Source organism: Pan paniscus, chromosome 8, assembly GCF_029289425.2.
Source record: "Pan paniscus chromosome 8, NHGRI_mPanPan1-v2.0_pri, whole genome shotgun sequence".
Lineage (NCBI taxonomy): Eukaryota > Metazoa > Chordata > Mammalia > Primates > Hominidae > Pan > Pan paniscus.
In genome coordinates this window covers 99,467,064-99,611,242 of record NC_073257.2, presented here as the reverse complement: position 1 = coordinate 99,611,242, position 144,179 = coordinate 99,467,064, and the positions used below count along the sequence as shown (strand labels likewise).

Here is a 144,179-nt window from a genome sequence, read left to right as displayed (position 1 = left end):
ACTGGTAATATGCAATAGTATGTGTCCATATCACTACTGACTTTGAGGATCAGACAGCATTAGATTTTTGGTCTCTAAATGTTTTATAATGGCCTTTAGTCTAAAGCCTTAAGGTTTTTTGCTGACCTGGACTATTGGTAAGTGTAAAGAAATATATAGTTATGATCCTTATAATGCATATTGAGGATATTCTTGGTGTTGGCTATTTAAACAATCCACTGTTGCAATAAACTTCAGCATCATTCTGTTTATATATTAACTCTGACTAACCGTGCCAAAAAGGTTTCTGATGAAACCTTGACTCAAAGGTCACAATCTGGTAGCCCACAGGCCTGATACTACCTTAAGAAATTTATTGTTTGGTTCATATAGCATTGTCATTTTCTGAAATCTGAACAGGTTTCCTGTACTAAAAAAAATCTGTGATTTTCATATAGAAATCTGGATTTCCAGCTTTTCTTAAAAATGATTTATGCTATCAAGGCACATGCACACATGTTTATTGCAGCACTATTCACAATAGCAAAGACCTGGAACCAACCCAAATACCCATCAAGGATAGACTGGATAAAGAAAATGTGGCACATATATACCATGGAATACTATACAACCATAAAAAAGGATGAGTTCATGTCCTTTGCAGGGACATGGATGAAGCTGGAAATCATCATTCTCAGCAAACTAACACAGGAACAGAAAACCAAACACCACATGTTCTCACTCATATGTGGGAGTTGAACAATGAGAAGACGTGGACACAGGGAGGGTAACATCACACACCAGGGCCTGTTTCGGGGGAGGGGGCCTGGGGGAGGGATAGCATTAGGAGAAATACCTAATGTAGATGACGAGTTGATGGGTGCAGCAAACCACCATGGCACATGTATACCTATGTAACACACCTGAACGTTCTGCACAGGTATCCCAGCATTTAGAGTATAATAAATTTTTAAAAAATGATTTGGTGGCATGTCCTCAAAACCAATGATCAGGCAGGTGTTCCCACATCAACACAGTGGGGAGCTGATGCTGGGGAGGGAAAACACCTTAATGAGAGTGTTCATGTTGTAGTTCACCGCAGACACCGGCTGTTCTGCTCCCTATGTGGCTCCTTGACCTCTGCAGGTGTATGAGTTTGTAACCCCTGATTTGAATTGTTTCAGTCACTAGTCATTAATTGTCCAAAGAAGCCTGTATCAAGCACTAAATCATAGTTTCCCTTTGTTGTGGCCTTGCTGATCACAGAGTGACAGTACATAAATGGAGGATTCACTCATAGTTGAATAAAATACGAATCTAGTTCATAGGCCCTTACAGTTTGTGATCATTTCACTTTCAGACCCTGAAGGCATAACACGTAGGGAGATTATTGAGACAACACAAATTCTCCTTGCAAATCCAGGAGACTGTATTAGTTCTTATTCTCTCAGAACAGGTGACTTCTAATTAGCTTTAACCACTTCCTGCTGGAGGATATTTATCTAGTGGTAGACTGTAATTCCTTCACCAATTGTCATCAAAAATGTTTTTAGCCTAAAGTACTCTAAACAGTTCTGGTTCTAATTTAAGTCCACGTGGTTATTATCTTACTCTAATCTATTATGAGAAGTTTATAATCTTGCCCTTGTACCTTCATGAGTGGTGGCACTCCGTGTTATTTCAGCTCAGTTGCTGAAGATCCCAGAGGCCAAAGTATTGGGCTGTCTTAGCCAATGACAGCCTTATGTAAACATTGTGCTATATCACCCCGATCCCCCTTCAGGAATGAAGGATTTATTTTCTCAGCTGCTGGGAGTGCTGCTGGAGGACAATCCTCAGCATCAGCCCTGTTTAAACTGCCTCACTCAAGGTCATGCCGCCTCCAAGGCAACCCATTTCCAAAGAATGATCACTTGAGGATATAAAGTCCTGGCCCCTCGTCCAGCTTGGGACGTTTAAATGGCCATCCCAGCCCCAGAGCTCCTTATGCGGTTGCCTGAGGCCTTCCTTGGGACTGTATCTCAGTTGACTTCTGCCTAATCTTGCTTCCTGTAGTCCCTTCCGCAGGTGTTGAGTCTAAGCACTCCCTGGCAACCCTAGTCTCCACCTCAGAGTCAGCTTTGCACGAGCCCAACCTGTGAAACTTCTATGAAGCACGTGCTATGGAATGAGGGGGCCACTTCAAAGGGAAAGGGAAACCAGGATCACTGGGCAGATGATTCACTATCTTGGAGTTGAGGCAAGTAAGAAAGTAGGGGAAATTTCTGAAAGCCCAGCAGAAAAGCAACTGTTGATTCTCAGCCAAAGTTTCAAGAGGGCAGAAGCCAAGCAATATTGATTTCCCTTCCTCCCCTTTTAATTAAAATACTCATGGACCCAAATAAAAGAGATGAAAAAGTTATAATGGCATTAGAAACTAGAGATACTGTTCAGGCCATCTGCTAGATATCAGGAAGAATGTCCATGTACCAAAGCCTGGATTGAGAAGCCCAGAGACATAACCGAGGGGCTGTAAGTGAGGGAGAGGTGAAAATGGGTTGAACCACAGATTGCTAGCAATTTGTCTCCTCTAGGGAGTGGGGGGAAGTTCATTCTGAAGCTCAGAAGCCCAGTCTCCAAAGTTCCAGGGATTGATCTCTTCCAGTGAAAAGATGAATAAGCAAAAAGCAACAAGTTATCAGAATGATGGGCTTGCTGCTTTGCATCTCCAGTAGTCCTCTCTAGGATGCAAATGGAAGGCTCAAACACTGACCATTTCCCCATGATCACAGGCATGGACCAGAGCTGAATACAGCTCTCCCTTTTCAAAGGTACTATTTAAAAAGTGGTGAGGGAAGCCTATGGAACATTACAAAATACAAATAGAGAATCTGGTACCTAAGGACACACATTTGGAAAATACTTCTACAGGAAACCTAATTAATTTTAAAGAACAACACGTCTACACTCTCAAAGATTTGGAAAGATGTGGATCTTTTGAAATAAAAGATGAAATACGGAGAAGACAACAAACATGAAAAAGGAGCTAAGATGGCATCAGATATCAAAAGAACTGTATGAGATAATGGAGTTGTTGCAAGACAACTATAAATACAATCGCACAATTAAGTCATCACACTGATGGAAGAAAATTGAAGCAGTGATTCAGAGAATACCTTGAGAAGACCTCCCAAGAAGCATTTCCAAAGCTGGGAGGCGAAAATATAAATACGAAGGGCAGACACTAGAGAGTCAACAAAAATATAATATTTATTCCTAAAACACAGGTCAGAACAAAAGCAATAAATTAATAATAAGAGAAAACTTTCCTGGTATGAAGATGTACCACAGTGTGCAGAATTCAAAAGCCCATCATATACCCAGCAAACGAAAAGTCATAGGAAAAATATCAACACCTAGACATATCTCGTTGAACCTTTTTTTAAAGTTCATTTTTTAAAGTGTTCTATATAAAGAACATTTGACCCACAAAAAAAAAAATGTAACATTCTTCACCTTCATTTAGGGGCTGGGATCATGGATTGGAAGGAGGATTAGGATTATAGAAAGAACATGAGTGTCAAAGTTTGATCTACCATAGTAACTCCTTGTCAAAGCATGTCCTGGTTTTAGGAATCACGAGTTGCACCCGATGTCCCCAGTAACTTCTTAGACTTCTCTGACCTGCTCATCCCTTACCTTTACGCCCTGTAAAGAATGGCTTCCCACCAATGCTGTTGTCAGCCCCATTAAATCTTTACATTGTTTTGGGTTCAGTACAACAGGCCACCATTGAATTGAACTCCGCTGTCCACACCTGTGAGGCATCGAATCTACTGGATCATCTGTGGAGTGTTTTTCTTTCAATTTGTAGCCATACCCAGAGGCATTAATTTTCTATTACTACTCTAACACATTAGCACAAACTTGTTGGCTTAAAACAATTTACATTTATTCTCTTACAGTTCTGGAGGCCAGAAGTCTGAAACGGGTCTCACTGGGTTAACATGAAGGTGTCGGCAGGGCTGTACCTCTTATGGGAGCTCTAGAGAGGAATGTGTTTTCTTGTTCTTTCTTCCTTCCAGAAGCCATGCACATCCCTGGAACGTGGCCCTCTGCCATCTTCAAAGCCGGTGACTGCTGGTGGAGTTTTTATCCCAACACATCACGCTGACCTTTCCTTCTACCTCCCCTTCCACATTTAAGGACTTTTGTGATTACATTGGTCCCACCTGGATAATCCAGGCTCATCTACCCCTCTCAAAGTCAGTTGATTAGCAAGCTTAATTCCATTTTCTACCTTAATTCTCTTGTGCCAAGTAACCTAAAGTATTCACAGCTTTCAGGGCCGTAGACGTTGTTGGGGATCCACAACAGGCTTCTCCAATGTGGCTTCTGGCTACTTTACTTTTAATTAGCACCTCCAGGGAAGGGTGGTGATTAAAAAAAAAAAAAAAAAGGCAAAATGAACAGTAATCCTAGCACTCTGGGTGGCTGAGGTGGGAGGATTGCTTGAGCCCAGGAGTTTAAGACCAGCCTGGGCAACATAGTGTAAACCCCATCTCTATGACAACAACAAAAAAGGTAAAATGTCAACATCTCATTTATAATTAATAAAAGTTTGATGAAGGAAGAAAAAACACATGGCAAAAAATAGAGACCTGAGATCAAATCAGTGGTGATTAAATCAGAAAATGTATGGGAAATCCTTTAGCAAAAGGCCTGGCCCAGAACATCCTTGACTAAGTATTAGTTGATTATGAATCTGAAGTTGATACCCCCGTTCTTTTTATAGCATGGCTACTAGAGTGTGGTCTTTCATCCATTTTTGCTCAAATGTCACTGTTTCACAAAATTCCCATCATCTTTCTCTTTTCCTCCCCACCATCCTTAAAATGTTGTTTATATCTTTCAATATGGAAAGGCTGCCATGGAAAACTGTACTTAATTCTTGTGAACCAGGAATCTGCTTTCTGAGCTGAAATTATGTGCCCCTGATTTATAATTATTATTTCAATAAGGGGGATTGATAGAAGGCAAGAAACTATACAGTGAGCAAAGGTTGAAGGGATTCTAGCTGTTTGGGATAATAAGTAGGATTTGGCAGGCTGCCAAATTACCTAGGGAAGGTCTTATGACTCATGGCTACATTCTATCCTTCACTAAAGAATCTTATTGTAGGTTACTCAAGTCTTATCATGAGTTCCTCAAAGTGTTGACATACTGATTAATACATAACCTACTGACATTGAAAAGGACATTAATTTGTTTCTGAATCGTTCTGTTTTACTGGTAACCTTGTGCATAAAACATTCTAGCCTATATGTTGTCATCTGTAGCCAACGGTTGTAATCTCTGCATTGTACCCTGCAATGAAAAGGACAACTCCAAAATGAGGAGTCTTCCTCCCTTCTACACTTTCTGATAAAAACATTCTAACTTGTAATGGACTTCGGAACACACCCAACTTTGTTGGTGTGTCTTCCCAGGTCAATCATCAAATCTGGCTTCCAATAAATCTTTGTCAAGTTATTTCTGTCTCAACAGCCTTCATTTCAGTTGGTAGTGAAGAAAGCAACCTCATTTCTTAAGAAAATAGAGTTCCATTTCTACATGTTGTATCAGTTACAATTGGGTTCCACTGTGTATAACAGAAACCCCAATAAAGAGACTCGAACACCTAGGGTTTCTCTTGCATGTAAAATATTTTAAAAGTTGGGCAGTTCCAGATTTGTGTGGCAGCTCCACAAATAAAACTACAATGGTGCCAAGCAAGGTAAATGTTTAATTCTTTCCTTTTAGTGGCCAATTTTCAAAATATGCTGTTAGAGCACTAGCTACCTCTGATGGTGAACAGTTTCTTTAATTTGTTTTGGATATGTATATTTTTCAGTATTATTTTGAACTCACAAATAGTATTATTCGGTACTCAGCATTATTTTGAACTCATAGATTTTTCTATGTTCAATGAGTTTCCATCAAATTTGGTGCTTAATTTGTCTCATCTATGGCCAGTTAGAAGTCCCTGCAGATTGGCTCCAGTCCTTTTGACATGACCCCATCAGACTGTGAGCATTTTCTTGCTTTCAGCACAAAAATGTGCCAGGGTCATTTTGTACACTCCTCCCCCATACCAGGAGTCAGCCATTTCTTCAAGGTGTCCTGGTTCCTTCTAGTGCGTATGGTATTTAGAGAACATCATCTGGAAATTGCTACTGGGTTATCATGGTTCTTAAACCTTTTCAGTGGGCAGAGCTATGAAATACGTATTTTTTAGAGAGGAAAAAAATCACAAGCTTATACTGGTATTTCCAATTTAAGTTAAGATTATAAAGGTTTTACTTAATATCTTTGATTTCAGGTTTGCAGCTAAAAAAAAAAGTTACTAACAACATATTTTATGTAAATAGTACCAAAATATAAAACAGTATAACCATCAATAATAAGACTACTGATTTTGCTATGTTTGGAGGTTGAGAAAAAATAAGACTACTGAATATGTTTCACTTCTTTTTGCTTAGTATATACCCTAATATCCAGTGTTTTAATGTGAAATAATTCTTTTCAGTGTAGTTATGTCATCAACCTGATATACTGGTTATTTTGTTTGTGTTTTTTTCCATCTTGGTGGTTACTTCTTTTTTTTTTACTTAGTTTTGTTTTTTAATTATATAAAACATTTACCTAGTCACCAAATGAAAATTAAAAATGAGGTATATTTAGGGAAGATGGCCAGGCGTGGTGGCTCATGCTAATAATCCTAGCACTCTGGGAGGCCGAGGTGAGTGGATCACTTGAGCCCAGGAGTTCAAGACCAGCCTGTGCAACATAGTGAGACCCTGTCTCTACAAAAATTAGAAAGAAATACCGGGCCTTGGCAGTGTGACTTGTAGTCCCAGCTACCAGGGTAGGCTGGGGTGGGAGGATCACCTGAGCCAGGGAAGTTGAGGCTGCAGGGAGCTATGATGGCACCACTGTACCCAAGCCTGGGCGACAGAGTGAGACTCTGTTTCAAAAAATAAATAAATTACTGAGTATACACCCAAACGAATATAAATCATTCTATTAGAAAGATACATGCATGCATATGTTCATTGCAGCACTATTCACAATAGCAAAGACATGGAATCAACACAAATGCCCATCAATGCTAGACTGGATAAATGAAATGTGTTACATATACACCATTGAATACTATGCAGCCATAAAAAGGAACGAGATCATGTCTTTTGTAGGAACATGGATGGAGCTGGAAGCCATTATCCTCAGCAAACTAATGCAGTAACAGAAAACCAAACACCACATGTCCGCACTTATAAGTGGGAGCTGAATGATAAGAACACATGGACACATGGAGGGGAGCAACACACACTGGGGCCTGCTGGGGGTGATGGGGGGAGGGAGAGCCTCAGAAAGAATAGCTGATGGATGCTAGGATTAATACCTGGGTGCTGGGTTAATCTGTGCAGCAAACCACCATGACATGCACGTGTTCACCCATGTAATAAACCTGCACATTCTGCACATGAACCCTGGAACTTAAAAGTTGAAGAAAAATAATTAATTAAATAAAAAACAATTTTTAAAAAGTCTATTTTTTTCCTTTTGCTCCCTTATATATTTTATTTTTGACTTATCCTTTTATTATTTTTAAAAATATAGACAAATGCTTATATATATATATATATTCAGATTTCCCTCCATTTTCGACACAAAGAATAGCATATTCTAAATACTGTTCTGCGCCTTGCTTTCTTCACTTAAAAATATATTCTAGAGATTACTCCATACCAGTAGATAGAAGGCTTCCTCATTTTTGTGTAAGGGGGCGGGGGGTGCTGCCTAGACCATCATATGTTTGTACCATAGTTTATTCAACCAATTCTCTACTTATAGACATTTGTGTTTTTCTTTTGTTATTTTAAATACTACTACAGTGAAAATCTTGAGTGTATGCCATTATGTCAGTGCACCTTTGGGATAGATTTCTAGAAGTAGCATTGCCACGACAAAAGATATATACATATATAATATTGCCAGAAATGAACAAATTTCCCTTCATTTGGTTTATTTTTGCATTCCCATCAGCAATGTATTAGAGAAGCTGTTTCCCTGTAGTCCTGCAAATAAAATATGTTGTCATCCTTTTGAATTTTTGCCATCTGACGGATAAGAAGTGATATCTCAGTATAGTTGTAGTTTCACGTCTCTTATTTTGAATGAGGTTGAGCATCTCTTCATATGTTTAAGGGTCACAGACAACAAATTTTAATTCAAGTGTTTGCTGCTGATGCTGGTATTTTCTTACTTTTAAAGTTAGAGAGAACAGGATGAGTACGATTAGGTATGAAACAAGTTTACATTGAGGCAAAGGTCATGGCCAATGTGCTTCTTAGAGAAAGTTCTATGAAGCTTTCTTTGAAAGATTGCATAGACAAAAAATGTATCCATCAGATTTTAATGTGGATCCGTATGGTTTCCTTACAGTGGCATCCACTCATTGAAATTCTTGTGTTTGGCTATGTATTAGATTCACTTAAAGAATTTTAAAAGAGAAAAAAAGATGCCTGGGCTTCAAATATCTACCTTTGAATATCTCTGGGATAAGAGCTTGATGGTTATATTTTTTGGTTTTCTGTGTTTTTGTTTAAGCTGAGATGATTCTGTGCAGACAGGCCTGAAAACCAAATGCATTTGTTCAATAAATATTTATAGGATGCCTACTAAGTGTCAGGGAATGAGCTGGCAGATGGGTGCTGAAGACACAGCAGTAATAAGACAGACATACCCCTTGCCCTCATGGACTATAGAGACAGCCAAAAAACATTTAATAAACTCACACTAAGTTGTCATAAATACTATTAAAGCACAGTGGGCTGAGATAGAGAATAGCAAGAAGAAATGCTTTTTGATAGGATGGTCAGAGAATGTCTCCCTGAGACGATGTTAAAGCTGATTTGCAGAAGCAAGATGGGCTTTTGGGCCAGATAGACCTAAATGTTTAAGGGCTATTAGAACATGTGTATAATTATTATCAAGTACTGTGCTCAGAACCTGTTTCACAGTAAATAGCAGCTGCAATGATGATGATGATGATGACACTTTCTGTTCAGCCAGATCTTTAAGTCCCATTTCAGTCTAAACTGCTTTATTAAGCCTGCCTTGGTGAATGCAGCCGACACTGATTTATTCATTCATCAAATGTTACGGGGCAACCACTGTTTGCAAGGTACTCTTCTATGTACTGGGGATACAGTGGTGAAACCAACTGAGCCTTCATAGAACATGTGTTCCATGAAGTGACTCAATTTGACAATTATCTATCATCTTTTCTCTAGACTTTTCCAATAGGATTACAAACTCTTGAAGGTCAGACATGTTTTCTTTTGAACACTTCCCTGTAGTTTCAAGCATAGACTGTGTTCTGTAGAGTGGTAGACTCAGCGACTTTTCAGCTGGTCCAGCATGCACCATCCACCCACCAGCGAAAGAATCTTAGACCTGGCAGTGCTATTAGGAGAGAAGAGAATAGATGCAGAGTCTGACATATTAAGAGCCTGAAAGAAAGATTTACACTTTGAAAAGAAGCCAAGAACCATACCATTTCAGTCTGCTGAAAAGTTGTAACGTGCCTGCTATGGTTTGAATGTCCCTTCCAAAACTCACGTTGAAATTTAATTCCCAATGCGGCAGTATTGAGAGGTGAAGCCTTTAAGAGGTGATTGGGGCTAGGCGAGGTGGCTCATGCCTATAATCCCAGCAGTCTGGGAGGCTGAGGCGGGCAGATCGCTTGAGCCCAGAAGTTTGAGGCCAGCATGGGCAACATGGTGAAATCCCATCTCTACAAAAAATACAAAAATTAGCTGGGCATGGTGGTGCACACGTGTGGTCTCAGCTATTTGGGAGGCTGAGGTGGGAGGATCACCTGAGCTCAAGGAGGTCAGAGCTTCAGTGAACTGTGATCGTGCCACTGCACTCTAGCCGACAGAATGAGACACTGCCTCAAAAAAAAAAAAAAAAAAAGAGGTAATTGGGTCATGAGGCTCTGCCCTCATGAATGAATTAATCCATAATAACCCATTAATCCACGAATCCATTAATCTATTCATGCTTGATGAATTAGTGGGTTAATGGTAATTATCATGAGCATGAGACTAGTGGCCTTATAAGCAGAGGAAGAGAAACCTAAGCTAGCAAGCTCAGCTCCTAGCCGTGCGATGTCCTGTTCCTCCTCTGGATCCTGCAGAAGATCCCTACCCGCAAGAAGAGAAGGCTCTCATTGGCTGCACCCCCTTGACCTTGGACTTCCGAGTCTCCAGAACTGTAAGAAATAAATTTCATTTCTTATGAATTGCTCCATTTCAGGTATTCTGATATAAACAGAAAATGGAGTAAGACAGTACCAAACTCAGATCCTGTTGGTACAGGCTTTAAGCAATTGGTTCTTACAAACTTGTTGATTTTGTTGTTGTTAACCAACCTCATGAAAATTCTTTTTAAGAGAATATGTTAATCAATCCTGGATAAACTTCTGGATTTCTAACATTAACTAATTTTCTTTGCCTTTCCCACCATTCCCCCCTGCCCCCACATATGTACATCCATATCCACATACTTTCTGGAGTTTATTCTTTTGTTTCAAAACTCCAATTTCTTCCAAGCCAGTGCTTCTCCAGCATAAAAATCACTGATCTTACCAATAATTTATCGAGTTACAGTTCACTTAACTTATTAAGTATGTCCTATGCAATATTTAGGGCATACTTAAACTTAAAAAGTAAAAAGTTATTTGTTACGCAATCAAAACCACAATGAGATACCATCTCACACCAATCAGAATGGTTATTATGAAAAAGTCAAAAACAACAGATGCTGAAAAGGCTGCAGTGAAAAGGGAAAGCTTTATACACTGTTGGTGGGAGTGTAAATTACTTCAGCCACTGTGGAAAACGGTTTGGACATTTCTCAAAGAACTTAAAACAGAACTACCATTTGACTCAGCAATCCCATTACTGGGTGTGTATTCCAAGGAAAATAAATCATTCTACCAAAAAGACATGTGTACTCATATGTTCGTTGCAGTACTGTTCACAATTGCAAAGACACGGAACCAACCTAGGTGCCCATCAGTGGTGGAGTATATAAAGAAACTATTGTATGTGTATACCATAGAATACTACACAGCCATAAAAAAGGAAAAAAAATTATGTCTTTTGCAGCAGCATGGATACAGCCAGAAGTCAGTATTTAACTTGTAAACACCCTACCAATTATTTTCTTTATGATCCCAGTTTGCTGTGACCTTTGACATAGTTGTAACTTGTATTATTGCCCAATTATCTTGAATGGAGCACCTGAGAACGAATTAGTTTCAGAAAACATTCATAAATGTCTGGAAGGCAAGGAGGGAGATGTGAAGAAAATTTGAGCCTCCCTTTTCTAGTTCAACAAAGTTAAAACCAGTTATTTTGAGAAGCCAAATTTGTGTGAAAAATAAAGTCATTTTATATGCTAAAGATGTGTTTGGCATATAAGGATGTTATTCCTTAAAATGTTTCCTTGAATATACTCTAGAGACTTTAAAAAAAAATAATCTAAAAGTTCATTACAATTCTGACAAATACAGAGCTTCTCTATGTCTTTTCTCCTTCACAGACAGACACTAGTGATTTCCAAGGGCACCCAATTAAATTACTGAAAAGAAATATAGTATTCTTGTCCTTTGGCTGACCCACTCATCATTCTGGCTGGAAACTCATTTTTAGTGCCAGCAAACCATGATTTCACTGAGAGCAAATATACTATTCCCTCTGGCTATGAGTTGTCCTACCACGTTCACTTTCTTCAGCTCTCTTGCTAAAACTTTCTAGATTAAAATAAATATTGGGTAAATAGATTGTTTCCAAAATGATATATAAATGCTACAAAAGGTTGCTATTTACACTGGTCAGTAAATGTTTTAGAAACAACTGGCAAACTGGGAAACGTAGATATGGATAAATCTATGAAGACAAATAACGATTAAGCCTAAATGGGAACTCTCTAGGCAGAAGTACAAAAATATAAACAATCCACCCAGGAAAATATCGAATTTATTCTTTCATGCTGAAGAAATGACTGATGTGGTTTGGTGTGTCACTTGATGACAACGTGGACAAGCTTTAAGTCAAAAGGAAAGCTGATGGTGGCATCCCAGCCCTGCCGTGTGGGTGTGTTCTTCGAGGCAGATGAACTTCCTTCCACCCTCAGGAGCAAATTCCTTGTGTGTAGCAGTCGGGTTGAGCCACAGTAAGCAGCTGTTGGCTTTTCCTCAGTACGCTTGTGAGGAGGAGAGAGACAAGCATAATGGGTAGGAACACTGGCTCCAGAGTCAGATTGCTGGACTTTGTCTCCTAGAACTTGGGCAGATTCTGACTTTGGACAAGGTACTTCTTGCTGAGCCTCATTTCCTCATCTGTAAATAGAAATCATAACAGTATCGACCTCGGGGGTTACTGCGAGGATCTGAGACTGTAAGTGAAAGACGTAGACCAGGTCAAGCACAGAGTAAGCACATGATCTGTTAGCTTCTCCTGCTATTCTTTATTGCCTGTCAGCGCAACTGACATGAATGGGACCGTAAGCTGGCATGCGGATGGACTATCTTCCAGCTTCTGACCACAGCCTTCCCTCAGACAGATTTCCATGAGTAAGCAAGTCATAGTATAAAGGAGCAGAGATTTACATAGAGAGGGAGGGATGGCAGGGACTCAGGATTTCAAACACTTCTCTCCTTTTCCTTCCCTTCCCTGGGACCCCTTCCCTCCTTAGGTTCTTGAGAGAAACAAAAATAACAGCACAAAGGTCAAAGCCAAGAAAATACATGTGATAAGACTTTGACCTGAACTCCCGTGCAGACCATGGCGAGCTGAACAGGACCAAGTGGAAGATCCCTTTCACATGGCTGAAGGCAGGCCTAGGACCTAGGAGCAAAGCAGTTCTTCCAGCCCCTTCCTCCCAAAGCCCAAATCCTGGTTCCCTGGATCTGACTACTCTCACAGTAAGAAAAAAGGGACTCCAGAAATAACTGGCAAGTTAGCAAAGGGGTGACATGTTCTAGACAGCTGGCGTGCCTCACCTATAGCCCCACTGCTCTAGGCATTTTCAGGAGATGAGTGAGAGCTTTGGGACTCCTGGCCTGGAAACGCCCACCAGAGGGAGAGGAAAAGCCAGAAGACAGAGCTGGGAGCAACCATCTTACCAAGCTCAGAACTTTAGCTCCTTCAATTCATTCAACACATATGTTGTCCCTTCATATCCATGGGGGATTGCTTCCAGGACCTCCCATGGCTAACAAAATCCAGATGCTCAAGTCTCTGATATAAGATGCTGCCATATTTGCATATAACCTATATACATCCTCCCATATCCTCTAAATCATCACTAGATTACTTATAATACCTAATACAAAGTAAATGCTATGTAAATATTGTTATACTGTATTGTTTAGGGAATAATGACAAGAAAACAAAGTCTGTACATATTCAGTATAAATGCACTTTTTTTTTTTTTGAGACAGGGTCTCACCCCGTCACCCAGGATGGAGTGCAGTGACATGATTGCAGCTCACTGCAGCCTCATTCTCCCCAGCTCAAGCAATTCTCCTGCCTCTGCCTTCTGAGTAGCTGGGCTATAGGCATGCACCGCCATGTCTTGCTGATTTTTTTAATTTAATTTTTAGTAGAGACAGGGTCTTGCTATGTTGCCCAGGCTGGTCTGAAACTCGTAAGCTCAAGCGATCCTCCTGCCTCAGCATCTCGAAGTGTTGAGATTACAGGCGTGAGCTACTGTGCTTGTCCTAAATGCATATATAAAAAATATTTTCAATTTTCGTTGGTTGAATGCACAGATGCAGAACTTAGAGATACAGAGGACCGACTATATATATATACATTTTTTTTTTTTTTGAGACAGTCTCTCTCTGTCACCCAGGCTAGAGTGCAGTGGCACAATCTCAGTTCACTGCAACCTCTGCCTCTTGGGTTCAAGCGATTCTTCTGCCTCAGCCTCCCACGTAGCTGGGACTACAGGTGTGCACCACCATACCTGGCGAATTTTTGTATTTTGAGTAGAGAGGGGGTTTCACCATATTGGCCAGGCTGGTCTTGAACTCCTGACCTTGTGATCCACCCACCTTGGCCTCCCAAACTGTTGGGATTACAGGTGTGAGCCACCATGCCCAGCCCCTACCCACCCACCCCCCACCCCCCACCCCCCACCCCCAACTATATTTTATTGAGCCCCTATTATGTGCTAGGCACTGGTTGTAAATGCTGAAACCTCAAGGTGACCCCAATTGAAGTAAATTCATTACAACCACAAAGAGGAATCAAGTCCTTGACCCCTTGCACCTCAAACCTGCCCCCTACTCAGTCAGAGCTTTACTCCATCTGTCTTCATGTTAATGCCTTTGTCTTTGACCCTGACCCACCCTCAGGCAGGGTGTCAAAGAGAGGAGAAGAGGGAGCAAAGGGAAGTTTAAGCATCCACAGCCAGCAAATAAAAGAGGGCACCAAGAGAGGATGTGTTCTCCCTGGTTTCAGTTTTGTCACAGCTAGGGTCAGGAGGCTCTGACCCAAGTGAGCATTGCTCTCACAAGGCCATTCTAGATTTTGACTCATGGGATAAAATCTTCAGCCCCTGCCCCTCAGTTCCAAGTCATTATAAAGCGGGAAATTTCCCCTGACCCCTTCGCAGGTGGGAACTGGAGTGAGGGTGCTGGGGATAGCTGGCTATTTAGGTGCCAGTTGGGGCAAACTCCATTCACTGGAATCCATTGCACTGAACCCCTCACAGGAGGGAGCATGCAGGTGAGTGGGTGCGGGAGCTGGGCAAGTGTTTTTGGGGAACAGCAGGAGCAAAACTCCATGCAGGCCCTGCAGCAGCATCTAGAGGCGGGTACCCATGACCCCTGAAGTCCCAGAGGGCATCTGTTACAGTGCTCTTTTAGCTTTGCTGTTTTTGGACAGCTTAAGTGTTAAACAGTTCAGTGGACCCTCTGTCTTTTTGCACGAGGTGGTTGCTCTCCAACATTGAGGGCAGAGGGTCAGTGTGACAGCCTTTAGCGTCCACACCCGTGGCACCCAAGCTCTTGTTTGGCATCCAGGAAAAATTAGGTCACATGAATGAATTCAAGGGTGGTACATGTGGAGGATTTTATTGCTGATGAAAGTGGCTCTCAGTGGAAAGGTAATGGAGCAGGAAGGTGATCTTCCCACAGAGTTTGGCCATCCCTGGCCAGACTCCTGTCTGAAGCAATGCGGTCAAGCCATCCCTCTGAAGTCAAGCTGCCCCTCTCCAACATCAAACTGTAGTCTCTTATGTCCAGCTGCTTCTCCTCTTCTCTGCTCTGTCAGTGGAGCCTGGGGTTTTTATGGGCATAGGATCGGGGGTGGGGCGGGACATGAGTGGTTTTGGAAAAGGCAACATCACATGGGAAAACAGGAATGCATGTTCTCACTTGGGGCCATGGTTCCAGGCTTGGACTTGATGCCTTCACAGCTGGATTCTATCAAATATTTAAAGAAGAACTAATACCAATCCTACTCAAACTATTCCAAAAAATAGAGGAGGAGGGGATACTTAGAAACTCATCCTACAAGGCCAGTATTACCCTGATACCAAAACCAGACAAAGACACATCAAAAAAAGAAAACTAAAGGCCAATACTTCTGATGAATATTGATGCAAAAATCCTCAACAAAATATTAGCAAACTAAATTCAACAATACCTTAGAGAGATCATTCTTCATGACCAAGTGGAATTTTTCCCTGGGATGTAAGGATAGTTCAACATGCACAAATTAATCAATGTGATATATAAAAAGAATGAAGGACAAAAACCATATAATCATTTCAACTGACTCAGAAAAAGCATTTGATAATATTCAACATCCCTTCATGATAAAACCCCTCAAAAAAATAAAATGGCATAGAAGGAACATACCTCAACATAATAAAAGTCATATACAATAGACACACAGTATCAGGCTGAATGGGAAAAAACTGAAAGGCATTTTTCTAAGATCTGGAATGCAACAAGGATGCCCATTTTCACCACTGTTAGCTGTTATTCCACGTAGTACTAAAATTCCTAGGTAGAACAATCAGACGAGGAAAATATAAGGCCGTCCAAATTGGAAAGGAAGAAGTTGAATTATCCTTGTATGCAGATGATATAATCTTATATCTGGAAAAAATCTGAAGAATCCACCAAAAACTATTAGAACTGATAAACAAATTCAGTGAAGTTGCAGGATACAAAATCAATATACAAAAATCAGTAGCATTTCTATATGCTGACAGTGAACAATCTGAAAATGAAATAAAAAAGTAATTCCATTTACAATAGCCACAAATAAAATTAAATACCTAGTAATTAACCAAAGAAGTGTAAGTTCTCTATAATGAAAACTCTGAAACACTGATGAAAGAAATTGAAGAGGACACCAAAAATGAAAAGATGTTTCATGTTCATGGATTGGAAGATTCAATATTATTAAAATATCAATACTACCCAAAGCAATCCACAGATTCAACGCAATCCCTGTCAAAATACCAATGACATTCTTCACAGAAATAGAAAAAAAAAATCCTAAAATTTATATGGAACCACAAAAGATCCAGAATAGCCAAAGCTTTCCTAAGCGAAAAGAAGAAAACTGGAGGAATCACATTACCTGATTTCAAATTACACCACAGAGCTGTAGTAACCCAAATGGCATGGTCCTGGCATAAAAACAGACATAGAGCAATGGAACAGAATAGAGAGCCCAGAAACAAATCCACACACTCACAGTGAACTCATTTTTGACAAAGGGGCCTACTATTTGATAGCAAAACAGGGTGACTATAGTCAATAATAACTTAATTGTACATTAAAAAACTAACTAAAAGAGTATAATTGGATTGTTTGTAATACAAAGGATAAATGCTTGAGGGAATGAATATCCCATTCTACATGATGTGATTATTACACATTGCATGCCTGTATTAAAACATCTCATGTACACCTACTATGTACTCACAAAAATTAAACATTAAAATAAAAAATTAATTTCTGAAACAGGCTGACAAAGACTTCAAATGTTTGAATGGTCAAAGAGATATGTTGAAGATCAACTTGAACTTTAAAAGAAAAACAAAAGCTAAAGTAAAAACAGGCAGAAATAAAATAGGTGAATATGGAAAAGGTCCAATTAGAAGTATTGGAAATTATTTTTAAGTGGTCAGTGAAATCTTTAAAGATTAGTAAAGAAATTTGTTAAAGAAACATCAAAAGATTGAATTAATTCTAGACTGGACAACAGTAGTAAGGAAATTGCTAAAAGTAGCACAGAGAGATAAAAGTTTAAAAATATAGGAAAGCAGCAAAAAGTCTTGGAGAATTGACTAAAAGGTGGACAGATGGGAAAAAAATCCATCATATTAATATATCCAATAGGAGTTCTAGGAAAGGAGAATGGAGAAAATGCCTGAGAAATAATATTTAAGGAAAGAAATATTGAGAAGTTTCCAGAATTTGGAAAAGATATGACTTTTAGGTCTATCCCCTCATACTAAATAAGGGCAATTCTGTAATTACATTTCAGAATATTAAGGATAAAGTATAAAACCTAAAAGCTACCACAGCCTACAAATCAATATAAGAAATGGCAGACAATCCAGTAGAAAAATGGGCAAAAGATATAAATAATCACTTCACAAAAGAAGTTACATAATGGCAATTTTAAAAGGGGACTAATTTCATTAGTCATCAAAGAAATTCAAATTATAACTACTATGAGATACCTCAACACACCACAATAATGGATGAAATGAAAATGACAGATAGTACCAAGTGGTGGTAGAATATCAGCCAATGGCACTTTCACATACCATTGGCGGGAGTGTAAACTGGTACAACTTTTTTGGAAAACCTTTTAGCAGTATACACCAAAGCTGAGCATACATACCTTAGGACCTGGCAATTCCATTCTAAATAAAATTGCATACATATGTTCAGAAATGCATATATATGTTCACCAAAAGACACAGAATGTTAATAGCAACACTATTCTGATAGCCAAAAGTTTTAAATTACACTAATGTTAATCAAGAAAAGAATAGAGAAATTATGGTGTATTCATACAATGAAATATAATACAACCCTGAGAATGAATGAATGATGTCTCATGAAACAACATGAATAAATTTTATAAACCATGTTGATCAAAAGAAACCAAAGGTTGGGAGATACTATTTGAAAAACATATCTGATAAAGGATTTATATCAGAATATATAAAAAACACTAACATCTCAATAAGAAAACCCATTTTTTGTTTTTGTTTCAATTGATACATAATATTTACATATTTGTAGGGTACATGTATTTGCTACATGAATACAATATGTAGTGATCAAGTCAGGGTATTTGGGGTATCCATCACCTTACTTATCATTTCTATGTGTTGGGACCATTTCAAGTCCTCTCTTCTAGCTAACTTGAAATATACAACACATTATTGCCAGCTATAGTCATTCTACTCTGCTTTTGAACATTAGAACTTATATCTTCTATCTAATTGTATGTTTATACCCATTAACCAACATCTCTTTAAGCTCCCTTACTCTCACACACTGTTCCCAGCCTCTGGTATCTATCATTTGTATTCTCTACCTCCATAAGATTAACTTTTTCAGCTCCCACATATGAGTGAGAACATGTAGTATTTGTCTTTCTGTGCTTCATTTATTTCACTTGCATAATGAGCTGCAGTTCCATCCATATTGCTGCAAATGACATGATTTCATTCTTTTTAATGGCCAAATAGTATTCCTTTGTGTATATATACATTTTCTTTATCCATTCATTGATGAACACTTCAGTTGATTCTGTATCTTTGCTATTATGAATAAGGCTGCAATAAACATGCAAGTGTAGGTATCCCTGTGATATACCAATTTCCTTTTCTTCGATAAATACTCAGTAGTGGCCTTGCTGACTCATATGGTAGTTCTATCTTTAGTTTTTTGATAAATCACCAAACTGTTTTCTGTAGTGGTTGTACTAATCCATATTCCCATCAATGGAGTATAAAGAGTTTTGTTTTCTCCACATTTGCCAGTGTCTTTTTTTTTTTTTTGAGATGGAGTCTTGCTCTGTCACCCCAGCTGGAGTGCAGTGGCATGACCTCGGCCCACTGCAACTTCTGCCTCCTGAGTTCAAGTGATTCTCCTGCCTCAGTCTCTCGAGTAGCTGGGATTACAGGTGCGTGCCACCATGCCTGGCTAATTTTTGTATTTTTAATAGTGATGGGGTTTCACCACGTTGGTCAGGCTGGTCTCGAACTCCTGACATCGTGATCTGCCCACTTCGGCCTCCTAAAGTGCTGGGATTACAGGCATGAGCCACTGTGCCCAGCCGCCAGTGTCTTTTTGTTGTTGTTTTAAAAATTACCATTCTAACTGGGCTAAGATGATATCTCATTGTGCTTTTGGTTTGCATTTCCCTGATGATTGGAAGTGTGGAGTATTTTTTCATATACCAGTTGGCCATTTGTACATCTTCTTTTGAGAAATGTTTATTCATGCTCTTTGCCCACTTTTTACTGGGATTATTTGTTTTCTACTTTTGAGTTGTTTGAGTTCTTTATATATTCTGGATACCAGTCTTTTGTCAGATGAATTGTTTGCAAATATTTTTTCCCATCCAACAGGTTGTCTCTTTGTCAATTGTTTCCTCTGCTGTCCTGAAGTATTTTAGGGTAATATAGTCCCTTTTGTTTATTTTTATTTTAGTTGCCTGAGCTGTTGAGTTCTAGCCATAAAATCTTTGCCTAGACCAATGTCCTGAAATGTTTCCCCTATGTTTTCTTCTAGTCATTTTATAGTTTCAGTCTTTAATCCATTGTGAGTTGATTTTTGTATATGGTGAGAGACAAGGTTCTAATTTCATTTTTCTGCATATGGATATTGAATTTTCCCAGCACTATTTATTGAAGTGGGTGTCCTCTCCCCAGTGTATGTTCTTGACAGCTTTGTTAAGTTCATTTGGATGTCAAAATGTGGATTTTATTTGCGTTTTCTATTCTGTCCCATTGCTATATGTGTCTATTTTATACCAATACCATGCTGTTTTGATTACTATAGCCTTGTAATATATTTTGAACTCATGTAGTCTGATGCATCCAGCTTTGTTCTTTTTGCTGAAGATTGATTTGGCTAATCTTACTCTGTTTTAATTCTGTATAAATTTTAGGATTTTTTTTCTAATTCCGTGACAAATATCATTGGTATTTTGATAAGGATTGCATTGAATCTGTAGATTGCTGTGGGTAGTACTGTCATTTTAATTATATTAATTCTTCCAATCCATGAGCATGTGCTCTCTTGCCACGTTTGTGTCCTCTTCAATTTCTTTCATCAGTGCTTTGTAGTTTTCCCTGTAGACATCTTTCATTACTTTGGTTAGATTTATTTCTAAGTATATATTTTATTGTAGCTATTGTAAATGGGATTGTTCTCTTGATTTCTTTCTCAGCTAGCTCGTTATTGGTGTATAGAAATGCTATACACTGATTTTTGTATGTTGATTTGTATCCTGCAACTTTACTGAATTTATTCATCAGATCTAAGAATTTTTTGGTGGAGCCTTTAGGTTTTTCTAGATGTAAGATTATATTATCTGCAGAGAGGGACAATTTGATTTCCTCTTTTCTAACTAAGATGCCTTTTATTTATTTCTCTTGCCTGATTGCTCTGGCTAGAACTTCTGGTACTATGTTGAATAGAAGTGGTGAAAGTGAGTATCCTTCTCTTGTTCCAGTTCTTAGAGGAAAGCCTTTCAAAATTTCCCCATTCAGTATGATGTTAGCTGTAGGTTTGTCATATACAAAATGTATTATGTGGTGGTATGTTTCCTCTATGCCTAGTTTTGTGAGAGTTTTTATTGTGAAGGGATGTTGAATTTTATCAAATCCTTTTCTGCAACAGTTGAGAGGATCATATCATCTTTGTCCTTTATTTTGTTGATGTGATGTATCATGTTTATTAATATGCATATGTTGAACCATCCTGGCATCCCTGGGAAAAAAATCTCAATCATGGTGTATTATTTTTCGGATGTGCTGCTGGATTCAGTTTTGTTGCATTTTTTGGAGAATATTTGCATCTATATTCATCAGGAATATTATTCTATAGTTTTCTTTTTTGTTGTTGCATCCTTTTCTGGTTTGAGTGTCAGGATAATGCTGGCGTCATGGAATCAGTTAGGGAGAATTCCCTCCTCTTCAAGCCTTTGCAATAGTTTGAAGAGAATTGATATTAGTTCTTCTTTGAAAGTTTGGTAGAATTCAGCAGTGAACCCAGCTGGTCTTGGAGTTTTCTTTGTTGGGGAGCTTCTTATTACTGCTTTAATTTCATTATTTGTTATTGATCTGTTCAGGTTTTTTATTTCTTCCTAATTCAGTCTTGGTAGGTTGTATAAATACAGGAATACATCCACTTCAGTTTGTTGGTGTATAGTTGTTCATAACAGTCTCTAATGATCATTTGTATTTGTATGGTATCAGTTGTAATGTTTCCTTTTTTGTTTTTTTTATTTGGGTCTTTTTTTTCTTGGTTAGTCTACTAAGTGGTTTTTCAATGTTTATCTTTTCAAAAACCGAACTTTTTGTTTAGTTGTTCCTTTGGGGTTTTTTGTTTGGTTCGTTGGTTTTTTGTTTGTTTGTTTTGTTTTTGTTTTTTGGGGGGGGTCTCCATTGTTTTAGTTCTGCTCTGGTCTTTATTATTTCTCTTCTACTAATTTTGGGTTTGGTTTGTTCTTGCTTTTCTAGTTTCTTGAGGTGCACTGTTAGATTGTTTATTTGAAATCTTTCAACTTTTCTGATGTAGAGACTTATGGCTATAAACTTTTCTCTTAGCACTGTTTTGCTATATCCCATAGGTGTTGGTGTGTTGTGTTTTGATTTTTATTTGTTTCAAGAAAAGTTTTTATTTCCTTCATCCATTTTTTCCATGACCAAATGGTCATTCAGGAATATGTTGTTAAATTGCCATGTATTTGTGTGGTTTCCAAAGTTCCTCTTGTTATTGATTTCTAGTTTTATTCTATGGTGGTCTGAGAAGATACTGGGTGTAATTTTGATTTTGATTTAAAAAAAATTTTTTTTTGCCGGAACATGTTCTTATCTGAAATTTTAATTTTTAAGAATTAAAATTGTTTTTTTTCTAACTCATGGTGTATCTTGGAGGATGTTTCATGCGCTGATGAGACGAATGTGTATTCTGTAGCTGATGGATGAAGTGTTCTGTAAATGTCTATTAGGTCTACTTGGTCTAATGTTCAGTTTAAATCCAATGTTTGTTTGTTAATTTTCTGTTCAGATGATCTGTCTAATGCTGAGATTGGGTTCTTGAAGTCCCAATTATTATTGTATTGGGGTCTGTCTGTCCCCTTTTTTTTCTTTTTGAGACAGGGTCTCACTCTGTCACCCAATCTATTAGGCAGTTCTCGCATTGCCATGAAGAAATACCTGAGACTGGGTAATTTATTAAAAAAAAAAAAAAGACGTTTAATTAGCTCACAGTTCTGTAGGCTGTACAGGAGACAGTGCTGGCATCAGCTTCTGGGGAAGCCTCAGGGAGCTTTTACTTATGGCAGAAGGCAAAGCAGCAGCAGGCACAGCACATGACAATAGCAGAAGCAAGAAAGACAGGGGGCGGGGGGAGGTGTCACACACTTTTAAATGACCAGATCTTGTGAGAACTCACTATCACAAAGACAGCACCAAGCCCTGAGGGATCTGCTGTCATGATCCAAACATCTCCCACCAGGCCTCATCTCCAGCACTGGTGACTACAATGCAAGATGAGATGTGGTTGGTGACAAATATCCAAACTACATAGTTCTAACCCTAGGCCCTCTCAAATCTCATGTCTTTCTCACATTGCAAAATATAATCATGCTTTCTCAACAGTACCCCGAAGTCTTAACTCATTCCAGCATTACCTCAAAAGTCCATAGTCTCATCAGAGACAAGGCAAATCCTTTCCACCTATGAGCCTGTAAAATAAAAACAATTTAGTTACTTTCAAGATACAATGGGGGTATAGGGTTTGGATAAACATTCCTGTTCCAAAAGGAGGAAATAGGCCAAAAGAAAGGGGCTACAGGCCCTATGCAAGTTTGAAACCCAGCAGGAGAGTTATTAAATATTAAAGCTACAAAATAATCTCCTTTGACTCCATTTCCCACATCCAGGGCATACTAGTGAAAGGAGTGGGCTCCCAAGGTCTTTGGCAGCTCTACCTCTGTGGATTTTCACGGTTCAACCCCCAGGGCTGCTCTCATTGGTTGGAGTTGAATGCATGCAGGTTTTCCAGGTGCAGGGTGCAAGCTGCTGGTAGATTGCCCATTCTGGGGTCTGAAGGACAGTTGCCCCATCCCACAGCTCCACTAGTCAGTGCCCCATTGGGGACTCTGTGTGAGGACTCCAATCCCATATTTCTCCTCCACACTGTCCTAGTAGAGGTTCTCTGTGAGGGTTCTGCCCCTGCAACAGGCTTCTGTCTGGGCACTCAGGCTTTCCTATACACCTTCTGAAATCTAGGCAGAGGCTGCCAAGCCTCCTTAACTCTTAAATTGTTTGCACCTGCAGGCTTAACACCACATGGAAGCCACCAAGGCTTACAGCTTGCATTTTCTGAAGTGGCAGCTTGAACTGTACATGGGCGCCTTTAAGCCAGGGCTGGAGCTGGAGCTGGAGCAGCTGGGATGTGGAGAGCAATGTCCCAAGGCTGCACAAGGCAATGGTGCCCCAGGCCTGGCATAGGAAACCATTGTTCCCTCATAAGCCTCTAGGCCTGTGATGGGAGGGGCTGCCAGAAGGTCTTTGAAATGGCTTTGAGGCATTTTCGCCTTGTATATTAGCATTTGCCTCCCTTTTAGTTACGCAAACGTCTTTAGTAAGTGGTTCTCCTATAGTCTGCTTTAATTCCTTTCCCCAAAAAGTTTTATTTTTCTCTACCACATGACTAGGCTGCAAATTTTTCAAACTATTACACTCTGCTTCCTGTATAAATATAATTTCCAACTTTAAGTCATTTCTTTGTTCTGTATCCAAGTGTAGGCTGTTAGAAGCAGTCACACCACTTCTTGAACACTTTGTGGATTGGAAATTTCTTCTGCCAGATCCTCTAGGTCATCACTTTCAAGATCAAACTTCTACAGATTTCTACGGCATAAACAGAATGCAGCCAAGCTCTTTTCCAAGACATAACACACATGATCTTTGCTCCAGTTCCCAATAAGTTCCTCATTTCCATCTGAGATCTCGTCAGCCTGGACTTCACTGTCCATATCACCATCAGCATTTTGGTCACAACTATTTAACCAGTCTCTAATAAGTTCCATACCTTCCCTCATCATCCTATCTTCTTCTGAGCCCTCCAAACTCCCAACTTCTGCCTGTTACCCAGTTCCAAATCTGCTTCCCAATCTTCGGGTATCTTTATAGCAACATCCAACTCCTTGGTACCAATTTTCTGTGTTAGGCGATTCTTGTATTGCTATAAAGAAATACTTGAGACTGGAAAATTTATAAAGAAGATAGGTTTCATTGGCTTACAATTCTGCAGGCTGTATAGGAAACAGCACTGTCATCAGCTTCTGGGGAGGGTTCAGGAAACTTTTACTCATGGCAGAAGGTGAAGCAGGAGCAGGCACATCACATGATGAAAGCAGGAGCAAGAAAGAGATTGAGGGGATTGGTGCCACACATTTAAAATGACCAGATTTCATGAGAACTCATGATCATGAAGACAGCACCAAGCCATGAGGAATCTGCTCCCATGACCAAAACACCTTCCACCAGGCTCCACTTCCAGTATTGGGGATTACAATTCAACATGAGATTTGGTCAGAGAGAAACACCCAACCTATATCACCCAGGCTGGAGTGCAGAGACACAGTCACAGCTCATTGTAGTCTCTACCTCCTGGGCTCAAGCAATCCTCCCACCTTGGCCTCCCAAAGTGCTGGGATTAAAGGTGTGAGCCACTGTGCCTGACCCCTATCTCTCCCTTTAAATCTAATAATATTTGCTTTATATATCTGGTTTCTGTGGTGTTGGGTGCATATATGTTTAGAATTATTATATCCTCTTACTGAATTTATCCCTTTATCATTATATAGTAACCTTGTCTCTTTTTACAGTTTTTGACTTAAAGTCTGCTTTATCCGATGTAAGCATAGCTACTTCTGCTTGCTTTTCATTTCAATTTGCATGGAATATCTTTTTTCATCCCTTTACTTTCTATGTCTCTTACAGGTAAGATGAGTTTCTTGTAGTCAGCATATAGTTGGCCTATGTGTTTTTAATCCATTCAGCTGGTCAATATCTTTTAAGTGTAAAGTTTAATCTGTTTATATTCAAGGTTATTATTGATATGTAAAGGTTTATTCTTTTCATTTTATTAAATAATTTCTGGTTGTTTTGTATATCCTTTGTTCCTTTCGTTCTCTTTGTCTATCGTTGTGGTTTGGTGATTTTCTTTAGTGGTAAGAGTTGAGTCTTATTTTCCTTTATTTGTGTCTTTGTTCTACCAGGAGTTGTTATATTTTCATGTGTTTTCATAATGGCAGCTAACATTCTTTCACTTCCAGGTGTAGAACTCTCTTAAGCATTTCTTGCAGGATCAGTCTAGTGGTGATGAATTCCCTCGGCTTTTGCTTATCTGGGAAAGACTTTATTTGTTCTTCATTTATGAAGGATAATTTTGCTGGGTATGTCTTCTGCTGGCAGCTTTTCTTCCAGCATTTTGAATATATCATCCCATTCTCTCCTGGCCTATAACGTTTCTGCTGAGAAGTCAGCTGTTAGTCTGATGAGGGTTCCTTTATAGGTGACAAGATGCTTTACTCTTGTGTTTAGAATTCTCTATGTCTTTGACTTTTGACAGTTTGACTATAATGTACCATGAAGACCTTTTTGCATTGTATTTGCTTGAGGTTCTCAAGAGCCTCAAGTATCTAGATGTCTACATTTCTTGCTAGAGAAGTTTTTAGCTATTATTTTGTTAAATAGGTTTTCTAACATTTTTATTTTCTCTTTTCCTTCTGGGTCTCCAAAAGTTTAAATATTTGGTTGCTTTATAGTGTCCCATATGTCATACAGGCTTTTCTCTCTCTCTCTTTTTTATTTTTTGCTTTATTTTTGTCTGACTGGGTTATTTCAAAAGACTTATATCTTCAAATTCTGATGTTCTTTCTTCTGCTTAATCTAGGCTATTGTTGAAGCTTTTGAATGCATTTTGTATTTCATTCACTGAATTCCTCAGTTCCAGAATTTGTTTGGTTCTTTTTTATGATATCTGTCTCTTTATTTTGAATTCTTTTTCCAGGATTGTTTTTGATTGGGATCTGTTCCTGGAGAACTATTGTTTCTTTGAAGATGTCATATTTTCTTGCATTTTCAATGTTTCCTGTGTTCTTACATTGATATCTGTACATGTTGTGTAACAGTCATTTCTTTCAACTTTATGAATTTGCTTTAGTATGGGAGGACTTTTTCCTGAAGATGTATCTATGGTTTTGGTTGGGGAGTGCACATTGACTTTAATTCTAGGTGCAAGCAGTAGGATAGTCTCTGTATGATTTCTTTGGCTGTAAGCAGCATCAGTAGTATCTATGATTTCCTTGATGGCTTAGGGTATAGTTATTAAGGGAGACTGTGGTGAAGTTTTGCTGGGGACTGGGATCCCTCATGGTCCAGTCTTCAGACCCCAGTGGGCTGAGCCTGCTTGTCCTTGGGTCCCAAGGTGGCATATGCTGGCACCAGGGTCAGCAAGTCCAGGCAGGCCAGTTCTTGAGCCTCCAGGTGGCTTGTCTGAATGCCAGTAGTGGCAGCAATGGTAGCTGTGGGGGTGAGCATGTTCTCAGGCCTCTGGGCAGTTGGCATGTTCTAGGCAATGGCAGTGGCAGTACTGGGATGACTCTCTGGGTCCCAAGTGGTATGTGCTGCTATTGGTGGTGGCTGTGATAGCCTGGGTAGGCTAGTTTCCAGGCCCCCAGGTAGCATGTGCAGGTTGGTGCCAGCTGTGGTGGTAGTAGCAGGTTGGGTAGGATCAATCTCAGGCCCCCTAGAGGAGTGCTTAGGTGCCAATGGTGGTGGGCTGGGCTTGGCAATCCCTAAGCCCCTAGATTACATGCTCTGACATGGGGTGGGGGCCAAGCCAGTCTGAGCAGACTTGTCCTCAGGCCACCTGATGGTGTGTGCAGGTGCCTGCCATGGTAGGCAGTGGTGGGGCAATCTCAAGGCCCCTGGTGGAATGCTCGAGTGAGGTGGCAGCAGTCATGCTGTGGCCCTGCCACTGGGGAGGATAGGGCACAATCACCCTACTTGTGCTTCAGCCCTGATGGCAGCAGTCCATGCTTCACCTGTGCCTTAGCCCTGGAGCTGCTGAGCCCCAGGGCAATGTGTAGCCTGTTGGGGGCCAGGCTCTCAAAATGGTGCCTTGCTGTAGCTGCTTATGGTTTGGTGGAGGGGGGGACATGGGACCCGATGCAAGCTCCATCCTCAAAGCTGTGCCATTGCATGGTCTCCAGGTAGCTCCTTCTGTTAGTTTCAGGGCCTGGGAGGGCTAAGATAGAAGAATATTGTGGTGGGAATGTGGTCTACTGGGGGTTTCTCACTTACCCTTTCGCCACACTGGGGAGTCTCTCCTGGCTCCCAGCTGATCCCAGCCAAGCAGCCTACCTTACTTTCCTCTGCTTCCTTGCCTTAGGTGTTTCCTGTCACTTTTCTGTTGACTTCCAGTGTTCTCTCAGATGATCTATTTAAAATGTGATTTACTTACTCACTATTTTGGTTTCTCGTAGTGGAGAAGGCAAGTACAAAATGCATCTAGTCAGTCATCCTTCCTCATACAACACACTTTTAAAATGGGCAAAATATTTGAACAGGCACTTTACCAAAGAAGATATATGAATGATGAATAAGTACATATAAGTACATTAAAATATATTCAACATGCAATCCTCTAAAAGACTTAGGAAAATTCTCATATGATGGTGATGACATGATTTTAAAAATCTTTCCAACCCATCACACCCACCCTGCATAAAAACAGCAACTAAAGTGGCAAATGGGTACAGTGATATGTGCCTGTACTCACAGATACTGGGGAGGCTGAGGCGGGAAGATCACTTGAACCCAGGAGTTTGAGATGAGTTGGAGCAACACAGAGGGACTCCATCTCAAAAAAAAAAAAAAAAAAAAAAAAAAGGAAAGAGAGAAAATAGAAAAAAAAGGCTGGCGTGAAGGGAGCTGTTTCAATTGATCATTCAGTCACAGATCAAACTCCTCGTTTCTATTTCTTCCCTCTTCTCACTACTACACTTGACTAGTCTTAAATAAAATGAAAAAACCCACAGACAACATCTACAACAAAACTATGTGACAAATTATCCCCAATGTTAGTAACAAGTGCTTGGTGCCGCAACGAGAAACCAGCACTTAGACAGAAAATTTTTCAGCAAGGCAAACTTACTTTTGCAGAAGGGTGCTGCCTGCATGTGTCTGATTGCAAGAGCACGTTGAACAAAGGAGAGAAGGGTTTTTATTCCTAATGCAGCTTGTCTCTACTACTGTGTCCTGTCTTCGTTGGCTGGAGTTGGACCGCACAATCTAAACTGAACCCGATTGGCTAACTTGAAAGACAGCTTTGGCAGGAAGAGTCGTCACAGCGGGAGGGGTAAATTACAGAGTGATTAGTAGATCTGGGCTCTGTGGATAAGGACTGGCGGGAGAGTTGTTTACTGGAACTAGGAGCAGGGAGGCCCAAGGGTAAGGAAGTTGGACCTTGAAAGTAGAGAACAAATAAACTAAACAAACTAAACTTTTGAAGAGAAACTTCTCTTGGATCTGACACCCAAGAATTTCCAAATCTGAGAGTGTGTGATAAGCCACTGATGGCTATAAGACCCCCACTGCATAAACATCATCTTTGTAGAAAGCAGCAGAAGGAAGCTTTGGGTAGCTAATGGACCTAAGAACTGAGGAACTCCAAGTCACCCAAAGGTACTCATTGAAAATGCAGAGGACCAACAGACAACAGCTGTTGTACAATAGGTTTACCTTAAGTGATGAAAGGACTTGAGCTGGTGGGCCCTAGGAGTTCTCAAACTTCACCAGCTGAAGTCCCCTTCCAGGATACCCCCCTGCTTTGAGGAGACTCCCCTGGGAATAAAAATCCCTATTAAATAGGACAGGGACAAAAAGGGTAAAGGAAAGGGAAGATCCAGATACAAATGGGAGTGGAAACTGAATCAGATCTTAGAAAGGACAAGAAACAGCCCTCCTGACCAACTCCCTCCTGCCACACCCCCCAAACCAAGGTTCAGAAAAATGAATTAGAAGTAGATATATAAACAAAGCTCACATATCGGCTCCCAAGTCCCCAGGTGATGCCACATTTGTGGCAAGGTCATCACTGGGAGATCAAATTTTATAGTCAGGTCCTCAGATTGGGAAATATTTTCTAGCAATGTCTGTATGTAATAATATTTTACTGATATAAAAACAACTGGTGGTCATGTGGTGTTTGCTGTCACACAAATTGTTGTGATGACAGTCAAAGTGGCATACTCAGTTTATAAGATGGAGTAGGACAGAGATCATTGTCATGGGCAACATATGCAACTTGCCTCTGACAAGTCTGCAGCAAATTTTTGCCTTCTTCATCCCCCATAAAATTCTGCATCATAGATATCCGATAAACACCTGCCAGCTGCCATTGCTGTGTGTGCAATGAGCCTGGCTTTATGGACTCTATAGTTGAGTTACAGGAGTGAGCCTATGAGGGCTGGCATATGCAGATTACAACTACTTCACTAAATAGAGATGGGGTGGAGGGTAGATTACAGACATAAAATTCTAATTCAAGAACAGAAACCATCCTTCTTTTGGGAATCCTCCTAAGACGGGAAGACTTCCTAAGGGACATTGTTTCTAAAACAGGACTAACAATTAACACATACACTCTATGCATGTACATAAAATATTTGAGGGCAAAAAATATTTTATCTTCAGTCCCTAATCCCATGCCTGTTAGGTAGTTATTGCTCAAAAGGGTTATAAAAGCAATGGAAGGGAAAATAAATAAACAATATAACTATAGTTCCCATTATTCTGAAATCCAAACAACTTTGAATTTCCAACAAGGTCTGAGATGTGCTTTGCTTTAAAATTCTACAAATACATTTCTAAGGGACAGCAGAAGAATCAATTAACTTGTCCCACCCTCCTGGTTAACTAAGAAAGCCTTCTAGACCAGGTGCATAGTACAGTCAGCTGAGCCTGGAGAAACAGAATTGATTTGTCTTAGAAAAGGTCATAGAAGAGGCTGACACTTTCTTTTCCTTTCCATTTCCTGCTAAGCATGCAACTTCTCAGCCTCAGCAATTATGGAAGCCGAGAATTGTAGAGGCCAATGGCTACAGAGAAGGCCAAAGGGTAGAAGCATATTCAAAACATTTTTTATTGCAGTAGTGTGCAGAATCAAGAATTAGTTGCAATCATTCTATGTTACTGGAACAATCTGCACATCAAAACACCCCAAATAAACTAGGTCCAAATTCCACTTCAACCACTGATATTGCTGTTAACAAATTTGAATAGTGCTTATTATGCGGGAAAAAAAAAGGTACCTTCTTCTTTCATATACCCTATTCTTGTATAAACAGGTCAAAGAAGGAAGATTAGTCAAACTCAACATTGTCATAATATGTGACTGCTGACGCCAGTTCTCTGCACTTTGGGCTCTTCCCTTACGAGGTTTAAATATATGCCCAGGCTAGGTGTGGTGTCTCATGCCTGTAATACCACACTTTGGGAGACTGAGGCAGCAGGTGGATCACTGGAGGTCAGGAGTTCAAGACCAGCCTGGCCAACATGGTGAAATCCCATCTCTACTAAAAATATAAAAATTAGCTGGATGTGGTGGCACATGCCTGTAATCACAGCTACTCGGGAGGTTGAGACAGGAGAATCGCTTGAACCCTGGAGGCGGAGGTTGCAGTGATCCAAGATTGCCCCACTGCACTCCAGCCTGGGTGATAGAGCTAGACTCCCTCTCAAAAAAAAAACAAAAACAAAAACAAAAACAAAAAAAAGGCCAGAGGCAGCAGCTACCAAGAGTCATCTGGCGTTTTCTAGCATTTCTTTGATTCATCATTCATCAATTATTCTGTCTACTACAGGATCTTCAATACAAAGTTGAAATGACCTCATTTCCTCATCTGCCAAATGGGTTTTATACCAGCAACTTCACAGTGCCGTAAAGAGGATTAAGTAGAAAAACAAAGTACAACCTATAGTGCTTGGCAAGTGTAGCTATTTCTCTTACCTAATGGCAACTATTAATACATGATTTATTTTACAGATTACTTAACATCAGGTACATTGCTGAGTATTGAGAATTACAAAGTACTTTGATGCACTATGCTCTGTAATACGAGATGATTTTCTTTTAAGACTGGACTTTACTCACCCGTGTTTGCACAAATACCAACAAATACATGTACCCAGGTCTATAATAGTGCTTATAAAATACTCTGTAATTTAAACCAAAAAGTATCTGAGACAGATGTCAATCGATTTAGGCTTATTTTGCCAAGGTTAAGGACCCCGCCCATGACACAGCCTCAAGAGGTCTTGAGAACATGCGCCCAACGTGTTTGGGTTACAGTTCTTGGTTTTGTACATTTTAGGAAGGCAGAAGTTACAAGCAAAGACAGAAATTGATACATGGAAGGTATACATTGATTCAGCCCAGAAAGGCAGGACATCTTGATGTGGGAGGGCTTCCAGGTCATAGGTGGATTCCAAGATTTCCTACCTGGGCAATTGGTTGAAGGAGTTAAGCTTTGACTGAAGAGTTGAAGTCAGCATAAATAAATGTTAAAGTTGGGGGAGGCTGTGGAAGCCAAGATTCTTATGTAGATGAAGCCTCCATGTAGCAGGCTTCAGACAGAATAGATGGTAAATATCTCTTGTCGAAACTTAAAAGGTGTCAGACTCTGGAAAAGACCTAGCAAGGGAAGGAGATTCTCTACAGAATGCAGATTTCGTTCACAAGAGACAGCTTTGCAGGGCCATTTCAAAATATGTCAAATAAATTTATTTTGGGGTAAAATGCTTTGATTTCCTTCAGGGCCTGCTGTTATGTGATCCTGTACCAGAGTCAGGTTGGAATTTGGTATCTTATTGCTAGAGTCTGTTTTGTCACTGTTACGATCTCTCTTTTCACATTAATGCTGGTCAGTTGTTCCTGAACTTCAAAGGGAGGATGTAACAAGGTATGTCCAACCCCTTCGTCCTGTGATGGCTTGAACTAGTTGTTCAGGTTTCTTGGAATTCCTTAGCCAAGAAGGGGTCCATTCAGTCAGTTGGGGGGCTTAGAATTTTATTTTTCATTTACATAATCAGTTTTTAGACCTGTTAAACAATCCTTTGAAACATCATGTAGGCCACAGGGCTGGAGGAAAGCCATGCTTCCATGCTTCCAGCTATTTTTCAAGAGCTAGGCTGATAGCAACTAGACTTGAAAAGTGAGTATTACTGACTTTCCTATCTCCAGCAGGTGACTGAGGCAAAAATTGGCAGTCCATTTGAAAAGTTCCACAGTGTTGGCTGGTCTACCCTCATTTTCCTAACTAGAAAAACCTGAAGTCTTGCAACCAGAGTAATAGGGATGTATTAATAGAATCCTAGCTGCTTCTGGAACCTATATCTAAATCTGGGAGTTTTGTGTATTATCTCTTAGCAAGGAAAAGGCAGAGAAGGCTGTTGTTTCTATCTTACTTTTTTATGTCCTGCCCCAAGGATCTCAACTTCTCTTCTCAGAGTCTTTTCAGTCTCATAGCACTGAAGTAGGAAGAAAAGCTGAGACAGTTGTTTCTTCCCACTATAAATGGCACTGGGTGGTGTGACTATCTAAAATAGACTAATTAGAAAACCAGGCCCTTAACCTAATTTTCATAATGCAAATACTGACAGAAAGCTTCAGGGAGCAAAGTTGCACAGACAGAAGAGAAAAAAACACTATCCTGTCTCACCAAAACTAGGCTTCTCATCTCAGGAAGGCAAAAGACAGAAAAATATCTAAGAGAAAGAATCCAACAGGTGTGGTGGCTCACACTTGCAATCCCAGCACTTTGGGAGGTTGCGGTGAGAGGATTGCTTGAGCCTAGGAGTTCAAGACCAGCCTGGGCAACATATTGAGACCCTGTCTCTACAAAAGATAAAAAAAAATTTATCAGGGCATGGTGTCAAACATCCGTAGTCCCAGCTACTTGGGAGGCTGATGTGGGAGGATCACTTGAGGCCAGGAGGTCAAGGCTGCAGTGAGCCATGATTGTGCCATTGCACTCCAGCCTGGGTGACAGAGACTGTATCTCAAAAAATAATAATTAAAAAAAAACACAAAAAATAGGAAAAAGAAAAAGAAACTAACAGTTTCTCAAAGGAAGAGCAACTATGGCTGGAGCAAAATTAGCTGTTTCCAATTAACAACCTTTTTATCAATTAAATAGATTTTCTTACCTGTATGTATCCAAGGATATATTTCACCAGTATATACTTCTCTAATTTACATCAAAACTGTATTTTTTCCAGAATATTTGTTGAAAAAGTTTCCCAAAGCACCCAAATTGTTAATGCAGAGAAAAATCTATACTTTCATTCCAACTTAATTTTCCACATTGGCCATCTTAGAAATAATGTAAAATAAATATCCGAATTCAACTTTACCAGTATATTACCCAATTCAGAAGGATGTCATTTTAATGAACAAATATTTGTTCTCCCAGTACAACAAACAAAAGTGTGAACATGGATTGCTTGGGTCTAAATGGTTTAAAATCTGGGAAAGGGCCGGGTGCAGTGGCTCATGCTTGTAATCCCAGCACTTTGGGAGACTGATGTAGGAGGACCACTTGAGCCCATCTCTACAATAGAGATGTAGAGACCTCATCTCTACAATAAACTTAAAAATTAGCCAGGCATGGTGGAGTGTGCCTGTAGTCCCAGATACTTGGGAGGCTGAGGTGGGAGGAACACTTGAGCTGAGTTCGAGGCTGCAGTGAGCTATGATGGCACTACTGCACTCCAGGCTGGGCCACAGAGTGAAGACTCTGTCTCTAAAAATAAAAATAAAATAAAATCTGAGAATGTAGTACATGGAAGATGTTGAATTGAGGCTAGTTTAAAGAATAAAATTAAGAATCCTTCTATCTTAAAATAATTTCAGTAATGACAAAAAAGTTATAGTTTTTAAAATTAACCTCTTCCCAAGTTGTCCAGTATGGAACTCAAACTATATCTTTAAATGGAAGAATATGACATCTCTTTTCCTGATGTGGAGTTCTGTCAAAAATACTACTATTCTCACACATACACAGAACAAAGCATAGCTAAATAGACTGAAGAGTGAAAGAGGCTGCCACATGAATGGAAGGAAACAAATGAATATGAGAAAAAGAACAGTTAACAGAGAGTTGGGTGATCTGTGATCTAAGTTCAGGGTAATAGTTAGATATAAGCAAATTGTATATGCAAGTAATGCAAATATTTTCAGCTTACATTTGGCAAAAGACAGTCCAAATTCCCACTATCATTAATGAACCACATGAAATACCATCTGACAAAAACGTGTTCTAAAACTGTACAGTTTATATTCTGGTTAGGTTATATGTAACTCTCACATCTCTAAGGGCATGCATTAGCAGTTCTGCAGTTTACAAAAGGAAAGCATTCAAATAAAGATATAACAGTGGAATATGCCTGGAAAAAATGAACTACTTTTTCCCTTACACATTGAGTTTTGATTTCAGTGTTAAAATTAAGATCAAGATCATTGACAAAAGCAGTATCAAGTAAGTGTGTGTTGGAGAGCAGGAACTTCAAAATGATGACATGACCATAGAAAACAGTAAATACAGTACAATGCACACGTAGCTATAGATGAGACAGAAAAAATGGCTAATGTCCATAGAAATTAATCAATCAAAATGTCAAATCATTAAAAGTTAAATTTTGGCAAAACTGAGTAATTTGATCACCTATTACGAATGAACTCTTGTTAGCCAAAGATTTTTTTCTATGTTCAACTCTTCACATATCCTATCCTAGATAGTACCTTTAGTTTTTATCTTGAGATTCTCACTTTAGACATTTCCTAAATAACACCACAATATCACAACTTCTGTAACCCTAGCAAAAATGGACCACGCTTAACCTCCATCCAGTATTTTCCTATGAAATATTTAAAATACATCTTTATAGAGTCAAAGATGACTATATAGTCCTATTGAACAATGAAATTTAATTCCTATGAAACTTTCATAGTCTTTGATATTTTGAAAAGTATTCAAAGGATACAAAATATTAAGTGTTAGACAATAAATGTTTTCAGATCTTTTAAGATAAACTCCTTGAATAAAAAAAAAACAAAACCCTAAGTTCATTCATCTTTATATGCCCATAGACTAAATGTATAGTGTTTTTATATAAAAGTACTCAACAGGCATTGATAAATTGAAGGTATTAATTTGCAACAAATGATCAGGATTTTTAGAAGTTTTGAAAAACAAACAGAGCAGTTAAAATAAATTACTAATGCAAGAATGATACAGAGAATGTAAGTCTTTGTATAGAAAAATTTAAAACTCCCACAATACTGCAAGTTTCCAGAATCAAGTATGCAGTGCAATGATGAATATTGAATTTTATGTTGATGGTTACCTCTAGGCAGGGTATAGGGGTAATAGAATCATGGAGGTATATAAAAGTCCTCAAAACAGCTTATTGAAATCTAAAGCAAATGTTATAATGTTAATTTTGATAAAACAGGATGTATATGGGTGCTCATCATTTTGTTTTCTTGTCTGCATATTTACATTTTTTTAAAGAAATGAGAACACCAGAACTTTGCAGAATCAGCAGTGTGTATAAATGCATCAGCAGCATTTACCAGCTAATATAAAACATCATTCATTTGAAGATCTCTGATCTAAAGATCAGGGATCTCTGCATCTCATAATTTCAATATACAGTTGTGACACTTAGATTTACAATTGAGTACAATTTTTCCTCCACTGGTATTTAATTCCATGACTCACCACCCTATAGCCTGAAAGGAACCCAAATGGCAGTGTTAATCCAAAATTTTTCAAAGTATATTCTCATTTACAATTGTCATAGATTGTAAATTGTCATAGATTATAAATGAGAAACTTTGAAAACTTTTGGATTAAACTAACACATGCCATTGGGTTCCTTTCAGGCTAGAGGGTGGTGAGTCACAGAATGTAGTACATGGAAGATGTTGAATTGAGGCTAGTTTAAAGAATAAAATTAAGAATCCTTTCATCTTAAAATACATTATTTCAGTAATGACAACATAGTTAAAGTTTTTAAAGTTAACCTCCTCTCAAGTTTTCCAGTATGGAACTCAAACTATAAATCTAAATTTAATTGGAAGAATACAACATCTCTTTTCCTGCTGTGGAGTTACAATGTATGATGACTATGAGAATGTACTCAGGTCAAGCAAGATAGAAAAAAATGTAATCTACTATAATGCCTCCTTTATTCATAACGCACAATAGAACATTAAAAGCCAGAGACATTCCATAGGATAACCCCATGTTTCCCAAGGTCACTTCAACCCAGGATCCTTTCTTTCTAACATTTATATCTTCTTTCTAGAATTTGTGTTCTGAGGAGAATATTTTATATATCATATCCATTTGGGAATAATTCAGTTTCTGAAAATCCCATGTTGAAATGGTCCTTTTTCATTTTTTCAGAGCACACATACTATATTTACAGCTCCCAATGTTTGTCAGCTTGTTTCTTTTACTTACTCATTAGTGCTACTTTTTTTTAACCTTAGAAGATCTATTCAAAAAGGTATTGGCAAGGTCACATAACCCAACAGTTAATATGATATCATTTTAAAGGTGTCCCTGGGTCATATTTTGCAAACCAAAAGCAACATGAGGTTTTCTTACTAATAGAGAAAGCATTAAAAATCTTTTTATCTTTTCTCTAAATTAGCATATGATAACTTCATTGGCTAAAAAACAAATGACTAAGCATTAACTAGAAAATATTTCGACTATGGGTGATAAAAAAGATCTTATTGCCATTTTTTTTAAGTCTCAAACTGATTTTTCCAATTTTACCAACTGAAGTTTGGCTTGAAAATATCCTAATCCAAGTCACATATGACAATCTGTACATAATCTGTACATAGACACATGGATATCCTTAACATGTATTGGTTTTCCTATGGTCTGTCTCCTCGAAAGCAAAGTACCGTGAAACTAGTAAGAGGAGACTCCAGTAGGAGATTTTGCTGCATGTCGTTTAATAAGAGTAACCACATATTTTTAAGAAAAATCTAAGATTTTCCTTTGAAATATATTACCTTTAAGGTGTATATGAATTAAAATAAAATGCATTAACAAATCCATTATTTGAGGAAATTTCTATTCAAAGAAAATTGCTTTAAATTGCCAGGTGACAATAGCAAAGACTTGGAACCAACCCACATGTCCATCAATGATAGACTGGATTAAGAAAATGTGGCACATATACACCATGGAATACTACGCAGCCATAAAAAACGATGAGTTCATGTCCTTTGTAGGGACATGGATGAAGCTGGAAACCATCATTCTCAGCAAACTATCGCAAGAACAAAAAACCAAACACTGCATGTTTTCACTCGTAGGTGGGAACTGAACAATGAGAACACTTGGACACAGGAAGGGGAACATCACACATTGGGGCCTGTCGTGGGGTAGGGGGAGGGAGGAGGAATAGCATTAGGAGATATACCTAATGTAAATGACAAGTTAATGGGTGCAGCACACCAACATGGTGCATGTATACATATGTAACAAAACTGCATGTTGTGCACATGTACCCTAGAACTTAAAAGTGTAACAAAAATAAAAAATAAAAAAAAATTGCCAGGTGAGTCAAATCTGCTTGAATTTCCAAACTTTTACCATCAATTATTGATTGTATTTTGACATGGGGAAGAGAAAAGTCCTGGTAGTAAAGTCACAAGAATGTTCTTTATTATAGCAAATACTTTCATGGCATTTGACAGAACTCAGAACTATTTACAAAGAAAGAAAGAAAAATCAAACAACCAAAAGATACATTTCATATAATAGGAAAATATAAAAATCGAAGCCAAGTGACAGAATGAAAAAGTTAGCTAAGCAATGGATTTGAAAAACTTCGATTCTAACTATCTGACTTGTTGCTAATTGTCCAAACATATAATAATTTAAGATGGTCTTTTGAGACTTCCTAGAAGTAAAAAGGAATTATTGAAAAAATGTTCAAATATTTCATAAATAAATACCAAAAATATTTATTTTCATTGTACTTTCCGACTTGCTTCAGTGAAGGTGTCCTTTTACAACACTCTTTCTTGTTTCAAATTCTCATCTAGAGATATTACTTTCTTCCAGAGTGATACTCCCAGCTTACCACAATATTCCTGATTAAGAAAATGCTAGAGCTGTCCTACCTGAGGAAAAGAAGAGAGAACTGCAGAACAATCTGTAAAGTTCCTAGACAGTTCAATCAAGTTAAGGATGGTCCAACTGAGATATTTTGTTACTCCAGCACTTTTCAAGTGTTATTATGAAATCACAATTCTATCTCAGTGTGAGATTTCTTATATAAGTAGGAAGAATTTCATTTCTGTAAACATTTGCAGGGCCAGCTGTTTCTCTAAATAGATTTGTTTCTCCTTAAGAGAGCTGCTCCAGTGAAAAATCTTTTCTTACATTTCATGTCCAAACCCAGAGAGAAACCCAATGTTTTTCTGTGAAAAGACAGAAATACTCAAGTAATATAAAAGCTTCCTGTAATCAAGGAATTGCCTACCTATTACAAGCATGTAATCACTCCTTGCAGATTCCTAAAGAATTAAAAATGTTCTTCAGTTACTCATAGTTCATCAGATGTACTGTTAGCCCTTGCTAATTCACATTCTTCACTGGTTTGACAACTCTGAAGGATGTCCTTGTAGTGGTTCTTCAGATCTTCATAAAACGAAACAGTTTCTTGTGAGTAAGCCAAAGGTAACACCTTTTCATTTAATAACATCTGCACTCGGAATTGTTCTTTAGGAGTCTTAGCATTTTCACAGTGGTAAAGCACAAATATCAGGTTCGAGGCATAAGGTACAATGAGACCACTTCGGAACTTCCGATGCATTTGTTTTTTGTAATTGTACGCTGTTAGGGGTTCCTTGTCTTTGAAGTAGCCCATGAGAGAAAGCAGTGGAAGAAGAGTCTCTGCATGACCAAACTGGAGGATGACTGGAGAAGAAACTGGCTGAGACCTTCAAATAGAAATTAAGAGAAAATAAGGTATATATATTAATGTCATAGAACATAGTATTTACACTTAGGAGTAACTTTCACATCTTTTTTTAGTTTAAATAATCCCATCTATTTTTTTAAATCTTTATATACATTACACAAGCATACGGCTGAAATTCCGTGTGGCAGAGAACTAAACTTTTTATACTGAAAGTTAAGTTCCGAAACTCAGGATCACTGTACTGTTGTAAATCCATATAAGTGTGCATATATATTTTCCTTTAAGTTTAAAGAGAGAGAAGTGTCTTATAGATATGGGAACTTGAAACAGATGTGTATTTCAACACTGTATTGCCTTTCTGTGCATAAAACTGAGCAACCTGGCCCTTAGTAAATATTACTCCATGGAGCTCTTTTGAATAAAGTGTTATTATTTTATTTATATCTAGGGAATAAGAACAAGCAATATTCAGTAAATGTCTTACCAAGTCTGAACAGGATTACATGGTAATTCATGTAATCCTTAATGGTTTACAAAACCCAAAAAAGGTTAGTGATGTAACCTATTGTGGCTGAAACAATGTGTCTCTGGTTGGGAGTGGGAGTATAAAGTGCCAGGAATACAAACCACTTTCAACACTGAGCTGAATCAATTCTTTTTCTTGAAGTTTTCTATGATTTTTTTTTTCTGGTAAAGAATTTTTATTAAGAAGCAGTGAATGACTGCTTAGCCTTTTCCCTACCTTTATAGAAAAAATACTATTTTTCTTAAATATAATTTGTAAACCTATTCAAACATGACTGTCTGACTTTTTGCCACCACTCATCAGGTTATCAATTTAGTGCATGTGGATTTTCTGGGAGGATAGAAGCAGCAGTTCTAGACCTTCCTGATTCCCTCTGCCCCCAACACACACAAACACAGCAAGCAGATAGCAAATCCAAAAACCCATGGGAAACATTTACAACATAACTAGGTGGAAAAGTATTCTCTATGAACCACTCCAAGTAGCATCCAACCTCAAGCACTAGATATTATCAGTATCTGTTGAAGAAAGCAGAGAGAAGCCACAGAGCATCTGAGCAATCTGAGAACAAGAGAATCCCAAACAGCCCACAGGTATTCACTGGAAGCGCTGTGTGTGAACTGGATATAGCAGCTGAAATTGGGAAGTATTTAGTCCTCTCCAGGACTTGGTGAGTGCAAGGCAGGCCTACAGTGAGGCTTGGGGCTAGAGAATCCTGGAGCTCCTGTGAACTCTCCAAACACAGGGCTCACACTAGAGAAACTGCTGGGAGTGGAATTTCAGCCAAGCAGGAGAGGGACAGAAGAGATAAAGGAAAAAGTAAGTCTAGATGAAAGTGGGGGGAGGGGAACAGAGCCAGGAAATCTCAGAAAACAACCCATCATACTTCTGAACAGTACACACACCAGAACGGGGGGGCTCTGTGAGATGAGACAAGCAATCTGACACAAACCTTTTTCTAAATGTTCAGGAAAACAATTCATATTAAAATAACTACGGAAAAGCGTGTAAGAAAAAATAAGGAGCAGAATAACTTCCATATATAAGAGTACGCTAGAAATATATACTCAAAAAGTACACTGAAACTGTTAACAGTATTTCAAAACAAACTAAAAGACAATTATTCACTACTTTCAGATTAATATTCTCTAAAAGGTGTAAAACTTAAAAGCCATTCATCAACAGGAGCTTACCAAGCCTCTCTTCATAACTGGTATACTTTAATTAGGTCATCTAAAATACCTAAAACCTGTATTTATTTCCAAGAAGCAACCTCTTAGGTCTGAAGTTACCAAGCAGTAGCATTCAGAACACAGCCATATTTAGTTTGACCAGCATAAGTATTTTTAAATTTTACATTACTTATCAGTATTTAAAAATTGAGAGGTTTAAGATTCTTAAAAATCCAGATTTTTGCTCTTCTTAGAAATCTGAAAGATCTGGCAACACAAGTCCATATATACCCGTAAGACCATAATCAGCTAAACAGGAATAAGGTTACCCACCCTGTAGAGAGGGCATATACTTGTTGCACAGCACATGTATCATTCCACATTGTCTAACATAGGATGAATTCATTCCTTTGTTACTTGCCTGGCCCCTTTATACATCTGAGTATATTCAAGTCTAAGCTAACACTACTGTCACCATCTAAATAATGAAATTTAATAAGGATACAAGTTAAAAGAAAAACAAGTAATATAAATATACTGGTTTACATTTTAAATCCTTTAGCCATTAGGTAGAAACCTCAAAGCCAGAAGCAATCCTAAATTCAACTTTCATTTATTGCTCTCCATGGAATCTATTAGCACACAAAACAGGTCAGGGAGGATAGCAGCAACAGCAGCAACACCTCCACTGTCTAACCAGAAGAATTTACTGTCAGTAACTCTCTCCTCTTTCCCCCACAGAAGAACTCTAATAAACTGGGGACAAGATATGACAATATATCCAAACTATTGTCATTTCAGCAAGTAATTTATACGCCATTAGTAAACTTTACATTCTTTTTTCTACCAAGTGTCTGAGATCCAGTGCATAATTTACACTATGGACAGCTTCACTCAGACCAGCCGCTTTTTAAGCACCAAACCACCACATGTTGCTGGTGGCTACTGTGTTGGAGAGCACAGGACAGACAGTGGTATGGACAGTCTTACATACTTAGATTCAAAAGTTAATCAAATAAATAGCAAATAGGAGAAAAGATACAAGACAAATAAAAACACACACATGAAAACTATAAATTGGGGGAAGGAAAGAGACCAAAAGAGCTATGCACAAATTATGAGTTCAAAGTTCTATTAATTGCATTCAAGCTACAGAAGAAATGAAATCTAGACTGACTCAAATTTAAGTTGTAAATTTCAAGGTTCCTTGGGTTTATACAAAAGGCAGTAAACACCTTCCCCCCTTTTTTTACTGCCTTACTGTCAGTGATATGTTAAAATCAGTGAATTCTTCAGAAGAAATTTGAGGAAAATTATACTTAAAAATGCTTACTGGAAGTTTTATGGGAAATCAAGGAAGTTTATATATTAGATTCTCACAGTAAACCATCCCATCAAAAATAAATTACTGTCTTCTACCATTTGATGAATCCAATTTGTTTTAAAATTGTATTTTAGAATTCCAGACAATTTTCAATAGGAAGGAAAAGTGCTAACTTTTTATAAAGTCCGTAAGTACTGATTATCTTCTTACATAGAGCAATGTCTATTATACAAATTTGAAACACACCAAAAAACCCCCAATATCTTAAAGGTCTAGTTAAATGCACTAGTAAAACATTAAAATAAGACAAGGGTAATAGTTTAAAAAAAGTAGAGCCATTAAAAGCAAAAACAAGATTTTGCTTAGAAATTGAAATGTGCCTATAGGGAATAATACACTTATAATTTTATTTTTATAATTTATATATTTTTACAATAACCAAGTATAAATATTTTAAGTTTGTGATAATGGAAAGTATTAAAAAAGAGCACAATTTCATTCATAATAATTATTTTTTTACTTTTACCCTTTGTGACTTAACATAGCTTGCTACTCAAGAAAAAGCCGCTAGCTGATGATGCTCATATTCATACAAAAGGCCCTGGGCAAATTAGCTGCACTTAGTTTTCCAAAATGTAATAAAGAAGAGACTTTTCAAAAGACCCATTTGGTTAATTTGTTAGAAGTGACAGGCCCTGTCATTTCATGCCAAGTGCCAGGCACCATGCTAGTTTCTTCTTGGAGGGGAAGGGGAGGGGAGAAGAATAGTGGGATAAAAGAACAAAAACACAAATGAAACATTTCTGGCTCTTTCAGATTCGCATGTGTCTGTTAGAGAAACCCAGAGAACAAATCCTTCTGACTAAGGAAGAATTGAATGCGCTTTGCTGAGGAGGTGGTGTTTGAGCTGGGTCATGAATACACTCCTACTAAGTCTTAAAACAGAAATGCTGCTCTGTGTAGCCTTAGCAAAGTAATTGCTTACTCTATGATACAGGTTCTGTCATACCCTTTTAGAGAGGGAAAAACTAAGAAGCTTGAAAACTACAGGGCATAACTTGGTTATGAGCAAATTTTAGGGCAAATTACTCAATCTCTCTCAGGCTTCATTCCTGCCAAATGAAGATAAGCTACTTCCCTTGCAAAGCTGTTGGATTTGAGCTACAGAAAAATACTCACATATTTGCTATCACATATTGATCGATGGCTCTATGGTAGTGTTTGCCACAGAGCCATCGATCAATCTGTGATAGCAAACAGCCACAGTGGCAGCAAGAGCCACAGCAGTTCTAGCAGTGAAGTGACCCAGCACACAAATTAGTGGTGTGCTGAGTTTAGAATCCAGGAGATGAGTTCAAGTCAGTTCTCCTAAAATATTAGTACCTAACACTTTATTCTAAAGGTAAACAGGGTATCAAGTAACAAACTCATTTCATTGAATAGCATATTTTAAAATTCATCAGATATGCAAAGGTGCTAAAGATCCAAATGCAAAAGCAAAACCACAGGTATACCATAAATTAAATTGTATGGAAACAATTTATACAAAAAAATTTTACTTGGAAAAACCTTAATGCCTTTTATAAGAAAATACTTGTTTATGAGGAGTAGAGTAAATAATTTAGGAACTTAGTCACTTCTTAGTCACTTAAATTTACTTTCAAACCATTGCTGATTAAAATCATTTAAAATCAAGTAATCCCAGCACTTAGGGAGGCCATGGGCAGATCTCTTGAGGCCAAGAGTTTGAGAACAGGTGGGCCAACCTAGTAAAATCCCATCTCTATCAAATATACAAAAAAACTAGCTGGGTGTGGTGGCACATGACTGTAGTCCAAGCTACTCAGGAGCCCAAGGCAGAAGAATCACTTGACCCAGGGGGCAGTGGTCACAGTGAGCCGAGATCGCGTCACTGCACTCTAGCCCGGGTGACAGAGCGAGAATCTGTCTTGGAAAAAAAATAATAATAATTTAAAATCAAATCAGTTCTTATTTGTGGGAAGAAACATAGTATTTCAACATACTGACTGAGGAAGACTCTCTTGTCAGTGCTTAGTAATAGTCTTCAGCAACATGCAATTTGGCAAAAGCACATGTAAAATCCCGCAAAATTTTTAAAAAAATGATACTTTTTTCCTTGTTTTTGTTTAAAGATACAGGAGCTCACTCTGTCACCCAGGCTGGAATACAGTGGTGTAATCATGGCTCACTGCAGCCTCGACCTCCTGGGCTCAAGCACTCTTCCCACGTAGGCCTCCCAAGTAACTAGGACCACAGGAGTGCACCACCATGCCCAACTCATTTTAAAGTTTTTTTTTGTAGAAACGGGGTCTTAGCTTGTTGCCCAAGCTGGTCTTGAACTCCTGGCCCCAAGTGATGCTCTCACCTCAGCCTCCCAAAGTGCTGGGATCATAGGTGTGAACCACCACACCTAGCTGATTGTTTCTTAAATAAGGCATCAATTCTTTTCCAACGCAAAGGCGAAGACCACATTTCTCAGGTTTTTCATCTGAAATGAACATGCAATAAGAAAAAAATATTCAGTGAAAAGCACAGTTCTATAAAAAGCTGATTGAGATAATTCAGCAGAACGTGTTTCTCAAGACACAGGTCACAAGGACCCTGCTGATAAAACAGGATGTGGTAAAGAAGCCAGCCACAACCAGCCAGAATCAAGAGGGCAAAGACAGTGATCTCTGCTCATCCTCAATGATCCTCACTGCTCATTATGTGCTAACTAGAATACATTAGCATGCTAAAAGACACTCCCATCTGTGCCGTGACAGTTTACAGATGCCACGGCAACTCCTGGAAGTTACCCTATAAGGTCTAAAAAGGGAAGGAACTCTTGGTCCCGACAATTCCCTACCCTTTCCCAGAAAACTCATGAATAATCCACTCCTTGTTTAGCATACGATTAATTTATGCTATTATTTATTAATAACCATAAAAAATAGCCAACCAGCAGCCCTCAAGGCTACTCTGCCTATGTGGCAGCCTCCCTTTTATCCCTTTACTTTTTAATAAACTTGCTTTCGCTCTAGTCTTTTGGCTCACTCTTGAATTCTTGCCTCCCTGAAGCCAAGAACCATGTGGCCTCTGGGGCTGAATCCCAATTTTGCCCCACGACATGATCACTAATGATGTAAGCCTCTAAGCAGATGAACAAAGACAAGGGTGTATGCATCTAAATTTTTACTCTTGCTTAGAAGAAAGAGAATATGTCAATAAATGACAACTTTTAGTCATAAAACCAGTATCTGGGCCAAATCTCCAATCAGTAATTAATAGCTATTTGGAACACTGCATTGAGAAGGATTCTGAGGTTGTATCCAGACTCGATGTGATCTATTTCATGCTTCTTACACATTCTACTCTCAATTCATGAACCTCCTCTCCTTGCCAATCAATCTCTCCATCTTTACCTTTGATTTCCTAGATATAACTAAAATGAGTTTGGTCATTTCTAAGACACTGGATTATAAGACATATTAAAAGAAGATATTTTAAGTTAGTATTATGTCCAGGTAAGGTTTCTTAAGAATAAATTTTTTAAAAAGAAAACAAAGTTAATTTTATGATGCTGCATTTTTTTTTGCTTGACAATATCACTACTGGTGAAGTATAACACAAACATGTATAAAACATATAATCACCTAAAACAAATTATCACTTCAAGACATATGTATAAATCACTCCTAAATGTATGTACACAAATCTTTACTGGATACAGGTAAGAATATACTTGGTTTGGTTTATGTCTTTTTTAAAAAAATGTCAAGAAAGCTTGAATATTAAAAATCCTGCTTAAGAGAAATTTTATCTCAGAGAAAAACAACTTATAAAATAGAAAAAACTGCCATAATATTTCATATAATATGCTATCAACATGAAAACCTAGGGAGGTTTCCTGAAACCTTAAGGAGGACATAGGGTTCATAAAACTGAAACCCTAAGGAGGACTTAAAATTACATTTTAGCAACTACATGTTTTATACAATTTTTAAAATCTGACTTTATTCTTGATTTTCCCATTTCAAAAACAGAATTCACTAAATGTCTAGGTTGAGGTTTCAAGGGTAAGAATTACGCACACTCTTAAATAAGCTGCAACAACTAAAAGAATGTTAAGTATTTTTTGCTTTATCTCAAAAGTATTTCCATTACATAACATCTCAGAATATAAATCACTAAAATCTCAAACATAAATGTTTTTCTTTGCTATTTTGTTTTTCTCAGCCTGAATTCAACTTAGTAACCTTTAATGGTTCAAGGGCAAACTAGAATAAAGATAATAAAGATTACTTTGTAAAGTATTACTATTCATAAATAAAGTAATCTTTATTATTATCTTTATTCCTCTAGGCTCCGTAAGAAAGGAGAGAGGCTTCTTTCTTAAGGTTCCAATGATATTGTGAAATATAATATATATTTGGTCTTTGTTCCTGTTTCCTGGTACAAAACTCCTAAAATCCTTGAAATCTCCAAAGTGCTGTCTTTTTGCATGCTCATGTTGATTGATAGCTTCAGGATGGGGCTGGTCAGCAAAAAGGCAAAGGCATGATTACAGGGTTAGCATTTTCAAGCCCATCCCTCAACCTCAGGGAAGAGGGAGAGGGGCTGAAGGTCAAGTTGATCACCAATGGCCCATAGTTTAATTAATCATGTCTAAGTAATGAGGCCTCCATAAGAACCCAAGAGGACAGGGTTTGGAGAGCTTATGGACAGCTGAAAATGTGGAGGTTCCTGGAGGGTGGTGTGGCCCTGGGAGGGCATGGAAGCTCCACATCCTTTCCCCCATACCTCATTTTATGTGTCACTTGTATCCTCTGTAATATCTTTTATACTAAACTGGTAAACATGTTTTCCTGAGCTCTGTGAGCCACTCCTGAAAATTAAGTGAAACCAAAGAGGGGACTGTGAAAACCCCAACTTGAAGCCAGTCAGTCAGGTGTTCCAGAGGCCCAGACTTATGACTGGTGTCTGAAAAGGGCAGGGGGCAATCTTGGGGATTGAGTCCTCAACTTGTGAGATCTGATGCTACATCCAGGCAGATAGTGTCAAAATCAGAGGATACCTAGCTGGTGTCTGCTGCTTATTGGTGGGGAACCCCCATCCCCCAACACTGGGTCACAGAAGTTGATATAGTTTGGATGTTTGTCTCCTCCAAATCTCATGCTGAAAAGTGATCCCCAATGTTGAAGGCAGGACCTAGTGGGAGGTACTGAATCATGGGGACGGATCCCTCTTGAATGGCTTAGTGCCATTCCCTTGGTGATGAGTGACTTCTCAGTTCATATGAAATCTGGTTGTTTAAGAGTCTGGGGCCTCCCCCTTCTCTCATAAAACTAACTTTGTTTTCTTTTTTAAAAATTTATTTTTAAGAAACCTTACCTGGACATAATACTAACTTAAAACATCTTCTTTTAATATGTCTTATAATCCAGTGTCTTAGAAATGACCAAACTCATTTTAGTGATCATAGCTCACTGCAACCTTGACCCCTCAGACTCAAACAGTCCTCCCACCTCTGCCCCCGAGTAGCTGGGACTACAGGCATGCACCACCACACCCAGCTAATTATTTTATTTTTTGTAGAGATGAGGTCTCACTTTGTTGCCCAGGGTGGTTTTGAACTCCTGGGCCCAAGTGATCCTCCTTCCTTGACCTCCCAAAGTTCTGGAATTAACAAGCATGAGCTACTGTGCCCTGGCCATGATAACCTCTTTTTCAGGTGGTTGCTCCACAGCCTGCTAGGATTCTTCTCCTGAAAATACTTTTTCTTTCTCTACCACATGGCTTGACTGAAAATTTTCCAAACTTTTACACTCCGCTTCCCTTTTGTATATAAGTTCTAACTTTAAGTCATTTCTTTGCTCCCATATTAGATCATAGGCTGTTAGAAGCAGCCAGGCCACATCGTGAATGAGGAAAAACTGATGAGGGTATCCCTAGGGCACACAGTACAGCCAGGTTCTTTGCTAGGATGTGACAGGGGTAACATTTGCTCTAGTTCCCAATAACATCCTCACTTCCATCTGGAACCTCATCAGCCTAGACTTCACTGTTCATATCGCTATCAGCATTTTGTTCACAACCATTTAACCAGTCTCTCAGAAGTTCCTAATTTTTCTTCATCTTCCTGTCTTCTTTGCCCTCCAAACTCTTCCAGCCTTTGCCTTTTACCCAGTTCCAAAGCTACTTCCACATCTTCAGGTATCTTTATAGCAGTGCCCCATGCCTTGGTACCAATTTTGTGTTAGCCCTTTTCTGCAATGCTATAAAGAAATACCTGAGACTGGGTAATTTATAAAGAAAACAAGTGTATTTTGGCTTACGGTTCTGCAGGTTGTAGAGGAAGCGTGGTTCTAGCATCTGCTTCTGGGGAGGGCCTCAGGAGGCTTACAATCATGACAGAAGGCAAAGGGGAAGCAGGTTTCACATGGCAAGAAGGAAACTGTTTTGAAGCTTTAAGATTTAAAGACTGGCTTGGCACAGTGGGTCACACCTGTAATCCTAGCACTTTGGGAGGCTGAGGTGGGCAGATCACTTGAGCTCAGGAGGTTAAGACCAACCTGGCCAACATGGCGGAATCCCGTCTCTACTAAAAATACAAAAATTAGCCAGGCATGGTGGTGCACTCCTGAGGTCCTAGCTACTTGGGAGGCTGAGGTGGGAGGATGGCTTGTGCCAGAGAGGTCAAGGCTGCAGTGAGCTGTGATCATGCAGCCTGGGCCAAGAGAGTGAGACTCTGTTTAAAAAAAAAGAGAGAGAAAGAGAGAAAAAGAAAAAGAAAAAAAGATTTAACAACTGCCCTGCTGGGTTTCAGATTTGCACGGAGCCTACCGCCCCTTTCTTTTGGCTGATTTCTTCCTTTTGGAATAGGAGGTATACCAAATGTCTGTACTACCACTGTATCTTGGGAGTAAATAACTCATTTCTGATCTCACAGGATCACAGGTAGAAGAAACTCATCTCCAGATGAGACTCTGTAGACTTCAGACTTGGGACTTTTGAGTTAATGTTGGAATGAGTTAAGACTTGGGGAACTATTGTGAAGGCATGATTGTATTTTGAAATGTGGGGATATGAGATTTAGGGGGCCAGGGTTGGAATGATATGGTTTGGATGTTTGTCCCCTCCCAATCTCATGTTGAAACGTGATTCCCAACATTGGAGGTAGGGCCTGGTGGGAAGAGACTGGGACATGGGGGAGGATCCCTCTCAAATGGTTTAGCATCATCCCCTTGGTGACATGTCGGTTGTTGCTCAGTTAGTTCATATGAGATTTGGTTGTGTAAAGGAGCCTGGGACCTCTTCCTTCTCTCGCTTTCGCTCCTGCTCTCACCATGTGGTACACTGGCTCCCTTTCTCTTCCACCATGACTGTAAGCTTCCTGAGGCCCTCATCAGAAGCAGATGCTGGAGCCATGCTTTTACAACCTGCAGAACTGTGAGCCAATTAAGTGTCTCTTCCCCAGCCTCAGGTATTTCTTTATAGCAATGCAAGAATGGACTAACGCAGAAGTTGTGTTGACTATTGTCGTGTTGGTGTGAAGGCAGAGGAAAAACAGGGTTTTTTTCCAAACAACTTCCAAAGAAGGAATAAGTAAAACATCTAACTCATAATCATGAGGTATAAAATTCAAGAGGACTTAGCCAATAATTTTTCAGGCATTTTAAACCATATGGTTCAAATGAAGGTCCCATTCATAGTTAAGAATTTCAGAATGCTCTTCTTATAAACAAGAATGACTAAGCAATATATAAACAAATTTCTACTTCATTGTTTGAAACTCAACTGGCAAAATATCAAACTCAGGTATATAAAAAAACAACTGCCTCCAGGTAATTATCTATGACCAAAAGAGCTTCCAAAGAGCTAATATATAATCCTTCTTAAATAGCTGTGTTTGCCCATTTATAAGGATTACTCACATTTCTATTTTCTTTGACAAAGTTAAGTAGCATAGTGTCAAATGGAAAAACAAATTATGTTTCTATTGCAAATATATAGACACCAAAAATGGAGACGTGGATACCTTGAACTGGTGGAAGCTGAGACAGCTGTGGAGTTTGTGTGTGTGCACATACAGTAGGGTTTGTTTGTTTTTATAACTTTTAAACACCGAAAAACAAATTCACAAAAGTATTTATTTATGACCCAATTTTTACCAGAAGCCATTAAAGGTATATGCCAGGACTGTATAAAGTAAATCACTAATTTCTATGAAGAAGTGATTTGGTTCCAAGTCTATGAACATGCTGCTCTTTGCCCTGTGTCACAATTTAGAGTTAATCTTAAAAGAGTCCAATCTGGTTCTTAAACCATCTCCTAGGAACTCCAGTTAGTATATGCCCAATCACTATTTGAAGGAACCAAATCTCCAGTTTCTCCTTGAATACACCAAAATCACAAAGATGGTATGACAACTTTTCTGGTTTCACTTCCAATCTTCTCCAACAAACCAAAGCTGGTCTATGAACAAGCCCAAAATACTGGCAACAATAAATGGGTATGAGTATGTGTATATGTCTGAATGAGGGAGTAAGAAAGTGTGTGTGTGTGTGTGTGTGTGTGTGTGTGTGACAGAGAGAGAGAGAGACAGAGACAGAGAGAGGAGAGAGACTGACAGAGAAGAGAAAGAGAGAGAAACATAGGCATGTAGGTATAGGAGGGCAAAAAAGACAACAAATGTGAAACGAATTCCTTCTCAGTTTATACTCATAATTATGCTCTTCTTATATAAAACCCCTTGCATATATTTTGTCATAAGATTGCTAAGAGCATAAAGATTGCTATATTTTATCTATGGTCTCATGTGGCTTTGTCACTACCATTCAATAAACAGAGTGGTGAGGTTCAGGATACCATGACAGAAAGGACCAAGTTTTTCCTTTAACAGAAGAATAAGCTGGGCATGGTGGCTCACGCCTGTAATCCCAGCACTTTGGGAGGCTCAGATGGGAGAACTGCTTGAGCCCAGGAGTTTGAGACTAGCCTGGGAAACATGGAGAGACCTTGTGTCTACGAAAACTCCCCACAAAATTAGCCAGGCGCTGTGGCGCATGCCTGTAGTCCCAGCTACTTGGGAGGCTGAGGTATGAGGATCACTTGAGCCCAGGAAGTCGAGGGTGCAATAAGCCATGATCATGCCACTGCACTCCAGGGTGTCAGAGTAAGACCCTGTCTCAAAACAAACAAACAAGCAAAAAATAAAGGAAGAGGTAAATGTTTTTTAAAGGAGGGCTGCCAAAGCAATCACTCAATCCTCACTGCATCTGTGGTTCTTAACTTTCACAAAGGACATGAAACCATCTGAGAATCTAAGAAAATGGAACTTCGTACTAAAGAAAGGCATGTGGTGCATAAAAACTTAAATATAGTTTTGGGATTTCGGACTCTATACCCCAAGAATCCCTGTGCTATATATTACAATGTGACATCCTGAGGAATAATGTGTCTATAATTCTGTCCCATATTGGTTTATATCTCCAAAGTCATATATATTCCACAAATGTCTGATAATTTTGTCCTAATACTATATTTAAAATGTCTAAGTAGAATGAATATTTAACACCAAATTAAGAAAAATTCAGATGTTCTGCATTCTGATCCAACTAGTCATAGTTCTCAAATTAACTTACATCCCCCATTACATTGTAATGACTACAATAGTCATTGTAATGACTATTCTTTGAGACTCTTGGCAGAAGTATCCCAAAGAAAAGGAATTACACCTTTAACTCTGCTCTCTCCTTGATAAAAATGCATTAAACTTGGAATGTTGCATTTTCCAAAAAGTGACAAAACCACTTGAAAAGATACATATTTTGCTTGAAAATGTAAACTATTAATACAAATATATGAAAGCAAATGAGTAATCTATATAAATGTCTGGATAGAAATATACAGAATCATAATGTTTTAGGTTTGAGATCTGGTCAACCCTTCTTATTTTAGGAATAACAGCACGAAAATGGTTAAGAGGATTACTGCAGTTCTCCAAATTACACCCCTCCCTTTACTTACAGAAATTGGTGAGGAGATTTTATTATGTCTTCAACCAAAAACAAAGTTTAAGTCTAAAATCCTGTCTTTTAATGAGGGTTGATAACTATGTGTGTGTTCAAAGTAGATAAAGGATACAAAGCAACTACTTCAAGTTATTCAAAAAGCTCAACCAGAAAAACAACTAATAATTGCATGTCTTCCCCCCAATGTACTCAGCTAGATCTTTCTAAGCTCTTAATTCACGTTTCACACTCAATTGATGTTATGCAAAGTATGTTTTTAAACATGATCCAGGAATATCAAATACAGCTTTACACAACTCATATAATTCCCATATTTATGTAAGTATACAAATAAGCAACATGAACTGCCAGATGCTTTGGGAAGAAAATTACCAGAAAAAAATTTGTTGTTAAGTCTTCCACATCTAATTGAAACATCAGTTCCAGTGAGTATTTGGAGAAGCACCAATCCAACAGCTTAACATAAATCAAGAACTAAAATGACTCAAGTATGACATTTTTCTTCCTCAAGCAAAAATACACTGAAACAGTTTCCACTTCCAGTCAAGACGGAGTAATAGGGACCAGATTTACTGTCCTACCTTAAAGTACCAGAAAGCTGAACAAAACATACAAAGTTTCAGACACTCAACAATAGTTATAGTATAAGAAAAGGAAGGCAAAGGAGGTGACTCCAACAACTGCCCCAGCTTACTGCCGAGTTTCCAGACTATGGCACAGGGAGGGGATGCCCAAACAGCTTGGGAAGTCGCCCTGAGCAGCTGAGATGGGAGTGAGAATTTAGGGAGGCCACACTGGCTGAATTCACAGCAGGAGTACCTGAGAAGAGAGTGCTGCAGACCAGCAGGGGCTCCCTCAAATTTTCAGCTGGCACTGAACAGCATATGCATATGAGAAAACTATCCAAATCCCGGAGAAAAAACACTGAAAAGGAATAGGTAGAAAAAAAAAAAATTAGCTGAGCTAATTACAGATTACTCCATCTATAATCCCAGTGACTCCAGAAGCAGAGGGGAAGGACTGCTTGAGCCCACCAGGAGACCAGCCTGGGCAACACAGTGAGAAAAAAATAAAAATAAATAAATAAAAAAAAATAAGTTCCATGTATTAAAAATTTTTTTAAGGATTAGCCAGGCATGGTGGTATATGCATGTAGTCACAGCCACTTGGGAGGCTGAGGTGGGAGGATTGCCTGAGCCTGGGAGGTTGAGGCTGTAGTGAGCTATGATCGCACCACTGTCCTTTGGCCTGGGTAACAGAGTGAGACCCCAACTAAAAAAAGAAAAAAAAATTCCCAAAGCTAACACAAAAAAAACAGAATAATTTTCACATAAGCCAGAGTGGGAAAACCTCAAAATACACAGGGTACATATAAATACTCAGGGTGAAATGCCTCAATAATGGGGCAAAATCAGTCCATTAATATATATATATATTTTTTAAGAAAGGCAAACCATAGACTAAGAGAATATATTTCTAGAGCATAAATCTGACAAAGGACTTGTACCTAGACAACACACACACACACACACACACATAGAACAATAATAAAGATAACCCAATTAAAAAGCAGACAAAATAAAGACTTCACCAAACTAGATATATAGATGTAAATAAGCACATGAAAAGATGCTCAGTATCACTAATCATTATGAAAATGCAAACTAAAACCACAACAAAGTACTACTACACACCCATTAGAATGGTTAAAATTAAAAAGACCTGCCATATGAAGCGTTGGCAGGATGTGGAACAACTGAAACTCTCATACATTGGTGGGAAAAGTTTGGCAGTTTCTTAAAAAGTGAAAAATACGGCCGGGCACGGTGGCTCATGCCTGTAATCCCAGCACTTTGGGAGGCTGAGGTGGGTGGATTATCTGAGGTCAGGAGTTCGAGACCAGTCTGGCCAACATGATGAAACCCCATCTCTACTAAAAATACAAAAATTATCTGGGCGTGGTGGCACATGCCTGTAATCCCAGCTTCTTGGGAAGCTGAGCCAGGAGAACTGCTTGAGCCCACGAGACAGAGGCTGAAGTGAGCCAAGATCGTGCCACTGCACTCTAGCCTGGCCAACAGAGTGAGACTCTGTCTCAAAAAAAAAAAAAAAAAGTGAAAAATACACCTACTTAAGACTCAGCCATTCCACCTAATTAGGTAGGTTCCCAAGAAATCAAAACATAACATACAAAGATCACAAATATTCAGAAGCATTATTTGCAATAGCCTTAAAACTGTGAATAACCAAATGTTCATCAAAAGGTCAACAAATGGTGGTGGATCTATATAACAGAATACTACTTGGTCTTAAAAAGGAATGAACTATTAGATTCATCAGCAACACAGATGAATCTTACAATCACTATGCTGAGTGAAAGAAACCCAACAAAAAAAAATTCACTATGATTCCATTATATAAAATCCTAGAAAATACAACTTAATGTATAGTGACAGAAAGTGTATCAGTGGTTACCTGAAAATGGGGGTAGAAAGTGAATTAGAAAGGGTCACAAAGAAACTTGGATGTGATGGATATTTTATCTTGAATATGGTGATGGTTTCATGGGTGTATATATATATGTAAAAACTGACCAAACTGTACACTTTAAATATGTACAGTTTACATGAATTATACCTCAATCAAGTTATTAAAAAACACATCAAAACAATTACTAAGAGCTGATATGCTGAGATTAGTGAAAGAAAAGTCTTTGGTAGCCTACCTCAAAGACTCCTCATAAAGCCTTTACCAAACCCCAAAGAGTTCAAATTAATTCTCTCTCAGTAATTTTGTTTTTATCTGTTTTAGTGCTATTATAAGTGTTCTCTAAACTTTGAGTTTGGAGACAATTTCAATGCATTCATCTTTGTATATACCCTCTGTTGCCAGCCAAATAACCTGAACATAGTGGGTTATCAAAGATAACCTGGAAAACGCTGTATATTTATTTCAATAGATTTGTCCAAATATTCTTGAAAAATAACAATAGACTTTACCTGTCTATGTTCTAATTAAGGAGAGAGATGTTTAAGTGTAAACCTCAGAATACGTGGAACTTATTTAAAATTAACACAAATAACTAAAGCAGAAATAGGAACAATCTTATTTTATTTATTTATTTATTTAGAGACAGGGTCTTGCTCTGTTGCCCAAGCTGGAGTACAGTGGCACGATCACGGCTCACCCTAGACTCGAGCTCCCACGCTCAGGTGATCTTCCCACCTCAGCCTCGTGAGTAGCTGGGACTACAGGCACATGCCACCATGCCTGGCTAATTTTTTTTTTCTTTTGTAGAGGTAGGGATTACCCCTGTTGCCCACGCTGGTCTCAAACTCCTGGGCTCAAGCGATCCTCCTGCCTTGGCCTCCCAAAGTGCTGGGATTACAGGTCTGAGCCACCACGCCCGGCCAGGAAAATTTTTAAATCAGCATCTAGATGACAGGTAAAGTATACTGTTTTTCTCTGGCATAGATAACACCCTATCTAACAGCTTATTTCCCAACACTGTCTAACTCATACCATCAAATTTAACTTGGGCATTTTACATTTTCATTCCCACATAGGCCTTTGCTCAATACTCTTCTTCCTTGATGTCTTCCTTATTCTTCTCTAGCCAAATTTTGCCTGGAATGATTGTCATGATGGTATTAATAACAATTAATAAAATACTTAATTGTGTAAAGCATAGTGGTAAAAGATAAATGTGTCTTTACATGTATTTGTGTGGTACACAGACATACATGAACACAGAACTCCACTCAACCTTCTCAACATCTTGAAACATGAGTATTACCTGAATTTTAAAGATGACAAAATTTTGGTTAGGAAATGCTGAACAAGGATTTGAATTTTAATAATCCTATGCCAATGCAAATTCCATTACACTACAGTGTCAATGATTAAGGCTCACCTTACATCTTACATCCACACAGAAGCCATTTCCAACTACCATGAACTGCAGAGATGACCTACTTTCCCAAGCATCCTTTCGCTTTTGACTAAATTACTTTCTTAAGACATCTTCCTTACTAGACTGAGAGCCCCTTGGATGTAGCGGGTATAACTTCTTTTTTTTTTTTTTTTTTTGAGACGGAGTCTTGCTCTTTCGCCCAGGCTGGAGTGCAGTGGCCCGATCTCAGCTCACTGCAAGCTCCGCCTCCTGGGTTCACGCCATTCTCCTGCCTCAGCCTCCCGAGTAGCTGGGACTACAGGCGCCCGCCACCACGCCCGGCTAATTTTTTCTATTTTTAGTAGAGACGGGGTTTCACCGTGTTAGCTAGGATGGTCTCGATCTCCTGACCTCGTGATCCGCCCGCCTCGGCCTCCCAAAGTGCTGGGATTACAGGCGTGAGCCACCGCGCCCGGCCGCGGGTATAACTTCTTATCCATGTTTATGTATTCCCAATGCCTAGCATTGTGACCACACATTGTATGTGCTCAAAAACTGCTTGCTGAATTGAAATGAACTGAGCCTTTAGTTATGGAGCCATGAAATAATTTCCTAACCTCTTAGGTGGTAGAAGCATTTCTTCCATAGAATCTCTGACACAGTTATCCAGATTCAACTAGCATATTTCTAAAATAGGAAACTTACTACTTCACAAAACAGCCTATTCTACTGATTTAACAGTTATTAAAAAGTTGTGGCGTTTTGTGTGTGTGAGGTTTCTTTTTTTAAAATAGTAACTGAAACAAGATTTGCCTCCCGGTTCTACTGTTGGGGTCAGCACAGAGTAGGTATACTCTCCAACTATGACAAGAATAGATATGACAACAGATTTAAGAGTGATTCTTACAAAACTGGATACAATTCAACAAGAATAGTTTAAAAAAAATGTACAAAGGTAAAATAATTGTGCAGAAATAATGAATAACTACTTAGTAGACCTACAATCTAGTGATAGTCAAAAAGTGTCTATTCAAAAGGCAGCTGGACATTTGAATATGAATTCAGAGTACAGCCAGGCTAGTTATATAAACTTTTACTTATTAGTATTTAGCCAGTATGTGGCCGGGCACTGTGGCTCACCCCTGTAATCCTGTAATCCCAGCACTGTGGGAGGCCAAGGCAGGCAGACCACCTGAGGTTAGGAGTTCAAGACCAGCCTGGCCAACATGGCGAAACCCTGTCTCTCTACTAAAAATATAAAAATTAGCTGCGCATGGTGGCAGGCGCCTGTAATCCCAGCTACTTGGAAGGCTGAGGCATGAGAATCACTTGAACTTGGGAGGTAGAGGTTGCAGTGAGCCGAGACGATGTCACTGCACTCCAGCCTGGGGGATAGAGCGAGACTCTGTCTCCAAAAAAAAAAAAAAGAAAGAAAGAAAATATTTAGCCAGTATCTTTCAACACTACAGAGATTGCTAGCACTGAAAAGATTCCTGATACCCCTGGCTAAACTCCATGGAACTGTGACTTCAAAAAGTTGGCAAAAAGACCTAGAATTGGCGTACATTTCTAAGAACTTTAAAGCAGCAAGTCTCCCCTGTTACAATGGGCTAATTGACCAAATAACTAAAATCACTTGGTGTCACTACACATTTATCTCAATGCTGCCATCTTACGTTAAAATATGGGACTACACAGCTTTAAAAAGCCATACCTTATAGACTATGAAATCTGAAAATATCAATGATTTGAAACCCAACAAAAAGGTAGAAAAAAAAGTTAACACTGAGAGTTGAGGTATTTAGTAACAGTAAAAAATATTTTTATAGTAATTAACTTAAAATGGAAGCTCTCATGAGGCAAGTAATTGTAGACCCAAAATAAATCTTACTTTGAGAAAACATGAAGTAACTTGTTGAATTCCCTGAATCTAAAAAGATTATATTAACAGATATATGGGGAAGGAGACAGTAAAATAAAATCTGGAGATACTTCATTTCTTCAGTGAATTCAATCTGCTTTTCTAATCACAGCTGCTTAAATAGAAATATCTGCTTAAATAGAAGTATCTGCTTAAATTTGCTGGTTTTAACTTTAACCCCATTACTATAGTGATGGTGCAAAAAGGAAAATAAAAATCAAGTTCCTAATAAAATGCAAGGAGCTGAATTTCAAGGGCTGGTTATATTTAACTGAAAATTTAACAATTTGCAATCTTCCATTTTTTCCATGAAGTAAAACCATGCTATTAAAATTATGTTGAAAAAAAATTCAGTGGCACTGAAGAATGTCCCTGATTTAATGTTAATATTAAAAAAAACCCAATCTGTATACATATTAACATTCTAACAAGGGGTAGGGGTGGGATGGAGAAAGCAAAAATAGCCTGGGAACTTGGGAAAGTGAAAGTCATTTTGTCAGAAAATATGAATGTCAAAATACTCACTTATAAACTCTAATTCCAAATTTAAAAAAAGGATTTTAAGTCATGTACAAAAAAAAAAAGGCTAATGTTTTGGTAGAAGAGATCAGGAAAAACACAAAGATAAACATTCTATTAAAAGCTTATTATTCTACCACACTGGTGCCTGACTGTCAATGTGTGGAGAAAAGCAGTAAATAGGAACTCTCTGTACTTTCTACTCAATTTTGCTGTGAACCTAAAATTACTTTTAAAAGTCCATTAATTAAAAACAAACAAACAAAAAACAACTTACTTGCTCCTTGCTGAGCATATATTGATTTTCTTTGGAAGTGCTTCTCACAGCACTAGTCAATCTGTCTTTACGAGAGAAACCTGACAGAAGTCTCAAACCGTACTTTATTCTCCTTTCCTATTTTAAGGTTTAATCTTAATTCAGCAAAATAAGCATCTTTTAAAATCCTCATCAGTCTTTTAGTACAGAGATACCCAGTCCCAGGAAACCATCTGCCAGTTTCTTCATCATCGCTCACTGCTGAGCAGTGTTTGTTGATTCCCTCTTCAGTTAGAACAAGAGGCAGTGGCCAAAACGATTTCCTGTCTTAAAGGGTCAAACTCTCTCTTTCAACTTCTTACATTGTTTCACAATCTTACATAAACAGTTATATCATTATACATGGCTTTTATAAAATGTTTTTATTTTCTCTAGACTGTAAGAGCCACAGTGCAATGACTTTGCCTCAGTCATCACTGCCTGACATATAAACATGGTAGCTGCTTTGTTGAATGAATTTTCCTTTCAAGCCACAAGAAAAGGCATAATCATCCAAAAGAAGTAAAAATGTTTTCCATCTTGCAATGAAAAGGAAGTTAGTTTAATAAATGATGCCATAAAGTTTGAAAAGAATAAGTCTCACAAAGCACTTGTTTTCATTATTTGGACAATTGCCAAGGGGGGCAGGGGTGGTGGAGGGGAAGGGTGTGTGAATATCTGAAAAAGACATTAAGGACATGTTTGGGCCAGAGAACTATCACATATAATACCAATACCATGTCTGTATATCATATTATACTAAGTGCTTTAATAAGTATTATCTCACTTGATTATCACAATTCCATGAGTCAGGTGAGGTATAGGTTGAGTATTCCTTATCCAAAATGTTCGGGACCATAAATCTTTTGGATTTCAAATTTTTTCAGATTTTGAAATATTTTCATATATATAATCTTGGGGATGGGACCCAAGTCTAGACATGAAATTCATTTATGTTCCATATACACCTTACATACATAGCATGAAGGTAATTTTATACAATATTTTAAATAATTTTAAGTTTCAACTACAACCCATCACAGGAGGTCAGGTGTGGAATTTTCGACTTGCTGCATCACATCCACACTCAAAAAGTTTTGGAGTTTGGAGTATTTTGAATTTTCAAATTAGGGCTAGGCATTCTTCATTCCTCTTTTCCAAAGTGAGGAATCTGCAGCATCCATAAAGCAGGACCAGGAGTCAAACCAAATCCAAGCATCTGCCTACTATGTCATATTGCCTCTACACCACAGAACTGCACCTGCTACTACAAGCCATGCATGAAAATTCACCTCATTAGCTTCTCAGTTTATTAAAATACCATCAGCTACTAGCTACCAAAAATGGAGTGCTCAATTAGTTGCATTTTTCCCTCTGTAATTTATTTGTAGGTGAGATAAGCAAATTATAAGAAAATAAGCAAGATGATGAGGAGGAGGTTCCAAGAACAGCTCCAGTCTACAGCTCCCAGTGTGAGCCATGCAGAAGACAGGTGATTTCTGCATTTCCAACTGAGGTAGCGGGTTCATCCCACTAGGGCTTGTCAGACAGTGGGTGTAGCCCACGGAGCATGAGACGAAGCAGGACGGGGCATCGCCTCACCCGGGAAGCGCAAGGGGTCGGGAATTCCCTTTCTTAGCCAAAGGAAGCCATGACAGACAGTACCTGGAAAATCAGGACACTCCCATCCTAATACTGCACTTTTCCAATGGTCTTAGCAAACGGCACACCAGGAGATTATATCCTGCGCCTGGCTCGGAGGTTCCCATGCCCACAGAGCCTCGCTCACTGCTAGCACAGCAGCCTGAAATCGAACTGCAAGGCAGCAGCGAGGCTAGGGGAAGGGTGTCCGCCATTGCTGAGGCTTGGGTAGGTAAACAAAGCCACCAGGAAGCTCGAACTGCGAGGAGCCCACTGCAACTCAAGGAGGCCTGCCTGCCTGCCTCTGTAGACTCCACCTCTGGGGGCAGGGCGTAACTGAACTAAATGCAGCAGAAACTTCTGCAGACTTAAACGTCCCTGTCTGACAGCTTTGAAGAGAGTAGTGGTTCTCCCAGCACAGAGTTTGAGATCTGAGAATGGACAGACTGCCTCCTCAAGGGGGTCCCTGACCCCCAAGTAGCCTAACTGGGGGGGCACCTCCCAGTAGGGGCCGACTGACACCTCATATGGCTGGGTGCCCCTCTGAGACGAAGCTTCCAGAGGAAGGATCAGGCAGCAACATTTGCCATTCTGCAATATTTGCTGTTCTGCAGCCTCCACTGGTGATACCCAGGCAAACAGGGTCTGGAGTGGACCTCCAGCAAACTCCAACAGACCTGAAGCTGAGGGTCCTGACTGTTAGAAGGAAAACTAAGACACAGAAAGGACATCCACACCAAAACCCCATCTGTACGTCACTATCATCAAAGACCAAAGGTAGATAAAACCACAAAGATGGGGAGAAACCAGAGCAGAAAAGCTGAAAATTCTAAAAATCAGAGCACCTCTTCTCCTCCAAAGAAACGCAGATCCTCACCAGCAATGGAACAAAGCTGGACGGAGAATGACTTTGACGAGTTGAGAGAAGAAGGCTTCAGACGATCGGTAATAACAAACTTCTCTGAGCTAAAGGAGGATGTTCAAACCCATCACAAAGAAGCTAAAAACCTTGAAAAAAGATTAGACGAATGGCTAACTAGAATAAACAGCTTAGAGAAGACCTTAAATGACCTGATGGAGCTGAAAACCATGGCACAAGAACTACGTGATGCATGCACAAGCTTCAGTAGCTGATTCAATCAAGTGCAAGAAAGGGTATCAGTGATTGAAGATCAAATGAATGAAATGAACTGAGAAGAGAAGTTTAGAGAAAAAAAGAACAAAAAGAAATGAACAAAGCCTCCAAGAAATATGGGACTATGTGAAAAGACCAAATCTACGTCTGACTGGTGTACCTGAAAGTGATGGGGAGAATGGAACCAAGTTGGAAAACACTATTCAGGATGTTATCCAGGAGAACTTCCCCAGCCTAGCAAGGCAGGCCAACATTCAAATTCAGGAAATACAGAGAACGCCACAAAGATACTCCTTGAGAAGAGCAACTCCAAGACACATAATTGTCAGATTCACCAAAGTTGAAATGAAGGAAAAAATGTTAAGGGCAGCCAGAGAGAAAGGTCGGGTTACCCACAAAGGGAAGCCCATCAGACTAACAGCAGATCTCTCTGCTAAAACTCTACAAGCCAGAAGAGAGTGGGGGCCAATATTCTACCTTCTTAAAGAAAAGAATTTTCAACCCAGAATTTCATATCCAGCCAAACCAAGCTTCATAAGTGAAGGAGAAATAAAATCCTTTACAGACAAGCAAATGCTGAAAGATTTTGTCACCACCAGGCCTGCCTTACAAGAGCTCCTGAAGGAAGCACTAAACATGGAAAGGAACAACTGGTACCAGCCACTGCAAAAACAAGCCAAATTGTAAAGACCATCGAGGCTAGGAAGAAACTGCATCAACTAATGAGCAAAAAAACCAGCTAACATCATAATGACAGGATCAAATTCACACATAACAATATTAACCTTAAATGTAAATGGGCTAAATGCTCCAATTAAAAGACACAGACTGGCAAATTGGATAAAGAGTCAAGACCCATCAATGTGCTGTATTCAGGAGACACATCTCATGTGCAGAGACACACATAGGCTCAAAATAAAGGGATGGTGGAAGATCTACCAAGCAAATGGAAAACAAAAAAAAGCAGGGGTTGCAATCCTAGTCTCTGATAAAACAGACTTTAAACCAGCAAAGATCAAAAGAGACAAAGAAGGCCATTACATAACGGTAGAGGGATCAATTCAACAAGAAGAGCTAACTATCCCAAATATATATGCACCCAATACAGGAGCACCCAGATTCATAAAGCAAGTCCTTAGTGACCTACAAAGAGACTTAGACTCCCACACAATAATAATGGGAGACTTTAACACCCCACTGTCAACATCAGACAGATCAACGAGACAGAAAGTTAACAAGGATATCCAGAATTGAACTCAGCTCTGCACCAATCAGACCTAATAGACATCTACAGAACTCTCCACCCCAAATCAACAGAATATACATTCTTCTCAGCACATCACACTTATTCCAAAATTGACCACATAGTTGGAAGTAAAGCACTCCTCAGCAAATGTAAAAGAATAGAAATTATAACAAACTGTCTCTCAGACCACAGTGCAATCAAACTAGAACTCAGGATTAAGAAACTCACTCAAAACCGCTCAACTACATGGAAACTGAACAAACTGCTCCTGAATGACTACTGGGTACATAACGAAATGAAGGCAGAAATAAAGATGTTCTTTGAAACCAATGAGAACAAAGACACAACATACCAGAATCTCTGGGACACATTTAAAGCAGATGTACAGGGAAATTTATAGCACTAAATGCCCACAAAAGAAAGCAGGAAAGATCTAAAATTGACACCCTAACATCACAATTAAAAGAACTAGAGAAACAAGAGCAAACACATTCAAAAGCTAGCAGAAGGCAAGATATAGCTAAGACCAGAGCAGAACTGAAGGAGATAGAGACACAAAAAACCCTTCAAAAAAAATCAGTGAATCTAGGAGGTGGGTTTTTGAAAAGATCAACAAAGTTGATAGACTGCTAGCAAGACTAATAAAGAAGAAAAGAAAGAAGAATCAATTAGACACAATAAAAAATGATAAAGGGGATATCACCACCAATCCCACAGAAATATAAACTATCATCAGAGAATAGTATAAACATCTCTACGCAAACAAACTAGAAAATCTAGAAGAAATGGACAAATTCCTGGACACATACACCCTCCCAAGACTAAACCAGGAAGAAGCTGAATCCCTGAACAGACCAATAACAGGCTCTGAAATTGAGGCAATAATTAATAGCCTACCAACCAAAAAAAGTCCAGGACCAGACGGATTCACAGCCAAATTCTACAAGAGGTACAAAGACAAGCTGGTACCATTCCTTCTGAAACTATTCCAGTTAAAAGAAAAAGAGGGAATCCTCCCTAACTCATTTTATGAGGCCAGCATCATCCTTATACCAAAGCCTGGCAGAGACACAACAACAAAAAAAGAATTTTAGACCAATATCCCTGATGAGCTTATCCACCATGATCAGGTTGGCTTCATCCCTGGGATGCAAGGCTGGTTCAATATACGCAAATCAATAAATCAGTAATCCATCATATAAACAGAACCAAAGGAAAAAACCACATTATTATCTCAATAGATGCAGAAAAGGCCTTTGACAAAATTCAACAGCCCTTCATGCTAAAAACTCTCAATAAACTAGGTATTGATGGGACATATCTCAAAATAATAAAAGCTATTTATGACAAACCCACAACCAATATCATACTGAATGGGCAAAAACTGGAAGCATTCCCTTTGAAAACTGGCACAAGACAGGGATGCCTTCTCTCACCACTCCTACTCAACATAGAGCCAAATCATGAGTGAACTCCCATTCACAATTGTAGGGATGTGAAGGACCTCTTCAAGGAGAACTACAAACCACTGCTCAAGGAAATAAAAGAGAACACAAACAAATGGAAGAACATTCCATGCTCATGGATAGGAAGAATCAATATAGTGAAAATGGTCATACTGCCCAAGGTAATTTATAGATTCAATGCCATCCCCATTAAGCTACCAATGACTTTTTTCACAGAATTGCAAAAAACTACTTTAAAGTTCGTATGGAACCAAAAAAGAGCCCACATTGCCAAGACAATCCTAAGCCAAAAGAACAAAACTGGAGGCATCATGCTACCTGACTTCAAACTACACTACAAGGCTACAGTAACCAAAACAGCATGGTACTGGTACCAAAACAAAGATATAGACCAACGGAACAGAACAGAGCCCTCAGAAATAATACCACACATCTACAACCATGTGATCTTTGACAAATCTGACAAAAACAGGAAATGGGGAAAGGATTCCCTATTTAATAAATGGTGCTGGGAAAACTGGCTAGCCATATGTAGAAAGCTGAAACTGGATCCCTTCCTCACACCTTATACAAAAATTAATTCAAGATGGGTTAAAGACTTAAAAGTTAGACTTAAAACCATAAAAACCCTCGAAGAAAACCTAGGCAGTACTATTCAGGACATAGGCATGGGCAAGGACTTCATGATTAAAACACCAAAAGCAATGGCAACAAAAGCCAAAATTGACAAATGGGATCTAATTAAACTAAAGAGCTTCTGCACAGCAAAAGAAACTACCATCAGAGTGAACAGGCAACCTACAGAATGGGAGAAAATTTTTACAATCTACCCATCTGACAAAGGGCTAATATCCAGAATCTACAAAGAACTTAAACAAATTTACAAGAAAAAATCAAACAACCCCATCAAAAAGTGGGTGGATATGAACAGACACTTCTCAAAACAAGACATTTATGCAGCCAACAGACACATGAAAAAATGCTCATCATCACTGGCCATCAGAGAAATGCAAATCAAAACCACAATGAGATACCATCTCACACCAGTTAGAATGGCAATCATTAAAAAGTCAGGAAACAACAGGTGCTGGAGAGGATGTGAGAACACTTTTACACTGTTGGTGGGACTGTAAACTAGTTCAACCATTGTGGAAGACAGTGTGGTGATTCCTCAAGGATCTAGAACTAGAAATACCATTTCACCCAGCCATCCCATTACTGGGTATATACCCAAAGGATTATAAATCATGCTGCTATAAAGATACATGCACATGTATGTTTATTGTGGCACTATTCACAATAGCAAAGACTTGGAACCAACCCACATGTCCATCAATGATAGACTGGATTAAGAAAATGTGGCACATATACACCATGGAATACTATGCAGCCATAAAAAAGGATGAGTTCATGTCCTTTGTAGGGACATGGATGAAGCTGGAAACCATCATTCTGAGCAAACTATCGCAAGGACAGAAAACCAAGCACTGCATGTTTTCACTCATAGGTGGGAACTGAACAATGAGAGTACTTGGACACAGCATGGGGGACATCACACACCTGTCATGGCGTGGGCCTGTCGTGGGGTAGGGGGAGGGGGAAAGGATAGCATTAGGAGATATACCTAACGTAAATGATGAGTTAATGGGTGTAGCACACCAGCATGGCACATGTATACATATGTAACAAACCTGCACATTGTGCACATGTACCCTAGAACTTAAAGTATAATTTAAAAAAAGGCCAAAAAAAGAAAATAAGATGAACAAAAACATGGTATAGTAATACAAAGGAATATTATTCAGCCATGAAAAAGAATGATACATGCTACTGCTACATGTACAACATAGAAGAACCTTAAAAATATGATGCTAAATCATAAAAGCCTGTCACAAAGAACCACATATCATTCCATTTATATGAAATGTCCAGAATATGCCAATCCATGCAGACAGAAAATATATTAGTGGTTGCCAGGGGATGGCAGAGTGAGGGTGAATGGAGAGTGACTGCTAAGGCACAGCATATAGTGTTTCTTTTTGAGGCGATGAAAATGTTCTAAAGTTGCAGTAGTGATGGTTGTGCAACTCTGTGAATATACTAAAACACTGAATTGTGCACTTTAAGTAGGTAAATTTACCTACTTAAAGGTAAATTAAGTACCTGATACAGGTATTACCTCATCTTGTGCTTTGATTTATTGTGCTTCGTAGATACTGCATTTTGCCACAAATGGAAGGTTTGTGGCAATCCTGAGTTAAGCAAGGCCATCTGTGTAATTTTTCCAACAGCATGTGCTCATTTTGTGTATCACATTTTAGTAATGTATCACATTTTAATAATACACAATATTTCAAAGTTTTTTTAATTATTACTATGATTATTATATCTGTTATGGTGATCTGTGATCAGTGATCTTTTATGTTACTTTTGTAATTGTTTTGGGGTGCCATGAACCCCACCCATATAAGATGGTAAATTTAACTGATAAATGTTGTATATGTTCTGACTGCTCCACCAACCAGCCATTCTCCATCCTCCTTCCTCTCCTCCAGTCTCCCTATTCCCTGAGATACAATACTGAAATTACGCCAATTAATAATCCTACAATGGCCTCTAAGTGTTCAAATGAAAGCAAGACTCACACATCTTTCACTTTAACTCAAAAGCTAGATATGATTAAGCTTAGTGAGGAAGGCATGTCCTAAGCTGAAACAGGCCAAAAGCTAGGTCTCTTGGGTCAGTTAGCCAAGCTATGAATGAAAAGGAAAAGTTCTTGGAGGAAATTAAAAGTGCTACTCCAGTGAACACATGGATGATAAGAAAGTGGAAGAATGTTATTGCTGATAGGAAGAAAGTTTCAGTGGTCTGGTAGAAGATCCAAACAGCTGCAACATTCCCCTTAGCCAAAGCCTAATCCACAGCAAGGCCCTAACTCTCCTCAATTCTAGAAAAGCTAAGAGGTAAGGAAGCTGCAAAAGAAAAGTTAGAAGCTGGCAGAGGTTAGCTCATGAGGTTTAAGGAAAAAAATCTCCATAACACAAAAATGTAAGTTGAAGCAGCAAGTCCTGATGTAGAAACTGCAAGTGATCCAGAAGATCTAGCTAAGATAACTGAAGGTCACTATACTAAGCAGATTTTCAATGTAGACAAAACAGCCTTCTTTTGGAAGAAGATACCATCTAGAACATCAATGTCTGGCTTCAAAGGATAGGATGACTCTCTTGTTAGCAGATAACGCAGCTCCTGACTGTAAGTTGAAGCCAATGCTCACTGGTCATTCCAAAAATTCTAGGGCCCGTAAGAATTATGCTAAATCTACTCTGCCTGTGCTCTATAAATAGAACAACAAAGCCTGGATGACAGCACATCTGTTTTTACATATCATGGTTTACTGGCTCTTTGAAGCCTACTATTGAGACCTCCTGCTCAGAAAGAAAGATTCCTTTCAAAATATTACTGCTCATTGACAATACACTTGGTCATCCAAGAGCTCTGATGGAGATGTACAAGGAAATTAATGTTGTTTTCATGTCTGCTAAAACAAAATCTATTCTGCATCCCATAGATCAAGTAGTAATTTTGATTTCATTATAAATTTTAAGAAATTCATTAAGAAATGAATTTAAGAAATATTTAAGAAATAAATTATTTAAGAAATAAATTTCTTGGGAGGCCGAGGCAGGCGGATCACAAGGTCAGGAGATCGAGACCATCCTGGCTAACAAGGTGAAACCCCATCTCTACTAAAAATACAAAAAAAAAAAAAAATTAGCTGGGTGTGGTGGCAGGTGCCTGTAGTCCCAGCTACTTGGGAGGCTGAGGCAGGAGAATGGCGTGAACCCAGGAGGTGGAGCTTGCAATGAGCCGAGATCACGCCACTGCACTCCAGCCTGGGTGACAGAACGAGACTCTGTCTCAAAAAAAAACAGAAATTTCATATGAAAGAGAAATATTATTTATTTAAGAAATAAATGTCATAAGGCTATAGCTGTCATAGACAGTGATGCCTTTAATGGATCTGAGGAATGTAAACTGGAAACCTCTCAGAAAGGTTTCACCACTCTAGATGCCATTAAGAATATTTGTAATTCATGGGAGGAGGTCAAAATATCAACACTACCAAGAGTTTGGAAGAGGCTGATTCCAACCCTCATGGATGATAGGAAGTAGCTGCAGATGTGGTGGAAATAGCAAGAAATTACAAGTGGTGCCCAAAGATGTGACTGAATTACTGCAATATCATGATCAAACTTGAACACCTGAGGAGTTACTTCTTATGGATGAACAAAGTGGTTTCTTGAGATGAAATCTACGCCTGGTGAAGATACTATGAATACTGTTGAAATGACAACAAAGGATTGTGACAGTTGACAAAGCAGTGACAGGCTTTGAGAGGATTGACTCCAATTTTAAAATATGCTCTACTGTGGGTAAAATGTTATTAAACGGCATCATGTGTTACAGAGACATCTTTCATGAAAGAGTCAACTGATGCAGCAAACCTCATTGATATTTTCTTTTACAATAAATTGCCACAGCCACCCCAGCCTTCAGCAACCACTACTCTCATCAGTCAGCAGCCATCAACACCTGAGGCAAAACCCTTCACCTGCAAAAAGATTACAACTCTCTGAAGGCTCAGATGATCATGGGCATTTCCTAGTAATAAAGCATTTTTAAATTAAGGTATGTATGTATTGTTTTTTAAGACAAAATGCTATTGCACGCTTATTATAGTATAAACATAACTTTTATATGCACCGGGAAACCAAAAAAATTGTGTGACTCCCTTCATTGTGATATTCACTTTTTTGCAGTGGTCTGGAATTTAACTTGCACTATCTTTGAGACATGCCTATATATGAATTATTTCTCAAACTGTTTTAAAAAATAATGACCCTATGACACTGTAAAATCCTTAATTTAAAAAGTTCAATTATTTTCCAATATATTGCGCATCAACGCAGGGAAGTGATCTAATAATTTTAAAACATTTTCAGTAATTATGTCATAAGCATTTTGGTGTTGCCTTGTAAAAAAAAACTTTACTAATTCAGAAAAATGGAGTCTTCTTTAAAAAAAATTTTTCCACTTTTACCAAAAAATTATTTCATTCCGTTTTTTTTACACTCTTGTTAAATACTCAGATTAAGTTTTACTGAAGCATAACTACCATGAAATTCATCAGTTTTAATTAAAGAGTTAGATATCTTAACAAATGTATACAGCTGTGTGTGTAATCACCACAATCCAGTTTGGGAAAACTTCTACCACCTACAAAGTTCTCTGTGCTCAGCTGGGTGCAGTGGCTCATGCCTGTAATCCCAACACTTTGGGAGACCAACGGGAGAGGATTCCTTGAGCCCAGAAGTTTGAAACAAGCCTGGAATTGAGGTTCTATCAAAGGTTCAAGTCATGAAAAATTATTTTTAATAGAAGATTATAAATGTTAACAAAAGCTTTTTCTCTTTCAAAACAAAAACATTTTGCACATTCATAGCAGGAGCCACATAGAGTTCATAATTACACTATTTATAACAGCAAAAGATAGGAACTATCTAAATGCCCATTGACAAGAGTAGATGGTATATTCACATTATTGAATATTGTACTACAGTGAAAATGAACTATAGCTATATGCAATAATATGTTGAATATTAAAAACATAAAGTTGAGGGGGGAAACAAAGCAAGTCTAAAAGACAATAAGCAGTATGATTCCAAGAAAAACTAAATATATTCTTTGGGCACCAATACATTCATAATATAAACTGTTTTGAAGAGGCGAAGGAATGACAAATACAAAATTCCAAAGAACAGTTTCTGGAGGAAAGGGAAGGGCAAGAGGAGGCAGAAAAATGGAATAGTTGAGGAACACATAAGTAAACAAATGCAAGTTATTATTAATATTCTAGTTCTTGGGTAGAGTGGAAGGTTCGTATGTTTTATAATTTACATATATGTTATTGAATTCTTTTGTATCACATTATATTAAAATATTTTTTAAAACACAAGCAAAAACTATTTTTTAAAATTACTCATTATAAAAAAATTTCCAGAAGTTTAATAGTAACTCAAAATGTACTTCAAATTTTTTAGAAAGTTCTTACCTTTGTTTCTGTTCAACTGCTTTGTCCAAGTGCTGAAAGATATCCTGAAACAAGGTGCAGCTGGATCGACTGTTAATAGTATACCCATATCCTCTTTTCCAATATTGTTTCAGATCATTTAAATATTCTAATACCTAAAAAATTCAAAAATAATTTCTAATATATTTTCAAAAATATAACAGATTCCCTGATTTAATAATGATTCTCTAAGAAATGGTTACAGTGTTTAATTACCATTCTGCACAAAATATAGTATTTGTCCTTTCCAGCATTTAAGAGTTGGTCCCAAAGGTTCATACCACAGAGAGATTTATGCTGCATCACAAATTTGGATTGGGGGAATGTAGATGCTGGTGTGCAAGAGCAAGCCAGTAAGTGCTCACAGCCAATCATCCAAGGGCAGGACAGCTCAAGAGAGTGGAGTAAGGACATGTGCTCACCTCTCCTTTCTTCTAACATTATATTAAGATGATATTATATTAATATTCTTCTTTATTCTTTCTTCTAAATGTCAAGGATACATTTAGAAGAAAGAATAAAGAAGAAGAATATTCATTAAAGCACAGAAAGATACCACAGGTGGATGAGAAATGTTTAAGAATTTTGAGAAGGTAGAAGTCAAATAGAAAATGAGTTACTTTGGTTCATGTATCAGTTTGGTGAAAAAATAATAATAAAAGTGTACCAAGGATATGGGGAAATGGGTACTGTTGGAAGGAATGTATATTGGTATAGACATTCTAGAGGGCAAATTGGCAAAATCCATGAAAACACACATACCCTATGACCCATTTAATTCCATTTCTTATAAAGTGATATTCACAGAGGAACACCAGGGAGAATGTACAAGAATGACTTATAGTAGCACTGCTTATAGAAGCCAAAAAATCCCCAGAAACAACTAAATTCCAATAGTAGGTAGATGGTTAAATAAACTATGGTATACACATACTTCAGAATACTTTGCAGTTATCAAAAAGTTCTATATTATAGATTTCCATGTACTGACATGGAAAAATCTCCAAGACACAATGTTGAATAAGAACCCATTAAAAATAATACATACCCTATAATACCATTTATTACCAACACACACACACACACACACACACACACACATTATACCTTTTATATTTCTAAGAATGATATAGATTATAAAAGTATAGAAAACGGTTTGAAACCTACCTATCACTGATTACAGTTATTAACCTCTGCTGAAAGGTCTGGAACCAGGAGCTGGTAATTAAGTAGCCTTTATCTGAGGGTTAAATTTTCCACTTACATATCATTTGATCATTTGCTCATGTAGAAGTGGAGAACTAAAATCTCTATCTAGAACTAAAACCTATAGCTAAAACCACAACTAGGGGACTAAAATATGTAACCCAAAAGAGGTTCAAGATGACTGCAATAGTCACCAACCTTTCTTCCCAAAAGAGCTCCTAGAGAAACTAAGTGCATGTCATAGTAAGTTTTAAGAGCAGGGGTGGGTCAGTGCCATATATAAAAACAAAACAAAAAATACATGAAAGGGGTGAGGAGGAGCTACTTGCTACACTAGCATTGCTGCCTACAATCTAGACTAGCACAGCACAATGGCAACTTGTGTCCCTTCCAAAGGTAGAAGTGTAGATATTTATTAATGAAGAAAAGGAGAATAGCTGAGGGTAAAAGGATGAATAAACGGGTTATAAATTGAAGGAAATGACATATTACATGAACGCCTTGAACGAGGCTCAGAGCAAAAGGTGACGCTGTCTCTTAGCTCAAGTATGACAGATGCATGAAAGGGTGAAGCTATAAATTTGCCAAGACCACTCCTGGTTTTGGAACCTGACAGGATTGAAAGGAAGCTGGCAAACCTGAGTGGCCTTGCCCTGGAAGACATTCATACAAGATGATGGACTGGATTAATTATTAATGATTGTATATATTCTTTTGATGTAAGGTATCCCTCTGCGAAAACCAGGGGCTGACCTGTGGTATTATGATATGGATATATTGGCTTTCGTCCACACTTCCTGGTTTGTAACTCCCATATCCCTTGTTGTAGTCTTTTGGTATAATGCTGGGTGTGTTAGGCCTCCAGGGCAGGCCTCAGGAAACAGAATCTCTCTCCTGCCTCCCTTTCACCTGTGCGGAGGCAGAACTCTAATCTTCCTGCCTTTCTGGGGGTCTTAAGATCCTGCCCTGAAAGGGTCCTGCCTCATATCCTGGGGGGAAGGAATACTTCCATAAAAACCCAAGAGGACTGGGTTTAGAGAGCTTGCAGATAGCTGAACATGTGGAGCTTCCTGGAGGGTGGCATGCCCAGGGAGGACATGGAAGCTCCACGCCCCTTCCCCCATATCTCGCCCTACTCATCTCTTCATCTGTATCCTTTGTAACATCCTTTATAATAAACCAGCAAAAGTGTTTCCTTGAGTTCTGTGAGCTGCTACAGCAAATTAACTGAACCCAAAGAAGAGGTCATGGGAACGCCAACTTGAAGCCAGTTGAACAGAAGAGTACCGATGGGGCACCTGGGGACTGAGCCCTCAACCTGTGGGATCTAATACTACCTCCAGGTAGACAATGTCAGAACTGAACTGGAGGACACCCAGCTGGTGTTTCCTGCTTGGCGTGCAGGGGAAAGGCTCCCACACATTTGGTCACAGAAGTCTTCTGTGTTGATGATTGTGGTGCTGGTGTGAGAGCAGAGGAAAAACACGGCTTGAGAGAGTTTGTCCTTACACAAAGGCAATGAAATCAAGAAGTTAACAAAGAGACGTAAACACTAAGAAATTTAAAAAGGAATTAGATAATAGTCTGTTCAATCTATTCAAATAATAAAATCTACTATTAGAAATAAAAAGGAGGCAACTGGAGATTTAAAAAATTCTCACGTGCTTACCACTAAAACTTTATATTTAAAAAAAAAAGGGCCGGGTGCGGTGGCTCACGCCTGTAATCCCAGCACTTTGGGAGGCCGAGACAGGTGGATCGCAAGGTCAGGAGATCGAGACCATCCTGGCTAACAGGGTGAAACCCCGTCTCTACTAAAAATACAAAAAGTTAGCCGGGTGTGGTGGCGGGTGCCTGTAGTCCCAGCTGCTCGGGAGGCTGAGGCAGCAGAATGGCTTGAACCCGGGAGGTGGAGCTTGCAGTGAGCCGAGATCACACCTCTGTACTCCAGCCTGGGTGACAGAGCGAGACTCTGTCTCCAAAAAAAAAAAAAAAAAAAAAAAGGCCAGGTGCGGTGGCTCACACCTGTAATCCCAACAGTTTGGGAGGCCGAGGCAAGTGGCTCCCTTGAGGTCAAGAGTTCAAGACCAGCCTGGCCAACATGGCAAAACCCCATCTCTACTAAAAATACAAAAATTAGCCAGGTGTGGTGGCGGATGCCTGTGGTCCCAGCTACTCAGGAGGCTGAAGCATGAGAATCGACAATTCTACCAGACATACACCTTCAGAAACAGGTATACCTGTACCCCAATAAACATATACAATAATGTTCATAGCAACAAGGTTCATAATAGCCCCAAACTAAAAACAATGTCTACCGAAAAGATAATGAATAAACTGTAAAATATTCATATAATGGAATATTATACAGTAATGAAAATTAAAAATTGTAGCTATATGCAACCTCATAAATCTTTTTTCATTTTTAAAACTTTATTAAATTGTAATTTACATACACATGATTTAAATATACAGGTTGATGACTTTTGACAAATATAAACAACTGTATAACCTGCCCCCACCATGATAATACAATGACTTAATCGCCCCCAAGAAGTTACCGCTTGCCCCTTTGCTTCAATCTCCTCTAATACTCTGCTACAGGTACATGTTTTACGGAATCCTGAGAAATGTCTGTGACCTCATAATTCCCAATCCATTTGAGAAGAGGTATATTTTCCTGAAATTTGTAAACCTTTTCACAACACAACAGGTCAAGATCATTTTAAATTCCTCCCAGTTCAAATCCCTGCCTTCTAAGTAGCAATCTATAAATGGGAAGCTTTTTTTTTAACTTGTGTCGTGGGAGTTTGTTGTATGGATTACTTCATTACCCAGTTATTAATCCTAGTGCCCATTAGTTATTTTTCCTGATCCTCTCCCTCTTCCCATCCTCTGCCCTCTGAAAGGCCCCAGTGTATGTTGTTCCCCTCTATCTGTCCATGTGTTCTCACCATTTAGCTCCCAAATAAATCTTAAAAACTTAATGTTGAACAAGAGCTAGATACCAAAAGAAAAAAAATACACGCTGAGTAATTCCATCATTATAAAGTTCAAAAACAGATAAAGCTAAACTGTTTCTTAGGGAAAAAAATAAATTAGTAAACAATAAACTACTGTAATAAAGAAAAAATTGAAAGCAAAAATACACAAGTAATTACGGAGAAATCATTTCAGAGAAGGAAAACACTTTTTAAAATCAAAAGATATATTTGCTTAATTCAGCAAATAATGGATAACATAAATGACTTTTATAGGTATATTAAATACCAAAACTAATCCCAGGAGAGAGAAAATCTAGATATACTTATCAAAGCAGACACAAATTGCAAAAAAGCTATCCTACAAATTAACTTTCTCCTTTGTGCCCCACTACACCTTTCACGGGCAGTCTGCAACTTATGATGGTTTGACTTAAAATTGTTCAACTTTACAATGGTTCAAAAGCAATACACTTTCAGTGCGCTCCTTGACTTACAACGAGGCTATGTCTGTATAAATCCATTGTAAATCGTAAATGTACTTCCAACTTAAGATATTCAATCTACCATGGGTTTATCTGGATGCAACCCCACCATAACTTAAGGAGCATCTGCGTATACTTCTATCACTTTATAGACATCCTATTGTCTTGCAATGGTTTAGTTACATGTCTTTCATTCCTTATGGCATTCTTTGAGGACAATATCTATCTTATGTTAGTGTCTTTAGTTCCAAGCAAGTGCTTGTCACAGAATGGAAACTCAAAAAATGCTTGCTGAAGGTACACAAAGTCCAGGATATCTAATTATCTCAGAATTTCATAAATGTCTATTAATTTTTAATTGTAAAAAACATTCTTGGCCAGGTGCAGTGGCTCACACCTGTAAACCCAGCACTTTGGGAGGGTGAAGCGGGCGGATCACTTGAGTTCAGGAGTTCGAGACCAGCCTGGCCAACATGGTGAAACCCCGTCTCTACTAAAAATACAAACATTAGCCGGGCATGATGGCACATGCTGTAATCCCAGCTACTGGGGAGGCTGAGGCAGGAGGACTGCTTGAACGCAAGAGGCAGAGGTTGCAGTGAGCTGAGATTGGGCCACTGCACTCCAGCCTGGGCGACAGAAAAAAAAAAAAAAAAAAAAAATTCTTAACGAAGAACTTTAAACACATAAAAAATATAAAACAGTAGTATAACGAACCTCTGTGTACTCATCCAACTTCAACAATAATCAACATTCAATCAATCCCATTTCAGCTTTGCTCCTACCACCACCACTGTATTATTTTGAAGCAAATCCCAGGTATCATTTTATTTCACCTGTAAATACTTCAGTATATAAACCTATTTCACAGTGAAAGTCCTAAGCAGGGATAAATTATTTTCTATCAAATTGCTGAAGTAAATAATAGAAAATACCTCAATCAAAAGACAACCTTATATTTTTAAAAGAAGAATTTAATTTCTTTTCACATGTAAAAAGAAACTCTTATTCAATTAATTTAATAAACATGTATTTAAATTTTTCAAGTCACAGTCATTTAAATTAGAAGTTCTTTTTTTTCCTTTTTTCCTTTTTTTTCTGAGACAGAGTCTTGCTTTGTCGCCCAGGCTGGAATGCAGTGGCACAATCTTGGCTCACTGCAACCTCCACCTCCTGGGTTCAAGCGATTCTCCTGCTTCAGCCTCCCGAGTAGCTGGGATCACAGGTGTGCACCACCACGCTTGGCTAATTTTTTAATTTTTAGTATGGACGGGGTTTCACCGTGTTGGCCAGGCTGGTCTCAAACTCCTAACCTCAGGTGATCCACCCGCCTTGGCCGCCCAAAGTGCTGGGATTACAGGCATGAACCACCACGCCCAGCCAAGAAGTTCTTTATTTACAAGGAAAAAAAGTACCTCTACAATAAAGAAATCAGGCAGGCACCATTGTAATCTAATGATCAAACATCACTGGCCAGGAGTGGTGGCTGATGCCTGTAATACCAGCACTTTGGGGGGCCCAGGCGGGCAGATCACCTAAGGTCAGGAGTTCAAGATCAGCCTGGCTAACATGGTGAAACCCCATCTCTACTAAAAATACAAAAATTACCTGGGCATGGTGGCACACGCCTGTAATCCCCGCTACTGGAGAGGCTGAGGCAGGACAATCACTTGAATCCGGGAGGCAGAGGTTTCAGTTAGCTGAGATTGCACCACTGCACTCCAGCCTGGGCAACAGAGAGAGACACTGTCTCAAAAAAATAGTAATAATAATCAATGACATGACAAGCGGACATCAGTCCTTCTGATATGATGCACTGAGAAGGATATATCACTTACGTAGTGCTCTTGTCAAAAATGTTTAATCTGAATCTAATCCTGAGTAAAACATATCAGACACATCCAAAAACATTCTGCAAAAAACCTGGCCTAGACTCTTCCAAAACACCAATGTACAAAGGAAAAAGAAAGGCTGTAGCACTCTTTCAGGTTAAATGAGACTAAAAGAAATGCAACCAAATCCAATAAATGATCCCTTATTAGATCCTGAGTCTTATAAAACAAAGCAAACAAAAAACAGCTATAAAAGACTTAAGATGTGAAAATTTGAAAGTTGACTGTATATTAGAAAATATTGTGATATATATGATATACATAAATATGAACTATAGTATTCTGTATTGTGGTTATACAAAAGAATGTTCTTGTCCTAGATGCATGCCCAAGTATTTAAGGGTGAAGCATCCTGATGGTGGGGCGGGGAAAAAAAGGTTACATACACACGGTGGACAGAAAAAACAGCTCCCATATGTCCACATTCTAATCCCTGACATCCTATGAATATGTTACCTTACCTGATAAAAGGGAATCTGCCAGTGTGATTAACTTATGAATCTCGAGATGGAGAGATAAATCCTGGACTATCTAGGTGGGCCCAGTGTAATCAACAAGTATCCTTACGAGAGGCAGGCAGGAAGGACAGTTAGAGCTGGAGATGTACTCGTCAGAAGTCTGAGTGATAGGAAATGCAAGCAGCCTCTGGAGATCAGAAAAAGCAGGGTACAGATGTTCTCCTAAAGCCCCCTGAAAGAATACGGCTCTACTGAATACGGCTCTATTGATACCTTGATTTCAGCCCTGTAAGATTCAATTTGAACTTCTGACCTCCAGAACCATAAGATAATAAACTCATATTGTTTTAAGCCAGTAAGTTTGTGGTAACTTGTTAGAGCAGCAATAGGAAACTAATATAGTAGAGAGAGTGATAAAGGAAATGTGGCAAAAAAGGTTAACTGGTAAATATAGGCGAAGGACATACGAGTGTTCACTGTAAAACACAGAACACAATTTCCCATGGAAACTGTTATAAAATAGTTGCTAGGACTTTGGAAACCCATTTATTCTCTCTGAGCTTTGGCTTCCCATAAGAAGAATCTGGGATTATATCAGCTCTATAATCCCTTCCAAGCAGTAAAATTTGATGATGGGTTAAAAGTATGTCTGTAAATGGGATGATTTAGAAATCAAATCATCATGGAAAAAATGTTTCCAGAGTTTTTTGAACCTTAACTATTTACAAGTAGGTGGGACCAATTTGAACCTTTAATCTCTCTTTATTTAAGGAAAATTAGGAGTTAGTCACAAAACAGTTTATGTTCCCTAACTACTCATTTTCTGAAAAGCTGCTTCAAGTAACCAAATGCAAACAAGCAAGCCAAAAATAATTTTTTTTAAAAAGCAAAGAAACTGCAAAAATAATACTTACCTTTGCATCATCTATGTCAAAAACATCACACCAAGGAGATTTAACACCTTTAATTGCCAGGTCAAATGAACAGGTGAAAAAGGCTACTTGAATTAAATCTGGGGGGAAAAAAGGTAAAATTTTGTGGGTCATTATTTTCTGCAATTTTTCAAAGGCTAAATATCTGTAGAATGCCATGTGTGGTACAGCTCAATAAAATGGACATCTTCAGTTTGGGGAAGAAATAATTTAGTTTCTTCCTGGCTATCAAAGAATTAAGAGACTTGCTCTGTGTAATTTAAGGGTGCAGAACTGAACTATCAGGAAGAAACCATGAGGAAGTATAAATTTCAGTCCAATAAAACTAAGAAATTTTCTGTAATTGGTAACGTTTTTCTGCCTTTTTTTTTTTTTTTTTGGACAGGGTCTTGCTCTGTTGTCCAGGCTAGAGTGCAGTGGTGATCACAGCTCACTGCAAACTCAGATTCCTGGGCTCAAGCAATCCTCCTGCCTCAGGCAATTACTTGTTAAGAGCATATTTGCCTAGCAATATCAACAAAAAGTATAACCCAAGGACTTGCTATATAAAACTTAACATGATTTTGTTAATTTTAGAGGGTTCAAGGAGGGGGGGCTAAGGTTATAAAGGTTTTAGTACCCGACTTGAAAATTACAAATAACAAACATTTGTTTAACATTTATTAAACAGTTTAAATTCTACAATTCATTTTATAACTAAGAAGCAGCAGTAAGTACAGAAAAGTATAAAAGGAGAGAGAAGACTACAGAGATGGAGAGGGAAGGAAGTGCAAGGTAAGTGAGGGGGAAGGAGAAAGGAGAGACAGCCAAGGAGGAGAAGCACAAAAAGGGAAAAATCACACACTAAAGAGAGAAATGTTGGTACCAACATGAGTTTTTCAAACTTAGCTGCTCAAATGATTTCGGAAGTGGATTTCAGAATAAGTTATCCAGCATTTTTACACTGCTAATTTGTTGATTACATTACTTTGAGATACATATGGGTATTGAAGAGAAATGATAAGGGAATGAATGCTTGGGCTATAAAAAGTAGCCTTTGTTAGTAAATAAAAACACTGCTGCTCTCTGGTCAATGAGAAGTGGGTGATATTTAATGCTAGAGAGAAAAAAAAGTCAACTGCAGTGGTTGCCTCCATTGCTTTGATTTTTCTTTAATTTTACTGCCTTTCCTGTTTTCCTAAAGGAAAATGGGACCAAAAATCAACTGGCGTTACATGCATTTTGCACTAGTTCTGAGTTTAAAGAATTCCTGAGGCAGTATATAATACAAAAAAAATGTATTTCATTGGGAATATACAGAAAAGCCATTCAAAACTTTGCTTATGTAAAGAAAAGGTTTTATAATCTCAATACCTGATACAATATAGTGGCTTGTAAGTACCAGGTACATTTGATGAAAGGACCTGGCTTATTTACACTCGAAGCTCTAATTCTGAAACTATGAAGTCAGTCCACATGGTATATTCTTTAACCGGAAGAGAGTTTACCAGAAAAAAAAAATTCACCAAAAAACTCTTCAGAGTACAGGGAGAAAAAGCATCAGATGAAGACAGGCTGAGACCTGACTTCACCACTAATTATCCTGGGTAAGCTCTCTTTAGTGTCAATTTCCCCACTTACAAAGTAAAGAGGTTAGATACACTATCTTATTTAAGTCATAGCTCTGACTTATCTGTTATGACCCTTCTGATTTCGTGGTCAATCTTTCAGAACCTCAAAAATATTTCAGGTGGATAAGAAATTTAAATATTTAAAAAACGAAATAGACCCTTTCCCTCCACTCCCCTGAGAAAAAAATAAAACAACAAAAAAGGAAGACAATAGGAAAATATAATAATCTTGGGGTGGGAGGATTCCTAGACAAAATACAACACTCAGAAGCCATAATGAAGAGACAGATATGGCTATGTAAAAGATGTAAACTTCTGTGCAATCAAAGGCACCATCAACAAACCTAAGAGATAAGCAAGAAATTAAAATATTAGCAACATACAACAAGCAAAGGGCAAATCCTTTGTCAGGCAGAATTAAAAGATATAATTAATATATCCATAACACATAAAAGGTATTTGTGATTCATAAGAAAACAAAAATAACCCAATAGAAAATGAACAAAATTATGAAGGGGTAATTTTTAGAAGAAATGCAAATGGCTACTAAACATGAAAATATGTTCACTTTCAGAAGTAATCAAAGAACTGCAAATTAAAGCTAGATACTATTTTTCATTAATCAAATTGGCGAAAATTAAAATGACTAATAATATCTACTGTTGGAAGATATGGGAAAATGAACATTCTCATATACTGTGGATATAAATTTTTACTACACCTTCAGAGAACAATTTAAAAATACATGTCAAGATGTAAAATATTCATGTGTGTTAACCCAGCAATTTCACCTATTGATCTTTAAAAAACATTTTTAGAAATCTATTTATTTATTTGGAGACCAAGTTATAAGACTAGCTAACTTTTTGTGTCTTTGATAGAGGCAGGGTTTCACCATGTTGCCAAGGCTGGTCTTGAACTCCTGGGCTCCAGTGATCCACCCACCTTGGCCTCCCAAAGTGCTGGGATTATAGGTTATGCCACGGCACCCGGCCTCACCTATTTTATCTTGCAAATAAACTCTCAAGTGTAAAAAACAGACTACAAGAATGTTCACTGTAGCATTACCTGAAAGAGTTAAAAACTAAGAAAAACTTCAGTAGGAAAATGGTTTCTATAAAAAGAATTTGGACTGCATTAGCAACAGCCTCTTACAGCAGTAAAATTCGATGATGGGTTAAACAATTTAACTAGCATTGACTTACAAATCGAGTCATTCATATGTCCCATGAAATAACACAGGATTTAAAAGAATGAGACAGTTCTATATCTGTCTAGAGACAAATATATTGTTAAGTAAAAATAGTAAGTTACTGAAAATACATATAGCATCACCCCTCTATGTAAACAAAAGGGTATTTAAATAGCAAAAGTATTTATTGCGCAATTACTGCGCCAGGTACTAAATGCTTTGTATGAATTAATCTTATATAATCTTTGCAATAATCCTACAAGACAAGAATAATTCCCATGTTCATTTTACAGAAAAGGAAACTGTGGCATAAAGACATTAATAAACTTGTCAAAAATCATAGTTATTCAATAGGATAGTAGAGTCAAGATTCAAATGCAAATAGTCCAATTCCAGAATCCATTATTTTAACCACTATACTTAATACTGCTTCCAAAAAGAAGTTGCTGTCAGTTACTTCATCAGTAAAATACATAATTCTTGCCCATTCAGAGACTAAACATAGTTTTAAAAAATCTTTTTCAACAACCTAACTGCCTACTAACAGAATAATGGCTAGATATTGGTATAGATGTAGAATGAAATACATACATTTAAAATGTAGGACTAGAATTGCAAACATTACATCAAAAACAAAAAGTTGCATAAAAATAGAATTTTGGACTGGTATAAACTTTGATACCACTCTTAAAAGTTTTAAAATCTGCAAAACAATATCCCATTTATGTATAAAACTGGCATGGGATAATATAAATGCTCAATTCATGACAACAATTACCACTGGTGAGAAAGGAAGAAGAATGGGATCCAGGAAAGGGACCAGTAGACCTCAATTTATTTAAGGCAAGTAACTGAGGCACAAAGTTAAAATTTAGTAAAACCAAGTTGTGGGTATAGGGATGTTCACTACATTAGCCTTTTTTGTTATCTTCATGTTTGAATTATTTCCCAATAAAGTAAATAATTTTTAAAGCTCCACAGGCGATGCCAATGTACTGCCAGTTTGGAGAGAGAGAAAAAATTCAATTTCAAATGCTAGTCTAGGCATCTTCTTTTTGATCCTTATAAAGCATTCGGGCCCTGTGACTGATAAATTCTAATCTATTTTTTTCCCAACATCTACTTCCAGTCTTTTGGAAATTAATTCAGAGTATAATGTAATCTATAATCTTTGCATGTATCTTTGTCAACATCTACCCTATGGAATATAAATTCCTAGAAAACAGAAAAAAATCTTATTTTCTTAATCTCCCATTGCTAGGTGACCATGTGCCCTGGTTTCCCACCTGCTTTCCTGGCAAAATTATTAATAGTGTTCCCTTTCACTTTCGAAAGTGTCCCACCAGTTTGGATGGTAAGTTGCATAGTCAGCCCATCCACTGCAATAACTTATGATAGACATGACTGCTCATCTTCTCAGCATGGCTACATATAACTCAAAAAACATCATAGTACTTTGCTTTTCACTTTCTAAAACTTACCCCTCTTACACATTAACAGGTACTTTTGAACTGCTTCAAAAGCTAAAGAATTTACATGATTTTTCCATTTCTATCACTTTATCAGGGGGAAATTCAGAAAAGATAATTTGTTTTAAAAATAATGCCTACAGTTGAGGCTTTATATTACTCTGCCCTCAAAAAAACTCCAGAATATAACTAGAATCTTGTACATTAATTTAAATAACACTCAAAGAAGAATATGAATCTAAAAATGGTAAATAGTAAGCACAAGGTATACAATTTTTTTGACCCAGAACATATTATTTTCTTAATGTAAATCAATTATGGGCCTTTAAAAAAGATTGTTTCCTTATGTTTTCATTTTCACAGTTCAAAATTATTTAAACTGTAAGTTCAAATAAAAGACAACAGACATATTACCTGCATTTAAATCATTTACTGGCACTTGCAAAGTAGCTGCAACTTTTTTTAAAATGTTCTGCATTTCTGGTCCAGTTTTGAAGGCTTCCACATGATAAAGAGCTGTAGCATTTTTTTCTACTTCAGTTAAAAACTTCTTACAGTGATCAAAAAATCTCATTAGTTTATCATTAACTGTTGGAGGTCCAAACTCCATATCTGAAAGAGAAAAAAATTTATATATATTTGTAAATCACTGACATAAATGACAGTTTCAAATTATTGAAAATGTTAAGTGTGAAAAAGGAACACTAACATCTTACTAATCCGCACAGCTGAAATAAGCACATATTGATCAGGAAACTCTTGGGGTAAAATTATTCCCCATTTATAATGGCTGTAACGCATGAGAATAGCTAGAAAAGGCTAAAGAAATAGAGATTGAAGATTAAATGTGTTGTAGAGATGCTACGCAATGAAACTGCATCATACATTAATAAGTACTGTTTCTGTCAGGCACGGAAAACTTTAGAAAGCAAACTAAAAATCAGCAAAGTTTCTACTTACAAGGTGAGAGAGAATTCAACATACGGAATCTATTTTTTCACTCTAAGCCAAAGTCTAAACACAGTATTTTATTTTCTCAATTAACCTTCCCAACACTGTATTACTTTACAAAGATTCTGCTTTGGACAAAAACTACTGACAGCAGCACAAAACGCACTGATGTTTTGGGTCTCCTGTGCTTCACTGTGCTGGGCCTGTGAATTGGTTTATCTTTTAACTGAAGCCCCAGATAACTTTCTATTTAAAATTTAATAAATTACATTATGCCCCCAATTGGGCAACAAATATGTATTGGAGAAGCATTCATAATCATGCTTCAACTACTGGTGTGCCCTTTACGTTTTTTTCAGTCATATTCAAAACACACATTTTTCAATCATTTCTCCAACAATTTACCATGAAAAGAACACCAAGCATATCATTTTTGTACATAAAATATGAGAAAATTGAATATAGTTTTATCTGGGCTTTGGATGTGTACGCAAAAAAAAATCAGTATGTATGTTTCTCTTGAAATGGATAATTCTGCCCACTTTGTCAACTGGATTGCAATTCTTAACAAAATATCTTGACTAGGAAAATAAGCGAACTTTGTCACCTTTTTTCTGTGTACGCTAAAATGTAATTTCCCAAGTGCATCTGGGTATTTTATCCTTGTTACTATCTAATTATTGCTAGTCTTTAAACAAAAACAAAGGCATTGTTCTGTTTCTACAAAACTACAAATCTAATTCAGCAGACTCCCTCAAAAGACCAGATGTACATAATAGGCAAAACTATTGTCTATAGAGAATAATAAAGTGGCTAGGCAAAGGGTTTGCTATCTGACACTGAAAACGGTCAGGAGTGGGCTTATTCTGAACTGTAGTATTTTCATCCCTGGCTCTGTACTGAGAGTCAAATGCCAGTCTTCGCAATGCCATCTGAGAACAAAAATTCACTTGTTCCAGGAAGTCGCTATAGATATTGTGTTATATTAAAATATGTTCTGCTTTCACCATTCTGTTAATTTAACAGATTTATGAGGAATTTTCACTCATGCTAATGGAAAAAGTATATATTTAAAAAAAAACACAGTTCAACAAGTAATTAGACACAAGTCAGCTAACTGAATTACCCACAATAACATGACACAGAATCAGTGGAGAAATCCCTTACAGATGGTTTCACTGTTCAACAGCTACAGAAGAAATTACAAACCAGCCTACTTCTAATTTTTCACTTGGGCTTTGAAGCTAAACAATAATCCTCACTTCAATTCTGGCCTTAAAAGTGATCAAGAAACTATTAATGCTTGCTCATCTCTGTGGTACAAAAATGTTACATGTTTTTATTCTTATTAGGTATGTTATTGGACAAATGGAGGCAGTATAGCATAATGGCTAAGAAAGCAAGCTCTGAATCAGATTTCCTGGGTCCACAGCTAGCTGTATGCAAATGGGCAAATTATTTAATGTGTTCGTGTATCAATTTCCTCATCTTTGAGATAAGGGGAAAATACTATCAACTCCAGATTGTGGTTGTAAGGATTTTGTAAAATAAATGTGAGGCATACCTGGCATACAATAGGCATGAGGTGTATGCTATCATTATTATTTGTAACTATTACAACATTTTCTAAGAGAAAAAGAACCATTCTAGGAAAACAGAAGACTTGGATACTAGACCTTAGAGAAAGACAATTAAGAAGGCATACTCTTGGGCTCGGGTTCTTCACCTGTGAAATAACGGGGCCTTACTAGATGATTTCTCAAATTTCGAAAAAGTGTAATTAATGGAATAAATGAGTTGTTACTGCTTGTGACCACGGACCACAGCTACAATGATGGGAACGCTACACTAAAAACATGAACAAAACAGAAGAAAAAAGGAGGACACAAAGGCTTGAGATCAGGTTCCTAAAACAGGGTGTAGGTCTAAAACTGTCATCTGAAAAAGATGATGAGTTAAAAAAAAAAAAAAGAAATAAGGAAAAACTAGTATCGGAAGCAAAGCCCGAGGAAGAAAATTCTAGATTGTTTTTTAAAACGTGCGCCCAATTGTGAAACTAGACGCCAGGGAAGGGGGAAGGGATGGGTTGGCGCTCGAAGGGGCAATTCAGTTTGGGAACGGGAGCGCAAAAATTGCGGGAGACCTCGTCTGTCCCCTTTCCTGTTGGATCCCCAACTCTACTAAAGCAGGCAGCGAGTACAAGGTGCTGAATTTACACCTGATGAATTAATAAATGAACATACGTGTAAGGGGAAAAAGAGATAGCCAAGTCTGTAATATCCCTCGACAGGGAGGACGTAGCCCGAGGGATGATGGCTTGGGAAAAGAGGAAAGAGAACTGGGGGCATCGGAAAAGCCCAGGGTCTGGGGGAGGCGGGAGAGCATCCAGGGCGGGTGGGAGGACCGGGACAGCACACGGGCCGCCCGGGGGGTCACCTGCGACGTCGGGCGGCGGCAAGCCAGGGTGGTAGTGCTGCCACAGCCCCTGCAGGAAGGCGGCGCTGCTATCCATGCAGCGGTGCTTGGAACTGGTGATGAGCCGCAGGCGGCCGTAGTTCTCACGGCTGAAAAGGGCCGGGAAGAGCGAGGCCAGACGCAGCGCCAGCTGTCGCATATCCTGCCGTCCCTTCTCTACTAGCTGCCCGTCCATCCAGTCCGCGTACCACAAAGGCCAGTCGGCCAGCGCTGCACCCAGGTCGCGGCTGCCGGTACTACTAGCCCCGCCATCCCTGGACCCGCGGGCCTGCAGCAACCCGTGCAGCTGCCTCAGCTTGCGGATCTGTTTGGCCGTGGGGTAGCGGGTGCCGTGGCGAATGAGGGCGACCAGCTGCACCGGGGTGCAGGTCCCCTCCAGCAGCTCAGGGTCCCGCCACGGAGCCTCGGGACCCGACAATAGCACGGGGTTGACATCCTCGTAGCGAGTCTTGGTGCCGAAATAGGGGCTGAGCGACGAGGCCACCGGGTCCCTCGGCTCTAGAAGAGAGCAGCGCGCAAGCGACGAGAGCAGCGCCGCAGCCAGGGCCGCGGCAGGCGCTACGGAGGTCCGGAGGAGGCAGCCGGGCGCGCGGCGCATCGTCGGGACGGTCAGTGGAGTGCGCCGAGCCGGCTGCAGATGCCCAGCTTCCGGCTCCGGAGGGCAGGGGGCGGGTCTGGAGGGCGCTTCCGGCCGGCGGCCCTCGGGATGCGCTTCGCTGTTCTCTAGGAGGTACCAACCCCTGGCGGTGGGTCTTGCGTCCCGGCGGAAAGCTCCGAGGAGTCCTGTAGACTTGTGGCTCGGGTGGAGCCGGCGGAAAACCCCGAGAAGCTTGAGACAGCCGTGGCTGAGGTGGAGCCGGCGTCGCTGCCCTGGAGCGTGGGCGAGTTTCCTCTTAGCCGGAGCTTCAGGGATTGACTCAAAGACTCCTCCGCTTTTTTAGTTGTTTTGGGTGTGAATACAGCCCGGACTAAACCTTAGTCGCCCAGACTAAACCTTAGCCTCCCAGGCTGCCAAAACAGCACAGCTTTTACAGATGACTCTTACATCACCATCCCTACTCTGTGATACTGTGTTTTTCAAAGTTTAGTGCCTGAACCATCAGCATGAAATCTGCCTGAGACGGTTGTTGAAAATTCACATCGCTGGGCCTTGCGGCAGGATGCCTCTTGAAGCCCAAGGTTTTTGTTTCGTTTTTTTCCATTTGAGTTTGAAAATAAACAGGATACAGTAAAGCAGAGAACTTGGAAAGGGGCTTACATTCTGCAGGAATTTAAGTCCTGAATCTTTGGTATAATCTTGACCTGGTCTACCAGAGCTAACGCGGACATCAGTGAGACAGCACCCTAAAAGTTCTGTGCTTGTTGTTCCCGAAGGCTTAGCGAGTAGAGACATAGCAATCTAGAGAATTTGGGTGCATTGAGTCATGGCCCAACAGATTTACTCTATTATTAAGTATGAGCTAATCTGCTTTGCGAAGCAAACATGCTCTGTATTTACCACCACTCCAGATTCATACGTTCCTCCCATGTACTTACATACTCAAATCAAAAGCTGGGTTTTTTAATAGGTTATTGCTCAGAATCTTTGACCCCAAAAATCATAAATCTGAACAATACCTTGTTTTTTCCCACTTGAACTCCAGTTTATTTGCCAGCTGGGGAAATAATAAGTATTACAGAAGTCGTACGGTGATCCAGATTTAAGGAAATTGGGACCACGTTTTTGTTAAGTTAGCTTTTGCTTCAAAGACACTATTACATTGCTCTTTGTAAGCCCATCACCATCTTTACTCCTTTTCTCTTTAAGTGTCTCCTTGGTTTAGAGAGGTGTACCTCTAAGTTTAGGCGTGCCTCTAAATGTTAACCAAGAAGAAACGGGGCCAGCCTATGAATGCTGAAAATTTGGAGACGTTCTGTGCAGGAAACCATCTTTAGGGCAACAGATGTTCTTTTCGATATGCTATTTTGTAGCCTGTCAATGCCTGAATATTCATGGTCAGTGATATTTCTGTAGAACTTTGCTCAAATTAGCATTTAGTAAATATCCGCTCCTTCTTAAAATAGACATTCTAACCCGTATGCTCTATAGGCTGAGTCGCCTGATAATATTTCTAAGTGCATTCAGCGAGCATTTGTTCCAGGTTCATCTCACTGTATTTTGCCTAATACATATGCTTATTAATAACTTCTCACACCCAATCTTTTGAGTCCTAGGGGTTACCAAGTGTTCCCAAAGTCATTATTCACTTCTTCCTTATGAAGCAATCTTTAGAGACTCCACTTACAAAATGTATGGCACAGTACACATTTTTATACATGAAATTTGCCCCTAGTTTGATTTTATTTTCCTTATCTAATTCCTCATCAATTAATTTTATCCTGTTTTATACACTTAGGTATATCAGCTCCTAATTATTTTGATGTTATGCCAAGATAACAATGATAAAGTAAAAGTAAGCAATGCCTCCATGTTTTTGGCTAGGAAAAAGCCAAATATAAAGAAGACGAAGAGTGCTTAAGCTTTGGACCCAGACTCTAATTAGCTCTGCCGCTTATTAATTGAGTGACCCAAGTTCTCTGGGCCTTAGTTTTTTTTTTTATCTGAAAATTGGTAATATTAGAACCTATATCATGGGATTATCATGACAGAGATGATGTATTTAAAATCCATATGATAGGCCACTATAAATGATATTTTTATCATTACTAATGTTCAGTGTGATTATTCCTGTGCTAAGATGCCTAGCTTTCTAGCAATTACATGGATTACACTTACTCCCACTGAACATTAAAGTGCATGACTTTCACAGGCAACACATGCATCAAAGATCATTTCATAACTTTCCTAATAATAAAAATCCACTCATTTCACTTAAAATGGATATCTTGTTCTTAGAGCACTAAGCAGCCTTTGAAAAAATTTAAAAAGGTCACAGGCCGTGCTCCTCATTTCATGCCAGACCATGTCTGAATTATCTGGGCACTCTGTAAATTGGATGCCCTTTGACATAGGTGCCCACTTGGTCCAATCAGGTAGTACAGAGAAGTTTGCATAATGCGAAACATGGCTATTCCTTTGCAGAGATCATGGGAACATCACCTCCCCTCATAAGAAATTGTGGGTATGGGAGCAATATATTTGGCAAATCTAACACAATACAAGAGGCAGAAAGGAAAATTAATGGTTCAAGGTCCTTGCAGAGATGGGAGAGGACAGAACCAAAAACACAGGTAGAGAATTTGATTTGGGCCAGAAGGAGATGAGACCTTATCTTCTAAGAGAATGTTAGAAGGATGGGTGAACATGGGGATAAATTTGTAGATCTGGCAGGAGGGAGTTCATAGAATTCAAGCCTGATGGCCTCAGTTTCCACAGTAACATAGGAGACAAGTTTGAAAGATGGGGGAATAGGAATTAAGTCTTGAAATGTGAAAATGGTTTGGATTTGCAACTGAGAGAAATGGGAAAGTAATGGGAAAGGATTGACAACTAAGAGGAATGGGAGAAACAAGTAGAAGTTTGTATGGTCAGCTCTGGAGATCCAACTGAGAATGAATTGCTAGTGGTTCTGCAATTTTATTTAGAAGCAAACATTATCTGTTGTATTTTTTCAGAGTGGAAAAGAAAAAAAGTTTAACTTGATGGTCCTACATTAATGGGTCTTGAGTAGAACTTCATTTCTAATCAATCCACTATACGAAAGGATAAGCTCAATTATTTTTGCCAGATTATCCATAGGATTTCAAAAATAGTCATTCAGCTTTTAAGATTGCATGGTGTCAGCCAGGCACAGTGGCTCATGCCTGTAATCTCAGCACTTCGGGAAGCTGAGGTGCGTGGATCACCTGAGGTCAGGAGTTCGAGACCAGCCTGGCCAACATGTTGAAACCCCATCTCTACTAAAAGTACAAAAAAATTAGCTGGGTGTGGTGGTGGACGCTTGTAATACCAGCTACTTGGGAGGCTGAGGCAGGAGAATTGCTTGAACTTGGGAGGTGGAGGTTGCAGTAAGCCGAGATCACGCCATTGCACTCCAGCCTGGGCAACAAGAGTAAAACTCCATCTCAAAAAGAAAAAAAAAGATTACGTGGTGTCATATATAGTATTTTAAGTTAACAGCCATCTACTTTACTTTTAAAGAAGTTACTAAGATAGTTTTCTGGGGATGAAACAATAAAGGAAAGGAAACAGCTAAATTCTGTAGGGAAACAGCAAGGCTCTCTATGTAAGCATATACAATACTAAGAACATGGTCTCAGAAGTTAGACTTTCTGGTTTTCAGATTCCAGCTTCATCTCTTATTACCTGTGAAATATTTAAAAAATTAAATTATTTTGCCACCATTCTTTTTCATTGTAAAGTGGGGATAATAACACCTAGCCATGAGACTGTTGAGAGGATTAAACGAAACAGCTTATATAAAGACTTTATATAGTTTCTGCCCCCAAATAAATATCAGTTGCTTTTATTAAGCAGAATTAAAGGGTTTCTTATTATCACGTCTCTCTTAAATAAACTGACAAATAGTTTTTCATAGATATTTATTATCTCATAACTACATTAAGCAACGAACTTTGTGCCTATGCCAAGAAAGTTTGAGCTTTCTTATCTTTCTGCCCTGCTGTTGCATCATTCCTCTTTTAACAGTTGCCAGATGTTGATTTAGTGTTTATTGGCTTTTTGTTGCAGTGGAAGCCAACAGAAGAGGGGTCCATGTGTACAGATAGGGCTGGAGTGATCCATGTTCCAACAGCAGTCCCTTTAACCTCACTTGAATGTGGAGGCTGCACAGGTCACAAGTCTGAAGACTACAAGCTACCTTTGCTTAAAAGGAACCACACCACCGCTGATAGCTAACTGCTAGATTGTTCTCCAGCATATCAGAGCTACATTGAATTGCTTGAGTTGTGCTTCAATTAATGTAGAGATCTTCACTGAATCGCACATAACTATTGAAGTAACCTGCTGTTTACAGTCTCTATCATGCTCTGCCAAGAGAGTTATTTTACAGTGACAAAACTTCTCTTCTGGTGCCCTGACACATCCTAGGACTTTGATGTTGGTAATTCTTTCCCCTCAGCAAATGTTGGTTCTAAATCCACAGAACTACTTGAGAAACTAGATGCAAAATTGTAGTAGGTTTAAACTATCAATACTCTTTTTTTTTTTTTTTTTTTTGAGACAGAGTCTCTCGCTCTGTCACCCAGGCTGGAGTGCAGTGGCGCGATCTCGGCTCACTGCAAGCTCCGCCTCCCGGATTCACGCCATTTGCCTGCCTCAGCCTCCCGAGTAGCTGGGACTACAGGCGCCCACCACCACGCCCGGCTAATTTTTTGTATTTTTTAGTAGAGACGGGGTTTCACCGTGTTAGCCATGATGGTCTCGATCTCCTGACCTCTTGATCCGCCCGCCTCGGCCTCCCAAAGTGCTGGGATTACAGGTGTGAGCCACCGCACCCGGCCTATCAATATTCTTTATATGTTTTGCTATTCCCATTTAAAAGAGGGAAACTGTAGCTATACACTTTCTAGTCATGTTCTTTGGTGATTTTCCTGCACAAACCAACACTGTTGTTCAGAAATATAATTTCCCCTAGAATTACCCTCCATCCAAAACATATTATTATTCTGTCACAGAGATAAATAATGGCTTTCCAAATCCTGGTTAAAAAAACCAAACACTCTCTTCTCTGTATTTTTCCAGAACAGGCATAGATGATGGCAATTGTGTTTTACCATCTTTTTTTGTTTTTCTGAGATGTTAGTTTTCTAGGATATGGAAATCTTAGGATTCATAAAAAGTGAAACAACTTTTTGAAATGTTAGTTTTCCAAAATTGGACAATCTTTTTGAGCCATTCTATTTTTAGGACTATTGGTTAGCTGACTTTAGAGCCTCTAATGTTTCCTTATTATTTCAAACAATAGAGAACTTTCTTCCCCCCCACGTTTTGAGACAGGGTCTGGCTCTGTCATGCAGGAGGCTGTCTGTAGTGCAGCGGCACAGTCTCAGCTCACTGCAACCTCCGCCTCTTGGGCTCAAGTGATCCTTCCACCTCAGCCTCCTGAGTAGCTGGGACTGTAGGTGCAGGCCACCACATCTGGCTAATTTTAAACAATAGAGAACTTCCAAAACAAAAGTTCTTTATTAATTCTTCAAGAAATCTGTTTTTTACTTAGTCGATTAATGTCCATTTCATGTTGCCTCAATAGCCCATATATGAATCACTCTTCTTGCAGATTTTGTTCAGTTTTGTTGTATGTAGACCCATCTTTCTTTGATTGAGTTGGTTTCTTTGATTGAGTTGATTTGTCTGTATTATATATCAGTCAGTATTAAAACCCAAACAATACCTAAGCCAAAAAAGCAATGTAGGCACCTGTGAACTCACACACTTGGTTGCAATTGCTTCAGTAAAAAGGACAGTTTACACTCAAATTGAAGCAACCATTATGTTTCCACAAACAACATTCCTTATTATCCCACCTCACCTTTTCATTCTTCCTATGCTGTCTAATCTGATTCGGTACAAGAGATAAGGCAGGTACTGCTAAATGATAACTTAGATGCAGGGGCCATCATGAAAATATTCATCCCATATCTTACATTAAGCAAACTACTAGCAACTGTTTGTTGAAAAGTATAAATGAATAAATGAAAATAGGACAGATAGGCAGTGGGGGAAGCTAAAATATGGAAGTGTTATTGCTTTGCTTTATGTGGTATAATGATCTGATTTTATCTTCCCAGCTCTCCCAGGAAGTATGCAGAATAATATTTATCTCATATTGTGGATGTGGCAATCAAGACAGAGAGGCTAGATGCTTTACCTAAAGTCATCCAACAAATATTTGGTAGAACCAGTGCTAGAATACAATAAATGGAAACAGAGTTTATTTTTGTGTTTCTTTTCCTAATACTTGCCCTATTCCTGACAAATGAATAATGGCTTCAGAAGGTGTCACTTGTTGCTAGGGCTAAAAGGATAAATTTTACCTGTAATGCCATAGCACTTACTATTAGTTAACGACCCAGTATTTATTCTCTTTTTTTCTTTGGAATCTTTGGAATGCGTAAATATTTGCCTCCCAGGAAGCTCACTTTATCCTCTCCTCAGGAAAAAATCCTGATTTGGTCTGAACCAATCTTGGTAACTATCTTTCTTGCCAGTTTTGTTTTAGGAATGGGCACGCAACTCAGTTCTAGCCAATGAGATATGAGGAGCAGTCTACTGGGGAGTTTCTGGGAAAGTTTGTTTTTCTTGTCCTAATAAACAAACAAGTAATGGGGTCACTGGATTGGAGATCCTATTGAGTCAAAGGAATATTGAATTTGACACAGTAAAATAGTCTGGAAGGAAAGGAAATGATATTCAGTAAATGAAATGCTGAAAATTGATATTATGAAGGTGGCACAGTAGTTGTTATTGATTAAATGAAACAGTTGAGATTAAGAAAGTTTAGCCAGGACAAGTTGTATAGCACAAATCATTTCAGGTAAAGAAGTTAAAAAAAAACCCTGAGAGGCTAGGAAGTCCTGGCTCCAAACTTCTGCTCCTGCTGGACTTGAGCCCCACTAGCTTCTCATCTTCCACTAATCTATGCACCCCTCCTTTCCCACTCCTCAAAAGCCGAGCTCACTCAACAACTTTAATTTTATTCAAATAAATTATTTACACAGACATTTTGTTTTTAGTAGATGTTATTAGTGATTAGGAAAAATGAAAGAGATTGACATCTTTCAATTGACAGAGATGCCAATAATTTTAAGTATAATTTTTTAAACACTTTGTTCTTAAAATGAGAAAGAAATGCAAGGAAGGGATCACTACCCTGGGCGTTAGCATGTCCGAATATGATAACTAAACCTGCTGCAATGATCTTGCAACCAGGGAGGAGCTAGCTTGAAAATAAAGCCAACACAGTGAGATGACAAGCAGAAAGTGGAAAGAACCTAAGTCATTGATGATGCTATTGAGCTGATGAATTAAACCTGGAGTGTATGTTCCATGGGCTTCTGTAAGGAATTAAAATATTTTTACTGTTTAAACCAGTGTTTCATTGTTTTCTGCAGAAATCCTAATTGGCATAAAGAAACTATTGACCGATTAACCCCACTGCAACCTCACCTGACCCCTTAGGATGTCCTTTCATGCTTTTCTTGATTTTGTTGAAGTTATGTATTGAGAATAATGGAAAATCACAGAAGGCGATTTTCTGATCCCAACTCCTTAGCTATGACCTTGTGTCTCTAGCTCATGATCATGGTTTATGAAGCATGGGAAGGACTGGGAAAAGTAGAAAGTAGGTAGGTAAGATGAGATGTCTGATGATGGAGGTTATTGGGGTCAGGACAGGTGGGTAGGCAAGGTGAAGTGTGTAAGCTAAGCAGGAAATGCAAATGAAAATCAGAGAGAAGGTACCCCTTCAGAACAGATTCTTAGAAAGCCATTATTAGGAACATATGGGCCACATCTTTGAGGAGAGTTGTGGAATTCACATTACAGTAATGGCATCACTTAGATTCATGCTCTTCTCTCAGGGAGAGAAATCAATATTTATAGGATATCAAAGGGTCTTCATCATGTGTCTCAGTCTGTTTTTATTGCTATAAACAAATACCTGAGGCTGGGTAATATATAAGGAAAAGAGGTTTATTTGGCTCACACAATTCTGCAGGCTGTACAAGAAGCATGGCGCCAGCATCTGCTTCTGTTGAGGGCCTCAGGAAGCCTCCATCATGGTGGAAGGCAAAGGGGAACCCGTGTGTCACATGATCAGGGAGGAAGAGAGCAAGAGAGGGGAGGAAGGTATCAGATTCTTTTTAACAATAAGATCTCATGGGAAGTAGGAGTGAGAACTTAATCCCGTGAAGACAGCACCAAGCCATTCATGAAGGATCTGCCCCCACAACCAAAACACCTCCCAGTGCGCCCCACCTCCAACATTGGGGATCAAATGTCGACATGAGATTTGGAGGAGACAAACATTCAAACTTTATCATTGTGCTTGTTTTCTTCAGAAATAGACCGAATTGATATGTTTCATGATGACATTATGATCTAAAAATGAGAGTTTATTTCAGTTTGTCCTGTATACACCCAAGAGGTCCAGGATATTATTCTGTCTGTCTACCACAAGTCCTGCAAACTAGAAGATGGCCTTAACATTCAATCTAGGGTGGTTCTGCCCAATGACCTTTTGTCTTTCCTCAGTGTCTTCCAAAGCACATAGTAATATTCTATCATGAATTATATGAAAGCTGTTTACATGGATTAAACAGTAAATCTGACAAACAGGCTGCTTTTTGATGACTCTAGATATATTTATTCTTACATTTTAGACATTTGAGAAAAAAATCAAATTTCTTAATACTTTATGTTCAATTGAGTTTGAAGCCATAAAGAGGAAGGAAATAATAAGGATTAGAGCAAAAATAAATGAAATAGAGAATAGAAAAACAATAGAATCAATGAAACAAAAAATTAGTTCTTTGAAGAGATAACAAAGTTGACAAAGCTTTAACTAGATTAAGGAAAAAGAATACTCAACTACTAAAATCAGAAATGAAAGACACTACTACTGATTTATAGGAATAAAAAGGATTGTAAGAGAATTCGTATAAGAGCTATATGTCAAAAAATTGGATAACCTAGATGAAATAGACAAATTCCTAGAAACACACAAACCAACAAAGTTGACTCAAGAAGAAAGAATGAATCTGAATAGATCTATAAAAAGTAATGATATTCAATTTTGGTTGAATCAGCAACCAAAACTATCCTAACAAAGAAAAGCCCAGGAACTGATGACTTCGCTGGTGAATTCTACCAAACGTTTAGAAACGAATTAACACTAATCCTTCTCGAACTCCTCCAAAAAGTTGAGAAACAGAACCCTTTCTGAGTCATTCTATGAAGCCAACATTACCCTGATACCAAAGCTAGACAGACAATACAAGAAAACTATAGCCAAATGTCCCCTATGAATGCATTATAGATACAAAAATCCCCAACAAAATACTAGGAAATTAAATTCAGCAGCCCTTAAAAGAATTTTACACTATGACCAACTGAGATTTGTCCCAGAAATGTAAGAATGGTTTAACATATGAAAATCAGTCGATGTAATACACCAAGTAATAGAATGAAGGAGTGAAAAACTCATGATCATCTCAATTGATATAGAAGAACATTTGAGAAAATCCATTCCTCCTTTATGATAGAACTGTTCAACAAACCAGGAATAGAAAGGAACTGTCTCAACATGATAAAGACCATGTATTAAAAACTCACGACTAACATCATTCTCAATGGGGAAAAATTTCAAGCTTTTCCACTAAAATCAGAAGCCATGGATGCCTGTGTTTGCCACTTCTATTCAACATAGTATTGGCAGTTCTAGCCAGACCCATCAGGCAAGAAAAAGAAATAAAATAAATCCAAATTAGAAAGGAAGAAGTAAAACTATCTCTATTTGCAAGTGATATAAGTGTAGAAAGCCCTAAAGAATACCAAAAATAGCCTCTTAAAGCTAATAAACAAATTTAGCAAAGCTTCAGAATACAAAATCAACACACAAAAATCAGTCGTGTTTCTACACACTAGCAGTAAAAGATCTGAAAAGGAAATTAAGAATTTTTTATTTACAGTAGTACCCAAAAGAATAAAATATTTAGAAATCAATTTAACCAGGAAGGCAGAAGACTTGTACACTGAAAACTACAAAGCATTCTGGAAAGAGATTAAAGTAGACTTAAATAAATGGAAAGAGATCCTGTGTTCATAAGTTGGAAGACTTAATGTTGTTAAAATGACAACGCTACTCAAAATGATATGTAGAGTCAATGTAATCACACTATTAAAATCCCAACAGCGCTTTTGGCAGAAATGGAAAAACCTATTCTAAAATTCATATAAAATTTCAAGGAACCCAAAATAGCCAAAATAATCTGAAGAGGAACAAAGTTGTAGGACTCACATTTTCTGATATTAAAATTTACTACATAGCTATAGTAATTGAAATAGCATGGACTTGGCACAGAGATAGACAATATAGACCAATGGAATAGAATCGAGAGGCCAGAACTAACACTCACATCTATGGGTAATTAATTTTCAGCAAGGGTTCCAGGACCACTCAATGGGGAAAAGGACAATCTCTTTAACAAGTGGTGTTGGGGAAACTAGATACCCACAAGCAAAAGAATGAAGTTGGACCTACACTTTTACACAATGTACAAAAATTAACTCAAAATGGATCAAAGACCAAAATTTAATGCTATAAAACACTTAAATATTAAATGCTATAAAACTCTTAGAGGAAAACATACTGAAAAATCTTCATGACCTTGGGTTTGACAATGGTTTCTTAAATATAACATCAAAAGTACAAGTGATGAAACAACTGATAAATTGGACTTCATCAAAATTGTGTATCAATTGACACTATAAAGAGAGTGAAAAGATAACACAAAAAATTGGAGAAAATGTTTGCAAATCATATATCTGACAAAAAACTAATATACTCAGGCATTTCTTTATGGCAATGCAAGAATGGCCTAATACAATACCCAAAAGAATTGGACGCATAAAGAATCCTACAACTCAACAAATAGAAGATAAATAACTCAATTTTTTTAATGGACAAAAGACTTAGACACTTCTCTAAAAAAAAGACATGTAAATGGTCAATAAGCAACTCAAAAGATGCTAAAACCACAATGAGATACCACTTTGTACCTACTAGAATGGCTATAATTAGAAGAAAAAATAACTAGTGTTGTTGAACATGTGGAGAAATTGGAAACCTAGTATACTGCTGGTGGGAATGTAAATGGTTTAACTGCTGAGGAAGATAGTTCGGCAATTCCTCAAAACATAAAACAGAATTATCACCCAGTAATTCTACTCTTAAGTATATACCGGATATAGTTTGACTGTTTGTTCCTATGCAAATCTCATGTTGAAATGTAATTAATCTCCGGTGTTAGAGTTGGGGCCTGGTGGGAGGTGATTGGATCATGGGAGTGGTTTCTCATGAGTGGCTTCACCATCTCTAGCTGTCATCAAGATTGTGAGTTCTCACAAGATTTGATTGTTTAAAAGTGTGCAGCACCTCCCCACTTCCTCTCTTGCTCTGGCTTTTGCCATGTGACATGCATGCACCCACTTTGCCTTCCATCATGATTGGAAGCTTCCTGAAGCCTCCCTGGAAGCAGATGCTGCTATGCTTCCTGTACAGACTGCAGAAATGTGAGCCAACTAAACCCTTTTTTCTTTGGCACTTACCCAGTGTCAGGTATTTCTTTATATCAATGCAAGAATGGCCTAATACAATACCCAAAAGAATTGAAGACAACAACTTAAACAGTGACTTGTACACTAATGTTCATAGCAGCATTATTCACAATAGACAAAAGGTAGAAACAACCAAAATGTCTATCAAAAGATAAACGGATAGGCCAGGCACGATGGCTCACGCCTGTAATCCCAGTACTTTGTGAGGCCAAGGTGGGCGGATCACCTGAGTTCAGGAGTTCGAGACTAGCTTGGCCAACATGGTAAAACCCTGTCTTTAAAAAACAAACAAACAAAAAGATAAATGGATAAACAAGATGCAGTATATACATACAATTATTATTCAGCCATAGAAAAGAAGAATGGAATACTGATACATGCTATAAGATAGATGAACCTTGAAAACATTATGCTAAGTGAAATAAGCTAGACACAAAAGGATAGTGTATGATACCATTATGTGAAATATTTACAATAGGCAAATTCATAGAGACAGGAGGTAGATTAGAGGTTACCAGAAGTTACCAGGGGCTGGAAGGAGAGGAAAATGGGAGTTTTTGCTGAATAAGCAGTTTCTATTTGGGGTGATGAAAGGGCTTTGGTAATAGATGGTGGTAACGGTTGCACAACATTGTAAATATAATTAATACCACCAAATTGTACAGTTAAAAATGATTAAAATGGCAAATTGCATATGTCTTTCTCCGTTTGTGTTGCTATAAAGGAATACCCAAGGCTGGGTAATTTAAAGAAAAGAGGTGTATTTAGCTTATGATTCTGCAGATTGTACAAGAAGCATGGCACTGGCATCCACATCTGGTGAGGGCCTCAGGCTGCTTCCGCTCATGTCAGAAAGGGAAGGCAAGCCAATGTGTGTGGAGATCACATGGTGAGAGAGGAAACAAGAAAGAGGGGGGTAGTGCTAGGCTCTTTTAACAACTAGCTCTTGGCCAGGTGAGGTGGCTCATGCTTGTAATCTCAACACCTTGGGAGGCTGAGGTGGGAGAATCTCTTCAGCCCAAGAGTTCAAGACCAGCCTAAAAAAAAAAAAATCCCATAAAACCTAGCTCTCACAGGAACTAAGAGACCAAAAACTCACTCACCTGCAACCCAGGGAGAACATTAATCTATTCATGAGGGATCTGCCCCATGACCCAAATACCTTCCATTAGGCCCCACCTCCAACACTGGGTATCCAATTGCAACATCAGATTTGGAGGGTCAAATACCTGGGCTACATACCCTTGTCTCTAGAAAAAATATATAAAATTTAGATGGGTGTGGTGACGCATACCTGTAGTCTCAGCTACTTTGGAGGCTGAGGCAGGAGGATCATTTCAGCTCAGAATTTTGAGGCTACAGTGAGTTATAATCAGGCCACTGTACAACAGCCTGCAAGACAGAATGAGACCCTATCTTTAAAAAAATAAAAATAAAAATAAATTAATTACTTTTAAAAAGACCTTGTATTGCATGTTGGTAAACATAAGTACATTTGTTGGGACTATGAAATAATTCACCCACAGGATCAATGTTACAAATTGTTATTTGCATCTCAATTTAGTTCGTTCAACCCAGAATTCACATTTGCCATAAAACTGTAGTCAATGATTCAATTAACCTACTGATAACCAAAGGGGAAAGCAACATATTGAATCAGAAATAGTTTTATCAACTGGTGTCACCAAAGAAAAGCAGGTTTCACTAGTGTTGAGAAAATAGAAAGTTTTCTATTGATTATGGAGAAATTTCAGTTCAGTTTCTAGAAGGTTAAATGCCCCAATTTATTTTTTTTAATGACTGTGTTAAACTAAATAATGGCCTCCATTATTTCCATATGCAAATCCTCAGAACCTATCACTGTTACGTTATATGGCAAAAGGGAATTTGCAAATGTGATTAAGTTAAGGATCTTGAAATTGGGAGATTATCCTGGGTTATCTGATGTCCCCAATGTACTCACAAGGATCTTTATAAAAAAGGAAATGTGAGACAAAGGGAGAGAAGGTGATGTGATGAAGTAGAGGTCAGAGTGATGTGGGGGCTAGATCCAAGGAATGTGGGCAGCCTCTAGAACCTGAGACAGACAGGGAAATGGATTCTCCTCCTAGAGCCTCCAGAAGGAAAGCAGCCTTGCCAACCCATTTGAAACTTCTGATCTCCAGATCTATACAATAATACATCTGTGTTTTTTTTTTAATTTTTATTTTTTTAGGGACAGGTCTTGCTCTGTTGCTCAGGCTAGAGTGCAGTGGCATGGTCTGGGCTCACTACAGCCTCAACCTCCCAGGCTCAAATGATCCTCCTGCCTCAGCCTCCTGAGTAGGTGGAGCTACAGACATGTGCCACCACACCTGGCTAATTTTTTTATTTTTTGTAGAGATGGGGTCTCACTATGTTGCCCACCCTGGTCTCCAACTCCTGGGCTCAAGCAATCCTCCTGCCTCAGCCTCCCAAAGTGCTGGGCTTAGAAGTGTGAGAGTCACAGTTCCTGGCCAATCTGTGTTATTTTAATGTTTAAGTTTGTCATAATCTGTTACAGCAGCAATAAAAAACTAACAAAATGACTAATTTTACTTCCAAACCCATTGTCTCCCTCCCTTAAAATAATTTTATCACAATAACTATTTTTATATTACAGTCACACACCACATAATGACCTTTTGGTCAATGACAAACTTCATATACAGTGGTAGTTCCTTAAGATTGCAGTGGAGCTGAAAAATTTTTATTGCCCAGATATGTCAGAGCTGATCATGGTACAACACATTACTTACATATTTGTGATGACGCTGGTGTAAACGAACCTACTGTGCTGCCAGTCCTATAAAAGTATGGTACATACAATATGTACAGTACATGGTACTTGAAAATGATAATAAACGACTGCGTTATTGGTTTATGTACTTGCTATATTATACTTGTCTTATTATTTTAGAGTGTCTTTTTTATACTTAAAAAAAAGTTAACTGCAAAACAGTCCTTCAGGAGGTGTTCCAGATAAGGCATAGTTACCATAGGAGATGGCAGCTCCATGCATGTTACTGCTCCTGAAGACCTTCCAATGGGAGAAGATAAGGAGGTGAAAGACAGTGATATTGAAGACCCTGGCCCTGTGTAGGCTTAGTCTCATGTGTAATGTGTGTTTATGTCTTTTTGTTTTTTGTTTTTTTTTTTGAGACTAGGCCTCACTATGTTGGCCCACGCTGGAGTGCAGTGGCTGTTCACAGGTGCAATCATATTGCACTGCAGCCTCGAACTCCTGGCCTTGGACAATCCTCCCACCTCAGCCTTCTGAGTAGCTTGGATTATAGGCTTGCACCATAGCACCTGGCTATGTCTTCATTTTTAAACAAAAAAGTTTGAAAGTAAAAAATAAATAAATAAAAATTTTTAAATAGAAGAAAGCTTATAGGCTGTGTGCGGTGGCTCATACCTGTAATCCCAGCAATTAGGGAGGCTGAGGCAGGCAGATCACTTGAGGCTAAGAGTTTGAGACCAGTCTGGCCCACATGGTGAAACTCTGTCTCTATTAAAAATGCAAAAATTAGCCAGGCATGGTGGCACACTCCTGTGTCCTAAGCTGCTCGAGAGGCTGAGGCATGAGAACTGCTTGAACTTGGGAGGCGGAGGTTGCAGTGAGCCAAGATCATGCCACTGCACTCCAGCCTGGACAACAGAGTGAGACTCTGTCTTAAAAAAAAAAAAAAAGAAAGAAAATGAAAAAGAAAAAACCTCACTGTAGTCTCCACCTCCTGGGCTCAAGCAATCCTTGCACCTCAGCCTCCTAAGTAGCTGGGACCACAGGCACACACCACCACACCCAGCTAATTTTTGTATTTTTTTTTTTTTTTTTGGTACAGACAGGGTTTCATCATGTTGCCCAGGCTGGTCTTGAACTCCTGGGCTCAAGAGATCCTCCTGCCTCTGCCTCCCAAAGTGCTGGGATTACAGGCATGAGCCACTGTGCCTGGCCTAAGTGTACCACTTTATATCTTCTATAGTTTACTTTTACTGTACCTTTTCTACATTTAGGTACACAAATACTGACCATTATGTTACAACTGCTTATGGTATTCAGTACAATAATAGGCTGTCCAGGTTTGCAGCCTAGGAACAATAGACAATGCCATATATAGCCTAGATGTGTTGTAGACTATACCATCTATGTTTGTGTAAGTGCACTGTATGATGTTTGCACAACGACGAAATCACCTCATGATGAATTTTTCAGACTATATCCTTGTTAAGTAATGCATGACCTTAATCAGGAATGAGTCAGAGCAGTATTGTAATCTTGATGAAGATGTTGATGTAGATAATACTCCCATTTACAATGCACTTGCCAAACACAAGGCATTGCACTGAAAGCTTTACATACTTTATTTAAAAACATTTTACAACCTTTTAGGTAAGTACCATTAACCACTTTTACAGATCAGAAAACAGGGTCTATGAGGTGAAATAATTTGTCATACAGTGGTGATGTAAATATGCATATAATGAAAGAGAATCGGCAAGTCAGAAGTGATTTTTGTATTTCTTTTAATAGATTAAGGGTACTTACTATCAGCAAAAGAGTGAAAGTCTGACAGAAAAGAAAAAGATGGAAAGAAATGTGGGGATGTGCAATTCCTTATGTTGGTTGGTTCAGCAGAGCTTTGCCATTGTTCAGATGGAGTTTAGGCAAGCAAAAGACGACCAGCCATTGCTGGGTATTTGAACATCAGATGTTCATAAGGCTTAGGTATTCTTAAAAGAAAAATTTATTCTCTTAAAAATTCTGAAAAAAAGTTCTCTGTATTAAAACTTCATAATGAACATTGCCACATTGTATATTAGGCACAGATATTATTTGTTGGAGTTTTTGGTAATTGTTATTTTTGTAACTGGAATATTTAATATATGTTTTATATATATTTATTTTATTTATTTATTTTTTGAGATGGAGTCTCACTCTGTCGCCCAGGCTGCAGTGAAGTGGCACGATCTTGGCTCACTGCAACCTTTGCCTCCCAGGTTCAAGTGATTCTCCTGCCTCAGCCGCCCGAGTAGCTGGGACTACAGGCACGTGCCACCACGCCCAGCTAATTTTTTGTATTTTTAGTAGAGACGGGGTTTCACTGTGTTAGCCAGGATGGCTTCGATCTCCTGACCTCGTGATCCACCCACCTTGGCCTCCCAAAGTGTTGGGATTACAGGCGTGAGCCACCGCTATATATTTTGCAAACAATAGCAAATCTAGAGGAAATTCTTTGAAGTAAGAAGCAGTGGTACTTAAAACTGGCTACTTGTATTTATCATCTCTGTTTCAGTTTTTTAAGAAATTCAAAATTTTTACAGAGAGTTGATAAAAACATTTGATGATTTGGGGTGCAGATGAAGGATGGCTGGTATTTGAAAAATAAATAAATAAAGGTCTTCCTTGATTCTTAATGTTTAGACTGAAGGCTTCAGTGGAGTTTCTTCCTCAGCCTGAATTCCAGTGATAATGTGTCTGTTCTTGACATGAGCAATAACTGGAGTACTTAGGATTAAACAAAATATTAGATGTGCCGGGCCAGAGGAGGTGAGGAAAGTCTAAAGTGATAAGGTGCTAGTCAGCTCAGAGTGGCTGTTTCAGATAGCGTAATACAGCAGACTAGAAACTTGTCGGAAAGGAAAGGTATCAGGCAGGAGATAAATGTACACCCACCTTAGCTAATGTAAGGAGCTGAAAACTCTATTTTGAATTTTTATCCTAAACATGGAAATAACATCCTTATGAGAAATTGAACACTAAACAGACATATTAAACCAATTTTGCTTATTGAGACATCTGTTCATTCATTTATTCAACAGCTATTTACTGAGTGGATACTTGGTAGTTTTTAGGCCTTAGAATTAACCCAAGACAAACTTGTGAGGTAGGAAGTTGCATTTCAGTCATCTCACTACTTTGCTCTTTCTTGAGACTTCAGCCTTCCCTTTCCTCCCTCAGGTTTTGGAGCTTAGAAAATAATAATATTAAGCTTCAATGACAAGACTGTTTAAAATAAAAAATGGTTGGGCTGGGCACGGTGGCTCATGCCTGTAATCCCAGCACTTTGGGAGGCTGAGGCGCACAGATCACGAGGTCAGGAGATCGAGACCATCCTGGCTAACACGGTGAAACTCCATCTCTACTAAAAATACAAAAAACTAGCTGGGCGTGGTGGCAGGCACCTGCAGTCCCAGCTACTTGGGAGGCTGAGGCAGGAGAATGGCATGAACCCGGGAGGTGGAGCTTGCAGTGAGCTGAGATGGCGCCACTGCACTCCAGCCTGGGCAACAAAGCGAGACTCTGTCTCAAAAAAAAATAAAATAAAATAAAAAGTAAAATAAAAAAATAAAAAAAAATTGTTGTGTTCAGTGGGAGATAATGTGTTAAGGAAAGAAGGATGTTAAGTTCTACTACTTGTAGATAGGTGGAATTATTGTGTCCTTTGTATTGTTTTTGCTTTCCTGTCATAAGATATTCCTTGGTTTAATACTACAATAAATACATAAAAATACACATAAGAAACTAAACAATAAAAAGAATGTGTTAAATAATTTTTTTTACCATTTCAGGTTTTTTTTCTTTCTAATTCAGTTAATCAGTCCTGCTTTGCTTGTTTGTCAAGGTTCTTCAACTTGCTTAAAAACTTTTTCAAATTGGTCAAAAATTAATCTTTCAAATTACTACAGGCTTACAAAACTTTTATGCACCATGCAAACATCATGAGATGTAGTATGGGAGGTAAGGAATATTTAACCTGCTTCAAACTTTTAAGTATTGGACATTTGGATTGTTTTCCACTTTACCCCATTACCGACAAAGTGGAGCAGATATAACTGATTAATATTTTTAACCAAATATTTTGACTTAAGTATCGAATTGCTTTGGGGTCTTGAAGGATATAATATACTCTGAAAGAAAAGTAGAAGGTGCTGATGATACAATGAATTAGGAGGACCTATTTTGTCGTGGGAACTTTAGAGAAGACTTTTTGAAGAAGAGTCACATGTCCTACCTCAATCAGTCTACAAGCGCAAGGAAACAACTTAGAGTTCGACAAAGTCATATTTATAGATTCATTGCAGTGAGGGAGATCACACACAGAACTGTGAGGCATCTCACTCACCAAACAAGGACAAGATAATCATTATAGGATTTGGGGGAAGAGTAGAGTTTGGGTGAGATTTAAATGAAACCATTTAAGTGGCTTTTGATGAACTCAAAGCAAATCAGGAGTCAACATCAGGTCTGGGCAGGATCCAGGGTTCTGCTTCCTTGAAAACTAGAAAGTTATAAGACAGATATGGATTATTGTGTCCAGAAGCCCTTTTCTTAAGCTCTGTGGCTGGAATGGAAATGGAGGCTGATTCTCTGTGTCAAAGTGTTTTAGAGTCTCCAAGACACTATGATGTTTTATGTTATAATAATATAATTTCAAATGACAAAGTTTCTTTTCTAATAGCATATAATTTTAAAGAACAAAGTTTCTTAGCAAGTAAGAAAACAGTAATCACTCAAAGAATGGGGTTGTTATGAAGCTTTATCACATGTCTTTGGGATAACTAGTTTCCCGTAAACTTTGCAGCTAGTTTTATCAATGTTTATTAATCCAGCTTGATGAGTGATGGAACAGATTTTTACTTTCTAAGTCCCAGCAAAAGCTTCCCCTAAAAAGAGAGAACCAACCAAGAGATAGGGGAAAATAACTTTCTGGAAAGAACAAAAAAACAAGCATGAAGGTTGTGAGCTGGTTCTGGACACATTTAAGAACCTGAAAACCAATAGGACAACAACACAGGCAACAAATGATTTGAAATGATGGAGAGATAGGGGCAGATCTTTCAGGAAGCTGCTAGCCTTAGCTGGGATTTTGCATTTGATCAAAGAGTAGAGGGAAGTCACTAAAGGATTCTAATCAGGGGAATTACCGAATCTTCATCTTCTAAGATAGAGAATGCATTGTCATAGGCAATAGTGGAAGGTAGATGACCATTTGGAAAGTTGTTGCAAGAGAGGATGATAGTTTATACTAGGGTGGCAGCAGTAAAGAAGGCAGAAATGGAGAGATTCAAGACAAAATTTTAGGTAGAACCAAATGGTCTTAGTGAGAGTTTGAATGTGTAACAGGAGGGAGATGGAGTCAGGGATAATATCCAGGTTCTGGCTTGAATATCCGAGTAGAAGGTGGCATCATTAGGATGTGGAAGACTGGAGGTGAGGCAGGATTGATGGAAAAGAACAAGTACAGCTGTAGACATCTTACATTTGTGCGGCATTTAAGTAAGAATGCCTTGAAAGCATTTGGGTATTTGGATCTGAGGTTGAGAAGAGAGGATTGAGTTGGTGCTAAATATGGAGTCATAAGTATATATTCAAAGCCATGGAAAAAAAAGTAACATGAGAAGAGAAAAAGGATTAGGACCAAGTCTAAAGGAACTACCAAATCCAGAGGTGAACAGGAGGACAGGAGCCAGCAAGGAAGCCCAGGCACCATGAAGATGGCTGAATTCACTTATGAAAAGCTTGGTTTGATGCTTTGATGTTAACTCAGTTGTACCTGTCATCAATTTCTTAGAGAATCGAGAGCTGAAACGTATTCTGAACTGCCTTCTATTTTTATTCACTGCTTTGTATTATCTGTAGTCATCTAGTTAAACAATTCCGCTCCTGCAATGCCTGTGATGGAAGCCAGGAAGCATTTATATCTTTGTGAAGCATTTGGAAAATATAAACATGGCCGGGCGCGGTGGCTCATGCCTGTAATCTCAGAACTTTGGGAGGCCGAGGTGGGCGGATCACGAGTTCAGGAGAGACCATCCTGGCTAACACGGTGAAACCCCGTCTCTACTAAAAAAATACAAAAAAATTAGCTGGGCGTGGTGGTGGGCGCCTGTAGTCCCAGCTACTCGGGAGCCTGAAGCAGGAGAATGGCGTGAACCTGGGAGGCGGAGTTTGCAGTGAGCCGAGATCGCTCCACTGCACTCCAGCCTGGGCGACAGAGCGAGACTCTGTCTCAAAAAAAAAAAAAAAAAGAAAAGAAAAATATAAACATGCAAATGACATCACAGCACTGAACAGATGTTTTAAATTGCATTTATTTATTTATTTAGACGAAGTCTTGCTCTGTTGCCCAGGCTGGAGTGCAGTGGCGCGATCTCGGCTCACCGAAACCTCCACCTCCCAGGTTCAAGCGATTCTCCTGCCTCAGCCTCCCGAGTAGCTGGGACTACAGGCACGTGCCACCATGCCCAGCTAATTTTTGTATTTTTAGTAGAGACAGGGTTTCACCATATTGGCCACCGTGTTGGCCAGGCTGGTCTCGAACTCCTGACCTTGTGATCTGCCCACCTCGGCCTCCCAAAGTTCTGGAGGCGTGAGCCACCGCACCAGGCCATTTTTAATTTTATTTTAAGCCTATGTTCTAACCACATCATTTACCTGCAGGTCCTTGGATACAATATGTACTTTTGAGTCTGAGTCTGTGCTCACGTTGTTCCTTCTGCTTAGAATGGCCTCTCTTTCCCCTTCTCTACCTAATCAAGTCCTACTTAACTTTTAAAACCCAGCTCTAGTGGCATGCTCCTCTCTGAGCCTTTTGTTGTTCTAATAAGGCATAACTAATCACTCCTCCTAAATACACTCACAGTATCCAGCTCATTCCATTAGTACAGATCTTTTCATGTTTTACTTTGCTAAGGTATAGACAAATATATCTGTCTCTACCATTGGACTATAAGGTTCTTAAGTGACCATGAGTTATTCAACTTTACGTCCCTCATACAGAGAACAAATCTTGTTGAATTTACTTGCATGTAATTGGAGATGACATGGCAAAGAATAATGTGGATATACCCTGCTCAGCTTCAGATAAACGCTATGACATATGTAAACAAAATATTCAGCTGACTTTTAAACTTTACATCCAATTTTGACTTATATGGGATGTAAACTACATACATGTACATATGCTTCAGACCTTTGAACATGCTGCTTTCTGCTTGGCATATGCCCCTATCTTCTCTCTCCCACAAGTCCACCCATCTCTCAATTTTAGTTTATAGGCTTTTTTTTTTTTTTTTGAGACAGATTCTTGCTCTGTCGCCCAGACTAGAGTGCAGTGGTACGATCTCGGCTCACTGCAACAACCACCTCCCACATTCAAACGATTCTCGTGCCTCAGCCTCCCGAATAGTTGGGATTACAAGTGTGTGCCGCCACGCCCATCTAATTTTTTCTATTTTTAGTAGAGATGGAGTTTCACTGTGCTGGTCAGGCTGATCTTGAACTCCTGGGCTCAAGTGATCCACCTGCCTCGGCCTCCCAAAGTAAGCCCGGCCATTTTTTTTTTAAGAGATAATATCTCAGTCTGTGACAGACTGGAGTACAATGGCGCTATCAATTTTAGTTCTAACTAAACTGTCAACAAAATCTTTGACTACCTTCTCTCTCTACCTCAAGATAGCTTGCTCAATTGCAATGTCACCCTGCACTCTCATTTTACAACACACATCATCTTTTAGTTTCTCAGTAAGTGTTGCTTTCTCTCTACAACTGAAAGCTCCAGGAGGCAGGGACAAAACCTGTAGTTTTTCTTTTCTTTTTTTCTTTTTTCAGCAAAGGGAGGGCTGATTTTTTAACTTTTTGAAAATAGATGAAAGTAAACAATAAAATAATAAAACCTCACATGCCATCGCTCAGCCTCCGTAACCATCAACCCATGGCCAATCCTGTCCCTACTGCAACCCTGCCCATTCCCTACACTCACACATTATTTTGAAGTAAGTCCCAAACAACATATGATTTTATTTGTAAATATTTCAGTCTGTTTCTGAAATGACTCCTTTTTGTAACATAACCACAATGTCATTATTACACCTAAGAATGAATAATACCTCTTTAATATCATCAACTATCCAGGCAGAATTCAGATTTTTAATTATCTCTTTCAGATAACCTTTTTAATGTCTTTTCTTGAATCAGGATACAAACAAGGTTCACACATTGAGATTGGCTGGTAGTCTATTGTCTCTTTTTACCTACCGATTCACCTTCTATTTTTTCTTTTTGTTTCATCATTTATAAATATAAATACTATTTTTTAAATAGCTATGTCTCCAGTTCCTCACCCAGTCTTGGTCATAGCAGGTTTTAGATAAATATTGTATTTGATGAATAAATGAATGAATACAAGTAATGCATAATTGAGAAATCTCAGGAGATACCAAAAGAAATGTAATTTAATAATAATCTTTGATTTCTCTCATCTCATATTTCTTCAATGTTCTCTAAATTTAAAATTTTATTTGATACATAATAAATGCATACTTTTGAGGCAGAAAGTATTATTCTCTGAAACATTTCTAAGAAATTAATTTACCCTGGAATTGTCATAATTAGTTAATTTTAACTACTTCCCCTATATAAAATTGGTGACTTGGGCAGCAAGACAAAAAAGGTTTCTATTGTTAAGTAAGACTTATTTTTCTTCCTCAAGAAATCATCACTAGTAAGCATTGCAACCTTTACTTTGCTATTGTTAGATGTGGCAACAACTCGTGCTGGACTCGAGAAACTTGTGCAAGCTTGAATTAAATAATTGCTTCTAAATTTGCTTATAAGGAAGTTTATTGTCTTACCAGGGACTAACACTACAAATATGGAAATGGAGTCAAGCAGTGACTCAATGTAGATAACATAATTGGAAACTGGGAGAAAGAATGTTCATTCAACAATAGAGAAAAACTAAAATAAAAGTTAAACTTTACTTCATCAATGCTGGGTCCAAATTAATTAATGAAAACAGAAATAAAACTATGCTTCCTAGGATAATATTGACAGTATTTTTAAAAGTTTATTATTTTTTAAAAAGATTATTATATGAAGAGTAAAAGTCTTTCTATCTCTCTAGCCTCCCTTATTCAGATTTTCAGAGGTAAAAGCATTGTTTCTTATATATCCAGGCATTTTCCTATCAGAATGTCCAACATATGTATATTTATATATAGTCATGCACCTCATCATTACATTTAGGTCAATGGCAGGCCACATATATGATAGTGGGTGGTCCCATAAGATTATAATTGAACTGAAAATTTCCTATCATGTAGTGACATGGTAGCTTTCATAATCTGGTAACACAGCGTATTGCTCACAGGATTATAGTGATGCGATGCAGACAAACCTACTGCACTGTCAGCTATGTAAAAGTATAGCACATACAATTATGTACAGTACATAATACTTAATAATGATAATAAGTGACTATGTTACTGGTTTATGTATTTACTATACTATACTTTTTATCATTATTCTAGAGTGTACTCCTTCTACTTATTAAAAAAAAGTTAACTGTAAAACAACCCCATGAAGAGTAATATATTCTAGATACACTTCTGTACTTGCCTTTCACACAGTTGATCATGTTGTTCAAATTGTCCAGATTTGGGCATTAGTAGCTCCTTTAAGTTGGCTCCGATGTCTTGTAGACTTGGCCCCCATTATTTTGTGAACATGTCTTTACTTTCTGGCACTTTAAATGGTCTAAGCTCATCTTGCATTCCTCCTGCTCTAGTCTGGACTCAGTCATTTCCCCAAGGAGCTCTGGTTCCTTGCATCGAGAATGGTATTTAGAAACCAAGATCTGGAAACTAGTTGTGCTCATTGCTACTGGGATCTCACTGCATGTATATCCATGAGTTCACACTGATATTCCTGCTCTGATTTCAATCTGGAGTTTCTGCTACTTCACAATTTCTCTATTTTAACTCTTTTATCTGACAGAAAACTGGCTCTCAATATCCACAGTGTATTTCTTAACTACTCAATCCTACTATATACATAAAGTAGTTTCAGAAATACTAATCCATACCCTATGAAAAACAAATTTACTAAAGTACAATATTTTCATACAGTTCTTTCTGTTTTTAGCCTTCTGGTATATGGTTAAAATAATGTTCTCCAGGTTATGTTAGATAATTCTTTTATTTTTTATCCCATTTAGTATAATTATGTCATTTATTTGTAATACAGTTGGGCTTATTTGTTACTGCTTATATTCCATTTTGGGTCTTCCCTTCCCCAACATCCTGGTTAATTGTAATTATTTATTTTTTGGGGGGGTGAAACATTACCATATTTATAGGAATTAGAGCTATGCATATAGGAATACTCTGAGTGTGTCACATCTCTCTAATCATTTCTACCCATTTTTATTCCCCAATTTTTCCACACTGATCCTACTTAACCTCTGTAGGTGACGAATCTCATTTGTTTTTAGTTTAACTTTCCAGTATGTTTTCCCTCATATATGTGGATATATGTATATTTTCTTATATATACTTCTTTCTTACATGAAGAGTAGTATACTCTAGATATTCTTCTGTACTTTGCTTTCCACATAAAAATATACCTTGGAAATCTCTGAATATGAATCCATAGAGCTCTTCCTCATTTATTTTATAGCTGCATAGTGCTCTCTTGTGTGAATTATTAGAGTTTATTTAAAAACCACTGTTCTATATATGAGTATTTAATTTGTTTCTTAAATTTAGCAATTATATATAATCTTACAATGAATAAACTTGTACATATGTTTTTCATATTGTTGGATATGTATCTTCAGGGTAGATTTTATAAGTGAGATTATAGGGCTCCTTATGTAGTTATATTAGGTATTGCCAAGTTTCCCTTGAGAAGGGTTGTAGCAGTTTGTATTCCTTAACAGCAATGAAAAGAGTGATTATTTTCCTAAGATCTGGCTAACAAAATGTGTCGTCATATTTTAATTTATTACATTTTATTAGTTAAAATTTTATTTTAATTTTTACCCATCTGATAGGTGAGAAATAATAGCTTAGCATTTTTTTAATCTGCATTTTTCTAGTTATGAATTTGAACTTTACAGGTATATATATGTATTTTTCTTTTTAAAAAATTGTATTTTAAGTTCTGGGGTACATGTGCAGGACATGCAGGTTTATTACGTAGGTAAATGTGTGCCACGGTGGTTTGCTGCACCTACTAACCCATCACCTAGGTATCAAGCCCTGCATGCATTAGCTATTTATCCTGATGCTCTCCCTCTTCCCAACACGCTGACAGGCCCGAGTGTGTGTTATTTCCCTCCCTGTGTCCATGTGTTCTCAATGTTCAGCTCACACTTATGAGTGAGAAACATGAGGTGCTTGGTTTTCTGTTCCTGTGTTAGTTTGCTGAGGATGATGGCTTCCAGCTTCATCTGTGTCCCTGCAAAGGACACGATCTCATTCCTTTTTATGGTTGCATAATATTCCATGGTGTATATGTACCACATTTTCTTTATCCAGTCTACCATTGATGGACATTTGGGTTGATTCCATGTCCTTGCTCCTGTGAATAGTGCTGCAGTAAACATACACATGCATGTATCTTTATCATAGAATGATTTATATTCCTTTTCGTATATACACAGTAATGGGATTGCTGGGTCAAATGGTATTTCTGGTTCTAGATCCTTGAGGAATCACCACACTGTCTTCCACAATGCTTGTACTAATTTACATTCCCACCAACAGTGTAAATGCATTCCTTTTTCTCCACAGCCTCACCAGCATCTATTGTTTCTTGACTTTGAAAAGTGATTATATGTATATTTACGGATCACTTTTTCAACAGCCTTGTTAAGGTTGTGGAGACAAAAACCACCCCATCTTGGATGCTAATCCACCATGTTGACTTCTGATTAGACCCAGTCCCATGAATAACTTCTGGTTTCTACTTTATTTACTGTCCCTAGTATAAGATCAAAACAACCCTAATGTTATCACACAAATTATAGGCTAGGACACACATAGCATTTTCGCCTGTTCTGGAGGGTTGCCTTTAATCGTTTTGCTGGAGCATGTGTACCCTTTCCATACAGTACCCAAACCTTGGGTCTGGGAAATAACAGTGTGGAGAGCTATCTGTCTTGCAGTCATCCAAGATCACGCTTCTGTCCATAAGTTCCTCAGTAAATCACCCATTACTGACGAACTGGATTTGTTCACTTCCTTCTTTGGTTTCTGGGCTTCTTCAGCATTTGGGAATAGCTTTGTGTGCACAGCCTTTTCACAGAACAAAGATATGACCTACTTTCTGTTTCTATAGAGTTGTTAAAGCCATTTGTGTGTCTCTGTGTGTGTGTGTGTGTGTGTGAATTGTCTATTGATGCCCTTTTCCCATTTTTTCTAATGGGTGCTTGGTGCTTGATCTCTTAATTTCTAACAATTATTTACATATTAGGAATATTAGCCCTTTTCCTGTAATATATGTTGAAAGTATGTTTTTAACCTGGTTGTCAGTTGTCTTTTGACTTTGTTTATGATATTTATCATGCAGTTTATTTTTATGTTACTAGATTCATCAGTCTTTTATAAATGGCTTTTAGATTTAGATTTATAACCATTGCCAACTGCTGGCTCCTCCAGAAACCACCAAAATGGTTTACTGATGAACAAAAACCAAGTTTATTGCTCACTGCAGTAAGGAAGATGACTGTCTTCACATAATCTTAGTAGCCTCAGAAAAGGGAGTCAAGGGTGGGATATTTGTAAGGTTTGGGGAGTCTGGTTCTAAGGTATGTCTTTCAATATGAGGTGTGCAGTCCTGACTGGGATAGGGTAAAGTTTGGATTGCTGGATACAGTGAGGCAAGACCTATAAAGCCAGCCTTGAAAGGTAAACAGTCACTTGAAAACCCAGTTGAGTGATCTACTGTTCTGAAAAGAAGGCTGTTTAGCCCGATGAGGCTGTATGAGTACAGATAAATAGATCGGAAAGTTTCCAAGACAAAAAAGTAACTTGCAACTTTACTTCCTTAGGCAAGGATTTCTTGGAATAGTAAAGTCATCTTAGTGCAGACAGTTCCTAATCTTTTTATTTTTTATTTTTAGAGACATAGTCTCTCTCCATCCATTAGGTTGGAATTCAGTGTTGTGATCATAACTCACTGAAATCGTAAGCTGGAATGCCTGGGCCCAAGTGATCCTTCCACCTCAGCCTCCCAAGTAGCTAGGGCTACAAGCACATGCCACCATGCCCAGCTAATTTTTAATCTTCTTATATAGAGACAGATTCTTGTTATGTTGGCAAGACTGGTTTTGAACTCCTGGTCTCAAGTAATCTTCCTGCCTTGGCCTCCCAAAGTGCTAGGATTACAGGTATGAGCCACCATGCCCAACAAAACAGTTCCTAATCTTTTTAAGCTGTGTGGCTTCAGGTTGCTTTTGTTCTCAACATGTCCTCTATAAGATTCCTACCATTGGCTGCGCGTGGAGGCTCACACCTGTAATCCCAGCATTTTGGGAGGCCAAAGCGGGTGGATCACCTGAGGTCAGGAGTTCAAGACCAGCCTGGTCAACATGGTGAAACCCCGTCTCTACTAAAAATACAAAAAATTAGCCAGGCATGGTGGCAGATGCCTGTAATCCCAGCTACTTGGGAGGCTGAGGCAGGAGAATTGCTTGAACCCGGGAGGCAGAGGTTGCAGTGAGCCATAAGCCAAGATCCCACCATTGCACTCAAGCCTGGGTGACAGAGCGAGACTCTGCCTCAAAAAAAAAAAAAAAAAAAAATCCTATCATCTCTTTTATCTTCAGGTCATCTTTTTCTATTTTGATGTGTAAATTCTAGTTCTATGTTCTTTTAGTTTTCTGCAAAAGAGTACATGGGGATATATTTATAAATGCATGCATATTCAAAAATTTTCTTCTGCCCTTACATGTAAATGATAATGTGAATTTCATTTAGGATTTTTGAATCATATTTTTGTACAATATTTTCATACAGTTCTTTATGTTGAAGGGGTTCCTGTAGCAGCCTGCATTTTCTTCCGCAGTACTTATCACAATCAGAAGTTACGCTCCATCAAGGCAGTGAGTATCAGGTTTATACACTGCTATATTCCCAATGCCTAGAAAAATGCCTGACATATGATAATACCTCAGTAAACATTTGTCAATAAATAAGTGAATGAGGGGCGGGTGCAGTGGCTCACACTTGTAATCGACACTTTGGGAGGCCAAGGCGGGAGGATCACTTCAACCCAGGAGTTCAAGACCAGCCTGGACAACATAGTGAGATCCCATCTCTACAAAAAATAAAATAATTGGCCATGTGTGGTGGTGCATGACTGTGGTCCCAGCTACTCAGGAGGCTGAAGTGGGAGGATTGTTTGAGCCCAGGAGGTGGAGGCTGCAGTGAGCCATGATTGCACCACTGTACTCCAGCCTGGGTAACAGAGCAAGTCTCTGTCTCAACAAATAGAAAAGAAAAGAAAAGAATAAATCAATGAATTAGAGGTTGTATATGTAATATATTTCTTCTCCTCTGGACTATAGACTTAACAGAAAGAGGAATCTTCTACATTGTTTGCCTCTTGTGTTTCATAACACAGTATCTGCCTCATAAAGATGTTGCATACATTTTTGTAAGCTAGTATATGTTTGCATAAGTGAAATTCAGTAAAATGCATTCCGGTAAGACTCGAGTAGAAACTAATTATATATTCTTCTTCCTTCCTTTCCGTTTCCTTTTCCTGTTCTTTGTCTTACTCTTTCTGTTACCCACGCTGGAGTGCGGTGGCCTGATCACAGCTCACTGCAGCCTTGACCCCACTAGGCTCAGGTAATTTTTCCACCTCAGCTTTCTGAGTAGCTGGGACTACAGGCACACACCACCATACCTGGCTCATTTTTATACTTTTTGTACAAAAATACAAGGTTTTGCCATATTGCCCAGTCTGGTCTTGAACTCCTGAGCTCAAGTGATCCACCTGCCTTGGCCTCCAAAAGTGCTAGGACTACAGATGTGAGCCACTGTGCCCAGCCTAATTACATATTCTTATTTCAAGACCTCTTTGAAGATAAACCTTTAGTGCTAAATAATCATTCAGTATCATATCCTCTCAGCTTCTAGGACCAAATATTTGGCTTATCTCAACAACATGTATTCAGAATGCCCAATTCAATGCTGTCTTTGCAGAAAAAATCATTTTCTCTTATACACGATCCCAAAATATGCAAGAAAATATACATATTTTTCTCTTCTCCCCCTTGTTTCATAAACTGGTGTTGAGTTTTTAATTTTTATTGATGGTTTGGAATTTATAATGAAAATGAAAATGCTGATGAGGTCTTTGGCTGTAGTAACAAGAAGTATTACAGATGACTCAGAGAATAAAGCTGCCTCACATTACATTAAAACTCATCTCTTGGAAAATGGTGTAAATGGTTGACTGGAGATGAAGGTAATTTATCAATTTATGTGGTTGAGGCATATTACATGATCTTAACTTTCATAAAATTAAATCTGAATATATCACAATTTGAAATACCTTAATGCTAAGCCTTATCATTTGGCGAAGCCCCTTTTATCAAATTGAAACTCTAAAATTACCTACCATCATTTATCCCAATGGTATAACATGTCAATGGCTTACAATGTATCATTTATTTTCATAATCCATCCTTCATGAAAAATATTACCTAAAGTGTTTACCATAAAAGTGAGTGAAACCTAAGGCAAAGAAAAATAACAAAAATAGAATTAAAGAGAAATGACTCAGAGGATGGAAGACATTGATTTAGGAAGAATGAATGAAGGAGTTATAGGAGCATCCTATAATGTTAAGTTGTTACATCTTGCTAAAGGCCAAGCTCATTCTGCATATTTGAAGAGTTGATTGCACTATTTACATAGATGTATCCTGGGATTTGAACAAAGTTGTAAGTCAGTATAGAGGAAGTTGGGCATTCCAGGGTGAGCCTATTAGCGTCCTCCAGAGTAGAAATATTGGAATGGTCTCATACAGAAGAGATAGAATATAGGATAATTCACCATTGATGACTTCCTCTAAATTAGGATATATTTATAATACTGTTTTTAAACCAGATAAAACTAGAGAAAATCTCAAGTAATTAGTCAATTTATTATATTCCCCTTTCTTCTCTGAAACATTCCCTAGGTATACAGTAGCGTAAATATAAATTTCAAAAGAGAGAGGTGCTACAGACCCTCTTTGCAACCTGTATGTGTATCCAATCCTCTTGTCTTCTTCTTCATTCTGTTTCAAGAGGATAACACTTTTAAAATGTCTTTTGAATTCCTGATCGCCTTACCATTCCATTTCCACTGCCTTGTCACCTTTCACAAAGAGTATTGAGGTAGCTTCTTTAAAAAATATGTATAGTTTCAACTTTTATTTTAGAATCAGTGGGTACCTGTGCAGGTTTATTACATGGGTATGTTTCATGAAGTTGAGTCCGTTACCCAGGTAGTGAGAAAAATACACAATAGTTGGTTTTTCAACCCTTGCCCCCTTCTTCTCTCCTCCCTCTAGTATTTGCCAGGATCTATTTTTCCCATCTTTATGTCCATGTGTACCCAATGTTTAGCTCCCACTTATAAGTGAGAACATGCAGTATTTGATTTTCCATTTCTGTGTTAATTCACTAGGATAATGGCCTCCAGTTGCATCCATGTTGCCACAAAGGACATAATTTCATTCTTTTTTATGGCTACATAGTATTCCATGGCATATATGTACCACATTTTCTTTATCCAATCCACCATTGATGGACACCTAGGTTGATTCCACGTCTTTGCTATTGTGAATAGTGCTGTGATTAGCATACAAGTGCATGTGTCTTTTGTGTAAAATTATTTATTTTCCTTTGGGTATATACCCAGTAATGAGATTGCTGGGTCAAATGGTAGTTCTATTTTAAATTCTTTGAGAAATCTCCCAATTGCTTTCCACAGTGGCTGAACTAGTTTACATTCCTACAAACAGTATATAAGTATTCCCTTTTCTCTGCAGCCTTGCCAACATCTGTTATTTTTTGACTTTGTAATAATAGCCATTCTGATTGGTGTGAGATGGCATCTTATTGTGGTTTTGATTTGCATTTCTTTGATGTTGATATAATCACCAAAAACGTAAACATTTAAGTTGCTATTGGTTACATGTTAGGTTTTTTGTTGTTTTTATTGTTGTGTAGTTCCTCCTGAGCTGGTTCGGCTCTGTGTCCCCACCCAAGTCTCTGACCTTGAATTGTAATAATCCCCTTGTGTTCTTGGAGGAATCCATTGGGAGGTAATTGAATCATGGGGAGGGGGTTTCTTCCCATGCTGTTCTCATGATAGTGAGTAAGTCTCATGAGATCTGATGGTTTCATAAAGGGGAGTTCTCCTACACATGCCCTCTTGCCTGCTGCCATGTAAGATGTGGTTTTTGCCTTACGCCATGACTGCGAGGCCTCCCCAGCCATGTGGAACTGTGAATCAATTAAACCTCTTTTCTTTACACATTACCCAGTCTCGGGTATCTCTTCATTAGCAACATGGGAACAGATTAATACAGTAAATTGGTACTGGGTAGTGGAGTGCTGCTGTAAAGACATCAGAAAATGTGGAAGCTACTTTGGAACTGGGTAACAGGCAGAGGTTGGAACAGCTTCGAGGACTCAGAAGAAGACAGAAAAGTATGGGAAAGTTTGGAACTTGCTAGAGGCTTGTTGATGGCTTTGACCAAAATGCTGAAGTGATATGGACAATAAAGTACAGGCTGAGGTGGTCTCAGATGGAGATGAGGGGTTTGTTAGGAACTGAAGCAAAGGTGACTCTTGTTATACTTTAGCAAGGAGACTGGTGGCATTTTGCCCCTGCCCTAGAGATTTGTGGAACTTTGAACTTGAGAGAGATGATTTAGGGCATCTGCTGGAAGAAAGTTCTAAGCAGCAAAGCATTCAAGAGGTGACTTGGGTGCTGTTAAAAGCATTCAGTTTTATTTATTCACAAAGATATGGCTTGGAATTGTAAGTTATGTTTAAAAGGAAAGCAGGGCATAAAAGTTTGGAAAATTTGCAGCTTGATGATGTGATAGAAAAGAAAAACTCATTTTCTGAGGAGAAATTCAAGCCGGCTGCAGAAATGTGCATGTAACAAGGAGCCAAATGTTAATACCCAAGACAATGGGGAAAAGTCTCCAGGGCATGTCAGCGACCTTCCTGGAAGCCTCTCCCATCACAGGACTGGATGCCTAGGAGGAAAAAATGGTTTCCTGGGCCAGGTCCAGGGCCCCATTGCTGTGAGGAACCTAGGGACTTGGTGTCCTACATCCTAGCTGCTCCAGCCATGGCTAAAAGGGGCCAAGGTAGAGCTCGGGTTGTGGCTTCAGAGGGTGCAGCTTGGCAGCTTCCACATGGTGTTGAGCCTGTGGGTGCACAGAAGTCAAGAACGAAGGTTTGGAAACCTCTGTCTCAATTTCATCGGATGTATGGAAATGCCTGAATGTCCAAGAAGAAGTTTGCTGTAGGGGCAGGGCCTTCATGGAGAACCTCTGCTATGGCAGTGCAGAAGGGGAATGTGGAGTTGGAGCCTGCACACTGAGTCCCCAGTGGGGTGCTGCCTAGTGGAGCTGTGAGAAGAGGGGCACTGTTCTCCAGACCCCAGAATGGTAGATACACTAACAGCTTGCACTGTACACCTAGAAAAGACACTCAATGCCAGCCCATGAAAGCAGCCAGGAGAGGGGCTGTACCCTGCAAAGCCAAAGGGGTGGAGCTGCCCAAGGCTATGGGCGCCCAGTTCTTGCATCAGGATGTGAGACATGGAGTCAAAGAAGATCATTTCAGAGCGTTAAGATTTGGCTGCCCCGCTGGATTTTGGACTTGCATAGGCCCTGTAACCTCTTTGTTTTGGCCAATTTCTCCCATGTGGAATGGGTATATTTATGCAATGCCTATACCCCCATTATATCTAGGATGTAACTAATTTGCTTTTGATTTTACAGACCCATAAGTGGAAGGGACTTGCCTTGTTTCAGATGAAATTGTGGGCTTGGACTTTTGGGTTGATGCTGAAATGAGTTCAGTTTTTTGAGGATTGTTGAAAGCTCATGATTGTGTTTTTGAAATGTGAGGACATGAGAGGGGCCAGGGATGGAATGATTTTAGGGAAAAGAAAGAGAGATCAGACGGTTCCTGTGTCTATGTAGAAAAGGAAGACAAAAGAAACTCATTTTGATCTGTACCCTGAACAATTGTTTTGCCTTGAGATGCTGTTAATCTGCAACTTTAGCCCCGAGCCTGTGCTCACAGAAACATGTGTTGTATGGAATCAAGGTTTAAGGGATCTAGGGCTGTGCAGAATGTGCCTTGTTAACAATATGTTTACAGGCAGTATGCTGGTAAAAGTCATTGCCATTCTCCATTCTCGATTAACCAGGGGCACAATGCACTGCGGAAAGCCTCAGGGGCCTCTGCCCAAGAAAGCCTGGGTATTGTCCAAGGTTTCCCCCAACTGAGGCAGCCTGAGATATGGCCTCGTGGGAAGGGAAAGACCTGACTGTCCCCCAGCCTGACACCCATAAAGGGTCTGTGCTGAGGAAGATTAGTAAAAGAGGAAGGCCTCTTGTGGTTGAGATAAGAGGAAGGCCTCTGTCTCCTGCATGCCCCTGGGAATGGAATGTCTCAGTGTAAAACCCAATCATACATTCATTCTATTCTGAGATAGGAGAAAACCGCCCTGTGGCTGGAGGTGAAATATGCTGGCGGCAATGCTGCTCTGTTACTCTTTACTACACCGAGATGTTTGGGTGGAGAGAAGCATAAATCTGGCCTACATGCACATCCAGGCATAGTACCTTCCCTTGAACTTATTTGTGACACAGTTTCCTTTGCTCACATGTTTTCCTGCTGACCTTCTCCCCACTATCACCCCGTTCTCCTGCCACATTCTCCTTGCTGAGATAATGAAAATAGTAATCAATAAATACTGAGGGAACTCAGAGACCGGTGCAGATGCAGGTCCTCTGTATGTGGAGCGCTGGTCTCCTTGGCCCACTGTTCTTTTGCTATACTTTGTCTCTGTGTTTTATTTATTTTGTCAGTCTCTCCATCCCACCTGACGAGAAATACCCACAGCTGTGGAGGGGCTGGCCCCTTCAGATGATATGGTTTGGCTCTGTATGCCCACCCAAGTCTCACCTTGAATTATAATAATCCCCACGTGGGATCAATTGTGGGACCAGGTGGAGGTAATTGAATTATGAGGGTGTGTTCTTTCCATGCTGTTCTTACGATAGCGAATAAGTCTTACAAGTTCTGATGGTTTTATAAAGGGGAGTTCCCCTACACAGGACCTCTTGCCTGCCACCATGTAAGACGTGCCTTTAGCCTTCCACCATGATTGTGAGGCCTCCCCAGCCATGTGGAACTGTGAGTCAATTAAACCTCTTTCCTTTATACATTACCTAGTCTCGGGTATGTCTTCATTAGCAGTGTAAGAACAGACTAATATGCTGCTTCTATAGTTATTGAATTTAACTTTTGAATCAAGTTGTGATTTTATTGTTGTTGTTGTCTTTGAGTCTTGCCATCCAAATCAAAACTGGGCTAATTTGTGGAAATAATATCTATTGGGTTAAGGAGATAATTGTTAGATGCAGCCTGAAAGAAAGAATTTACTGTTCACTGTATCTATCAAGAAAGGCTCTATTTGTTTTCTATTATAAAGTAATATGCTGTATTTCATGGCAAAGGCTTTAAATGGAAAACTCCAAGGCTTAAAATTTAAGCCTTGCATTTGGAAATAGACAACTAGCTCTACAGAAGTAGTTTTGTTTTGTTTTTGTTTTTGCAGTGGGGGGCTGGTATTTGGGGGCAGGGAGAGGGGAAAAAGTCCATTTGCTGGTACTGAGTGACTTTGGGCAAGTTACTTGCCCTCTGTAAGCCTCAATTTCCTCATCTATAAAATGGGATAACATTAGCTTTCTTGTAGGATTGCTGGGAGAATTAAATGAGATAAGGAATGTTTGTAAAGCAGTTAACATGAAACAGGCCCTCAATAAATGGAAACTAATGTTATTGTTTGTAATAGAAAACAACAATGTGTCAGCTTCTAGTAATAACTTTAAAATATTCTATGCATACTATATAGCAAAGGCAGTTTTACTTATAATCACAGAACATATAACACTAAGTATAGTTCTAATACTTAAGAAGCAAAATAACACCAGGGCAGTAACAAATGCTGGAGAGGAGGTAGAGAAAAGGAAACCCTCATATGTTGTTGATGAGAATGTAAATTAGTACAACCACTATGGAGAAGAGTTTGGAGGTTTCTCATAAAAGTAAAAATAGAGTTACCATAGGACCCAAAAATCTACTGGGTATATACTCAGAAGAAAGGAAATCAGTATATAGAAAATATATTTGCACTCCCATGTTTGTTGCAGCACTATTCACAATAGCCAAAATTTGGAAGCAACCTAAGTGTCCATTCACAGATGAATGGATAAAGAAAATGTGGCACTTATCTGCAATGGATTACTATTCAGCAATAAAAAAGAATGAGATCTTGTCATTTGCAATAACATGGATGGAACTGGAGGTCATTATGTTAAATGAAATAAGCCAGGCACAGAAAGACAAACATCACATGTTCTCACTTATTTTTGGATCTAAAAATCAAAACAATTGAAAACATGAAAATAGAGAGTAGAAGGATGGCTACCAGAGGCTGGGTAGTGTAATAGGGGTGGGGTGGGTAGGGAGGTGAGGATGGTTAATGGGTACAAAAAAAATAGTTGGAAAGAATGAATAAAGCCGAGTATTTCATAGCACAACAGGGTGACTATAGTCAATAATAATTTAATTGTACTTTCTAAAATAACTAAAAGAGTATAATGGGACTCTTTGTGACACAAAGAATAAATGCTTGAGGTGATGAATACTCCATTCTCCGTAATGTGATTATTACATATTGAATACCTGCATCAAAATATTACATGTACCCCATAAATATATACACCTACAATATACCCTCAAAAATTAATTTTTTTTTTTGATATGGAGTCTTGCTCTGTCACCCAGGCTGGAGTGCAGTGGCGCGATCGCAACTCACTGTAACCTCCGCCTCCCAAGTTCAAGAGATTCTCCTGCCTCAGCCTCCTGAGTAGCTGAGATTACAGGCACGTGCCACCATACCCAGCTAATTTTTGTATTTTTAGTAGAGATGGGGTTTCATTATGTTAGTCAGGCTGGTCTTGAACTCCTGACCTCGTGATCCGCCCACCTCGGCCTCCCAAAGTGCTGGGATTACAGGCATGAGCCACTGTACCTGGCCAAAAATTTTTAAAAATACCAGGGGACATATCAGCATATCTGAGCCACTCTGACTTTTTATCAGTTTCCGGAAGACACCCATCTCCTTCTTACCTCTAGGCCTGTGTATTTCCATTCCCTTCAGCCTGGAAAGCTCTTATCCAAGCTATTTACATGGCTGGCTTCTTATTCTTTAGTTGTTAGCTTAATGTCAACTCCTTACAGAGACCCTACCTGATTATCTTAGCTCAACTAGGCCGTTCCTTGCTCTAGTCACTATTACAGCATCCTATATATTTCCTTCAGAGAGGTTGTCACAACCTGAATTACCTTATTTTTTTGTTCTTGTTTACTTGCTTACTATCAGTCTCTCCCATTAAGCTCCAATGACATGGTCAAGGACCACATCTATTTGTGGCCCATTGAAGACCCCTTGCCTAACACAGTGTCTGGTACATGTTGAATTGTCAATAAATATTTGTTGAAACAATTGGTTAATAAATATTGTTCCTGAAAGCCTCTCTGCCACTGTCTCTGCAGTAGAACTGCCCTTGCTACCCTCAGACTAATGAAGAAGAAAAGACCCTAAGTACCTTATTTATACCTCCAACAAGCTGCAATCAACCCAAGAAGAGGAGGCCAGTCTGTCTCCCATGGTTCCCACACCCCCAACCCCCACTCATCACCAGAGAGAACCCCTGGCTTGAGCCCACAGCACAGACCCTTCATCCTGGGGTGATTGCACTGAGGAATTGCTGACCTACATCTCTCTGCTGTGGAGCTCCCAGGATACAAGCAAAAGATCCTTGACCACAACCACTACTAAGGTCCTTTCCTCTGTTGCCGCCAAGTTGAGGAAGGAACGTAAACACTGACATTGCCCCAGAGCTGCAGTGGGCAGCCAGGAGTGTCAAACCACAATCTACAGCCATATAGCCGGCACTCAAGGGGGAGAGGAACCCACACTTTCAGAGCATCGAGAGTGAACACAGCTGTAACTATGAGAAAACATAGAGGAGCCACACAACTGAGCAAGAGTCTACCAGTTGACCAATAAGCCTAAGTGCCACCTACTGGATCACACCCCAAAGCTTCAACACCAAAAATACCTCACTAACATACTCACCTCTGAAACTAGAGACAAGAAGTCAGCTTCAAAAAAAGACCCTGCACAAGGCCTCACTCAGCCTAGTGAAAACAGCCAGAAATCTATTGACTGTACTCAATCTATATGGCAGTTAAAGGAACACCCACACATGGAGATGAGAAAGAACTAACGCAAGAACTCCAAAAATTAAAATGGCCAGAGTGTCATATGTGCTCCAAATGACCATACAAATTCTCTAACAAGAGTGCTTATCCAGGCTGAGCTGGCTGAAATGACAGAAATAGAATTTAGGATATGTATACGAATGAAGATCATTGAGATTCAGGAGGACAGCAAAACCCAATCCAAAGAAACTACAAATCACAATAAAGTGATACAGGAGCTGAAAGACAAAATAGCCAGTATAATAAAGAACCTAATGGGTCCGACATAGCTGAATAACACAGTACAAGAATTTCACAATGCAATCACAAGTATTAACAGTAGAATAAACCAAGCTGAGGAAAGAATCTCAGAACTCGAAAACTGGCTTTCTGAAATAAGACAGTCAGACAAAAATAAAGAAAAAAGAATAAAAAGGAATGAACAAAACCTCCAAGAAGTAGGGGATTATGTAAAGAAGCCAAATCTACAAATCACTGGCATCCCTGAAAGGAAGGGGGAGAAAGCAAACAGTTTGGAAAACATATTTCAATATATTGTCCATGAAAACTTCCACAACCTTGCTAGAGAGGACAACAGTCAAATACAGGAAATACAGAGAACTCCTGCAAGATTCTACACAGGAAGATCATCCCCAAGACACATAATTGTCAGATTTTCCAAGGTAAAAATGAAAGAAAGAATGTTAAAGGCAGCCGGAAAGAAAAGGCAGGTTACCTGCAAAGGAAATCCCATCAGGCTAACAGTGGACCTCTCAGCTGAAACCCTATAAGCCAAAAGAGATTGGGGGCCTATATTCAACATTCTTACAGAAAACAATCTTCAACCAATAATTTTATATGCAGCCAAACTATGCTTTCCAAGCAAAGGAGAAATAAGATTCTTTTCAGATAAGCAAATGTTGAAGGAATTCTTTACTACCAGACCTGCCTTACAAGAGATCTCAAAAGAAGCACTAAATATAGAAAGAAAAGATCACTACGAGCTAATACAAAAACACACTTAAACACACAGAATAGTGTCACTGTAAAGCAACCACACAAACAAACCAACATAATAATCAGCTAACAACACAATGACAGGATCAAATCCACACATAACAATGATAACTTTGAATGTAAATGGGCTAAATGCTCAACTTAAAAGGCACAGAATGACAAGATGGATAAAAAAGCAAGTCCCAATGGTATGCTGTCTTTAAGAGACCCATCTCACACATAATGACACCAAAAGGCTCAAGATAAAGGCATGGAGGAAAATCTACCAAGCAAATGGAAAACAGAAAAAAGCTGAGGTTGCAATCCTAATTTCAGACAAAACAAACTTCAAAACAACAAAGATCAAAAAAGACAAAGAAGGGCATTACATAATGGTAAAGGGTTCGATTCAACAACAAGATCCAACTATCCTAAATGTATATGCACCGAACACAGGGGCACCCAGATTCATGAAGCAAGTTCTTAGAGACCTACAAAGAGGCATAGACTCCCACACATTAATAGTGGGAGACTTCAACACTCCACTGACAATATTAGACACATAATTGAGGCAGAAAATTAACAAAGATACTCAGGACCTGAACTCAACATTGGACCAAATGGATCTGATAGACCTCTTCAGAGCTCTCTACTCAAAAACAGCAGAATATACATTCTTCCCATCGCCATATGGCATCTACTCTAAAGGCAACTACTTAATTGGACGTAAAACAATCCTCAGCAAATGTAAAATAACTGAAATAATACGAAACACACTCTCTGACCGCAGCGCAATAAAAATAGAAGTCAAAGACCAAGAAAATCATTCAAAATCAGGCAATGACATGAAAACTAAACACGCTCCAGAATGGCTTTTGGGTAAATAATGAAGTTAAGGCAGAAATCAAGAAGTTCTTTGAATCTAATGAGAACAAAAATATAACATACCAGAATCTCTAGGACATAGCTAAGGCAGTGTTAAAAGGGAAATTCATAGCACGAAATGCCCACATCAAAAAGTTAGAAAGATCTCAAATTAACAACGTAACAGATGAAGGAATTAGAGAGGCAAGAACAAATCAACCACAAAGCTAGCAGAAAACAAGAAATAACCAAAATCAGAGCTGAAATGAAGGAATTTGAGACACGAGAAACCATTCAAAAGATCAACAAATCCAGGAGTTGGTTCTTTTAAAAAATTAATAAGATAGATAGGCTACTAGCTAGACTAATAAAGAAGAAAAGAGAGAAGATCCAAATAAACACAACTGGAAATGACGAAGGGAATGTTACCACTGACCCCACAGAAATAAAAATAACCACTAGAAACCACTATGCACTCAAACTAGAAAACCTAGAAGAGATGGATAAATTCCTGGACACATACACCCTCCCAAGACTGAACCAGGAAGAAACTGATCCCCTGAATAGACCAATAATGATCTCCAAAAGTAAGTCAGTAATAAATAGCCTACCAACCAAAATAAAGCTCAGGACCTCATGGATTCACAGCTGAATTTTACTATATGTACAAAGAAGAGCTGGTACCATTTCTATAAAAACTATTCCAAAAAACTGGGGAGGAAGGACTCCTCCCCAGCTCATTCTATGAAGCCACCATCATTCTGATACAAAAACTTGGCAGAGACACAACAAAAAAGAAAACATCAGGCCAATATCCTTGATGAACATCAATGCAAAAATCCTCAGCAAAATAATTTCAAACTGAATCCAGCAGCACATCAAAAAGCTAATCCACCATGATCAAATAGACTTCATTCCTGGGATGCAAGGTTGGTTCAACATACACAAATCAATAAATGTGATTCATCACATAAACAGAACTAAAGACAGAAACCACATAATTATCTCAATAGATGCCGAAAACGCTTTAGATAAAATTCAACACCCCTTCATGTTAAAAACTCTCGATAAACTAGGTATTGAAGGAACATACCTCAAAATAATAAGAGCCATGTTTGACAAACCCACAGTCAACATCATACCGAATGGGAAAAGCTGGAAGCATTCCCCTTGAAAACTGGCACAAGACAAGGATGCCTTCTCTCACCACTCCTATTCAACATAGTATTGGAAGTCCTAGGCAGAACAGTCAGGCAAGAAATGGAAATAAAGGGCATCCAAATAGGAAGAAAGGAAGTCAAACTATCTCTCTTTGCAGATGACATTATTCTATATCTAGAAAACCTCTTTTTTTTTTTTTTTTTGAGACAGAGTCTCACTCTTGTTGCCCATGTTGGAGTGCAGTGGCATGATCTCGGCTCACCACAACCTCCGCCTCCTGGGTTCAAGTGATTCTCCTGCCTCAGCCTCCCAGAGCAGCTGGGATTAGTGATATACATCACCACACCTGGCTAATTTTGCATTTTTCAATAGAGACAGGGTTTCTCCATGTTGGTCAGGCTAGTCTTGAACTCCTGACCTCAGGTGATCCACCCACCTCAACCTCCCAAAGTGCTGGGATTACAGGCGTGAGCCACAACACCTGGCCTATATCTAAAAAACCTTATAGTCTTGGCCCAAAATTTCCTTCAGCTGATAAACAACTTCAGCAAAGTTTCAAAATACAAAATCAACGTACAAAAAACACTAGTATTCCTATACACCAACAACAGCCAAGACAAGAGTTAAATCAGAAAGGCAATCCCATTCACAGAAAGAATCAAATATCTAGGAATATAGCTAACTAGGGAGGTGAAAGACCTCTACAATGAGAATTACAAAGCACTGCTCAAAAATATCAGAGAAGACACAAACAAATGGAAAAACATTCCACTCTCATGGATAGGAAAAATCAGTATTATTAAAATTGCCATACTGCCCAAAGAACTTACACATTCAATGCTATTCCTACTAAAGTGCCAACAACCCTTTTCATGGAACTAGAAAAATCTATTTTAAAATTTATATAGAACCAAAAAGAGCTCAAATAGTCAAGGCAATCCTAAGCAAAAATAACAAAGCTGGAGCCATCATGTTACCTGACTTCAAACTATACTACAGGGCTACAGTAACCAAAACAGCATGGTAATGGTACAAAACCAGGCACATAGACCAATAGAACAGAATAGAGAGCCCAGAAATAAGGCCACACACCTACAATAATCTGATCTTCAACAAAGCTGGCAAAAACAAGCAATGGGGAAAAGACTCCCTGTTCAATAAATGGTGCTGGGGTGACTAAGTAGCCACATGCAAAAGATTGAAGCTGGACCCCTTCTTTATACCATTTACAAAAATAAACTCAAGATGGATTAAAGACTTAAATGTAAAACCCAAAACTATAAAAACTCTGGAAGACAACCTAGGCAATACCATCTTGGACATAGAAACAGACAAAGATTTCATGACAAAGACACCAAAAGCAATTGCAAGAAAAGCAAAAATTGACAAGAGGGATCTAATTACTCTTAAGAGCTTCTGCATAGCAAAAGAAATTATCAACAGAGTAAAGAGACAACCTACAGAATGGGAGATAATTTTCAAACTGTGCATCTGACAAAGGTCTAATATCCAGCATCTATAAGAAACTTAAACAATATTACAAGAGAAAAACAACCCCATAGAAAGTGGGCAAAGGACCCCTTAGAAAGTGGGCAAAGAACATAAACAGACACTTTTCAAAAGAAGGCATACATGTGGCCAAGAAGCACATGAACAAAAGCTCAATATTACTGATCATTAGAGAAATGCAAATCAAAACCACTATGAAGATACCATCTCACACCAGTCAGAATGGCTATTACTAAACAGTCAAAAAAAAACAAAAAAACAAAACAAAACAAAACAAAACCAGATGCTGGTGGTGAGGTTACAGAGAAATGAGAACATTTATATGCTGTTGGTAGGAGTGCAAATTAGTTCAACCATTGTGGAAAGCAGTGTGGTGATTCCTCAAAGAGCTAAAAGCAGAACTACCATTTCACCCAGCAATCCCATTACTGGGTATATACCCTGAAGAATATAAATCATTCTACCATAAAGACACATGCATGCAAATGTTCATCTTGGCTTGGTTTCTCATTCTTTTGTTCACTTTTCGGAGTCATTTTCCTACCATTCATTTGTGCATGCAGTGTCTGAATTTCAGATAACAAACTCCTATGTGCTTTCTGGAGGCATTCCATAGCTGCTTGATATTCAACAGCACTATTCACAATAGCAAAGACATAGAATCAACCTAAATGCCCATCAACAACAAATTGGATAAAGAAAATTGGGTACATTTATACCATGGAATACCGTGCAGCCATAAAAAAGAATGAGTTCATGTATTTCGTGGGAACGCGGATGGTGCTGGAGGCTATTATCGTTAGCAAACTAACACAGAAACAGAAAACCAAATACCACATGTTCTCACTTATAAGTGGAAGCTAAATGATGAGAACTTACAAATGCGAAGAAGGAAACAGACACTGGGGTCTACTTGAGGGTGGAGGGTGGGAGGAGGGAAAGGAGAAGAAAAGATAGCTATTGGGTACTGGGCTTAATACCTGGGTGATGAAGTAATCTGTACAACAAACCCCCATGACATGAGTTTACCTATGTAACAAACCTTCACATGTACCCCCGAACCTAAAATAACAGTTTTTTAAAAATAATCAATATTGTCCCAGTCCTCCATTTTACAGATATGAAAGTTGTGATTAAAATGTGATTAATGTCACAGAAATACTAGGAAAGCCAAGCTTCTAACAGTCATTCCAGGGTCATGGCCAGGGTGTCAAATCCTATGTCACTGCACAGTATTACTATAACAACAAAGTGTCCCTTTCCTGACTTCCTATTCCCCATTCTTGATCCAGCATCTTTGGGATCCATTTCCAGGCATTTTCTCTGGGGTCCTGCTGGCCTAAGTCAGCCAGATCCTGCAGTGCCTTTGCCATATGATCCTCCCCTCCCTTAACAGACACTGTACTTACCCAGTTGGATTATACTGAAACTTAGTCCTCATACTGTCTGGTATCGGGGAGAAAAGTGGGGGTAGATTCTGAGCAGGACCAACATTGTTTTGTAAGACACTTGACTTACTCGAAGCTTATAGTTTTCAAGCAAGGAGAAGGTCTTCCATCTTCCAGCAAGGGAGTGGGCCACCTCTGTAGGCCCAGATATTCCGGAGAAGCTGGGAGGCCAAGGTCCTTAAGTGTGTCTAATAAGTTTCCCCATTCCAATTCTCATGTTCCCACTTTTTTCCAATCAGGACCCTGATTCTCTTGAAGGAGACTTACACAGGCTGAGAATTAACCTTCTCTGGCGTTCTGCCACTCATAAGTACAGGCTGCACCTGGGCTTCAGTTCAGTTGGCCTTCTGGCTGCCAGTGATGAGGGACTTTTTAAAGGCTTCCATGGAGGCCCTTTGACTCTCACACTTGGGTTTAAATTGGTGGTTAATAGATTTGATCCCGGCATCTATACTTAGTGTATCAATGGTGCTTAGCAATACCCTCCCAATTCAATAATCTTTCAAGTTCCTTTTCCACTGTACTCTCAAATACTAGATACATCACAGAAGTTAATGCATTCGCTTCTACTCATATGCTGTCCTGGTTCACTACAAGTAAAATTGTTAGCAATTTCACTGCAGGAGCACATCTGAGACTATCTCCAGGGAAGAGATTCTGATGGAACCACTGGTGAGTGAGCAAACTCCAGAATCCCATCCTTAGACTCAGGTGTATATAACTACTACTGCTATCAACTGTCTTAGATTGGGCTCTTGCAGCTGACCCTGAGAATTAGATTCCTGTCCAAGTGATTGCCTGAGGGAGTGCTCTCAGAAGAAATCTGAACAGCGAGGAAGGAAGCAGAATAGGACAGGAAAAGAAGCTGGGAAAGATATGGGTTTAGCTGAAGTCTAGCCTCAGTCTGATCCCACAGGGAGTTCTGGAGCCTCAGTTCTGTACACCCATATCAATCAGTCATTGGCTGTGAGCTACCCATGGTGGAAGGCTGTTACCTTCCAGGCATTTTCTGAAATTGTTGGCTTGAATGGAATCCTCAGGGAAAGAGTGCGAACTATTAGCAGCCGACACTCTCAGCAGCTAAGGGATGACTACACCAGCTCATTGAAGAGATTCTGGACAGGACACCAACAGCATCTTCAGTAAAGATGTACTTCAATGGTAAGAACACTGAACCCAGAAAGAAGGAGTCACATGCAAGAAGAAATGGTGGACCAAGAAATGTATAAACATCTGGCTGTATCTGAATAAGCACTCTTATACACAACAATAATGGGGAACAATGGCTAATTTGGAGATGGAGGGTATTTAAAAGGCAGAATTTAAACAATAAACATTAATAAGGAATATGGGGTAATTAGTATTGAAAGTTTCTAAAGCCCTTGTATTTTTGAGGTGAAGGGTAAATATATTAATTAAATTTAGATTTTATTATGTCAAGTTATACTTGTAAAAATTTAATGGAGCTCCCAGATGTAGGGAGTAAATTAAACATATGCATCAAATTTGGTCCTCCCCAAATCCAGTTAATTTGTCAGTGAATTTTTTTAAGTCCTGGGCCATGGGAAAATAAACAATCATAACACAATTTTGGAAAATTGGATGAGTGAGAAAAGACTTAGCAGAACTCCCAAATTAAAGTACTAAACCAGCAGCAGGAAAGCCAAGAAGCAACTTGTTTTACACTCAAGAGCCTTCAAGTGTCAGGAATTGGCAGCATCAGATTCTTCTGGAAGTGTGGTGAAGAGGAGAGACTAAAATGAGAATGATGCGTTGAAAGTTTATTTAAGAAGCAGTCAGATCACTAGATCCTTTCCAATCATGAAAAGGTACACTACCGCTTCTATTTCCCTTCTCTTTCCCAGGAAGCATATTCACAGGAGAGAGAGAATAGGTTTCCTGCTTAGGGATCCCAAGCAGAGTTGAAGTTGGGAGCACTGTACTGAACAAAGCCAGCTTAAGAAAATGCATGCATATTGAATGCCCACCTCTCTCTATCCCACTATCTCGCTTGACCCAGATCCAAAATAGTAGTAGCAGACTTTGACTCTTCTGACAGGAGATTGGAAGAATCTTACCTGATCAGTCCGGGAGGAAAACCTGAATGCAGTAACATCAGGATTCCCTAACTAAGCTGTCCAGAACTTACCATCTTCACCAAAACAAGAAATTAAACCAATAAAGTGGAAGATCAGGGCAACACACCCAGGACATACACCCAGGTTGGGAGACACATGTAGGAGGGTAAGACAGTGAGGCCGGAATGATGGTGAGGGAAAGCCCCAAAATGACAGCTTTATGTCTTATGCATCGGGCATAAAGACCAATAGGCCATCAGAAGAATGAAGCATATTTTTTCAGGAAGATGAAAGCAATGCATCTTAGTATCTTAAGAGAAAATTTAGAGAACTGGTAAATAATTTGGGATTAAATTAGTGATAACTACATAGAAAACTAAGCAAATGGTAAAACAAGATAATTAGCTCCAGGGCAAGCAAAAAGCTGCTCAGGAAAGAAAAATTTATCATAGTTTCCTACATGGCTCAGCTGTGAACAGTTTGTGCATAGTTATATTAATGTAAATATATTGCTTGATATCAAACGCAAACATAATATGACTGTATTGTGAGGGCGTGAAGAGGAAAGAAGGCACATATATGGTGGGAGCAGTCATTTTCTAGAGTGGGAAGTCAATAGATAATACCAAAAACTGGAAAATTGAGAAATATAAGAAATTGAGAAATGAATGTTTTTTAGAGACATGGAAGTAGATACCAACATGACCAGTAAAAGAAATGTAAATGATTGTTTCAGGGGAAGGAAGGAGGGATATAAGGCTCATGAGGAAGTATTTGATATTTTCAACTATGAGTTTTTAAAATTTTTGGTGAAATAAAATCTAAATATAAAAACAAAGATGGAATGGGAATATAATGAAATATTCAACTAAAAATATTTTAATGGCAACTACTGAAAGAATGCAAAGAAAATATATAATTTCCAAACCAGTATGAGGAGAAAAAAGAAAAAGAGAAAAAAATAAAACACTTCAGTAATCCCTTAGAAAACAGGAAAGAAGAATGGAAGAAGCAAAGCAGAAGCTTGGTAATAAAGAAAAGAAAAAAAAAGTAAAAGAGGCTGAGCACAGTGGCTCATGCCTGTAATCCAATACTTTGGGAGGCTGAGGTGGGCAGATCACTTGAGCCTCGGAGTTCAAGACCAGCCTGGACAAGATGGTGAAACCCCGTCTCTACAACAAATACAAAAATTAGCCAGGTGTGGCAGCTCGCGTCTGTAGTCCCAGCTACTTGGGAGGCTGGGGTGGGAGGATTGCTTGAGCCTAGGAAGTAAAGGCTGCAGTGAGCTGAGATTGTGCCACTGCACTTCAGCCTGGGCAACAGAGCAAGACCCTGTCTCAAAGAAAGGAAGGATGGAAGGAAGGAAGGAAGGGAGGAAGGGAGGGAGGAAGGAAGAAAAAGGAAGGGAAGAAGGACGGAAGGACAGAAGAGAGAAAGAGAGAGAGAGTGAGATTCAACTAAGGTAACCAGGCAAGCTTTGGAAGAGAAGTGTAAGAAGAAGAAAGGGATTTTAAAGAATGTGTGGATAAGTGTGACAGTCTTCAGCCAAACAAACTGATTCCCAGCAGTCAAAGACAAGTACTCAAGCACTGCAGGGCCATGAGGACCTTGAGAAAAAGGAAAGGTGGTAAGGAAATCACTCAGAGTGGGCCCTGGGTGCTGGCCAATAGGTGGTGCTGTCTGTATGGACAGCGATGTTGTCATCCAGAGCAGCAACACAGTGGAAAGGAAATCCAAAGCTTAATGAGCCATTCACATATAAGAACCTTTGCCAGCTAAGTGTTCATAATTTGAGAATTACATATATTTCAGTATTCATTATATGACTCAAGATTTCAATATTTCAATATTCAATCTACACAACTGATATGGTTTGGCTCTGTGTCCCCACCCAAATCTCATTTCAAATTGTAATCCCCACATGTTAGAGGAAAGGCTTGGGGGGAGGTGATTGGATCATGGCGGTGGATTTCTCTCTTGCTGTTCTCATGATAGTGAGTAAGTTCTCAAAAGATCTGATAGTTTTAAGGTGTGGCAATTCCCCCCTTGCTCTTTTACTCTCTCTTGCCACCATGTAAGATGTGTCTTGCTTCTCCTTCACCTTCTGCCATGATTGTAAGTTTCCCCAGCCCTGCAGAACTGTGAGTCAATTAAACCTCTTTTTCTTTATAAATTACCCATTCTCAAGTAGTTCTTTATAGCACTGTGAAAATACAATAACCAACACTTATACAATACAATAACCAACACTTAACTAGTATTAATGATATACCCCTATTAAGCAAAAGGATTTCTTGAGTGAAGTATACCCAATAACCAGTATTTCTTTTCAAAAACATCTATAAAAATACTAGGTTTCTATAAAATTTTCCAGATACCACTTGATAGTCATTCAATTGAACATTGAATATGCTTTGTCTCAATTTCCAACATTCAAGATAAATATTTTTTCTATTTTATTACCTTTTTCATTTTATCATTAAAATTATTATATCATATTTTCTCATTTTTAAAGAGAGACTATTTCAGTCACTTTATAAATTAAGTAAGTTTTTGCTGGCCAATTTGGAAAACTAAACAACTATTTTAAAAGAGGAAAACGTACACCGGAATCAACAAGTAAAAATTGAATGTCATTTTTATTACTATTTTTACTTATAAGAATTATAGAAATATTTGGTTATTTCAATTCCCTATGTGTATAACTCATCACAATTTGATAAGGAGATAGGTTTAAGTGTATGTGTATATAAAAAGAGACTGAAAGGAAAAAGATAAGTAGTTATCTCTGATTGGTTGTTGGGATTAGCTATATTTTCCAAATACTCTAGAATGAATATGTATTACTTTTGTATTATTAATTGGGTTAGGGATTAAAAAAAAATTAGACCTGTATGTTAAAGTTGAACCAGCATCGTCAGGAAGGATGTAAAAATCACCTGCCAAACAATGTCCATTTCAATTTACTTTATGTCCTTTCTAGGACCACTGTGAGCAGTTGTAGGTACCTGTGAGAGTGCTCAATGTAAAAAAAAATTTCTCTTACCCTAAATTGGGTTAATGATAAGTGTCTAAAGGAGATGTATATCTAGCATATAAGACCTTCTAGAGAAATTTAAAGACATCAGGAATGAAGGCTGCAGAGGAGTACTTTGGAAAAAAAGTTTAGTAATGAAAAGCAATATGAATTGTTTTAGAAATACCGTGACTTGGAGACATGGGAAGTGTATCAAACAGAAGTCGAGGGCAGACATAAATGAAGTGCCTTGCTTTCAATACAACAGATGTCCAAGACAGAAAAATGTCACCCAGGGCAAGAAAATGACTCAGGCTGGAATAAAGAAACTAGCTGCAGAGAGAATAATTTAATCAGGAAATCGAAGCCAGGTACAGTCGCTCACGCCTGTAATCCCAGTGACTCCAGAGCCTGAGGCAGGAGGATTGCTTGAGCCCAGGAGTTTGAGGCTGCAGTGAGCTATGATTGCACCACTGCACTCCAGCCTGGGCAACAGAGTAAGACCTCATCTCTACCAAAAACAAACAAACAAACAAACAAAACCCATAGGGAACCAAGTGGAAGACTTAGGATCTATTGTCTTCTTTTATCTCAAGCTGGTGGAAATAGCTCTGCATTTAAAGGTAGAAATAAGGATGGACCAGATAGACAACCTAAAACTAAGAGTCATAACTATAAAATACCTAAATACATATTAATTTTCACCAAGCTAAAGCGAAAAATGAAATGTTCAATACTATCTATGCTGTATTTGTATGTATGGGATATGGTGTGTGGTGGATACTGGGCTGGGCCCTTGAAACTATGAGGCTAATAACACTGAGAAGGGAAGATGGGAGAAAAAGCAGTATGGGAGGTCTTAAAGTCTTGGTAACTTCAGAAATGTGCTAGGATTTGTGGGCAGCAGATATTTCAAAACATTAAGTAAAGAACACTGGAGTTAAAGGCATGGAGCTTCAGAAAGTTATTAGCACTGATAGCCAACCACGGTGGTGGGTGCCTGTAGTCTCAGTTACTTGGGAGGCTGGGGTGGGAGGATTGCTTGAGCCCAGGAGTTCAAGGCTGCAGTGAGCTATGATCATATCACTGCACTCCAGCCTGGGTGATGGAGACCCCATCTTTAAAACAAAACAAAACAAAACAAAGATAAGAAGAAAAGAAAGTTACTGGCACTGAGAGCCAGACAGATGCCCAAAGTAAGAGCCCATTAAGAATTTCCACCATGAGATAACTGGAACAGTAATTTTCACATTAAAAATAGCTTTCTTCCTGCACTTAAAGGGATGGTTCGAGGAAGCAGATTCTAAAGGAGAGGTGAAAAAGAAGACATGCTCTGGATGTTTGGAGATATAACTATAAGCCAACATCCTCGGCAAGCCCTGTACCACCCCAATGCCACCACTCCCTGTTCCAGTGGGTAGACATGGGTGGGAGCAGCATGAGTGATTACAGTTAGGGGGCTAATATCACCATCTTTATTTCATCATGTCTCCAACATCCTGAGAAGGACATAGTGGCCACTATCCCTCAACCAAAGAAACTGATGAGTGCAGTAGGAACCTGCTTTGGAGGGTTCACATTGGGACTCATCAATGTGGAAGGTAAAAATCTGAAGATACAATTGAAATCTAGATAGCCTTGAATGGTATGGACAAGGAGACATAAAATCTGCTTACTAAATCAGAATAATAAGATGAAAGGTCAATAATAAGCATAGAAAGGTCAATAATGGAATAATAATAGTAGAGGTCATCCCTAGAAGGTTGAAAACATTTTCAAGTAAATATAAGAAACTCCTTATTGTAAGTAGTAGTGCAGGCTGGAAAAATATACTTATTTAGTTCAAATCATGTGACAGGCACTAGGAATAAAGTTAGTCCCTGCCCTCACAGGGTTCAAGGTCTAAATGGAATAATAGATATGAAATAACTCAACAAGTAAATAGCTCAGCTGTTGGAAATCAAACAAGGAGAAGAAAAGAAAAAGGACATAGTGCTATAAAAGAAAATCTTTATAAAATTCAAAACCATTTAAAATATGTTGCCATTGATTTCCTTATTAATAGGTTTTAATACCTCCATCTTTCTCTAATAGTTTTCAGTTTATTAGAAATAGTATGTGAACTTTTTAGATTAAAAATTTCCAGCATAGATTTATCACTTATTATATCCTTTTATTCCTTGAAATGGGTGATTGTCAGGCAGAAATTTAGGACAAAGGAGCTGGAAAATATTCATGAGACTCAGGAACAAAGCTATTACTCCAACTGTAAGGTTTCATTATAAGCACGTAAATATAGTTCAAAGTTACCACATCTGTAAACTCAAAAATGCTGCTCACTTGGCTGGATCCAATCAATATTTGCTAACCATTATTTTAGTTATTCTTCATATAGACAGGCGCTTTGCTTCTTAGAAGAAATCACTGTCCATAACCAAAAAAAAACTTAATTGTGAAATGGTTTTATTTAAAACAGTCTTTTCTGGTTATTGAACATTTCATATGAATAAATTAATCTTCATGCATATGATAGCTTATCTGAAATAGCTTCCCAATTCTTTAAAATACCAAAGGCTTCTTTTCTCAGAATAAGGCATTTTGCTATCACATGGTTTATTAGCAGAATAGGAAAATTAATCTTATTCTAAGCAAAAGCAGAAATATAATTAGCCAAACCAAGAAAAGTGTGACATTTGCCCATGAACTCTTCATTCAGATGATATATCTATTTTGGGAACTCATGAGACAGAAGCAAGACAAAAATATGAGAAGATATTAGGTTTCTCTAACTATTGTTCAAAATTAGAAAATGGATGTGGCTTTTATGTTGACTCTTTCAATACCTATATGAAGATAGTTAAAGGATGTATGAAATTAAAAAGCGACATCAGTGATTATTAGTAACTACTTCACAGGAAGCAAAGGGGAGTATCATTGTAGTTAGTGGTATGTGAACGACTGATTGTACTGGTTTATCTTCATGCTCTCGCCTCTTCTCTTTAACTCCACGCAGTACATAGTATGGGATTATCTTTACCACATGCCCCTAGAGATTCTGTTTCACTTCACTCAGAACCTAGAAACCACTTGCTCCAAAACTTGAAAAATATTAAGAGCTGATGTCCCCAGACTGCTCCTCAACCTTGAACTCGAACCACTAAGCTCCAGGATAAATTCGTTTAAAATGATTGTGCTTAAAGTTTCATGTGGGTCTAAATTTGCTGGGAGAGAAAGTCTTTTGTTTGTATTTTCGCGCATTGAGAATATTTACCATGATTATTACACTGAAGAGCCTAACTATTCATTTACCCCATTTTTAAGATGTAGTAAAGACATTTTCCTCTGTGGAGGAAGCTATTGTGCAAGATTTTATCACGTATTGGCGGAAAATTTGAGTGTCTGAATTTTGTTTCACACATGTGTTCAGCTTTGCATGTGTATTTCTGTGTGCATATAGAACATAGAAAAGAGTCTAGATTAGAAGATAATGTACTGACCATGTTCAAAGTGATTATTTCATCACGCAGGTAATAAGCATAGTACTCCATAGGAAGTTTTTTGATTCTCTCCCTCCTCCCAGCCTCCACCCTCAAGTAGGCCATGGTGTCTCTTTTTCCGCTTTTTGTGTTCATGTGTTCTCATGGTGTATCTCCCACTTATAAGTGAGAGCATGCAGTATCTGGTTTTCTGTTTCTTCATTAGTTTGCTTAGGATAATGGCCTCTAGCTCCATCCATATTGCTGCAAAGGACATGATCTTTTTCTTTTTTATGGCTGCTTAGTATTCTGTGGTGAATATGTACCATATTTTCTTTATTCAGTCTACTACTGATGGGCATATAGGTTGATTCCATGTCTTTGCTATTGTGAATAGTGCTGCAATGAACATACATGTGCATGTGTTTTTATGGCAGGATGATTTACATCCCACTGGGTATATGCCCAATAATGGGATTGCTGGGTTGAACGGTAATTCTATTTTAAGTTTTTCAAGGAATTGCTACACTACTTTTCACAATGGCTGAACTAATTTACATTCCCACCAGCAGTGTATAAGTGTTACAAAAGATTATTTATGAAGACAGAGATTATATGGGAGTATTCTTTTCTTTAGTATGTTCCTCTTTATTTTCTAGATTTTTTGCAGTGAGCATACCTTTCTTCATGATGAGGAAAAAAATTGTTATTTCTCCAAAATGACTGAGCAGTTTGTATGAACACAATACTGCAATAAGTAATTACGGGAATTAAAAAAAACTTTTCTTTTTTGGAGCTTTCAATATTCACAAATAAATTGACGCTATGTGATAATATTTGTATTGCCTGTTATGTATCAGATACTTCTCCCATTTAATTTCACATACTCTATCTCCTTTAATCCAAATATAGAGAATACGTGTAAATCCACTCCATGTTATTGTAAATAATGTTGACAATGAACATAGAGATGCATATTTTATAATAGTAAGTTACAAACACAAGGTAAAAATAGGCAGACAGAAAGCTATGCATAAAGACTAAAGGGAAAGCAGTCTAGATAGTGATAATTTTTTTCTACCTACTAAATTTACTAGTAGGAGCATGTATCCTTCCCATAATGAGAGAAAAAATGAACTTTTAATGATTTTTAACATATATGACAGCCATGGAACAATTCTGTGCTAACTTTGGGGTACTTATGTGCAGCATATTGGACATTTAGTGAAAAGAGAGACCACTGTGAGATGATGAAGCTGGAGAAGGCTTCAAGAAGCAACGCAGGGCTCCCTGAGTACTTTAAAGGAAGGGAAAGTTTCTTTAAGAATGTAGAAGGAGGACAAGGAGGACGTTATAGAAAGAAAATAACTTGTACAACAGCAACAAGAACTGGTCCATTTATAAAACAGGAGCTTGCTCAGGTGGTGGCTGTGAGGATTAAGTAAGTTGGTGCACCTGGCATCATGCCTGGATGAAAGGTGCTCAGGAAATATTAGCCATCATGATGATGGTGCTGGTGAGAATGGAGAAGAGGGATGAATTCAAGACACAGTCCAAAGGACTAAATGGTAAACTTGTTCACAGTCTGGTTCCTTGAATAGAAATAAAAGTGCCAAATAGGCCTTCATTGTTTCTCTCCCAAGAGAGCAGAAGGAGAGTGCCCGTGACAGAAGGGGAACAGGCTGGGGAGCTGGGCAGCAGGGGTAGGTGATGAGACAAGTTTGGGACACTCAGAGTTAAAAGTTTGGGAGGTAAAGGAAGTGTGGCCAGTGAGGCGGAGAACACAGAGGTGGCATCAGAGAAACAAGAGAGGGAAGATTTTTCAGGGATGTCATCAACTCTTCAGCCAGCGGAATGCAGGCGGAGTTGAAGAAGTGGAAAGAGAAGTCCCCCAGTGCTATGCTAATTGTGTCACCAATTAAAGCACCCTGCTTTCCCTATTCTTGCATCTAATTGCCGTAGGCTACCAAGAAACCAGTTCATTCTGTGCTCAATTTGCTGTTCTGCTTAAAGGGACTTAAACTTGATACCTGAAGGCCAATTGCTACAGGCCATTACATTTATTTCCTTCCAGGCATTGTATGTAGATAAGCAATTAAATGAGGGAAAAGAAGTTGAGAGTCATTTATCATGGAGAAAAAAAAAAAAAAAACCATTGAACAAGACTGTACAAGCAAGCCTATTTAGATTGAAGAAAACATAACGTTTAATTCTCAGAAACAAATGCAGGCATCGGTCCAAGTCTTCCTTCCCAAACCTCTGTCATTTAGGGATTGAGAAGCTGAGTTGGGTGAAAGGTTGAATAGAAAACAAAAAGGAAAGCTAGAAACATGCTGAGCTCATGGAGATGCAGCTTCTTCTGTAGCTCCTAAAGCCCAGCTGAGGTATCATCTAATGAGAATTCTCTCTATGCCAGGCACTGCGCTAAGCATTTCACATCATTAACCAATGTGAGTTTTAGGCAACCCCGAAGCAGGCAGTCTGTTCATCCCAATTGCAGCTGAGGAAACAGGGTGAGTGAGGCCAAGCAGCTGGCCCAAGGTCCCCTGCCTGGTAAGTGGCACAGCCTGCAGCCCTGCCAGGTGGTCCTGCTAACCAAGCCGGCGCTTTTCTGTCACCATGCCGTATCGCCTCCTGTACTATCAAAATGTACTATCAAATTTACCTCAAAAGAAAACCCTCTGTCTTCTGAGAAGCTCCGGAAGGTCCAACATGTTGCCTGCCAACAAAAAAACATGAAGAGTTAAAAATTAGCTATCGTACGTAAGTTATTAGCCATTTACATTGTATGTAAATTATGTTTCATTAAACTTTAAAAATTAGAAAAAGATTTTCTTCTGGTAGATTTCCTTAAAAAAGTGTTACCTTTAAGTTTTACACTTAAGTGACCCATGTTATCTGTTTTCATGAATAATTTTCCTAATAGAAAATTATTATGTGGAAAACTACGACGGTAGCGGGTGGCAATTTAGGATAAAAAGTGATCAAGTGAACTCAGGACAGCGAACTCTTTCTAACTGCACACAAATATAACTGTCTATTCTCTTCCTGGTGGCATCAACTCAAAATTACAGTTCATTCATTTATTCAGCAAATATTTATAAACCAAATGAACCATATGAAATCGCCATTCTTGTAGGTCAAAAATGGTCACATGTGGGTAATTCCAAATAGTTCAACCTAATATGAAGAACCCTCTGTGTGGTAGAATAGATAATATCATGGGAGCTGGGAATATAGTGTTGCATAAATGGACCAAGGTCTTGCCTTTATCTTGCTACATTCTGGTGGTCTAAGACATAAACAAGCAAAAAGATACATTAACAAAATTATCCCAAATTGTGATAAGAAATAAACAGGATAAAATAATTAATAACTTACTTGAGGTGAATTGAAAGCTACACTGAATAAAGAGATCAGAAAAAGTAAGGTGGATGGAACATCAGAGGAAGATCATTCCAGACAAGGGGAGAGGCAGGTTGAACGTCCATGAAGCAGATTGAAACTCCTTAGCAGGGCCCTGCTGAGTGAGGGGACTTGTTATTAGGGGAGTTCAGAGAAGTAAATGGAAGTGAGTTTTGTAGGGCTTCAAGGACCCTGACAAAGAGTTTGAATTTTATTCTAAGTTAGAAGAAAGTCACTGAAGGCTTTTTGCCTAAAGAGTTGACATGATTCAGTTAATGTATTAAAATATAACTTATGGTGATGGGTACAGTGGCTCAAACCTGTAATCCCTGCTAGTTGGGAGGTTGAGGCAGGAGGTTTGATCCCAGGAGTTCAAGGGCAACAGAAGGAGACCTTGTATCTTTTATATCTATATCTATATCCATCTATATCTTATGGGTAAAGGAAATATTCTATATTTTTATCATAGTGGTTACATGACTGAATATATTTGTCAAAAGTCACTGGAATGTATACCTAAATATGTGAATTGCTGCATTTTACTCTATGCAAATTGTACCTCAAAAAACCTAACCAAAAACAAACAAATGAAAAGATAACTCTGAGCTGAAGCCATTAAAAATTATTTATCTGGAAGGTATTGGTACGTCTTGTTTGTTTGTTTCCTTTTGGTGATATCATTTGTTGAACTCTGCCTGCTTAAACTCTGCACATGTTTTTTTTTGTAAAATTAAAATTATATTTTATGAAAGATAACTCTGGCTACTGAGTGGAGAGGAATTTATAAGACAGCAAGACTAGAGACTGGGAGACCATTTAGGAGACTATGGCAAGAAATGAGACTATGGCAAGAAATAGTCGTGGTGGTGATAGTGGAACTGAGAAATGGGAATAACATTAAAAACATAATTTGGAAGTAGAACTGACAAGACTTACTGATGGGTTGGATGTGGGCAGAGGGGGTAAAGAAAAAGAAATCAAGGATGACTTTTGGGGTGGGGGTGTCCACATGGACAAGGCATGGTTGAAAAGAGGGAACAAACAGTTCAATGAAGGGTTTGTTTTGGACTTTAAAATATTTGAGGTGGCTATTTATTATTCATCCAAGTGGAGGAGTCAAGAAGGAAGTTGGACACATAGGCCTGCAGTTGAAGGAAGAGATGAGGACTAAATCTGTATGTCATCAG

The 144,179-nt window shown here is 38.6% G+C and overlaps 1 protein-coding gene and 1 long non-coding RNA gene across 5 annotated transcripts; both read right to left on the bottom strand.

Moving 5' to 3' along the window:
- Positions 1-38,107: 38,107 nt before the first annotated feature.
- On the bottom strand, positions 38,108-91,008 carry MINPP1 (multiple inositol-polyphosphate phosphatase 1). 4 transcript variants are annotated; one of them, XM_034931055.1, is made up of 6 exons: positions 86,310-86,448; positions 83,632-83,741; positions 83,337-83,534; positions 78,634-78,731; positions 70,680-70,813; positions 38,108-39,412 (listed from the first exon to the last, which is right to left on the bottom strand). In XM_034931055.1, exons 2-6 carry the CDS (start codon positions 83,663-83,665, stop codon positions 39,016-39,018), a joined length of 861 nt encoding a protein of 286 aa, XP_034786946.1. In that variant the 5' UTR covers positions 83,666-83,741; positions 86,310-86,448; the 3' UTR covers positions 38,108-39,015. The 4 variants fall into 4 exon arrangements, with proteins under 4 accessions (XP_034786946.1, XP_034786947.1, XP_003810543.1 ...); XM_034931056.3 differs by lacking the exon at positions 86,310-86,448 and adding an exon at positions 85,550-86,081; XM_003810495.6 differs by lacking the exon at positions 83,632-83,741 and having other exon boundaries at positions 86,310-90,982.
- Positions 91,009-93,409: 2,401 nt separating this feature from the next.
- LOC134731140 (uncharacterized) lies at positions 93,410-106,059 on the bottom strand. Its single transcript, XR_010113259.1, has 2 exons — positions 99,941-106,059; positions 93,410-99,683 (listed from the first exon to the last, which is right to left on the bottom strand). It is a non-coding gene; the product is annotated as an uncharacterized LOC134731140 (long non-coding RNA).
- Positions 106,060-144,179: the final 38,120 nt, after the last annotated feature.

Coding starts and splice junctions, on each gene's coding strand:
- MINPP1 (XM_003810495.6), bottom strand. CDS start 86,946: ATGCGCCGCGCGCCCGGCTGCCTCCTCCGGACCTCCGTAGCGCCTGCC. Junction 78,732..83,336: donor AGTAAATGATTTAAATGCAG/GTAATATGTCTG, acceptor TTTTCCCCCCAG/ATTTAATTCAAGTAGCCTTT. Junction 39,413..70,679: donor GCAGTTGAACAGAAACAAAG/GTAAGAACTTTC, acceptor TTCTATTTGAAG/GTCTCAGCCAGTTTCTTCTC.